The sequence below is a fragment of the Myxocyprinus asiaticus genome, chromosome 8 (assembly GCF_019703515.2).
Source record: "Myxocyprinus asiaticus isolate MX2 ecotype Aquarium Trade chromosome 8, UBuf_Myxa_2, whole genome shotgun sequence".
In the NCBI taxonomy this organism is placed as follows: Eukaryota; Metazoa; Chordata; class Actinopteri; order Cypriniformes; family Catostomidae; genus Myxocyprinus; species Myxocyprinus asiaticus.
The window spans coordinates 37761894-37906072 of NC_059351.1; positions in this window are offsets into that span (position 1 = coordinate 37761894).

Sequence of the window (144179 nt, forward strand, 5' to 3'; positions counted from 1 at the left end):
AGGTGGACTCCAATCAAGTTGTAGAAACATCTCAAGGATGATCAGTGGAAACAGGATGCACCTGAGCTCAATTTTGAGTGTCATGGCAAAGGCCGTGAATACTTATGTACATGTGATTTTTTTTTTTCGTTTTTTTATTTTTAATAAATTTGCAAAGATTTCAAACAAACTTCTTTCATGTTGTCATTATGGGATATTGTTTGTAGAATTTTGAGGAAAATAATGAATTTAATCCATTTTGGAATAAGGCTGTAACATAACAAAATGTGGAAAAAGTGAAGCGCTGTGAATACTTTCCGGATGCACTGTAAATACAAAATACACTTATTTAAGATACATTCTCTTAAAGCAAGTCTGAATATCTTATATGTTACTTCTCAAGTAAATGTAGCTTGTTTTAAGGATTTTTAGACCATTTTAAATGAAAAAAAAAAAGACAAATACACTTGATAACAATAGGATTTTTTTGTAGTGAAATTTTTACTGAATTAAACATAATTAAAAGTATTTTTTCCCTTTAATTCAGTGAATGTCATTTAGAGATATTTTTAAAAGATGATTTTGTCCTCTTTATTGTCAGCAAGCACATTTAATACAACCTTTTAAGTCGGGGCACAAGCTGAATAGTCGGTTTAGAGCTAATGATTAATCTTTGCAATAATTCCCCATTTGCCAGTGGACATGTGGAGAACTATGTCTTCAGTAAACTCTCTCTCTCAACTGATTGAAACACAACTTTGACTCATAGTCATCATTGTTCATACTAGTATAGCTGTATTCCCCTACATCAGTTTATAGGAAGACGTGTATTAGGCCTGGTAATCCAAACTAAATCAAGTTTGCTTTTTTTTTTTTTTTTTAAACCTCCTGATCTCCCACACTCCTCTTTTTCAGATGCTTATCAGGTCTTATTAAATCCCTTCTATGTTTCTAAAACACACAAACCAACTCATGTTTTGTTATCATTCTAATACACTAAATGTGAAGGTACTAAATAGTGCCACATATACAGTATTTGTAACCCAAGAATTTCTTCCCTCTCTTTTTTTTTTTTTTTTTTTGTGTGTGTGTGTGTGTGTGTGTGTGTCCTCATTCCCATTTAAAAAGTATAGAGAATAGATTTAGCTGCAGCATCCTGGTGAGATGAAAGTCCAATTATCTCCACAAATGAAAGTAGAAGCCCTAATTAGGACTGAACCAAATCTGCATGAGGGGAATGTGTGCAGCCATAGAGATGGACAGTCAGGCAGTCTCCTTAGTGACTGGAGGCAAAAAGGAGGAGGGAGAACCAGAAAGGTGAGAATGAGAGGAAGAGACAGGAAAGGATGGTACCTGCTCAGAACTGGCCAAGGTGCATTTGCTACCTTGAGAGCCCAGACCAGTTGCTAAGGCCCTGAGATTACGAATGCTACACATCTGCTTTTTCCAGCATAAGCTTTGATCTGTGCTCTGTCAGCAGGGGGCCGCTAACAAAACAAGCTTTCAATGTTCTCCCCGGCTACAAGCTCTATCTCCCCTCTCCAGGCTTTAGCACTATTTACTAGTGCCATAATGCATGGCAATTTGCTTCATGGCCATGTCTCAACTGTATTTTGCATGCAGACTTTTGTCTCAAGGCCAGTAAGATGCAACAAAATATTTGGGTGAAAAGGCGTTAGCCCAAATGAGTAGCTCACCTAATTTACTCACCCTCATCTCGATCCAAACCTGTATGACTTTCTTAATTATGCAGAACATAAAAGGACAAATATTCATGAATATCCTGGTCCATTTTTTTTTTTTTTCAATACAATGGCAATTGATAGTGACTCAATTTAAAGCTTTCAAAAACCACCCAAGATTATCATAAAAGTAGCCCATGCGACCCGTGCGTCATATTCCAAATCTTGTGAAGACATACGATTTCATTAAAATCTATCGTATGCCTTCAGAGGACTTTGAATATGATTCATGAGTCCCATGGACTACTTTTATTATAATTTTGCATCCATTTTGAAGATTTGTATTGAAAAGTACTGACTGGGATATTCATTAAACTTTTCCCATTTGTTTTCCACACAAGATAGAAAAGCAGATGGGTTTGGAACAACATGAGGGTGAGTAAATTGACAGATTGTTTTTTTTTTTTTTTTTATATATATATATATTCCTTTAACTGAAAAATGGGGAGGCCCCATCTAAGAGTGTGTGCTCAAAGAGCACTTTCATATGGCAGCCACTGCCCACATGCCTGCCTCAGCATCCTATGTGATACTACTCACCTCCAGCCATTTCATCCACCTCTGAGGCTGTACAAAACAATGCCATGCTTCAAGGGAAAATCACACCACCATTATTAAATTTACACTCTCATATCTGCTTCATACAGATGGCCTGTGTGACAATCAATCCCTCCCAGGCGTCTTTACATTAGTGGTTATAAAGTATTTTTATGGAACCATAGAGGTGCTAGTATTACAGTGTTACACTACGTAATCATCTTGTTTCACCACTCATATACTTCCATTTTGCTCTCATGTGGCAGGCGGTCAGGGGATGAATAGGAGCATAGCATGCTTTCCATCCCAAGCAGAGGATTAAGGCAAACCCCCGAGCTTACCTGTGGCTTTCAGATGCGTCTCTAATATCAAACAGCCAGCCGTCTTACTGTGTCTGTATAATACAGGCCTGCTACCTTTCCAACACTGTGATTTATTGTGTTGTTGCTTGTCGCAGCTGAATAGTCACCGATATTCAGTGGCCATTAAATAGAAAGGGAGATATGGAAGGATGTTCTTTCACGGTATCAGATTAACAGTTTGTTGATGTACCACATATATCTTTGGAGAAATGAAATGCTTGTTGGCTGTGAAGTGTCATCCTGCAAGGAAGTATGATGCATCCTGCAAATATGCTATTTGGGGCATTTGATTTCATTGTGACTACCAGGATTTGAATGAAGGTGTTTTCAACGTTTCAATGTTAAGACAAACCCTTTATGTCAAAGGTAGAAAACCTTATAATGCTTCAATTGATCGAAAGGACAAATGTTAATTGTTTCTAATTGATTGTTTCACTATTGTGGTTTGTAACAACAATACATTAACAATAGTGACTGTCACTATTGTCAGGAATTAAATAAACGTTTGAATCATTTGGTAAGACGAAAAACTAAGAACACACACTCTCATGTGCTTCCTCTGCACCCTCAAACTGTGGATGAATTAATAGATAGAAGGAGAGAAACCACTTTTTTTCACTCTCTCTTCAGCTTTTTTTTTTTTCGTTTTTTTTTTTTAATGTGACAGCACAATGCCACCTACCGCTGTGATGGTACATTTTAAGGCGTGCGCAGCATCAATAAATAATGTGCCGAGTGTCGGAGTGCAGCACGTAATCAGCCCCAGTGCGCTGCTGCGCCAAAACAACATCATCCCCCTCTTGATCTGCCATCTAACTAACGCACTACTTAAAGGACCACAATTATCTCCAACAATCGGCCCATAACAACAGCTGTGCTGCTACCTGGTTGACGTGCTGTGTGGCACAGGTCTATAATGTGAAGAGCCTGTTTAGGCTAGTTGAATCTGCTAGTTGGAGCTGTTTTTATCTCTGTAGAGCACCAAAGACCATCTACTTGACATGTAAAATGGGTTATATACCCTTAACATTGTTCATATGACAGCAGGTCAGTACTTAACTATTGTTCTCTATCACCTTGATGTTTTTCACTGTGTGGTGTTATGTAAGTATCTTTGGCGTCTCTTAATACATGAAAAGGCTGCATTTTAAAACTGTAGTGGCCTGTGGTGTGTGCTGAACTTGGATACATTCTTTAGTGTCAGAACACAATTTATAATGTCAAAACAGGATCATTCTTTTGTAGCGAATCTGAATAAGCTTTCAAAGTACAGAGTGTGTTCAAGTGGTGTATTCTGTGAAGCATAGATTCAGTCTGCCTATTTACTAGATCTATCTACATTTACATCGTTTATTCACATCTCCAGAGTGATTGCGAGAGAACGCTTCCACAAGACTAACCATCCATCTTTCACCATTGTGAATATCTTTTTATCACCTGAAGAAATATTTTCTCTTCCTCCCTTAACTACATTTTATGCTGTTTATATTCCATTTTTATTTTTCTGATGGTTAAATCTCTACATTTGGGCCAAACTTTATAGCAAAAAGAGCTGGCATGAGTGTTGGCTTCTCTCTCCCAGGAGAAACCATGGCACTACCAGCTGTCTGCGCTCTGGATCCAGGGCTGAGGTTGTTCTTGCAGCTAACCCCATGGGTGTGGATACTGGTTAATGGCCTTGGTATTTAGACACACACAATGGGCTCGGTCGTAAGGAAGTGCCACGTTTAAACTAGCACTCATCATTGTCTCTGAGGAACTGGGCTCTGCCATATTGTCTTCTCTCATCTCCAGGGCCTTGATCCCGACCTGAAGCTGCATTAAGCACTTCTTCAAATTCATCTTGGGGCTGCTCCCGTCATCTATCCTCTCCCCTATCTCTTCTGCTCATCAGCATAACATTGTCTTCAAAGTAATTAACTTAGATTAGAACAGCTGGCCAGGTGGACTTGAAGCCAGTGCTGGCAAAGCTGTTTTTTCTTTTCTTTTTTTTTTCTTTCTTTTTTCTTTTTTTTTTTTCTTTTTTTCTCTGTGCTTGTATATATGTGTATTGTGATTATCCAACTCAGGGGAAAGGTTTAATTAGGTCAGCTCACCAGTCAAAGACCCTCAAGGGTCATGGCGAGCTGGTCTAATTTATCTGTGTATTATGATTAGGTTAAAGGGCCAATTAAATCAAATGTGATTTGGCCTTTATAGCAACAGGAGGCACAAGGTAGTGCAATGCCCCCAGTTTGTGGTCCCTGCTCGCCCACGATCATTAGCGAGAGGACGGTTCATTGCAGAACGAGGCTGGTGGAAATCATGGAGTCAAACTGCTTCATGCCATTGTCACAGCAGGATCGCCCCTCATTCAGGCTTCATATTGAACCCCTGCGTGGCTTGTTTGTGTTCATACATGCAAATGATGAATTACTGATTCTAAAACTTTTCCCAATTTGATGCGAGTCCGCACACTACATCACTTTATACAAGCACTTGCAGTGCATGTTTGGCCTTGAAAAGAGCTTTTTCTAACCCAAGGATGCGCAATGGCTAATGAACACACTGATTTAAAGCATGTCCTGATGCTTGGTTCACATCAATAGTTCTTTTTTTATTTTAATTTTTCTTGTTGTGTCCCACCCTATGCTGTTTCACTATCATCATGATCACTGAAGCGTAAAGGTGAAGAAATCCCTTCATTCCTGAGCCGAAGTAAGAGGGTTATCGCTGGTCATTATCCCATCCACTAAACTGTAGATCACTTCAAACAGCCATCCGAGCTCTTGGCCGATATCCCTCTGTGTGACTTTCAAAATACTGAATCTTCACAAGTGTACAAAGCAACATGCACACCCACACAATCCCTAGTGTTTTCTTTTCTAATGAGCACTGGCATGTCAACTAAACGGAAAAATGAATCAAAAGTAGAACAGTAGAGTTTGCCATCTCTGCTATTTCTTCCCTCTCTGTCCTCCACTTTTAATCTTTCAGCAACTGTATGGGACTCGAGTCTCTCATTAATGGCCACAACTTTCGGAATCCCACAGCTCCTAAAGCTCGAATCTTATTGAAACTATTTGTACTTGTAGATTCATCTGTATTCAATTTAGTCAACGAGAGCTACACTTCACCAATGAATAGGACTGCAATGCATTTTGAAAATAATTCTTGACATGGAAACAGTGAAAATGAAGGACAAGAGCAAAAACAAACAGGCAGACAGTGGTGAATCAATTTTATTGATGATGTGCTTATTGCACTGTGACCGTATTTAGCTACATGCATTTGGCCCTGCTGTTTTAGCTACATGATGCTTACATCAAAATCACTTTTGGAGCTGTACTGTGTTTACAGTAAATGAGAAATCTCCAAGGTTTTTTTTTCTTTTTTTTTTTTTCTTTTTCTGTTTCACCTTTTTCTTTCTCTCTGCCAGTTAACATTTCCACCAGGTGGCTATTAGGTTCTTTATTGTCAATGAGGCTCTTAAAGTCCTTAAAGTCAAAAAGTGATGAAAAAGCAAAGAACTAAGCCATTAATCTCAAGTGGTACTTCTGTTTGGTGGTACATTTCGAAGCATTTCAGATTGTTTATATGTTCTATGAGGTGTAATATCTTTGTTCTCTAATGTAGCATTAATCACAATATCCTTTGACATGTATAAAGAGTCAGGGTATAATTTTCTTTGTTCTCAACCCTGCTTCTCCTGTAGCTGCTTACATCTGAGATGGAGTCAATTTAGTCTGTGCTGTTTGCCAATGAAATTGTGTCCTAAGAGGACCTAGAGCTTATGTTGCAACTTGTATAAAGCTAGTGGGATTTGAGCATAGTTCTGCTTTCTGTGCAGTTTTGTTTAATTATGTAAGAATTGGGACCATTTCAGTTATATATATATATATATATATATATATATATATATATATATATATATATATATATATATATATATATATATATTTTTTTCTTTTTTCTTTTTTTTTCTTTTTTTACAAAAGTTACATTTACAGATTTTTCCACCAGCAACTTTACCATATTTACATAATTGTACGGAATGTTAATGCAATTTTATAATACATTATTTGTCTTTTTTTTTTTTTTTTTTTTTGCTGATATAATACATTTAGAGACTGAATGTACTACTTAAATGAATGATAAATTGAACTACTTAAATGTGAATGGTTTGCTGAGAAGTTTAGAGGAATTATTTCCAAGGTGACTTTTGGTGTTATATCTTACTTAAATGGGGACATCTGTGGCAACAAATTTGTGTCACTAATAATTCATGCTACACAACTGTCTGTGCATGATTTATTCAGGACAGGGATTAATTAATACATTCAATCAATGGAGCTAATTAAAAACACAGTGGGAGCTTTGCACAGACAGCCAGCATGACCAGGCAGAGCTGTAGTATGAGATGCGTGTATGTGAGTATGTGTGTTTGTGTGTGTAAGAGGAAGAAAAGGGAGAAAACTGATGAGTATTTAATTTTGATTGCCCCATCCAGCACATACACCTCACAGATAAAGGGGTCATGGGTATCTGGGAGAGTAGAGTGGACAGGCCTCATAACAAGTGCCGGTGTTTCGCTTGGTAGTATCATTCAGCACTGCCACTCCTTCCCATTTATCATTAAGAATGTCATCATCCCTCTCTCAGTTTTCCTTCTCGCTGCATCCCCCACTTTTTCGTTCCATACCCACACTCTCCCCTTCCACAGGGACATGCTGATACCTAAGAGCACAAAAAACATGTGACAATGCGCTAGTCGTCTCAACGGAGAGCCATTTCCCAAGCAGCCCGAGCAACGGCAGGTCGCTCAAAAAAGACGACAACAAAGAGAGTAGAAAATAGAGAGTAGAGAGTAGTTTTCCCCTCCTGTCACTTAAGTGAAACTTTTTTCACACTCTCACTGTGGAAATGGCACACTGATGTTGCTTCTTACCCTTCCTACCTTACTTCTCTCCTTGTCTCTCTGTCTCTGTTGAAACTGTTGTTCATGTTTTGGTGGAGCTGTGTTTCTTGCCTTTAATGTTACCTTTAGGGCTCATATGCACTAATTGGAAAGTTTGATTAGTGAAGCTGCATGGTTTTTTTTAAAGCCTGCTGAGTGGACTACACAGGAGGAGTCAGTTTAAAGCTTAAAACTTTCACTCCCATTCTATTCTCTCCTTTTCCATGCACATCTAACTGTCTGTCTGTCTGTCTATTGATCAATCGTTTTTTGTAATTCAGTAAAATACACACTGTAAAGCAATGCTTTGTTTGATTAAAATGAGCATTCATTACAGGCAGTACAACAGATACTACCATGGTGTATACATACTAAAAATAATATTATTGTTTTTAACGTTTTTAATGTTGTATCATTATAAATATTATATAAATTATATTATTTATTAATACTCTTTACAAAATGCTCATTTAATCATTGTTTTTATTCAAAATACTGTAATTATTGTAAATAATGTAATAAAAAAAATAATAATCTTAATGTTTCTAAAATGGCTTGATTTTGGGGTGAAATAAAACATGGACATGTTCTTGACAGGTTTCATGAAATTATAAATACATACACACTACACCATTGCTCAACTGATGCCATTTGTGAAGTGTTGTCTTTTCCACAGTGAATTAGAGTGATTTGGCCCATTAATTTTTGAATTTATACTTATTCTGTTCTAAAACCAACTGGACTCTTTGATGCGCAGCACTATGAAATGACAGCTGAGTTGTCATATACGATTACGGCACAGTCTTTTATCCTAAGCCCAGACTCTTTGGGATAAGAGATGATGGAGAGGGGTCTATCCACGCTAATCTTTTTCCTTCTGGCCTAAATTCTTTGTTGAAAACCCTGACACTAAGGCATTTAAGCGGCTCTCCCATGGAATTCACACCCCTACTGTATGTACAGCTCTGAAGACAAATGAACAGGCCTCCCTGGCAGCGACTCAAACACACATACAGACACACACACTTGTTCATCCTCCCCACTGTGTCTCCCATTAATGATTAGCTGAGCTTCCCAACAGTTTGCACCAGTTTGCTTCAGGTGAGGATTAGCCTGGTCAGCCCCATTCCTTCCTCTCCTCCATCCAGCATTCCTCCGCCACCTTCTATCTATCCTAAGGCCCTCTCTCTACTTTAAAGGAATTCCCTTCCTGCCTCATCCACAAAGCTTTTGCCAAATGAGGTGCATGAACTATGGTGTCGGCCTTCCCATTTCTTCCAGCCAATATGATCCTCCAATTCTGATGATGCAACACCCTGTTTTGTGCAGCATGGAAACAACAAGGCAGCAAGGCATGACCCAATTTTATTTCACTTATTATAAAACATGTCCGTCCCATTCATAAATGTGTCCTAACCCTCCAGCAGACTCTTGTTTAAACACACCACACAGAGTTCCGGCAATTTGTCAGCTATATTAAATGTGCGGGGCTACAAAAAGAATAAATGATGTGAGCCTTATTTGAACCGTTCTATCAAAAAGGCTCTTAGAGTGTTCTGTGAAGCATATTAGGGGTTATTTGTCAATGGAAGGTTCCTCACATACCTCATGACTGTTATCTAAGATGTTGATCAGATTCAGTTTGTACTGGTCTATAGTACAGTAGGTCCAGATTTCGAGTATTCACTCTTGCTTGAGGCCAGTTAAGTCAGACATGCGGGTTAATTTCTTCCATAAACAAATTGATTTTAAATGCTAACTTATCAACATTTAAAGGCAGACCTACAAGGTTGTTTATTGATGATAAATGCTTCTGTTGAAGCCATCCGTCTGAGTTATTTCAATTTCATTGTTTAAAAATCATCTTTAATAGCGGTATTCCTGTTGAACAACTACATTACCCATAGTCCAGCAGAGAGAGCTTCACCAATCAGAGAACTGAGGCCAACAAAGCCCGCAAAATATGACCGGAAGTGGCCATCCACTCTCAGAGTTTTACACTCTGAATAACGAGTGTATCTCCCTGGGTTAAAATCAATAGTTTAAAATATTTCCATAGTTTTATATTTGATTACATCATCTGCAATGCTTCATGGGATTGTAGTCCGTACCCTTGTGAAAGATGATAAGTACACAGACTTGTACCTTTGTCTTTTTGTCTGATTTTCAAATACTTGATTGCCTTAAAACAAAGTCTGTAATGTTGCGATTCGCCTCTGTGCTGGTTGGTTTGGTTAATGCTTTACAACTCTTTAATGGAGGATTTTTTTTTAAAGTCTATGGAAGAAATGAATGGGGAAAATACTTCCGGAACCCAGACGGCTGAAAAAGTGGGCGGGTATTGTTGCGCTCTTTAGTCTTTTAAAGTTTTAATTTAATTATGTTGTACATTTGAACCATCAGGCTGGATAACAGATGCATAGAGTAGCACATTTTCATTTACTATTTGCCAGAACTTTCTCTCAGATATGTGGAAAAACACAGAAATGCTGTGCAGGTGCCTTCCTCGCATGTGAGCATTATTGTGGCAACCATTCGTGCAATTGTGGCTGCATGTTGTCTGTGGTTTCAAAGTTTTGTTTTTTTTCTCTTCTTCTTCACTGTGTATTGCTTTCATGATTTATTAAATAACATGTAATCATCAGCGTCTACATCTGATCATGTTGTGTGTAGTTACAGTACATTTAGAACTAATTCTTTTCAGGTGGCCAAAGTAGCCAGGAGAGATGTTTTGATGGATCAGAGGAACTGGCAGTGCGAGAGAAAATTCAGTGTTGTTTTAGGAAGTTTCATGACTCATTACAGAGATTTTGAGACTTTATTCCTGATTTTATGTGCACTTAAAAGATAGCATATTTGCTTGTTATTTCTTGGAAAATAACATAACACTGGCTGTGGACTATTTTTGTAATGGTTTTGCTGGGTGCTTAATGCTTAGGCTACTTTTAATATCTTATAATAATATCTTACACAAATTTTCTCCTATGCAACCTTCCTCAGAAAAACTTGCAAGAAGTGTTTGTAACCAAGTGCCCTAAAAAACAACTAAGTTCAGTTAGAATTTCTAATTGTTCCTGTGTAATGGTAAACCAAGTGTCTTAGTCAGGTGATGCTCAATCTGAACATCATTTCAGCCGGTTCCTAAAGATGTCTTGGTGTGCTGGTTTTCTGTGGCTTTCAAAAGCAAACTGTATGGAGTGGGTTAAGCAAAAAAAAAAAAAGAAAAAAAAAAGAGGTGTGCTTGGGGACATCTTATTAGAGCCCGATATGAGAGTTTTGAGATCAGTACCAATTTTAGAGGGGGAAAATTCACTGATTACCGATATGGTGGCCGAAATAGCTCATTTTTGAGCTGGAATGAAAACAGACCTTTTCTATGTGGATTGTGCACCGATTTTGCACTGATATGACTATGCAAAGGTACTCAGAAGGCTGCTTTCATAAACAAATATTTTATATCAAAGAATATTTGACATTATTATTATACATTGTCAACAAATTCTAGAAATGAACACAAACAAAATAAAGAATAAATAAATACAATAAATAGCTTAAAAAACATCAGTACTGTATGTTCAGTATCAGTCAGTTGCTGACCATTTAAATAAAAATACAATAAATGGCTAAATAAAAATCAGTACTGTATGTTTAGTATCAGTCAGTGGCTGACCATCAGGGGTGTAATGTAATGTAATACTCACATTACTGTAGTTAAGTAGTTTTTCCAAGGAATTGTACTTTTTTTAAGTAGTTTAAAATTTTTATACTTTTACTTCTACTTGAGGACATTTTAAGTGCTGTAACTGTACTTTTACTGTGCTATTTTCCCACCGTCTGTGTTTGCTACTTCCCTGTCCTGATTTTATTTTTATCTATCAACATGATTGGCTAGGGAGAGTCTCGTGACTCCCGTCAAATCAAATCACATGTAAAAAACTTGAACGGCAGCTGTAGATCAGGCGCCAACTGTTATGGATGTGGAGGATGCCTCAAACACATTTCAACACCTGAACATCACAGCTGCACCTGAAAGGGCTTTTCGCAGTGAAAAAGGCTAATTACCTGACTGTGTCATGTGAGTTTAACTTGCTCAAGCCAGATATCAGCATTAATCCTGCCTCTAATTTTAAGAAACATATCATGGTAAATTTCATATTTCTGCTTACTAGATTCTGTGTCTATAATGTAGCCTGTAAATTAGGTATCTATCACTGAGATTATTGGGTTGATGTGAGAGATTAAGGCAATGTTATCAACAGGGCTGGGCGATAAAACAATCGTGATGTTTATCTGAAAAAAAGAGAGAGCTGTCCTCGATATCGATGATGAACTTCTGAGTAATTTTCTATACTTAGCCTATGTTCTACATCTAGACCAGGGCTGTTCATTACATCAATCGTGATAACAAGACAACCACTGGTTGGTTGATCTAGATAAAATATAAAAGATTGACTTTTTATTTCCTGCCGTCTGTAGCTACGTGCTGTTTGATTGACAGGCGGCTAATGTTTGTGCGCTAATGCTGACTTATGTGATTTTTGGAACGTCAAAATTTTGGCACCCATTCACTTGCATTGTATGGACCAAAAGAGCTGAGATATTATTCTAAAAATCTTAATTTGTATTATGCTGAAAAAAGAAAGTCATACACATCTGGGATGGCATAAGGGTGACTAAATGATGAGAGAATTTTCATTTTTGTGTGAATTATTCCTTTAAAGCCCGATGCGGCCCCTGTACCAAACAACTGCTCTACTGCCTCTATTGTGTGGGACATGACGTGCCAAGTGACCCTGCTTTTTTAGTGTTTTTTTTTTTTTTTTTTTTGTTTTTTTGCATTCCTTGCATTATTTTGAACATTTTTTATGCACAACAATAACTTTTTTAGTTGACATTAAGGGAAATATAGACCCTACACATAAACTGATTTTAATGTAATTATTTCATACATTATGATATTGAAAATAACTTTTTCATCTTTTCATTTCTGTAATCATGTCACCCTTTTTTTTTTTTTTTTTAAATCAGATGTACATATAGTGTTTACAGTATCATAGATAAGCGATGTATTTTAAAAGCTGTCAATCACAAACACCTATAAAATACCAATATTTTTTTATTCTTTCTGGCAAACAACAACATTTTCACAACTCAGTACTCAATACGTACTACTCATGAGTACTTTTAAATGAGCTACTCTTTTACTCTTACTTGAGTAGTTTTTAGGACAGGTACTTTTACTCTACTCAAACTACATTTTTATGAAATAACAGTACTTTTACTTGAGTATTATTTTTCAGTACTCTTTCACCCCTGCTGACCATTAAAATAAAGAATGAATTCAAATAAAATAAATAAACAGTTATTATCGGCTGATATTAGCTTTTCACCGATATATCGGTATCGGCGTATATGTTTACCGATATGCACAGATATGAAAACTTTTTTCAGAACATATAATGCAGAAAAAAATGCTTGAATTGGTGTCATAACGTAGTTTGTCCAGCAAAGCGAGCTCCGACTCCATTGTTTACAGAGCTGAGCCTACGTGGCTCTGCAGACAGGGCGGAGTTAAGCGGTGTCTTCTCAGTTGCTAACTAGTTTGTGAAATACATACTGGAAAGTTAATTAACAATGATCCCATAATTTTCCCTTTTCAATATAACTAATATAACATTAACCCTGTCCCTGACAACCATGTCACTCATGTTTATCACATCTGTTTGCTGTTAGCCAGCTATAGTTTGTCAGTGCATTCAGTAACATAGCAGATTGAAAGTTAAACATCAGAGCATCATTTTGTAGCTCAGCAGACAACGGTGCGGTGGTGGATTGTGTCTGTTGTGTCTTACTGTGAAGACACCGCTTAACTCCGCCCTGTCTGCAGAGCCACATCAGCTCAGCTCTGTAAACAATGGAGTCGGAGCGCGCTTTGCTGGACAAACTATGTTATGACACCAATTCAAGCATTGTTTTCTGCATTATATGTTCTGAAAAAAGTTTCATATCTGCGCATATCGGTAAACAAATACGCAGATACCGATAAAGCGGTCGGGCACTAGTTCTTATAAATTCATTCACAAATCTTGCATGTCAAACCATCGAGATGTTGATGTCATATAGAAAACTGCAGGCCACACCAAGAATAACTACAAACATTGTCTCTTGACCTTACATGTAGAGTCTTAGACATCGTATACAGTGAATGGAGGTGAAGTTGGCAGTGCAGTGAGTGTGGTTTGAGCAAGCAAATCAGTCTCTGGCATTTGGAACTAAATGATCCCATTCTCTCGATCGCTGGACTCCCATGGTGTGGCACTGAAAGCAGGTGTGCCTTTCTCCCCATGGTGTCCTCATTCTTCTGCCTGTGAAACTCTCTTTTTAAAAACACATTTTGAGTAATTTTCCTAAGAGCTCAGCTTCTCGCCAACTGTCGGAAATAGCCTGCAAACTGCAGGGCAAAGCTTCTGGTGCCACAAATGCTTTTACACAAACTTTTTACCTGACATTTTGAAATCCTTGTCATTGTTTGCCATGACTTTACGTTCTGTGGTGTGATACCTTCTTTTCATGCAGTGAAAGAGACAAAAAAAAAAAAAAAAAAAAAACGTAACACTTTACAATAAGGTTCTATTTGTTGACATTAGTTAATGTATTGGGTATCCTGAACAAACAATTAATAATATTATTTTTTACAGCATTTAATAATCTTTGTTAATGTTAGTTTATAAGAAATACAACTGTTCATTGATAGTTAATGTTAGTTCATGGTGTATTATCTAATGTTATATCTAATAGTATATTAACATTAGTATAATAACTAATGTGTATCAATTAATGTTAACCATTTCTTTTTATGTATTAGTATATGTTGAAATGAACATAAACTAAGATTAATAATTGCTATTAAATTATTGCTCATTGTTAATTCAAGTAGAAAAATGTTGTTAACTAATGTTAACAAATGGAACCTTAATGTAAAGTTTTTAATGATTTTTTATTTATTTATTTTATTTTTTATTATTAACACTCTCAGGCATAATATATAGACAACAGTTTATATTACACTGCCCATGTTAATATACTTAATCCTTAAATGCATGGTTATTCAACAAACACTATTACATACTCCGGTCTTTAGAGACCTGGCACATATATCTTTCAGAAATGGATCTACAAAATGCCCAGAGAGTGTACAAATTATAGAATAGAATGTACTGATATATTTTGATGTCTTATTTTTCATTTATCAAAGAGATGATACAGCAAATCAGGACAAATCTAGAACAGGATTCATTACTATCACAGTGCAATTTCATGAGATACAACTGGCTGTTAAACACATCTTGAGCTACACATAACACAAGCTACACTTGAGCTACATATAAGCTACACAAGTATTTTCTCAGGCACTTTTTGAGTCTTAATAGATGCACAGCTTACATGAGTTCAGTAGTACACCAAAATGACAAAAGCCAAATCATACTGTTCATGTGTTACACTTGCTATAGTTTACTTCCATGTTGTTTCTTCATCAAATAGCAATGTCAATTGTAAATCAAGTTAACCACTGAAACATCAGCACCACCTTAAGAAATAGCATGTATAATATGTACAGTATGTCATTAATCTTACAGTTCATACAAAACCCTTTAGTTTAAACAGTTTAGTTCTGTAAAGCTGCTTTGAAACAATGTGTTTTGAAAAGCGCTATTAATATATATATATATATAATTGTATTTGCACAACACAACAAAAGACAAAAGAAAACAAATCAAAACCAATAAATTATAACATTGTGCAGGAGAGGTTTGAATACAAAATGGCTTATAAGATACCTCCCTTATAAAAAAACAAAACAAAAAACAAAAACATACAAAATAATAAAAACAAAAATGGGGGGCCTGGGTAGCTCAGCAAGTAAAGACGCTGACTACCACACTTGGAGTCGCAAGTTTGAATCCAAGGCATGCTGAGTGACTCCAGTTAGGCTTCCTAAGTAACCAACTGGCCTGGTTGCTAGGGTGGGTAGAGTCACGTTGGGTTAACCTCCTCGTGATTGCTATAATGTGGTTCTCGCACTCGATGGGGCACATGGTGAGTTGTGTGTGAATGCCGCAGAAAATAGTGTGAGCCTCCACACGCGCTAGGTCTCCGTGGTAACGCGCTCAACAAGCCACTTGATAAGATGCGCCGATTGACTGTCTCAGATGCGGAGACTGAGATTCGTCCTCCGCCACCCGTATTGAGGCGAGTCACTACACCACCACCAAACACTACACCACCATGCCAAAATTGGGGAGAAAATTTGCATCTTCAAAGTTTCAAGTCTAAGCAGCAATACAAAGATGATAGAAGTACCATTTACACAAAAGTTTATAGTTTGAGATCTAAGCAGAAATACAACATTAATAGACATGTAAAAATTATATAGAAGTACAAACTCCAAAATTGATATACCTAACAATGAAATCCATTAAAAAATGTATGCATCCTTGTTAATTAGAGTCCTTTTCAGATGTTTTTTTAAATAAAGATAATGTAGATGCAGATTGTAAAGGTGAGGGTAGATTGTTCCAAAGAGAAGGTCCTCTGCATTTCAGTGTAGATTGATTTAGGGAAGTCTAACAGTACGGAAGATGTAAGTCCTTAGACTGTCTTGTGAAATAACAGTGAATGTCAGAGGAGAAAATAAATATTTTTTGAAAAACACTAGGCAAATCATGAAGTAGTTATACATAAAAACACAAAAAAAGTTTGGTATAAATTCACATTAAAAATTGATAGTAGTTTATATTTTCTGAATAGAGGAGTAGATGATTCACATATTTTGGCAAAACTAATAATTCTCAAAAATGTATTTTGGATTAGGAAAATCGTATTAAGGTAAATAGGAAATTTAGCCACCCAAACAATATTACAATAGATAATATAAAGATAAATTAAACTGTAATAAAGAATTAAAATGCAAGAATGATTAATCGATGAACTAACTCTACTCAAAATACCAATTGACAATAGTCTTTTTTCAAATCAGATCAATATAATATTTCCATGTTAATTTATCATCTACAATCACTCATAAGAATTTAATATAAGGAACCTGAGTTATTTCAATATTGTCTATGAATAATTTGTCTTTTATCTTTTAAGTACTTTTTTTTTTTTTTTTTTTTTTTTACAAAATATCATATAATTTGATTTTTTTAAAATTTCTTTTTTTAATTATTTTTTTTAGATATATTAAGAGAAAGTTTGTTCATCTGAAACTATTTGGAGATCAATGATAGCTCCTCATTTACTTCTCGAAACAGTGTAATACATTTAAAATTTTCATGTGAAGCAACAAGACATGTGTCATCAGCAAATAAAAGAGGAATTACATTATTGCAGACCCCAGGTAGGTCATTCATATAAATAAAAAAACAATAGAGGTCCATGGATGAATCCCCGAGGAACTCCGCAGAGTATCTTGGCTCTGACTGAGTTATGCTTATTAATAGATACATACAGTTCTCTATCCTTTTATAATCAACCAGCCATTTTAGAGAAACATCATGGAAGCCATATATTTGTAGTTTTGTAATAAGAATGTTGTGATCGACATTGTCAAAGGCCTTTGACAAGTTTAAAAATATGCCAAGAAAGAGGCAGTGGAGATTTGATGAAGAAGCTGCAAAAGAGCCATTTCAGTCTACATTTTTTTTTTAAAGAAATCCATATTGATGGCAATACAGTATGTTGCTCTCATCCATATGTTTTTTGTTTTGTTTTTGTTTTGTTTTTTATTCTTGAATATACTAGTTTTTCAAGAACTTTAGAAAAGTATGGCAAAATAGATATAGGACTAGAGTTAGTAAATATGCTGGTATCACCTGATTTAAACAGCGGTATGACTTTAGCTACTTTAAGGTCTCTTGGTATAAATTTAAGGGATAAAGTAAAAAAATATAAGTCAGGGGCTCAACGATAAAGAGAACTACTTTCATCATTTCATCATGCCCTGCAGAAGTCTTTCATTTCCAGTATAGTGTCGTGCACTTCTTTTAAGGTAGGAGGGTCAAACATGCTTAAGCAAGGATACTGCTCCTTGATGTTCACAAAAAGGGATTCAGCTGTATTTTCAATATTCCTAGCACAGAAGGACCAATATTTACAAAATAATCATTAAAACCATTTGTTATATCAGCAGAACTAGTGAAATTGCTCACACCATGGGATAACTGAAATGGAATAGGTGTGGATGCCTTTTTCTTATTCAGCAATTCATTAATTAGGTTCAACGTAGATTTTATATTACTACGGGTTTGTTCAAATGTATCTGAGTAGTTTCTTTTTTTTTTTTTTTTTTTTTTTTGTGCAATTTGCAGTCATTTTATGAAATGACATATTTTTTTTAATAAAATTTAATATTAAATGGGGTGGGGCTAAAGACACATTTTTTATATCATTATTTTTTTTTTTATAATAGAGGATCTTTGCAGACCTGGAGTAATTCAAAGGCTTAGACTTCCCTTTTTTGTTAATAAAGTGAAAAACATTGATCAAAAACAGATGTAAATGTGTTCATAAATGGAAGATAAGCCAATTCAGCATCACGATGACTGAACACCTTTTCCCATGAAACCTCCCCCATCATGGCTTTAAATGTGTCCTGATTTGTCTTAGTGAAATTATGACATTTTATTCTCAAATAGGTTTTCCTTGTTCGCTAGTTACACACACACACACACACACACACACACATATATATATATATATATATATATTTAAAAAAATGTGTATACATATATATATATATAACATATTGGAAAATTATCAGAAATAATAATCCAGATTTAATTGTATGCTCTAAATAATTTGTAAATATATTATCAATCAAAGTTGAAGAAGTGTTAGTTATCCTAGTTGGTTTGTCATTGGAAGGATAAAGGTAATATGCTTAAAGAATATTCAGGAACTCATTTGATAAATTAGACTTGATTTTTAGGAGATCTGTGTTAAAGTCTCCAAGAAGAATACATGCCTTTCCCTTGTTATTTATCAACTCAGCATTAGCAGACAGAATATCATACAAAATAACAATATCAGAATCTGTTGGATGATAAATACAACCAATTATAACACTTTTCCCTCCAAAGATACTAGAACTTGGTATTTCTATGAAAAGTGATTCAACCCCAATTTTATCAAAACTAATGCTGAGTTCTTTCCTCTCAATGAACTGAAAATTACTGTCAACAAAGACAGAAACTCCTCCACCCCTTTTATTTTTTCTACATGAATGCACAGCATTATATTGAGGTACTGAATTGGAAGATACTACAGTGCATCTGGAAAGTATTCACAGCGCTTCACTTTTTCCACATTTTGTTATGTTACAGCCTTATTCCAAAATGGATTAAATTCATTATTTTCCTCATAATTCTACAAACAATACCCCATAAAGACAACGTGAAAGAAGTTTGTTTGAAGTCTTTGCAAATGTATTAAAAATAAAAAACGGAAAAAATCACATGTACATAAGTATTCACAGCCTTTGCTCAATACTTTGTTGAAGCACCTTTGGCACCAATTACAGCCTCAAGTCTTTTTGATATGATGCTACAAGCTTGGCACACCTATTTTTGGGCAGTTTCTCCCATTCTTCTTTGCAGGACCTCTCAAGCTCCATCAGGTTGGATGGGGAGCGTCGGTGCACAGCCATTTTCAGATCTCTCCAGAGATGTTCAATCGGGTTCAAGTCTGGGCTCTGGCTGGGCCACTCAAGGACATTCACAGAGTTGTCCCATAGCCACTCCTTTGTTATGTTGGCTGTGTGCTTAGGGTCTTTGTCCTGTTGGAAGATGAACCTTCGCCCCAGTCTGAGGTCCAGAGCGCTCTGGAGCAGGTTTTCATCAAGGATGTCTCTGTACATTGCTGCATTCATCTTTCCCTCAATCCTGACTAGTCTCCCAGTTCCTGCCGCTGAAAAACATCCCACAGCATGATGCTGCCATCACCATGCTTCACTGTAGGGATGGTATTGGCCAGGTGATGAACGGTGCCTGGTTTCCTCCAGACATGACGCTTGCCATTCAGGCCAAAGAGTTCAATTTTTGTTTCTCATGGTCTGAGAGTCCTTCAGGTGCCTTTTGGCAAACTCCAGGCAGGCTGTCATGTGCCTTTTACTGAGGAGTGGCTTCTGTCTGGCCACTCTACCATACAGGCCTGATCGGTGGAGTGCTGCAGAGATGGTTGTTCTTCTGGAAGATTCTCCTCTCTCCACAGAGAAATGCTGGAGCTCTGTCAGAGTGACCATTGGGTTCTTGGTCACCTCCCTGACTAAGGCCCTTCTCCCCCGATCGCTCAGTTTGGCCGGGCGGCCAGCTCTAGGAAGAGTCCTGATGGTTCCAAACTTCTTCCATTTATGGATGATGGAGGCCACTGTGCTCATTGGGACCTTCAATGCTGCAGAAATGTTTCTGTACCCTTCCCCAGATCTGTGCCTAGATACAATCCTGTCTCGGAGGTCTACAGACAATTCCTTGGACTTCATGGCTTGGTTTGTGCTCTGACATGCACTGTTAACTGTGGGACCTTATATAGACAGGTGTGTGCCTTTCCAAATCATGTCCAATCAACTGAATTTACCACAGGTGGACTCCAATCAAGTTGTAGAAACATCTCAAGGATGATCAGTGGAAACAGGATGCACCTGAGCTCAATTTTGAGTGTCATGGCAAAGGCTGTGAATACTTATGTACATGTGATTTTTTCGTTTTTTATTTTTAATAAATTAGCAAAGATTTCAAACAATCTTCTTTCACGTTGTCATTATGGGGTATTGTTTGTAGAATGTTGAGGGAAATAATGAATTTAATCCATTTTGGAATAAGGCTGTAACATAACAAAACGTGGAAAAAGTGAAGCGCTGTGAATACTTTCCGGATGCACTGTATATCCTCATTGAGACATTTTTCTGAAAGATCAAGTACCGAAAATTCAAATAATATTCAAATAATTTAAATAATTATGACTTGACTTGATGTATGTGTTCATGCATATGGAATACAGATAATTCACCATTGTTGCACTGAAAATCAACATGATATAGTAGTCATTTATATGAACATAGTACTCATTTGTCTTGTAATAAATGATTGTAAACTTGTATAGATATGAAATAAAAAAAATGATTTATGGACATGCAAAAAAAAAAAAAAGAAAAGAAAAAAAAGTGACATTGTTATATACCTAGGGTCTCTAATGACCCTATATACTTTTTGGTACTTAAGTAATTATCATATTAAATATATTAATATATATATATTATATATGAAACTACCCTTTGAAAATTCATACACTAGTTGGCTGAGTGCATTGTGTAGTGTAAATGCACAGTGTATAATGCATCATTTGGGACACAGCTACTGTAAAACTGTGGCTGATATACATATATATTGAGTGATGTTATAACTAAATGATAAGTCTACTAGTGTGGGACAGCTTTGTTTATATAATGAAGCTTTGCGGAACAAAATTCCCCAAGGCCCTTTTTAGACAGCCTAATGTGTGGTATAAGCTGTGGTAACTGCCACGCATAATGATAGCTATTGTATTTTAAATGCTGGACATTGTCAAGCATGCTCTTGCCTCAAGTACTTGTGTCCAGTCCTCAAGCTGTTCATCAAACAGTGCTTTTTCATATGGTCCAGATATGCATACATGAAAAAAGTTCTTCACACATCTTAAACACAAATACGGCCATGCAGCGCCAGTATGTTTCTCCCTTCCTTTGAAGTTGTTATCTTGTTAACATTTGAATGCCTCTGGGGAAGATACAGAGAAACCCACTGCGTGGGGTTCCTGAAACTACAGGGCATGCAGATGTGTTATAAATTCACCAGAAACCCCCTTGGATTATATTACCATGCAGACGTCACTCTGTCTGCCGTTCAGATGGCACTCTGCTAGGCCTAGCCACTAACAATAGTTGACCTGCTTGTGTAATGTTTGAAAAATATATAGATTTTGTTATTGCTGCCAAACTTTTAAGGCCATGCTTAGAGGTATACGCAGTATACATTTATTTTTGACGTTTATTCCACTGGAACCCCTTACCCAAATCAAGCCTAGATCTCTTAAAATCTATTTATATTTCCCTTGCCTGACTCATGCTTGCTGACGGAATTGCAAAGCCTGAAATAGGTTTGCTGTGGCAGCACACAAATGCGGAAATGCGAAAATCAATTTCCCCCTACTTCATTTTCAGGGAAAGGAGGTAAAATAGTTTATTTGGTTCCTTTAAGGTAGTGGTATTATTATTATGCAAATACCTGCGGAGCAGAGAGTCATTATTTTTGATTGAGTTTGCTTTTCTAGATGAGCAAATCAGTGGTAATTGTGTATTCAGGCTTGGCACACAACAGGTCTATCACAGGCAGTGTCAGAAGTTCACATTACCATGATGTATGGAGGAAAAGAGAGGCTAGAGTGCGCTTTCGCACGCAAGTCACTTTTTGGCATAATTATGAAATTCCTCATGCTGTGGATTCTGGTGTAATGATGAAGAGGTATTTTATTTTGCTTATCAAGAACAAACACTGCCTGAAGTTAAGGCTCTCTGAAGTCTTTATTATTTGGTATTACTACATCTCTTTTCACAGCCCTTTTCTTGTCAAACACATACAAACACTCACTGTTTGCGTCTCAGCCAGTCTTTGGATCTTGCGTTTCAAAAGAACCCCCCCCCCCCCCATTTTAGCTGTGTTTTTCTCTTTTTACCATAGCAAGTCTGATTGGACCCCTGCTAAGGAGGTCTGACGATGTTGCAGCATGTGCAGATGTGATAATAATTAATGATGAATGTATGAAAAAGCAATTATATTAATTACATGTTTGTCATTTTACAGAAAAAAAGGGGAAAATGGGTCAGGGGACCATATTGTGAGTAGAACATATTGTCAGGAAACAGAAGATAGAAACAAAAGAGATGGCTGGACCACGTACGCCCTGCTCTTGTGCAGCAAGTCCATTCATCCGACTGTAATTATCTGTAATATCTGGGAGTTTGGAGCTTACTGTTTAGTGCCAAGAAATGTGCAGCTTTTCTCTGACACACTGAATAACAGAAGACTCTAAGCTTTAATAAACACTTTGTGCAAAAGGCAGGGAGGGAGTTTTTTGTTTTTGTTTTTTTGGCTAAAATCATGGAATCCCAGTCTCAAGTTGTACATGGGATTTTGTTTCCCCCGTTTTTGTACACTGTTGGTGCCCCCACCCTGGTCTTTCTCACAGCCAATCAACAGCTTCACTCATTCTACTTATTTCATATTTTCACCCTAGCAACAGGCCTGAACACCAGCAGGTACTGCTTTTAATGCAAGTTTTTTTGTTTTGCCCCCCCCCCCCCGAAGTTCTCCCCCACCCTTCCCTCTATGCATCTTTCATTGACTTCTAGAGCTTTTTTCTCTTGTTTTCACAAATCAAGGCCAAACCAAAAAAAAAGAAAAAAAAAATGCAATGTTGTTACAATCTATGTAACTTTTACTGTTGTCATCATAATCTTTGTCACCATGAACATAACCATAATTATCATTGTCATACAAATTTTTTTTTATACAATGTCATCATAAGCATATCAGTGTAACATGAATATTAATAGTGTAGGTAAAGAAGAAAGCCATATTTCATTTTTAAAGGATATAATACTTTAGATTAACTCCTCTCAGGCCCCCGTCTAGCTGACAAGAAAATACAGATGCATATAGGCCACTAATAATTGAAATATATTTCAGTAAATGAAAAATGAATACCTATTTTCCTCATATTTTTCATGCTTGGAGGTTGATTTAGTGCTCGCAGATAGACATCCTCCTATGAAGCATTTAATTGTCAACATTTATCTGTATAAAAATGAAATATAGGCCCCTTTTATCTGCTTCTGAGATAATGACACCCTGTAATAAATACAAGTCTCTACCTACTTGCTGTTTAAGGCTTATTTAACTTGGCTCAACTGTTCAGGCTAGATGGTTTTAAAATCATATTTAAGTTGGCTCTTTTTCTGAGGTACTTTTCCTTGCATTTAAGCAATTGGCATAAGATAAAAAAAATAAAATAAAATATATATATATATATATATATGTATAATGTGCATGCAATTTGCAGATTATTACTCAAAATAAAAGGACATTTGTTTGTGCGACAATAAATCATGCCAGATTATCTAAATGAGCGTTGTAGGCTGTGTTGCCTCTGCCTTTGTTTTAATAATGTGGTGGATAAAAAGAAGGAAAGTAAATACGGAGGAAGTTCAGTCTCAGAAGTATAGGGGATATACGTCAATGGCTGGTGGTGCTTGATAGCTTTAGTCAGACTTTCTTTGCTAGCGGGGTGACAGAAAGTTGAATGCAGGAACACATAAAAGATGTTGAAGTACATCTCTCTTCTCAATGCTTTGATGCTTTTTTAATCTCTGTCTTTCATCCACATGCAAAATTCAATACAACAGACCTTTAACTTGGATTCGGCCTATAAAAAGGTAAATTGCCAGTCACATTGTTTCACATTGAAGAATGTCACCTTAATGACAGAAAGCTACAATTATAGTTAAACTGAAGCTTCGAGGCATTTAAGCCCCTGCCTAGTGTGAAGAGCAATTCTCAAATCGTGTAGTAAAGCACAACCTTCAGTTAATAACTAAGTAGTGGCCGGAGACAAAAGAAAGCTGCATCTCTTTTAAGACTACATGAAATGCTGTTCCAAGTCACTGCAAAACCCTAATTGTAAGGAACAAAGTTTCATTGTCATGGGAAACCAATTCCGACTCAATTATCTCAACTCCCTGCTGCTTATGCCCTCTGTTGTGGTCGATCAAGTAGCCCTATGAGGTCTCTCTCCTCTGAAGGGGAAAATAAAAAATAATTATATATATTTCAAAATGACTTTACAGTATATGGTCTATTCACACCACCTGCGCTATGGGTGAGGCTGTTCTCCCAGCTGGATTTAATTTTCATATTCTCATTGTTAATTATCTCCAAGCTCTTGAAGAGCAAGAGAGAAGATACTGAAGCAGTCTCTAATAAAATTGAAGTATAGGTGTCATCAGCAGTTATGTTCAGGTCTTCCTTACATTGTCAGATCTCTGTAGCCAGTGTCAGTTAATTAAGCTGGGCTTGGAAAAGTCGACTTCCTATTCATGAACAAGGGACGTGTCAGGGCTTATTCTGTCATGCCAATAAGGGGATATGTTAGTGTAGAAAGCAGAAAATGTATGACAAACTAAGTCAGGGTTGATAGAAGTGAGCTAATGCAGAAATGCAGTCCTAATTTCACTGCAGTCAATGCACTTTGTAATTTCAAAGTTAAATTTGGAGATTCAGCTCTCTTAATTTCTCTTACCATGGAAATCGTCTCTTAAACCAGGAACAACTGTATTTACTTGGCCCAGTCAAAGAAATGTGCATTACATCTTATAATCTGACCTTGTTATTATATTTTGGGCAGAAGATGATGCGTTTTTGTCTCATAATAATCTCTGGCTAAGTGATAATTGCTCTATTGACGGCATTAGTACACGGCTTTGACACATCATTACTCACTTAACTACTTGACCTGGAACAAATGTTAAAGCAATTATTGCTAAGAGCTTCTCTACATGGAAAATTGCTATAAACTTTTGCTGGATGCATCATGAATGGGCTGTACCTGTGATATCAACAAGAACTTTCTTTTGACTGGTTTTAATGCAGTAATCTTGTATTGCCTGTATATTATTTATTCATTACTTTTAGGGTAGATTTAATTATTTTAGACTTAAAATTTGTTGTAAAAAAAAACAAAAAAAAAAACAAAAAACAAAAAAATATATATATATATATATATATATATATATATATATATATATATATATATATATATGCTTTCTTTTATTCAACTCAAAAATATTATTTAACCCTTTGACACATACAATTAAACCGGTGTGATCATTCCAGAGTGGTCCCTGGGGCATACGATCACACCCGTGTGATTAGAACGTTTTTGTCTGACGTCATCGACTTGCAACATTTAAAATTCAAATCTGCTTTCGCGCTGCGAAGCTGCCACTGCCACAGAGAGTGACTGGCTAAGTGCTTGTCATTTATATGTCTAAAACAGCAGCTCTAACATTCTTTTCTACTACAGGATATTTTTATTTTGTTACATGCATTCAAACAAACAGAAGAATAAAATGTTACTGTTCAAATCCACACACTGTGTATAACAGCGGCGTAACTACATGAGAAACTCACCAAATTTAAATTCGCATTGCTGTATAGCTGCTGTTGCTATAAAGAGAGGAACTGGCAAATTGCTTGTCATTTATGTCTAAAACAGCTGGTTGAACAGTTATTGTATTCATTGAGTTACAATTGAGTTAATTTGATGTATTTACAGTTTTATTTACACAATTGCCACAGAAAAAGATATCTGCTTTAAAAAAGAAAATGTACAGATGAGGAGATCAGAGAAATATCATTTTTTTTTTTTTTTTCTGATGAGGAGGAGGGAGATTTTGACAATTAGGGAAGTGACACAGATGAGGAGATGCCCCCCAAACTCCAAGCCCTTGACCTCCAAGCTGAGGATGAAGATGCCTCAGCCACTGCTCCTATACCTGCACACACAACACCAAGGGATGTGGAGGAGGTAAGCTCTTCCTGCTGGAGTTCTACCAGTCATTTTACCCCTCTTGGGGTAAAGTCAGAGTTCAGACCCCACTTGCATCCCCCACAGAGGTCCAGTGTTTTAAAATGTTTATGACAGAGGAGGTTGTTGAGGAGATTGTGCAGGAAACAAACCACTACGCTTCAGAGCAGCTGGAGAAAACACCACCTGGAGTGAAAGTAAAGCTGGCAAATTGGGTTCCAACTAATATCAGTGAGATGTACTCATTTTTTGTGACAGTTGTCCTCATGGGAATTGTGAAAAAGAACTTACTCCGTGAGTACTGGAGCACAGACCCCATGCTTCAGACCCCATTTTTCTGGTCCTTGTTCTCCCAAGACCTCTTCCTCCTTCTCCTCCTCCTCCTCCTCCTCCTCTTCCTCTGTTGCCTGCACTCCTCATCCTCCTCTTCCTCTGTTGCCTGCACTTTAGCAGCAGTGCTGGTGCCATTGTCTGCGATCCCCTGCATAAAATAAGAAAAAAAATATTTACAGCCGTCACTTCCTCGTTTTGTAACATCTTTGTGCCATTCAAGGATCTCTCTGTGGATGAGTCACTAATGAAGTGGAAGGGCAGGCTGGCGTTCCGACAGTTCATACCAGCAAAGAGGCATATATTTGTCAAGTTTTTTGTTTTGTGTGATGTACTCAATGGTTACTTGCAGGACATGATCGTCTACACAGAATCCACCACTGACATCCACCACTACGAGGGGCTTGGGATCTCTGGGTCCATCGTCATGTCCTTATTGTCCCCTTACTATCATTAGGACAAGCCACTGGTCCCCTGCAATTCAGGATCAACCTGATGGGAGAGCTGTTTGAGGAGCACAGTTCACCACGGTATCGGTGCACTAGGGTCCGTCCTGCCTCAGACAATCCCCTGCGTCTTACAGCCAGGCATTTCCCCTCTGAAGTTCCTCAAACCACTTCCCAGGGCAGCAGGAACAGGCACTGAAGGTTCTGTCTCCAGCACACAGAAGACAAAGGAAAAGCGCCTTAAAATATACACGTGTGTGCCATGCAACACTTCCTTTCTGTGTGTTTTTGTTCCATAAAAATAACTCTCCATGGATGAATCACTGATGAAGTGGAAGTGTAAGCTGGCATTTCATCAGTTTATACCTGCAACAGATTTCACATTATTATTATTTTTGTGTGTGTGACATGCACACTGAGTATTTGCAAAACATGATTATTTATATCGGATCCACCACAGACATTCACCATTATGAGGGGCTTGGTATCTCTATGTCTGTTGTAATGACTTTACCGCCGCCTTATGTGATGCAATGTTATGGGGCCTTTGGTACTGTGGGGGCAAATAAGATGAGAATGACCATGATCCCCTGAAAAATGACCAAAGAGAAAGCAGAGTAGTAAAGTAGTAAGGTACACACCAAGTACATGAGAGCTGTGCAACACTCCCTTTTGTGTTAGTTTTTGTGGAGTACCACATCCTGAAGCCTTATTGAGACTGAAAAAGAGAAGACAATGCTATTAATTCATATTACTTACTTGCCATCATACTATTTTATTGTTATTGATATATTTAATTTTTTTTTAAAATCATATTTAATTTACTGAAATCTGTCATTTAATTTACTGAAATCATTATTTTAGTAACTCTGAACTGACATGTCTCTAACAAAGCAATGCTATATGATTATAACACTGAATTCACAAATGTCTCTACCAAAGCAACGCTGTATGATATTTTACATCACATAGGAATTTTCCCTTCATGGTGAAACATATGAGCAGCTAATCGTGAATAAAGACAATGTCTGGCTTCATTGCTGTAATATTATGTTCAATGCTATTATCAAAACCAATCCAATCCTACTGTAACTTTAGCTGAAAAATATATCCTATTAAAAAATCCTAAAACAATCCTAAAACAACTTTTCATCAAAGTGAGCATGAGTGAACACAACAAAATAAACAGTAATAAACGCTGCAATGTACTGAGCAGAGCATTGCCAAATAGATTACAAAGGCAGTGAAAGGGCATGATGGCATTGTACAGTACGACAAAACTAATGTCATAATGAATTACAAGACTGTATATGTAGGACAAACATCTTTAAGTCATGCGTCTATTATAGTCTATGCATGTTTTTTGGAGGTTTTGAAGAAAATTAAGCTTAACATTTACTCACCAATGTTTAGCCCTCCCGTGTGCGTCGACTGTAAAACCCCACGAAATGGAAACATAAACTGTTGGTTGATATGTTTATTATAGCTTATACAGTAGATATTTAACATTTTTAGAGGTTTTGAATAGAGCTAAACGTGTCCTAGTTTACTCACCTACACTCTGTCCTCCTGGTGTGCCAGCTGCAAAGTGTCACATGTCTACAAAATGCCTTGTGGTTGGCTTGTTGCGCCAGGATGGAAATTAGACGGTTACATGTTGTTACATTTAATTTCAAGCGCATAAAATACTCATGCCGGGGGGTGACAGTCAGAAAAATGGAACATACTTGTGAAAAGGTTAAGTGGATAGTTCTCCACAAAATGAAAATTCTGTCATCATAATGTCACCATTAAGGCTAATTTATACTTACTGGGTGAACAGGCTTCACTTAGTTCGCCTACAAATGATGACGAAATGAAGTGACGTTTATGTTCTGCAATGTATTCATTTGGTGATTTTACTCCTGTTCACGCACATCTCTGAAATTCTTGTCCCAAGAGAACTCGGCTGGTCAAAGAGCATTGAGGATTGGTTAAAACGAATCATGGGTGTGATTTAGACGTGACATTTTTTTATTAACAATTGTGTGTGCCAGCTGAGGAGTTGTTACCTAGGTTACTGTTGTTAAAATGGATAACTTTGAAGCCTGTCTCTCAAAGACTGTGCGGAAGTATAATTTTTACATGATTTGCAACACAAACTCTACAAAGACAGCGCAGCCACAACAAATGAGAAGAGAGAGATTGGAGTTTTTAAAATGGAAGGTGCCGTGACAAGTTTAATAAAGCAAAGAAGCAACACAGCACTACAAGTGGCAGTCCACAGAGAGAAAACCCTGCATTATTGGCTTTAATTTTGGCTAGAACATTATGTTAAACACAGTGACAATACCCAAAACTTACTAATTTGAATACAACCCTGCGCTTAAATGCCAGCTTCAATCGAAGAGGGTGCATTTGTTCACCAAAGAGAAACAAAGTTTGGCTTCTTCCAAAGTATAAACCAGGCTTTATGTTGTTCCAAACCTGTGTGCATTTCTGTCTTCTGTGGAACACACACACACAAAAAAAATAAAAATAAAATAAAAAATAAAAAATAAAATACAAATAAAAATACATTGGAATTGAATGATGACTGCGGTGAACTTTTGAGTTCCACAGAAGAAAGTGAGTCATATGGGTTTGGAACAACATGATGATATCAGAAACGGTAACATCATTTTCCATTTTTAAGTGAACTATACCTTTAACATGACTAAATCAAACTGACTGCATTAGGTTACACCAACATAAGTTATTTTTAAAGGTTATGTCAAGTAGAAATAGACCATTAAGGTAACAATTTCAGGTTACTTGCTACTTTTTACATTGTACACTAAAATGTTAACCTTAAAATGTGCATAATCACAACATCTAAATTAACTGGTTTTATTCAGTCAAAAAAATAAAAAAATAAAAATAAATAAATAATAATATTATATATATATATATATATATATGTGTGTGTGTGTGTGTGTGTGTGTGTGTGTGTGTGTGTGTGTGTGTGTGTGTGTGTGTTTGTGTGTGTGTGTGTGTGTGTTCGTATATTTTTAGATTTACTATGACTAAATCAACCTGAATAGAGTACATTAGGTTACAACAACAATTTTTTTTTAAGGGTCAGATCAGGAAATAAAAATGCTCCTTAAGGTTACAATTGCAGACTACCACTTTTTATCTGAATTTCCAAGTATGTTTTGCAGAGATAATTTATTCATTCATTTATTTCCAACCTCCTCCTTGACATAAGGGGAAGGGTGAAGGAGGGCACACTGTCATATGGAGACCTCTCTCTCACTTTCTGCGATTAAAATTTAACCAGCGCTCATGTCACCGCTGTTGGTTTTTGCCGAGTGGCTGGCCAAAACCCTAGGGAGGATCACGCTTGTCTGAGGAGACCTGAACAGGCGAGGTTAAACCATGTCATCCACCCCACGCCTCATCTGCTCTGACAGTGGTCGAGGGATGCTGGCTGACCCCACCGGTGTCACATTAATTATGACAATAATCACTCAGTGAGCCTGCTATACTACTCAACTGCAGCCCTGCTAGGTTTTTTGCCTAGCTGCCAGATAGCGCTAACATTTGCACACCATCCCTGGGATTAGCATTCATTGGAAAAAGTGGTAAACTGCAATTGTTACCATAGGGAGATATTTCTACCTGATCTAACAGGGCCAGTGTTTAGTATACCCCAAAATAGAAGATAGACACAAACTTAGTTTCTTAGCTTTTAGGACCAGGATGCCCACAGTCATAAAAATGTCAAAGTCATGATTTCAAAGTCTTTAAAAGTCATAGATTTTCGACCCATATATACAGTACATATATATGGATAGATATTCCTATTTCTGAATGCAATATATATATATATATATATATATATATATATATATATATAATCATCCATTAATTGTGAATGACTGCAAAAGTCATGGAAATTCATTTGTTGAAACCCTTTAGGAAGAAATTTTGCAAACCGTTCTGGTGGCAATGTTGATTTTCCAGGCAAATGTAATGAGATGGGGCTGGAACAGTCATTTACTGTAATTCCCTTCTATTTTTTATTTCTCCATTATGACAGTGAGAACATGATGAACAAAGAGACAATGACTCAAGTGGTGCTCTTAGCATGTGTTTGGTGTTATTATTGGTCTCATTGAGAGGCTGTCATGCACACACACAGTGCTAGACAGAGAGGGGTTAAATGGAACTTGTGCCCAGATATCCATTTTTCTGACTTTATATTATAGACTGAGCAGAATAAATAGCTTCTGACATTTGCAGAAATGGTGGCTGAATCAGTAGTGCCCGACTACACAGTGTGTGCTGATGCTCTTGACGTCGTTTGCATTACAGGGTCTTTTAGTAAGTTGTTGTGAGCAGAACAAGTAGTTGGAATTATTGATGCAAACCTCCTATCACATCTCTTAGGAAACTGGCTAGGTGTCCCACTGATGTTTAAATTATTGGGCCTTGGCCCATTTGTTTTGAAATAAATAAAAATAAATAAATAAATAAATAAGGAATAAAATAAATAACATCAATCAGATATACATCACAAATTATTTTGACAGAAATTATAATAATTTGTCTCTCCAATTAATTTGGCTTCTTTACTAATCTAATTTTCAACATAGCAGATCTGGCATTCACTTATATAATTCCATTTTTTTTATTTTTTTTTTTTTTAGCTTTAGGATAATAGAAGGCACAGTACACGTCTATTTAAATGGTGCACTTTTGGCATGCTCACTTGCCAAAGAAACGATAGCACTTTTATTCAATGCACTTCCTATCATAATAGACTGAGGTGCCAAAAACTCAGTAGCACATTTATTCCACTGCCTTGAAATTTAATACAAGTGTTCAGTCGCCAATTCTGCCCTCTGCACTTCTATGAATTGGGGAAAAATGAGATGTATATTATATAAATAAAATGAAGTGAAGTCACAGTCGCTGAAACCCCAGGATAGAATAGTGCTTGTGTATACATTATGGCACTGTGGCCAGTGAATTTAGATGAGGCGTTTATAGTTCGGACGCTGGAGGGCTCACTCAGTCCATATCAATAATGCAGTGCTTCTTTAAAATGGACTTGTAACATACATTTATTACCTCAAACAGAATAATGCAGAGTTTGCGCTCATTGTTTGCCATCACCTCTGTGGGTTTAGTCAAACATCACCCTTTTGTTTCCTTTTAGTCCACCGGGTCAGGCTTTGGCAATGCACATCAGTGAAGAAATGATAAGCTACAGTAGTGAATGGTGAGACAGATTTGCTCAAGCACATTAGCCAGTGTTGTGTATGAACTCTTAGACAGGGTTGGGGAGTAACGAAATACATGTAATAGGAATACATATTTCAAATACAAATTATAAGTAACTGTATTCCACTACAGTTACAATATAAATCATTGGTAATTAGAATACAGTTACATTCAAAAAGTATTTTGATTACTGAAGAGATTACTTTGCATTTTATTGTCATTTGTTTCATTTAATATTTAGTCCTGTCAGATGGAAAACATTTATACATATAAATGATGCGATCCAAAGTGCATTTGAACAGCGGTGAAACACTTTCTTATGATGTGTTACATTCATACATGCAGACAGAGAAGTAAGTTTGAAGTAAGTTTGGAGCAGAAGAAATAGAAATAAACCTTGTGTAAACTGTCAGCTTTACGCTAAGCTAAAATGCTATTTCTAGCCATTTTACATGCACATTACCAGGCACGATCATATTTTTTTTTATCAAGAAAATTCACACTGGATCATAATTTATTTTTTTCTAGTAAGACCTTAGGGCAAATTAGGGCAAAAATCATATTCTTGATAATAAGTTTTGTATTGTTTTCCTCTAAAACAAGATCAATTTGATTGATCTTGTTTTAGAAACAACACTGCATAAGACAATTAGGTTTTTCAGAGAATGTATTTTTAACGTGTATTTTGTCTTACTGTACTGGCAGAGTTTTTATAGTCAAAACAAGTGAAAAAATCGAACAGTGCTGAAGAAGTATTTCAAAGTATTTAGAATATGTTACTGACCTTGAGTAATCTAACGAAATGCATTACAAATTACATTTTACAGCATGTATTCTGTAATCTGTAGTGGAATACATTTCAAAAGTAACCCTCCCACCCCTGCTCTTAGAAGACTTTCTGTTTTACCTGTGCTACTTAAAGGGTAGTTCACCCACATACTCTACTATACTATATTCATTTTCTCTGGAACACAAAAGGAGATGTCTCAGTCTTCTCAGGCTCAGTCACCATTCACTTTATATGCATTTATTACACAGCTCTCTGTAATACTCAATTCTGATTGGTCAATGGTGCCATCCAGCAGTCAGATATTGCTCTGTAACAACCGCACATCCGGGGATTTAGACGTATCAGACCGCTCATCCGGGTTCTGTGACCATCTCTCCTGCTTCTCGGCTCACACTGCGATCTCTACAAGTAAGCTACTAAAATAATTTCAACTCAAATCAATGTTTCATGTGCATTTATTTATTAATTTGGCAAGTAGTCTTGTAATAGGCTGAATAATGATTTTGTCATATGGTCATTTTTACAAAGTAAACAGCAACAGAACTTTGACACAAACCAGAGGATGATTTCAGTTGTTCAGCGATTTCTTTCTTCTCAAAAAAATTACAAAATTTCAGTGCAAATCAGTGTTTCATGGCCATTTATTTGTTTATTTGGCAAGTAGTCTTGTAATAGGCTGAATAATGAGGAGACAGTAATTTTTACAAAGTAAGCACCAACAAATTAAGCACCGCTGATATACATTTGGTAAGTCTTCGAGTGTTTCTGGAAGTAAGGGGGAGGGGAGGGTTGTGTGTATTGCACTCAGAACTTATACTCGCTACTAACCAGTCAGGTGGTGATGGAGTGGTCTACCTCAGCATTTAACCACTGAATCTAAAGAGATAATTTCTTTTTTAAGAAGACACAGGACAAAAACATCACTGTGCAATGTAAACTCTGCCTTCCAAAAGTTAATATCCTGTCAACCGCAAAGGACTCTGTGTCAAATCTAGAGAAGCATTTGGAAACTTTACATCTCAAATCTAACCAACTCAAACGCATTTTTTCAATTATTATTTGAATAATCACTCTGTGTGTAATTTAACCATGTTGCAATGTCTTTGGAATGGTTTTGTCCATCAAAGTGCACAAATATTTGTCGTTTCATATTCAACTGGATTAGCACCATAAAATTACTTTTAGTTTCTTTAATTGCTTTTGTAGTCGGCTTCAGAAATGAATATGAATGCACTTTTTGGTTTTTGAGATGTTTTTGTGACACCGATTCTCAAATATAACTGGTTTGATCTTTAACCACACGTGAATGGCATTTGTAAAAAGGCGAAATTGCATGACCACATTTGTGTTAATGTGCCCGGGAAACTGTCTATAATTTTAGAAACTCCAATAAAAAAATGCCTGTTAAACGCAAACGTATTTGAGTCTGTCATTGTTGGAGGGCCTAGATCCCTATCAGCATCGTGGGGGAAAACATGAAAATATGAAAATTTCCTTCATATTTTTACATTTGCAATCATTTATCTGAATTTGTGGACATTAGCACCACTCAAACGATTAAACCATGCAGAATTTGGTTGGAAGTAATCCAAAAGTAATCAGTTTAGATTACCCCCAAATGTAATCGATAGGATTATGTTACTAATTGCATTTTTTGTTATGTAATTTGTAATCAGTACCTTATTACAATTCACAAGAAATCCACCCAGCACTATACATTATATAAATATACAGAGCAAGAGTGCAATATGGCCCTGATATTGCTTATATACAACAGTTCAGTGAACAAGCAAATAAAAATTACGGTCATAAACACATTTGTGCATGGAACTACTTTCTTATGCCCCGGATCAGAATCTGACGTTGCTGGTTCAAACCAAATGATGTGTCCAAGCCTCTTAAAAACATCACTTTAGAACTACTAGTATGATGGCTTGAGCTGTTTCTAACATGCTATTGGAGGAACAAGGATGTGTGTGTGTGTGTGTGTGTGTGTGTGTGTGAGAGAGAGAGAGAGAGAGAGAGAGAGAGAGATCACCTGTTGATGATGCTGTAGTCTGTTAGTCAGCTTTCTGAAGGTAATTTCATTTTGGTGAAATTCATCCTATTTTCTCAGTGGAAAAATAGCCATCCAAGCGGGGGTATTCCTCCCTATTTCGCGGTAGCTGGTGTGCAAGAGTCATTCACTATAGAAACAGCAATGTCCTCCACCATTTTGAACAGTATTTCCTCTCCGATGTGGAAACTCCGGTAAGAGGGTAAGCACCTTAAGTTTGTGTAATTAATATGTATGTTGTGTCTCTCAGCTGTGATGAGCCTTAATGCTGAAGTTGTTAAAGCCGTTTAAAGCTATTTCCTAACTTTAGTAGTGCAGTAGTAATATGAGTGTTCACGGAGTGCTGTTGAATGTAAACATTGAGTGATGCTGACTCACACTTTAGTTTAGAATGGCATGGACATAAGTGGAGTGATACGCACAGTGAAGCGTCCGAGTGCCGATGGTGTGAGAACATCAGTACTCATGGAACATCTCTCATCCAATCACATTCGAGGACCGGAACTAACTGTTGTGTGTGTATGTATGTATGTATGTATGTATGTATGTATGTATATATATATATATATATTCATAAACACCTAATATTGTGTAGGTCCCCCTCGTGCCTCCAAAACAATGCCAACCCATCTTCTTCTCACCACAGTTGTACAGAGCAGTTATCTGAGTTACCGTTCAATTCGAACCAGTCTGGCCATTCTCGGTTGGCCTCTCTCATCAACAAGTCATTTCCATCTACAGAACTGCCACTGACTGGATGTTTTTGTTTTTTTTGGCACCATTTGGAGTAAATTCTAGAGACTGTCATGTTTGAAAATCCCAGGAGATTAGCTGTTACAGAAATACTCAAACCAGCCCATCTGGCACCACATCATGCTACGGTCCAAATCACATTTTTTCCCCATTCTGATGGTTGATGTGAACATTAACTGAAGCTCTTGACCGTAAATGCATGATTTTATGCACTGCACTGCTGCCACATGATTGGCTGATTAGATAATCACATGGATGATTGTTGGTGACAGACGGGCTAGTTTGAGTATTTCTGTAACTGCTGATCTCCTGGGATTTTCATATACAACATTCCCTAGAATTTACTCAGAATGGTGCCAAAAACAAAAATCATCCAGGTCGGCGCAGTTTTGGCGGCACGAGGGGGACCTACACAATATTAGGCAGGTGCTTTTAATGTTGTGGCTGATCGGTGTGTGTGTGTGTGTGTGTGTGTGTGTGTGTGTGTGTGTGTATATATATATATATATATATATATATATATATATATATATATATATATATATATATATATACTAAATCTTATTTAATGCTCTTAAGTTTGAATTTATTTTAATTATAATGTATTTTAAGCAGACTGTCAATTTCTTTGTTTTTAGTTCCCCACCTCCCTACAGTATGTCAGCATCTTGAAAAACTCCATTATGCTCGTTCATAAAATGATCAGGATGTATCATTAGCGAGCACTGAATAACTAGCATGTCAAACATAATAATGATCATAGTGGGCCTGATGCAAGTCCTATGCAATTGGGACTTGATGTTCCTTTTTGTGGAGTTGCAGTGGACCGTTTTAAGATAATACTTCAGACATATTGCTCTTTAGCCCTGTGAAACACGTGAAATGTGGCGACGCTGGCAGATAGGCGCTTGTGTAAATCTTTAAGTCTGGGGTGACGGTGCTATGGTGCATTTTCACCAGGCTCTAATGGCCATTGAAATGTTAGTTCTCAGCTTGATTTTTTACCTCAACCCCTCTTTCTGGGGTCAGCTGTGTGCCAGAGCACACTTTTTAAAAATATGTTCTCTCTCAGGATAAGAAAAAAGTCCAAAACAAGGACATCCTTCACTATCTGCCTCAAACACACCTCTCTCCCACACACAATCTCATACACATATGCTCATACACATATACATACACACTCAAATACACAATAACACACTTACTGACACACATTTATGCACTCATGCACATAAACACATGGACACACACACCGCCAAGTGATGGTGACATCTGGAGTGTTTCTGCCTGACTGATGCTAGACTTGCAGCTTGAGAGCCAGCCTACACTTCACTCCCTCTGCCTGTCTATCAGTAAAATAAATATATAATAAACACCTCACTCTTTGTGCATTAGGCCAACTGTGTGTGATAATCCTATGTAACACTTAGGTTATTGAACCTTTTAATGGGTCGACTTGATTAAGGTGCAAGTTGTTGATTGGACAAATGCTGTGTCACCTTCAATTACATGGGTACGGGTGAACTGCTCTGCTGTCCCCCCTTTGTGCGATTGTGTGTTTTGTGTCGGTGTGTGTTTCAAAGAGACTCTGCATAATTGTAACACTTATGCCTCAATGAATGGTCTCATTGTGTTCTTAAAAAGTGCTTTATACAGCTATTAAGAGTCTTGGGTTAAGAGGAGCACATTTACCTTTGGTCACATCTGGGATAGTGTATCCAAAATTTAAAAATTCTGCCATGTGGATCACAAAATAAGATGTTTGGCAAAATCTTAGGCTCAGTCACCATTCACTTTCATTGCATTGAAAAAAACAAACAAACATGCAATAAATGTGAATGGTGACTGAGACTGAAAATTATGCCTAACAAGAAAGAAAGTCGTATGTCATTTAGAGGAGGTAAATGATGACAGAATTTTCATTTCTCTGTGAATTATCCCTTAAAATAAAGTGATGTTACATTGCTTGTGACATATTATTTCCATATGCTTTAGAGTCTTCTACAAGTAGTATCATATTGCTTAATGTTATTCCACTGTTGGCATTTTTCTCTTATTTGTTTAACCTTTGACCTCTTCAGATAAACCACTTCAAATATGTTAACTATGAAACAAATGACTCATCTGTGTTATAGCACATTGCTGAGAGCTTGATTTGTTATTACATGTCGCCCAAGCAACAACGCCTGAGAGGAATGAAAATGGGATCCTTTCAAAATGTAATTAAAAATCATTATTGGCTTACTTTGACCTTTCTTTGAGTAACCATGCCTCTGTGCTTAATTTGGCATACATAATTAATGAAGGCCCATCCGTATTCAGAGAAAAACTTCCACTCTCAATCTTTGTCAGTCACTCGCACATGAATCAGATGCAAGGCCATCACAGTGTTGTGTAATTCATTTTCAATGATTTGGACAGTTAACCTCTATGCTTTACATAGAATAATCACTGTGCATTTTGTTTCTCCTTGTTTACTGGGTTGAGGGGTATGAACTTACATTTTCTTTCATAACAAGATGTGTTAAATGCATGTTTAACTCTTACATTGTTACTCAGACTACACATAAAATGTTTATACATCACACCTATGCTTTGTCCTATAGTTATGTTCTCTGTGGAACTGACTAGACTTTTAATTAAAATGTTTGCACTGTGTTATTTATTTATTTATTTTCCTGAAAACTCACGACCAAACTTACAATGGCTGGCTCTACAGATCAACAAGTCACTTCATTTATAGTAATTAAAGTTACTGACTTTGCATGATTGATATTCCATCTTTATTTTGTGTACTTGAAACGTCTGATTGCACTAATATTTAGATTTGTTAGAGTTCACTGCTATGTTCAAAATAAACAGTATCAAAATGCATCAGTTCACCTAATTTAGCTGGATTTCCATGATCCTGAATGATATACATATTCGGTGAATTAAGAAAAAATACACCCATATCTATTAAAATACTTTTTTACAGAGTTCATTAACTGGACGTCCCAGTCAATAGCAATTTATATTAAAATCAGGTACAGATCATGCATATTCAACTGATATACTGTATAGAGGTACTTACTTTAATACAGAATATAAAGTTTTTGTCTCCTCTCCATCTTCAGACCTAGTGTTGTAATTAAAACAAGATACACTCAAGCTAGTTAGTGTGCTGTATTGCAATACATTTAGATTTAAAGCTGTTTTATCGAGAAAATAAAGGAGAACAATGAAAATGAAATGTAGCTAGATTTGAAGAGCTAAATCAGCATCACAAACTAAGACTCCCCCTCATTAGAGACACTGCAGCACTTATGCAGTACAGATGCCATTAAAGTAGGTATGCCATAACCATGTCTCCCAACTTTCTTCTAATTGAGATATCAATAATTAACAGAGCTATACACTGTCTGAATAAATCATGCGAATTGCAGCCCCAAAACTCTCGCAAGAAAGACATACACATATTTATTCCACAGACACTGGCAGAATGTGAATAATACACTATCCATAGTAAATAACTAAAAATTCTCAAAGTTTTTTTCTTTTACTTTTCTCTTGATGGATGTGTTAATGAAGGCTTGTAGCAATGGTGTTGCGAAAAGGAACAGATTGTTTTGTTTTGTTTTGTTTTACTCTCAAACTGTATTGCATGCCTTTTTTTCCAAATAATTCTTTACTCAGGATTAAATCAGTCTTAAGAGCAATCTTGTGTAAGAGCTTTTCCCACTGAACACAGATCTCTTGACAAGAATGTGTTTGTTTTTTTGTGTGTGTGTGCTTTTTTTCTTAAGTGGGACATTGTGGAATACTGTGATAAAATTGCTCTGCTTCAGATTGGTTTTGTTATTTGTGGTCTTTGTAGTAAATTAAAAAAAATATATATAATAAACTAATTTAATTTTGTGTGCTTGTATGTTATACTGATAATACTAGTTATTATAACTGAAAGACATAATAATAATAATAATAATAATAATACAAATTATAATCATATATTTTATACAGTGACTTTAATACATTACTAATATTACACTGTAAAATCGAATAAGTTGATCTTAGAAAGCATGCAAACCAATTGCCTTGAAATATCTAAGTAAACTGAACTATTTTTTTATTTTTTAAATAACGTTAACTAGTTACAAGTAAACTTAACTCGTTTGTGATTAAAATATTGTTTTGTATATTTAAATATTTAAATGGAGTTATCACATCTAACAGTTAGGGGGAAATTATGAATGGACTCTTGGTTAGCCATATGACACATTGGATATACTCAGTACTTCTTAGTGCACATAAATTTACTCTTTTGTAAAGGTCATTTGAGTAAAGAAGAATGGCTTAAACTTAACAGGCTCCAAGTTCACCAGAGGTAACACTAATCACCCTCATTGTGACTTCACAAAAATCTCGACTATCAACCAGCTACAACAAAACAGCAACAACTGTCATAAGAATTCAAACTAAATACATTTTCAAATAAGAATGATTATTTTTCTACATAAGTTCCCTTGTTTTGACCAAACATTTATAATTTGTTCAAGCACAAAGGCTTATGGGTATTCCACACAGCTGCAATTTTGTACTTCGTAATTTTGAGTTAGTAGTACTTGAAGCCAAAGTTTAAAGAACGTACATATTTGAGTTACGTGTGACATTTCAAGGACTGTTTAATTAGGACCACTTAAATGGTCCTAATTAATGTTTTTTTATTTAATTTTTTTTATTATTGACAACTTTAGGGTTAAGAGAGTAAAGGTAACTTAATTAAAACTAGTAATAATAGTAAAAACTTACGCTTAAGTTGAGTAAACTATTTTCGTAAAATTTGAGATTACTATTAGTATTTACAGTGTATTATCTTAATAATACAGTATCATAGTATTATTATCTTATTCTTCCGATTCTGAAATATTCAGTGAACAGTGGTCCCTGAAGCTTTGGCACACAATAAATAAGCTTTCTTCACTCTTTCTTGTTTTACTGCCCTTTCCAGCAAATGCAAATTATTTCCCAAATGCTACAGAATATTAGCCCTATATATTTAACATCACAACCTAACCCCCTGCTTGAATCTAATTTCCCCAAGCTTTATGTATTTAAATGAATTTGCAGTAGAAGTCTTAATAAGTGGCTAAAAGCAATGCATGCTTATTAAATTAAGAAATATTTGTTTGAATCAGTCCATTAATTTGCCTCCAGATGATTAGCTGTTTATTTGATTGTTGCACAATTACAACCTTAACTTTTCATTTGAAAGAAATTACCTTTTACTAGATTTGCTGTTTTATCTGATTATTTCAGTATTATGTGATTAAATTTGGACTGATGTGTCTTTATCTCCCAGAAATGAAGTACTCAAATAGCTTTTAGGACTTTATTATTTATTTATTTATTAATTATTATTATTATTATTATTATTATTATTATTATTATTGTTGTTGTTGTTGCAGACAATGTTGCATTGTGACCATTATAGTAAGAGTATTTGAAATGGCTAAAATAAAATCAGTAAATGTTTTTAAAATTTGTTCTCTGAGAGAGAGAGTTCATATCGATGTTATAAATGGTAATGAAATACTCTTTGCATTTGTTATAGCTGTATGTGTCATAAAATTATATATTGTTAATATACCAATGTATCATAGCTATTGAAATCTTTTTGTTACTGCTAAATCTGCTGATGATGTACAATAGACAGCAACTTGACAACTTAAGGCACTTTCCAAAAATAGGGTACAATTTGCTGTTCCATTTATTATTTTTTTAGCATTGGAGGCACAAATTCCATGGATTTTATAGTGAGAACTATTAATAGGAGTTGTCTAACATTAATTAGCATAGCATGGATTGTAGGTAGTTTTGAAATCATCAAATTATCTGTTCCCAACATGTCACATTTTTAACATGTTACTGCATGATTTTCCTTCTACAAACAAACAAATAATAATAATAATAATAATAACAATAATAATGATAAAACTTTCTTAAAATTGTGAAAACAAGTAATATAATTTTGCCCCTTAAGTTTTTTAAGTTTACCTCAAATGATGAAATACTTAACACACTTATGCATTTTGAAGGAGAGGGGACTTTTAGATAAGCCTCTTCATACTTTGCAATAATTAACAAGCCCAAAGTTTCTTTTAACCATCCCTGGGAGGATTTAAGAAGTTCCCAATGATGTCCCCTTTATTTATTTTTTCCCTCCTTTTTGTCGATGTCATCCCTTCATCGCTTGTTCCAAATGTCAAGTGCTTTGTCTCCTGTTGCCTTGATGACAGCAGCAATTAGTCCATTCATGCTTCATTAACACTCAATTTTTAATCAGAATAAAAAGTGTGAGGGGAGAAAACACACACATGTGCACACACATTCTTTCTAGCTGCAAACACACACTGACAGCACATTTTAAAAGCACACCCCATGCTGTTCCTTATGCTCTTTGTGCCTAAACCCTATTCACTTAGCCAAATATTATGAAGTTTAATGTGGCCAGTAATGTGGCTTTTTAATTTTTTTATTTAATTTTTTTATTTTTTTTTATAATGAATCATTTTGGTTAGTCACATCTCAATGATGATTCAAAATCAAGTAATTGCACTTGACATAGATGGGGGGCGATGTTGTTGGTAGCCAGGTTGGTTCAGAGAGGTAAAGAGAGGGAGAGATTGAAGAGAAGGAGAGGGAGAACATGAATAGCACTCGACCGCGGCTTTGACCTTGTTAAAAGCGAATAAGGAGTTTTTGGTGGGCTCTATCATAGCAACACCAAAGAGATGCGGATGGAAAGGCTATCTGGCTTTGTCACTTTTCATTAACCTCATGCCCTTTTACTGGATGTAGACATGCATACTTCTCCCCCTTTATCTTTGATTTCTTTCTGTGTTTTTCTTTCTGTTTCCTGTGCACCAAACATACATCCACAGGGTCACGCTGTTTTATGGGAAATTATTTAAACTAGTTCACGCATAATGCTCTTTACCGTGGCATGTCCAAAGACATCTTCAAACAGAATACATGATGCACCAAGCTGCTGTTTGTGAACCTAAGGACTAGTTTAATTCAGCTCATCTATTATCAGCGTTTGTCAGTCACCATGATATACCATAGTTGCCTGACTCAAAGACAGACCTGTCTCACTATTTACAGCATCGTCATGCATGAAATTTGATTACACAGTGATAAAACAGAGACGGGGGTTTCCCAGTTTTCTATCTATGCCTATGGAATAGAATTTCACTACACGATTTCAAATTCTGTAGGTTTCATTCTTGTAAACAGTTATAAAAGGCTTTGTTCTTAATACTTAATAGCAATAATAATTCGAAATTAAATTATTGGTCTTTTAGATTATAAGCTCTTTTCATTATGGTACATTTGCTGCTCTTTTTATATGGCATTTTTTCTCAAAGTTATCATCTGTAATGCACTGAACAAAGTTTTACTCATCCACTGAACCTTACCAGTGATTAAAGAAAGAGAATAATGAGGAACGGCTTGCCATGTTATGATTGGGGATGTCATTTCCTGCTTGAATGGAAATCACATACCATCAGAGAGGCTCTATCAAACGGCTTTAATTTTTTTAAATGAAAATATTTTAGAAGATTTTTCTGCCATCTACTACATTTTTTTTTTTTTTTGTTTTTTTTTAGGCATGAGGGGTTGATTAGCATTCGAGTTTGACATGACACACTTTATGTGAGAGAAATAAAAATAAAAGTTATTTAGCAAAGCTCTTGACTGCACTCTTAACAATTGATGGCTGTTTTCTTTATATGATTGTTATACTTGCCATGATTTGAGCTGCATGTTTTTTAAATTAAAAACTCCTGTGTGAAGGTTCGCCTTCTCCTCCAGCTTGCTGTGGACAGCATTTTTTAATGCAATCTCAACATTTTTATTTGTATTTAATGGCTCTGTTACAGCCCTTAGTCTACAATGTAGTGATCTGCAAAAGCCCTTGCCTTTGTTCTACTGAGCTTTTATGCAGCCATATCCTTCAGGGTGTACAATATGTGTAAATGTTTGTGTGAGGAAGACTGGTCTGTTAGACAGAAGTTAACAATATATTTAAATGAATCTTTGATATTTACAGATAAATGTATAAATAAATTAGTGTGATCACTGGAGATGTTTGGTTTGATATGGGTAGTTGACATTTAACTACTGGTAGTCAGCAGACCTATAACATGTCCATTAACTTTTTATGAAGATTGTAGCTTAGAAGACTTTAAATGTACACACACTGTATGCATAAGGTAAAGTTCATGCCTTTGGTCCTGTAACTGATCACCATTTATTTATGTATTTAAGCTTTACATGAATTGTTTATTTCACACCCTTGGACACTGCTGAAATATATACCTTATACAGTTATCTAAGTGCTCAGTGATTTTTGTTTTGTGCCTAATTTAAGGGAAAACTAGTTTTATTAGTTAACTTTAACATCTCTGCAAGGAAGGATAGACTTGTGGTTCTGAAGAAGTGTGTGACTTCTGTATCTGTGGTCTGAGCATCTGTCTGTGTCACCACTATTTGACCCCACATCTCAGACATTTCTCTGTTAATGTGTGTTAATGTTTCGCTCTTAATGAAATTTGAATGAAATTTCATGTAAATGACTGTGCTAATGATGCGCAATTTCATCTCTCCAGGCAGACGTTGATGTAGCCCACTCTCCCCCTTTAATTATAGAGCACAGAGCAAACATAATCACGCATGCCCCAACACCCCGCAAACATAACAGCACCGCTGACAAACTTTATATGACCTGGAACCTTTCTGGTGACCGAGGTTATTGGTGGGGTAACGTGATATATATATATTTTTTTCTAATTCACTGGCTCCTGCTTCTTCTTATTTAGGCTGCATCAAATCACATGCTCTCCCGGCGAGAGGCAAAGGTTTGCCTTGAGTTGTTGTTGTGTCCCGCTGCTTTTATGATAAAAAAGACAGTGTTCTGAATGAGCTTCCCCCACCGCGCCTGAAACAGGGTGTTTAGACTGGCACTGGGCTGCCCAGGTTCCAGCTGCAAGTTGCATTTTGACAGATGGTGTACAAGGTGGGCCGTGGCGAACAAAATCAAAGGGAGATTCCCATTCCCACCCATAGCTGAAATTAAGCTGGAGAAGAGTGTGAAATCAAAAATATGTGCCAAAATATGCCTGAGTAAAACAATGACAGGCACTGAATATTGTATGCAGATTAAAGAAATACATCAAAGACTTATCTTTCATTGCTTCTATAAACTTTGATTTATTTTTCATTTGCCAGTATAGCATCATGAGGTGGGCTAATAACCCATCTCATGGGTTTAAGGGATTTTTTAAATGCTTTAGTGTACCTGAGTTTATTTTAGAAAACACGCACGCACACAAATATTCCCGCAAAAAAATATAACACACAGTCGAATGTTCCTAATAACATTCCCACTGTCCAAGCTTGACTAATGGTTCCATTTTTGGACATGAGCTCCTCTCCCGCTTTATCTCTACTTCTCATTAGAGCTTCATTATGTCATTAGGGGGTATGGAAATGGGTTTGAAAACAGTGCACATGAGTAAGAGGAGTCCTTAAAACAATAATCAAACTGGTAATAACAAAGAGTCCAATTTTATCCCCATTATCCCATTTTCAGGCATGTGGATGAATAATGAAAGAGAGATGAAGGATGTTCTCCATGAAGGGAGGCTCCAATTGTCAAGCAAAAGCCATATGTGAAATAAAAAGTCCCAAACAGACCCTGATGAATACACATATGAGGAATCCCCCCCAATTAATTCTTTAATTTGGTTAATTTCATTTCCACTTTAATCACCCCCTCTTTTTTCCCCTTTGTCTCAGACTCTCTCGTGAACACAAAAATGAATTTTAACACACATATAGGGGTGGGCGATATGACCAAAATCTTATATCACGATATGAGTAATTTTATATCACGAGAACAATAAATGTCATAATATTGTATTTTGTCTGACGGGACCGTGGCATCATCAATCCCTATCTGTCTTGTGTTTCGTTTACTTTCTTTGTGTGAGCGCACGGGTCCGGTTGTGAGTTACAGCCATGCGCTCTTCGGTCAGTCTTGTTTGTGTCCGGGGCATGGTGTCTGGATTCTGACTTCCTGTCTGGTTCGGTTTTGGTCTGGTTCCGGACACTAATGCTCCATGTTCCGTTTGTTTTGTTCCAAGTGTGTTGACGCTTTCTCCCTCATGTGTTTCATGTGCCGCTGGCATGCGGAATCAGCGTTTCCATGGGAACCCTGATTGTTTCCATGGGAACACTGATCATGCCAACTTTCAGCTGGCAAGCGGCACCTGCCCCTTGTTTGTTCCTGCCTATTTTAATCCCCTCGTGTGTCATGTCCTTTGCTGGATTGTTAAATGTAGTTCAGTGTTGACTGAATGGTGTTCAGTATTGTTGAATGTAGTCAGTAATGATCGTTGTATGTTATCATTATAGAAAGCTGTTTGATGTGAAGTAACTTACCTCACTCTCTCTGCCTAGTTGGTCCTATCTCGTGTATCTGTTTGGTTGCTCGTCTCTGCCTGCGTTTGGGAGTGTGGCTGCCTTCCAGTTTGCTGCTTGTCAGCTGATCTTCCACGGCGGATACCTAGTCTTTGCCTGCGTGTCGGGAGTAAGATTGCCCTATTCTGCTGGGCATTGCTCTGCACCTCACTAAGCTTCTACGGAGGATTCCACGAATCTATTCCTCGGCCTTCGTCAGCACAGTGACTGTTATTATTACTGCAAATAAATACTTTGAACTGTTCCTCTGCTCTTGGGTCTCTTTGTCTCGCTCTCTGACAAAATAACCATATTGTAATGCATATTTTTCCAGTCAGTGAATTAAATACTTCCAAATACTTCTTATTATATAATTTTGTCTTTATTTCAAACTTGACAAAAGTAAAAAATAAATAAAAACATAACTTTGTTTATAATCATTCTTACCATAATGCTACATTTTACATTATGCCACATTTCAGTCTATGTTGTTGATCAATATTATTTTCATAATAAACTTTCCCAAGACACTCAAGATCTTTCCAAAGCAATACAACAAAGGAAATAATGCGTAAGTTAAAAAATAAATAAATAAATAAATTCCAACAAACACTTCTTGCAGAAAATAAATCTTAAATACATATAAACACTTCTTGAAAAATACAATTATTACCTAATTAATTCAGAGCGCATCTTTTAGCTCATAATATTCTTTTGCGTGCTATTACGAGTGATTATCGTTGTGCGACACAGTTTGCAGATTAAATTTTTCTGTTCTGTATTTGCTTTTGTGAACCTACACCACAGATATCGCACTTTTTTTTTTTTTTTCCAAATAAGCTCCTCTTCATTTTCTTGACTTGTTTGGGAGTCATCCCGTTCTGTGGAGATGGTTTTTTGGGGTGGTTTCCTGGGTCAAATATTATTGAGTAGCACAAGTGATCCCACTCTGCTCTTTCCTGTAAATATCGGGAAGCCTGCTAGACTTGCGCGCACTTGCGTGCTTCAGAGATAGTGCACGCGACACTTTCATGAAACACATCAAGATCAATGTCTTCGATTTTTCTTGGGCGGCCGCCAAAAAATATTTATGCCATAAAATCTCTTTCCGTGTTTCTAAAATTTTCTCAGTCTCACGTGAAGCCCTGCCCACTCATAGATAAGCTCACGCTGCGCACATGAATATTTGCATATAGCTATATACACAATATAGCAAAATCTCTAACAATTGACACTTTAAATTGTCGCCACAATACAGTATACACTGTATATCGTCATATCGCCAAGCCCTACTCACATACTCAATTTCCCTTACACCACAGCTGCTTCTTTCTCCGCTAGAATTAATTTCCCCTTGCACAAGGAATGTGGACCTACAAGCACCATATTTAATAAATCAGTGTTTTATTTTTTATTATTATTATAATTTTTTTTTATTTCAGGACAGTCAACCTGTACTGTATATGAGAACATTAGCATGTGTGTCAGCGGTTCAGATAACAGTGTGTTAAATAAATACAGTTCCTTGCGTATTTCCATCAATGCTATTGAAATACAAAATGTTTTGTACATCTCATCCGCAACGTTTTTGGCCTTTCAGTCTATTAACATGTCAATTCTCTCTCTCTTTTTATCGCCCTCTCTCTATCTCTTCACCCTCTTCCCCCTCTAGTTTACCTCTGCTCACCTCTCTCTCTACCTGTGGGTGGGTTCGCATTTGCCTTGATTCAAAGCAAAGCCCCTACTGTGCCCTTGAAGTGGAAGGCTGAGATTATTTTCAGGAAGAAAATCCATAAAGTTCTCTCCTCTTTCTTCCCTCGCTCTCCCTCTCATTTTCAAAGAAAGAGACCTTTACAGTTTGCTCTACTGTCCTTTATAGAAAATCCTACAAACACCACATGAACACATGAAAAAACACTTGGTAGTTATATTTTGACAGCTTTGATTAAAAGAATATTCCAGGTCCAACACAAGTTAATCTCAATCAACTGCATTTGCAACCTGGTCTCATAGAATGAAAGTTATTCTGTATACATTTTTGCAAACTGACTTGTGCATGCCGCTTTCTACATTTTGCTGCAGTTTCCTGGTGAAATGAACACTAGAGGTGCTACATCAACTGCGTGGTTTAATCATTGCCACACAAATCATGAGTACAATTGCTGATTTTGATCCTATATAAGCTTATTTTTCACTCTATTCCTCATCCCCTGCTATGTTATGATACCAAAACACTTACTTTAATCAGAATCAGAATGAGGTTTTTTGCCAAGTGTGCTCACTTACACAAGGCATTTCTTTTTTTTTTTTTTTTGGTGATAGGAGAAACAAGCAAATGCACACAGAACATTACAGTGAGACATAGAAGATAAAACAAGGTAAGATTATAAATAGACATACCAAAAAAATAAAATAAATAAATAAATAAATATATATATATATATATATATATATATATATATATATATATAACATAGAATGGCATCTATACATGTGCAAGTGGTAATATATGTGCAAGGTAGGGGTATGTACAGTTATTGAATTAAATATGAGTGAATTTACATATGAACATAACATATTTATATATTATTGCACTATGGGAGTCCTGAAGGCAGTTTAATTGTTCATGTGGTAAATTGCCTGAGGGTAAAAACTGTTCTTGTGCCTGGTTGTCCTGGCGCTGTGTGCTCTGTAGCGCCGGACAGAGGACATCAGTTAAAAAAGGGAGTGGGCAGGGTGTGTGGGGTCCAGAGTGATTCTTCCTGCACAATTGTCACTCTGGAGGTGTACAGGTCTTGGAGGGTGGGCAGGGGGGCACCAATAATCCTCTCAGCAGTTCTGACTGTCCATTGTAGTTTCCTTCTGTCTGATTTGGTGGCTGAACCAAACCAGACAGTTATAGATGTACACAGGACAGACTCAATGATGGCAGAGTAGAACTGAGTAAACAGCTCCAGTGGCAGGTACAACCTCTGCTGAGCCTTCTTCACAATGGAGTCTATGTGGGTGTCCCACTTCAGGTCCTGAGAGATGGTAGAGCCCATGAAGTCCACTATCATCTCTACCGTTTTGAGCGTGTTCAGCTCAAGGTTGTTGTGACCGCGCCAAACAGCCAGCTGTTCAACCTCCCCTCTGTATGCAGACTTGTCGCTGTTGCGGATGAGGCCAATGACCATGGTGTTGTCTGCAAACTTCAGGAGCTTGACAGAGGGGTCCTTTGCAGTGCAGTCATTCGTGTACAGGGAGAAGAGCAGTAGGGAGAGAACACATCCCTGAGGAACACCAGTGCTAATAGTGATGGTGCTGGAATGATGGTGGAGCGTTTGAAGCAACAGGGAACTTCACACTGCTCTAGTGATCTATTGAAGATCTGTGTGAAGATGGGGGCCAGTTGGTCAGTGCAGACTTTCAGACAGGCAGGTGAGACACCGTCTGGTCCTGAAGCTTTCCTAGTCTTTTGTTTCCGGAAGCCTCGGCACACATCCCTCTTACAGATCATAAGTGCAGGTTGAGTAGCAGGAAGGGGGAGGATGGGGGTTCCAGGAGGTGTTGGTGTGTGTTTGTGAAGTGAAGATCAGAGCAGGGGAGGGAGTGAGACTTGGCTTTTCAAACCTGCAGTAAAACACATTCAGTTCATCAGCCATTTGTTGATTATGTACAGAGTTAGGGGGAGGTGTCTTATACTTTGTAATGCTTTGTAATGCTTTTCAGGCCTTTCCACACAGATGCAGGATCGTTGGCTGAAAACTGTTTTTTTTTTTCTTCAGCTTTACAGAGTATCTTCTTTAAGCCACTCTGATTTCCTTGGTCAGTGTGTTTCTGGCCTGGTTGTACAATATTTTATCCCCACTTCTGTAAGCATCCTCTTTGGCATTACAAAGCTGTCTGATTTTTCCTGTAAACCATGGTTCATTATTATTGAATGATAAAAATGCCCTAGTAGGGATGCACATATTCTAACAGAAACTGATATATGATGTAACAATATATGTGAGCTCATCCAGGTCTGTGGCTGCAGTTTAAAAAACACTCCAATCAGTGCATTCAAAGCAGGCTTGTAGTTCCAGCTCTGCTTCATTAGTCCATCTCTTCACAGTCCTTACTACAGGCATAGCTGATTTTAGTTTCTGCTTGTAGGTCTGGAGAAGATGAACCAGACAGGGATCAGAGAGTCCTAAAGCTGCACGTGGGACAGAGCAATATGCATCCTTTACAATGGTGTAGCAGTGGTCCAGTATATTTCTTTCTCTGGTGGGGCAATATGTTTTGTTTTTATTTTGGTAGTTCACGGTGATTTTTTTTTAATCCCCCAGAATAATGATAAGAGAGTCCGGGTGTTGTTGCTCTTTGTCTGTGATGTGATCAGCCAGCTGTTGCAGCGCTGCGTTTATGCACGCTTGTGGTGGGATGTGTACACTCACCAGAATAAACAAGGAAAGCTCCCATGGCGAGTAGAAAGGCTTACAGTTGATGAGCAATTCTAAATTAGGACAGCACATCTTCTTCAATGCTGTTACATATGTACACCAACTTTCGTTGATGTAAAAGCATGTTCCACTGACTCTCGTTTTCCCCGATGATTCTGCAACACGATCCACTCTGAACAGCTGGAAGCCCGGCAGTTGTAACGTGCTCTCCGGGATGGCTTCATTCAGCCAGGTTTCCGTGAATCACAGAGTAGTCGAGTTAGAAAAGTCCTTATTTGTTTGAGTGAGCAGAAGCAGTTTGTCTGTTTTGTTGGTGAGGGAGTGAACATTCGGCAGATGAATACTCAGCAGCGGAGTCCTAAAGCTGCATTAACGAAGCTTCACATGTGCGCCGGCGCGCTTCCCTCACTTGCATCTCTTGGAGCACTTGTAGAACACCACTGCGCCTCCAACTAAGATGTCTAATAAAACTTACGAATAATCAAACACCAGCAAAAAAAAATATCAGGTATGCTCTGCTGAATATTCAGCAGTTCATCCCTGGTGAAACTAATTGGGAAAGAGTGACAAAAACCATGACAAAAAAACTAAAGTAACAAAAATGCTAGAGAGCTCCACACCGACGCAGCCATCCACGGCGCCATCTTGAAATTAACACATGATTTGGAAAACGAAATATTTTAACACTTTTATTATAGACCCACCTACATATACACACTTATTCCTACGTCATAAGCTTGCTTGGTAGCTCATCTGATAGAGCGTTGGACTTTGAGCTCAACTACCAGCCAAAGACGCAAAAAAAGTGAAAGTAGCACAGAAGCGACACAAAATTACATGGTTGCTTCAGTTAATGCGTTTTCCTTTTTTTTTTTTTGCATTTTAAAACATGTTGGTTAGGTGTTGGTTAAGGGTAAGGATGTCTATTTTGTTAAACTTTCATTTATGTTTTTTGGACACTATTGGTTAAGTTAAGGGTAAAGTTTTAGGTTAGTGAGGTATGTTTGACTTATTAAAACCTCCATCTATAATTCACCTTAAAAACCTCATTTGATTACAACTACATTTCGCTCGGTATTGGTGACCCCTGCTGGACATTTCACTTTAAAACTGCAGCCAAACGTGTAATGATGCATGCAGTTTCAGTTTTGCAAAAACATTGCAGTGCTCACATAAATTTCACAACCACAAAAATTAATTTTGACTTGCCCCTCCTTTTCTTAAAAAAAAAAAAGAAAAAAGAAAGAAGCAGACATCTGGGTTACAGTGTGGCACTTACAATGGAATTGAATGGGGCCAATTTTTGAATGTTAAAATTTAAACATTTTCAAAAGTATAGCCGCAAGATGTAAACAATATACATGTAAACATGATTTTAGTGTGATAAAATCACTTACCAACCTTTTCTGTGTAAAGTTATAGCAAATTTTACAGCTTCGTTGCAATGACGATGTAATGTCAACAAACCCTAAAATTACTGTAAAAACACTGATTTAAACAACTTTACAGCTCAGATAATGCATGCGTTTTAACAGAATAATTAATGTAAGTGCTTTTATGATACAATAAGCTTCACATTTCTGCCTTTAAACTCTCCAAAAAATTGGCCCCATTCACTTCCATTGTAAGTAAAGAAAATGAGGGATGACTCAAAATTATGTTTTGTGGTAATCAACATAATGCCACAAATTCTGTCAACTGAGCTTAACTTGTATTGAACCCAGGATATTCCTTTAAATATTTCATGTTTGTTCTGTGGAATACTGATGTAAACATTGTACATTTTTATTTATTTTATTTATTTATTTATAAGGGACCATGTACAATATTAAACATAAATGTTTCCATTTGATGCATTGTACCAGATTTAGCTTAGGGCTAAATTACATCTGCAGTCCCCTGGCAGGTCACAGTTAGAACTTCTGCAGAGTAACAGAACAACACAAAGCAAAGTAGACAAATAAGACAAAACAAATAATACAAATTACACACAATACATCACACATACACACACCTTGCCAGCACCATAGGTATGCTAGACAGATTAAACACAAGGACATTTGAATACCAAGAAAAACAGGTATAAGACAAAGTCAAGTAAAATGTATATAGTCAGTAGTTACAAAGTTGAGTATCTTTTAGCAGATTTTTCAGTTTGATTTTAAAACTGCTAATAGAACTAGAAGTCTTTATGTCAACTGGTAGGGCATTCCAATGAGTTGTGGCTTTCACAGAGAAAGCTGACTGTCCAAAGGCAGAGCGGCGAAAGGGTACAGAAAGGGTACAGTCTCTTATAGAAGAGATTCTTGTAGATTTTACAGAGTTTTCTGAACAAAAATTAACAGTCACGTAATGTAGGAGGGGCCAAACCATTAAAACTTTTATACACAAGACACACATTTGAGAAAAGTCCAAAATTCTCAAAGTTCAGAAGACGATGTTTTTCCAGTATCCTACAATGATGATATTGAATTGGCTTTTTATCCAGAATTTTTAAGGTTTGTTGGTAAAAGGATTCTAGTTGTTTAATCACTGTTTCTCCGGCCTGACCCCAACATGCAATACAATAAGACATGTGGGAAAGGATCGTAGCGGGCATAAATGTCTTGGCTACATCCACAGAAAAGTTTCTAATTTGTCTAAAATTTGCCAAGTTGTATTTAATTGTTTTCATCATTTTCTTGACATGCTTCTTAAAATTAAAATTTGGATCCCTTATTACACCAAGATATTTAAATTCAGTGACTATATCAATCGTATCACCCTTAATGAAAATGTCAGCATTAGGAGGCTGCACATTGGTTTTGGAAAAGAACATACCTTTTGTCTTGCTAATGTTCAAGCTAAGACATGATTGATCAAGCCACTGTGTGATCCTTTCCATTGCAGTTGTTAGCTTTTCAGCTCTTAAAAAGTTTGGTTCCCTCTTTGTAAGATTATTAATATTTTTCCAAATTAATTTACTATTACCTTTTGCCTCATTCATTACATGAAGTTAAAGACGAGATTTAGCTACTCTAAGTTCTTGAATAACTTTATTTCTCAGGCCTTTATAAATCAACATATCTGTGTCTCTTCCAGACTTAATAGCTTTCCGTAATGCTGAATCTCTGTTGTTCATCAATTATATAAATAAACCAGGGTAAATTACTTTTGTTCTTATTTTTTTTTCTGAACGCTTACAGAAAATCTTTCCCTTACAGAGTTAATTCTACAAATAAATGTGTTACAGCCAAACTCCAGATCATCAGAGGGTAGTATATCATCCCATTTCAAACTAGTAATTTCATTGTCAAATGCAACTTGCTTACCTTTAGGTATACAATGAAAAACATTTGTGTGAGTTACTGTTGTTTTTTGTTTTGTTTTTGTTTTTTTTATCTATTTTTTGTCAATTTCCTTGCAACCAAGGTTAAATTATGATCTGATAAACCTGTAATCAAGTTGTAATTTTAGTTATTCATTCTGGTTTATTAGTGAATATTAGATATATTTGTGTACTTGAGAGTTTTGCACTCCTTGCTGGACCTTTTATTAAGTGATATTTGTCTGTAATTATTTTTATTTTTTTATTCTCTTTAACTTATCTTCCCAATTCAAGTTGAAGTCCCCCATAAGAATGATCTCTTTTATTGTGATTGCACTCTTTCAGGATTTCTGTGAGTTGATCATAAAATGTTTCATTTGCCGAAGGGGGTCTGTATACACCTATGATAGTAAATGATATTTGCTGCAACAAGATTATTTTTAACTCAAAGCATTCTATAGTGTTAACCATTTTAATCACAATATGTTTACATTTAATGCTATTTTTAACATATATTAGCACCCCAGAGGACTTTAAAGGCAGTGACCTTCCTTCCTCATCTTTAAAAAAAAAAATAAAATAAAATAAAAATTATTGTCTCTCTCTCATTCTCTCTGTGGAGGGTGTACCAAGCTTCTCAGTCATTTAGAAACACAACTTTCACACTACCTTACCTGACTCACCTCCATTTCCATTCCTTCAGCCAAATGGTTGAGAAGCATAGGGGAAAATATTCTTGTAAATCATGAATATGGAACACTCATTTCCCTCTCTTTTAAACACGTTTGTTCTCTCCAGGTAGTCCAGCGCAGCTTGATTAACTTAGACTTAAGTCAGGCACTCAATGTGAAGACTATGCCACTGTGTGTGGAATACTGCTCATGTTAAGTGCCTGCCGCTTGACGTCCCATCAGAAAATGACATAGAGTGAGTATTGCACATATTATGTGACTGCAGTGACTGCACTAAGGGACTGGCAGAGCTCTGGAGTGGTTGGGATGTGTCTGATATCTGGCGTCAGTGCTAATCTGTACTCTCTCCCTTGTGATATTGCCTCACTCCTTCCTTTCTCTCTCTTGAGTCCTGTTAAACATTACAACTTTGGCTGAATACAGTCGTTTTACCCACATATTTTAAGCCTTAATTGGGCACTGGAAGTTCAGAGAATCAGATAATTTGACCTGGGGTGGACATGTAAAGTGTATAATATACCATTTAGGTCATTAAGGTTAATTCAAATCCCACGTTCCTCTTTTAAGCACATACAATGTAAAACCTTAGCGAGATTTTAAACTTGAATTTGGTCATTTGGAATTGGAACTTTTAACATGGACAATGACTAGAAAACTACACACACTATATCCAGATGGATACCAAATAAAAAGTACTTATTATTTTTTTTTTTTTGGGGGGGAAGTTACTCACATTTCATTTACAATTATTTATAATCCTATTATTTATCTTGAATCATAAACACAATAAAATAAAATAAAAAATAAAAATAAAAACAGTGATTGATTTATAGTGTTTGGCTGAAGTGAGGGGAGGGAAACAGTGATTTGTCGTAAAAAGAATGCAGCTCCATTTTCAGTACACCAACTCCCTGCCAGTGATCAGTAAAAGGCAGTGGGAATTCTTTAATTGAAAATTCACAGCAAATGAATTGGCTGAAGACCACATGAGGCACAAGCGGCTCCAAATTAGACTGATTGAACACTTCACCAAGTGAGATGACTACTTCAAAGATCAATTTACACATCTCTCCATGTATTGATCATTTCAATTAACTGTACCAGGATGTAGGAGTTGGAGCACACACATTTGCTTGCCTGGGGACAAATCAGAGATGAGTTTTAGGTTTTTCTTTGTCATGAGAGGAAAACACACACACACACACACACACACACACACACACACACACACACACACACACAAAATAATATAAAATGTAATTGCAATATATATATAGTTGAAGTCAGAAGTTTACAAACATTTAGGTTGAAGTCATTAAACTTCATTTTTTTAACCACTCCACAGATTTCATATTAGCAAACTACAGTTTTGGCAAGTCATTTAGGACATCTACTTTGTGCATGACACAAGTAATTTTCAGAAAATGATGTCAAGCCTTTAGGCAATCAGCCAATTAGCTTCTGATAGGCTAATTGGCAAATTGGAGTCAATTGGAGGTGTGCCTGTGGATGTATTTTAAAGCCTACCTTTAAACTCAGTGCCTCTTTGCATGACACCATGGGAAAATCAAAAGAAATCAGCCAAGACCTCAGAAAAAATCAAACCAAAAAAAACAAAAAAACAATTGTGGACCTCCACAAGTCTGATTCATCCTTGGGAGCCTATATAGACATAACCTGAAAGGATTCTCAGCAAGGAAGAAGCCACTCCTCAAAAACCGGCATAAAAAAGCCAGACTACAGTTTGCAAGTGCACATGTGGACAAAGATCTTACTTTATGGTGAAATGTCCTCTGGTCTGATGAAACAAAAATTGAACTGTTTGGCCATAATGACCATCATTATGTTTGAAGGAAAAAGGATGAGGCTTGCAACCCGAAGAACACCATCCCAACAGTCAAGCATGGGGGTGGCAGCATCATGTTGTGGGGGTGCTTTGCTGCAGGAGGGACTGGTGCACTTCACAAATTAGATGGCATCATGAGGAAGGAAAATTATGTGGATATATTGAAGCAACATCTCAAGACATCAGTCAGGAAGTTAAAGCTTGGTCGCAAATGGCTCTTCCAAGTGGACTATGACCCCAAGCATACTTCCAAAGTTGTGGCAAAATGGCTGAAGGACAACAAAGTCAAGGTATTGGAGTGGCCATCACAATGTCCTGACCTCAGAACTGAAAAAGCGTGTTTGAGCAAGGAGGCCTACAAACCTGACTCAGTTACACCAGTTCTGTCTGGATGAATGGACCAAAATTCTTGCAACTTATTGTAAGAAGCTTGTGGAAGGCTACCCAATAAGTTTGACCCAAGTTAAACAATTTAAAGGCAATGCTACCCAATACTAACAAAGTGTATGTAAACTTCTGACCCACTGGGAATGGGATTAAAGAAATCTCTACTATTATTCTGAAATTTCACATTCTTAAAATAAAGTGTTGATCCTAACTGACCTAAAATGGGGAATATTTTCTATGATTAAGTGTCAGGAATTGTGAAAAACTGAGTTTAAATGTGTTTGGCTAATGTGTATGTAAACTTCTGACTTCAATTGTATATATATATATATATATATATATATATATATATATATATATATTGTGACGAGGAGGAGGGCGGGGCCAGGCCGTGACTATGCACGCCTGGCCCCCAGTTGGGCTAATCAGCCGAGGGATAAGTGCAGCGGAACGCGGCAGTTCGGGAGAGAGAGAGCCACATGCAGCTGCAGTGTGTGTGTTTGTGTTGTGTGTCTTTTTGTTTAAATTAAATATTATTTTGATGGTTCAGCCGGTTCCCGCCTCCTCCTTTCCCAACCTTAACCATGTTACATATATATATATATACACAGTTAGTGTTCCCAAATGTTCTGTGTGTGTGTGTGTGTGTGTAGAATTAGAGCAATATTAATTGTGAGGAATTTAATGATTCTGTTTCAATTCTGCTTAAACAGTTCCTGTTCCTTAAATGAATAGTTAACCCAAAAATGAAACTTCTCTCATCATTTACTTACTGCTGAACTGCAGAACGCAAATGAATATTTTTAGAATAATTTCTCAGCTCTTTTGGTCCATACAATGATAGGTGTGGGTGAGAAACAGATAAATATTTAAGTACTGTGGTATATTTAAGTGGCTGGGGTAAGGGAATGAAGTAGGGGGGCGTTCTTCAAAAAAAGGATGAGAACCACTGATTTAATGTGTCACTAGTCCTGCAAAACCTCACTGGTGTGATTAAATTAATGCTGTCACTAGTGTGATAATGCCAGTAGTTCTCTCACTGGATTCAAATGTTCTGTGACGGTTAAATGCGCAACAGGAAGATCACAGCACATCTCAAAGCTTGCAATAGATGCGTTCTACATCCTCCTGTTCTTCTGAACATGATAAAGTTAAATACTTGCGTTTCAGTAAGTGAGTCAATTTAATTCAGTAATCACTCAAACTGATTTAAAATATTGTTAATAAAAAATAAATAAATAAAGTAATAATAAAAAAAACTGGTTCATACAAGTAAATCAGGAATCGGACTGCATTGGTTGCAATGCACATTTAGTAGTGACACAGCAGTAGTTGTGCCGAATAAACTGAATTTTAGTACAATGTTCTGTCGACATCAGTGGAATAATGCACATTTGTCAACTGTGAACAGAACCAAAAATCATGGGTGTTTTTCTTTTAAAAATGGAACCAGTCAGAACTGGCTCTTGGTTCCCTACCCTTGTATGAGTTCTATAAATGTGAGTGAATAAAAGTTCTAGATTACAGTATCTGTGAAATGTTTTCACTTTGGAAATACTTTTAATCCAATGATACATTGAGTGTTAATTCACAATTTGTCTACTGCAAACCTTCTGAGCAGGGAAACAGTCTGTTTTAATGTTTCCATGTGGCCAGAAAAATCCATAACTGCATTGTGGCCTCTCCTTTAAAGTGACAATAAAGAGAAGTTAAAGCACATTTTTTCATAGGTACACTGGAGTTGGATCAATACACATTGTTTTAGCCACCACATTATAAAGGAGCAGCAGGACAGTGGAAAAAAAAAAACTCATAAGCCAGATCAATCAGCCAATCAGACGAAGCATTCTTCTGGATTCATTTAACAGTGTGGCTAATGACCTGAACATGATCATTGTCCTCCCTAGCAATTTCATCGTTTCAACTTTGGGAACCATTTGGTTGTCCCCGAACATAACAACGATCCAGCTAAAGATATTCACTCTGAGCAATTTAAACTCTACAAATGTATCATGGCACAGAAGTCATCCTGTCGACCTGTCTCAGACAAAGCTGGGCTTACAAGTTTTTGTCTCTTGGCTGCTGTCCACACAGGAGAATCAATGTAAGGCAAGTTTTAGAGGGATAGGGATAATAACCGTTCGACAGACAGCGGGTACTTTTTTTTTAATTTTTTTTTTTAAGTTTAGTAAAGTGGAGTGAGGTCTCTGCTGTCCTGTTTCTGGCATGTTACACAAACCAAGTAATAAGGTCAAGCAGCTGGCTGCTAATACTGCAGAGCATAGGCCCTGACTGCTAGACACATCACTGCCTTAGACACATATTTTAATCTCTCGGATGTCTTCCACCTTCACTCATTACCAGATTGACAGTGTTTATGGTTCAACCAGGCAGCCCTACTCCCAGAGTTCTGTAATAAATGCAGACTTTTTCTCCTGACCTTGAAAGATAGCTCAGCTAAATTTTCATGATACCTTTCCATGACAGATTCTGCTCTTTCCAGAATGGATGTTTTTCAACGGCTGTGTGTTAGTTTATGTTTAACATGTCATGTTACTAATGTAATGAGCACCTATTTGGATGTGGTTGGCATAATAATTATAATAATACTGGAGCTCACACAAGAGATTCAAGACATAATATGTTTTTGGCAGCTTCACTGGCCTTGTTTGACTACAGAATTTTGCAAGAATTTTATTAGAGGAATTTAGATGCACAAGATGTAATGTTGGAAAACAAGCAAACTGAATGCAAGTTATGCAACATTTCTCAGATGTCACAAACAAGAGAAGTGAATATGTGAATACACATTTTTCTGATGCATTGATCAAGATGAAAAGCTCAGGTGAATATTAGTAGAAGGTTTGAACAATCTGTCTGTCCAATCACTGGCAATAATTCTTGTGTATCATCATCATCACTCTTGTTAAGTATAATCATTCAGCTTGTGTCAGAGGTGTCCGAGAACTGTTTGCCCTATTCCACAAAGAAACATAATTGTAGTTTCTCCCCCTCAGTCATAATGAATTGTGTTATATAATGTTCCGTCAGCAAAAACAATGGTTTCTGTAGAGTTACGAAAGCTGGAAGGGTGTGTTCAGGGGAAGAAAACAAATAATGTCACATGGCTTTTTGACTGACATGATGGAATAGATGGTCTGTCCGACTGCTTGCCCACATCAATAAGTATTCTGATGCTCAAGGTCCTGTAAATGCTTTAGCATAAAAGCCATTAGAATCCTACTTCTGCTTCCTACTTCTTGTAGAAATTCTTTTGTTCTTTTACTCAGGGCCCTCATGACTTTCCCAAACCATTTTTTTCTCTCTCTGTGTGTGTGTATGTGTGTGTGTGTGTGTGTGTGTGTGCATGCATGCTGTTTTTTTTTTCATCACATTCAGTTGCTTTTACACTGCAACATTAATGACAGTGAACTACGTTTGAACTCGGTATTCTGCTCTGACATTTTTCCCCAAACTGCAACCAAGACTGTTTACACAAAGTGCCTTCAGAGTGTCAGAATTCAAATAGACAGAGTTTTCATCATTAAATAATTAAGCAGTGTGCAGATGTATTGACATGACAATTAATATTTATTGAATTAAAACCCCTGCAAGAGCAGCCACCTGAGTCCCCCTAACCATATTTTTATTTTTTCACCGAAATAAAAGCAGAGGAGAATGAATAGATTGTGAAATCTAATCATTTATCTTATCTGTCATTCTTTATTTTCTTCATGCTATTCTCAAAGCATGTACACTAAATCTTAACATTTCCACAATGGTATATAATGTTCGATCCAGACTACAGCTTTTTATTTTGTTTCACACTTTCAAATTCACCTCCATCGCTTCACACCGCCATCTGGTTTAAATTAGTGACCTCAAAAATGTCCTGGGAGGGGCAAATAGTCCAATAAATTAAATAAATGAAAAAAAAAAAAAGAAAAAAAAAAGAACAATCACATATTACTTGAACTCTTCCCCTTCTGTGTTTTAATAACCTAATATATTATTTCTTTCTTAAATTATCCTTTCAAACAAATTTCTAACAAATTTTCAGGAATTAGGTATTGGACAGACAATTTGAAAGTCAATGTATCTTTGTTTATCATTATTTTGTCAAATATTTATTTATTTTTCCTATTTTGTATATATTTTTAGGATCTGTGATATACCGAGATGTGCAGTTTAATACATGTCCATAATTGCAGCATTTGCTTTGTATTTGTAGAATATATATATATATATATTATTTAGAATAAAACCATTCTGAGTTTGGCAAGAATTAAATGTTATATTTATTTGTAGACATGTACTTTTTATATTTATTTGGTGCTATTAATTTATTTCTTCTTCTTCTTCTTCTTCTTATATTATTATTATTATTATTATTATTATTATTATTATTATTATTATTATTATTATTATTCATTTATTACTACATAGTAATGACCACTTATTACTGCTTTATGATTAATCAAGTAATGATTTAAATTGAAAATCCAAAGCTCATCAGCATAATAGTTAGCAAATTGCTTTATGCTATAAAGTAAAATAATAATAATAATAATAATAATAATAATAATAATAATAATAAAATATGTGTCTAAGGAAATTATTTTTACTGCTGTCCTCTTCAAAAATAATGCCCATTATAATAATGTGTTGCACAAATGATGAGCACATGGCTGCAGTTATTTGATATCTGACAATTAGAGGGAAGTTAGAATAATCAAACAATATCTTAAAGAGATTAGATTTAGCATTTGGGGAAAATATTTATTGACTAAATGCTACATGATTATTGCTCACATCTTTATCTACTGCTCTCAGCAGATGCTGTTTTCCAAGTAAACTTAATGCTCATGGGGTTGTCATGGGAACAATTGCAATGATATATTATAATGATAATATATATATTGGATATTCATAATGTGATTTAATTATAAATATCATGATGACATGGAATAAATCAACAACACCAATTGCTTATTTACATGATATTAACAAAGCAACCTGACCACAATGGTCTGTACTATGGATTTCAAATGAACATCATATTTCCTCAACAATAAATAATAATAATAATAATAATAATAATACTGAGAATAAGCAACAGTAAAAGCCCAATAATGGTAGTAATAAAAGAAAAGAAAAATTAAAAAGCATACAAAGTATCCACACCCTTACCTATCAGGTTGTCCTTACAGCACTTTAATCCTAATTGGCTCCTTAAGGGAGAACTAAGTTCATAAGGTCGCAAGCTATTTTTATAGTAAAGTGCTTTGGAAGAGGCATTTTTTTTTTCTTCTCCTCCCCTGTCTAATATGACATAGCATCTTCAGCATCATTACATCCCTCATACAGTCATCAGCACAGGGGGAAAGAGTTGGCTGTGGGGAAATTAGATTGCAAAGCTCCCTCTCCTCCAGCTTCCCGGGCCTTTTTTGGGCTAAATACCTGATTATCCCACATTTGGGAGTGTGGGGAAAAAGAAGGGGAAAAAAAAACAGCAGCTGGATTGTAATCAATCCTTTTAAAAAAGTGCAGCTTGCACGGCACTTCTCTTTGGCAGGATAAATGTTACACAGAGGCCTCCGATTCCGCTCCCCTGATGAATCGCTCCCCGCTTAATGATTACGGGAATTGTCATCGACTGATCATCAGTCTCCATTTATTTCAAATCAACGTCAGGAGTTTGTAGGGCCCCAAACGAGAATGTGTGTGTGTAAGTACTTTTTCTCTAGATTGCCTCTTCTCATCTGCTCCGCTCCATAAGGAGCTTCAGAGGGAGGTCATGTATCATACAGAGTGCGTGTGTGCGTGCATGTGTTTTTGCGTGTATGTGTTTGGCGGGATGGTAGAGTGCCGACCCCCCTCCAGTGTCAAAGGCCCCCAGTGTGGTGCCGTTTTAGGACCCACACCTAACGTTGCACCTCTGCCCCCTCAACAGTAATGGCTTCTTTAACACAGGCTCCAATATTCTCCAAAACGCTTTTAGAAATATATGTACTATCTATTTTGGTGACTGTGGATTTATACGCTTGAAGATTAAGTGAGAGCCAGTTAGTGTGTCTTTTCTTTCTATATCTCATACTGTAGATACACACACACAGAATAATGTTAATCACTCCGTGTCAATGGCCGTGGCACTCTCCTCTCTGCTATTTACTCTCTCCTCCTTTCATATCAAGGCTGTAGTTAATACCCAGTGCTCAGTCCACAGAGCTGACATTAAGCAGACTCCAGTGTGTGTTCCAGGGTTAAGTTAGATTAAAGAGAGAGCTCCTTAAATGCAGCTTTGTTTTCCAGATTTTCTCCATTAGTTTACAGGCCTTTCACCTCAAGGCCTCATGGAAGAGAGCCATCACCTGGATATTTGATCTGTCGGCCAAAAAAAAAATAACCTTATGTAAAAATTAATGCAAGAAATTAAGCAATTAAGCAGTTCTGCATGATCATGAATTGGTCAATATGACCAGAATCTTGTTTATGTTCTTTAAGGAATATTCACTGCCTGAATATTGGCCCATTTATTTTGGTTTTGACATAAATTACACAATGGTTTCACTTTAGGTGTTGAAAATGTTTTCTACCTGTACGACTTTCACTGGTCTTATGATTATCCTAGGCTGACCTACTCTATATCGCCAAATTCTGAAAATTCTATATGAGAGCAGGATAACTGGAAAAGAAAATCTTAACTGGAATAAAGAGACTTCACCAGCATCTGTGACCTGGCTGTCTGAGTTTAGCCATTTATTAGACATATGGAAATAAATTGACAGTATGAAATCAAAGGGAAACCCTGGCAATTTTCTCTGATTTGGGAATCTCTCCTTAGTAGATGTTGGACTGGGATAGACTTTTTACGTTGGTAAGGAACAAAAAGATGTTGAAACAAGAGGTTAACTTGCTTAAAAAAAAATACAAAAAAATTCTGGAATAATAGGAAAGAGTTGTAGATTTGATGGAGAGGTTTATTGCTAATGATTGTCTGTTTTTGTTGTAAAATGTGAAAATTGTAGATTACTACAGAATAAAAATCTCAACTCTACCTCAGTTTGTAAAGAACAAACAACGTGTTGATCGAAATGCGCTCACAATGAATGCCAATGGGTCAACTGTATCTGCCCCAGTATATTCTTTTAATGACAGGTTTATTTTGAATGGTACATTCTGCAGCCCTTGATACTGTCGTAATTCTGAAATCTTTACAAATCTTCAGTTTCAGAATTCTCTAAAAAGTTACTCTTTTGTAATTACCTAAAAAAAATAAAAAAATAAAAAAAATACACTAAAGCCAAATCAAACAGACCTCACAGGATCATATTCATACTGGGACTACCCATGCATACAGTATGAGAAATGAATAGTAATTCATAATACTCAGTCATGTCTGAGCAGAATATAGATGCACCTGAGACAGTAAGATTCGCAGGTTAATGTAGTCTTTGATGTAGGCAAATTAGCTCAACAAAAATAGACCAATTGACCCCATTAATTTCTTCTTCCACAATTATCCCAAGGGCCGGAAGAAGGAGACAAAACAATAAATCACAATTAAGCCAAAGTCAGCTGCGTTCATTAAGCTTTGTAAGAGCTGAAACTGCCCACTTGAAGTAGTTAGTGGGTTGATTAAGATGGTCTGGAGAGGTGTGGATTGATTTGTGTGGTTTTGATTTCAGAGAGACTTTAAAGTGAATATGTCAGTCACAGGTTGAAATAAATGTGATTTAGTGTGGTGGATGCACTGCCTTGATTTTGTCTTTTGAATTTGTAATTTATTTGCAAATATTCTGTTTTTCAAACAAGTTCAGGAGACATACTCTTTTAAGGGTTTAAATAAAAAATGGTGTTCCATTACTGGCAGTAATTTCAGGAGTAGAAGTAGTGTAGAATAATTTCAAAAAAATTTAATCAAGATGGAAGTACGCCCTTCCATAATGGCGTACACCTTTGTTTTTATGTCTCAGAAATAAGAGTGGCTGTTTTACTGGTGTTCATTTATACTGAATTAATTGATAACAGACACCATCTGTCACAGTGTAAACCCTTTGTGTCATCTTTCTGTGTTCTGAGACTTGTTGAAGTTTTCCCCCAAACTACATTTCCCATCATGCACATTCCAGACATCCTCATCACACACACCTGTTCCCAATTCCCTCTGATCATGGTTCCCAGCTGTTCCTTTTATGTCTTTAGTTCTGTGTGTGTATATAGTCCCCTTGTTCTCCTTTCTCTTGTCAGTTCTTGTTCGTATATTTGTTTGTTAGCATGTTAATTTGTTAATGTTTCATACAAAGTTAGCTAGCAAACTGCTGTTGTGTTTGATTTCCCTTTTTGCTCAGTGTTTTATTTTCATCATTGTTTCTTCATCATCTTCTTCTGAGTAGCATAATAAATATTCTGCGTTTGGATCCACACTCTCTTGTCTCGTCCTTCCCAGTAGCGTAACAGCATCATAGACAACCCAATATCCTTTGTACTGTACGTTTTAATCACTTTCTCCAAAACACATGAGTCTGCACTTCTTGGATATGAAAAAAAAGCCCTTTGATAGAGGTGGGTAAAAATATTGTTTTTCCAATTTTAATCGCGATCTTCATTTGAATGATCTCGACATCGATTCTTAAATCCCAAGATCGATCTTTCACACAATGCGCAACCCTCTACTACGATAGGAGGAAATAAATCGCATTTGCAACAAAATTTAGCACTATGCAACTAAAGTGAATATATTTGGCAACTGGCTGGTAAATGTTTACATTTCACTCACCAGTAATTGTTTAGTTTAGTCGTGAAGTGTTCAGCAGCGAGATCCTTTCACAGTGTGTTGAGAGTAAAAGTATTCTGTGTAATTTGTGTTCAAGGACAAGCTCCACACAGCCCGTCATTGAAAAATGTCTCTTTTAATACCCTTTGTTCTCTACCAAAAAAAATAAAAAAATTCTGATCATGCATCGCACAGATGAGGTAAAGCCATTCGAGTCCTCTCTAGTTAACATGCGCTCATTTAAAAGCGCTGTTGACAGAAATACCATTTTTTGTTAAAGAGACAGTACCGGTTTTAGCATGTATTAAAAAAAAATCAATGTAAATACTTGTAAATAGTACAATTTATACAATAAATATGTAGCTAAAATATTAAATATAATATCTTATTTATTGATTGAATACATTTATTTGTTAATTTTTAAAAAACCAAAATGTGACAAATTATGAAAAAGTTATGAAATGTAATTAGTCAAATTGATATTTCCCTAATGAACCTAGTTAAGAGGTCCCCTGTATAAATAACAGCATTTGCTGGGAGATTATTTTATATGTAAGCAAAAGGGACATTATATAAACTCTAAGCTGAATAAACTCTAAGCTTTGATTTCTGCACCACATTACACTCACAGTTACAAAACCTCTGCAGAAGTAAAATGTTTGCCAAGAAGTAGATCTGAAAATGTAAGTTGTTATTCCATTCAAAAGTTGATTAATTGAATCCAGATCTAAATCGTTTCTGATGTCGCTCCACGTTTTTTGAAGAAACCAGAAAATTGTTTCTGCAGTGTCGTCCAGCGATTTTGTTTCAGACAGTTTTGAAGTGAATTAATTATTGCCCCATTATGCTAGTACAGAAGTAGCAGTATTAACAAGGAAACCATTTAAAAAAAACAAAAATTATGACATTATCAGTTTTTCATTATTTATACGGCCATCACTTGCATATGAAAATGACACAATTGAGTCTCTGTCTAAGTGTTATCGCTCAGCTCACTAATAAAGGAGGTAAATGAAGAGTTTTTAGGAAATTGGTAAGCAAAGTGCAGCCTCATTCATATCTCTCGAATGTTGTGATGGTTTCAATTATTCGCCGACATCTTTGACCCGAACACCACTAAATGAATATTACCACCGCCCATCGAGTCTAATGCATTTCCTCATCCCTTAATTCTATAAAACCTTTCAACATGCATTCAGTTCACTGTTCTCTGACGGCAGGAGCTGTGGCGCCTCTTCTTTTAGAGGAATTTAAAAAAATGAGAGAGAGAGGGAGGGATGAGTGGAGAGAACCCACCTCAATCAAGAGGTCCATTCATAATTGAGGAGGGGAGAGATCTGTGCAGCAGGTCAAAAAACTCTACTGCATAATTGAGGAGCAGCTAAAACTGGAGTGGCTCCATGGTGGCACTCTGCGGCCATAAAAAGTTCCTGAGAGGTATTGCGGGTGTATGTTTGTGCATGTGGTTCTGGTTGTGTGTGTGTGTGTGTGTGTGTGTGTGTGTGTGTGTGTGTGTGTGTGTGTGTGTGTGTGTGTGTGTGTGCTTTTGTGTGAGTGCACTTGGATGCAACTTGCCATGTCTGTGCCCCAACTGTAAACTTGAATGTACATTAACTCTCAGTGTAGTGTTTTAAACAGCAACTTTGCTGCTGTTAAGTTTAGAGATGCTTGACCCGTTATATTCAAGTGGTAAGGTTTTGGTGTATGGATTCTGATAATGTAATGCTTATGTTGTTGGATGTTCTTTTGAAAAATAAAAATGAAGGGTTAGGGTCCATTCTTGTGTTAAAAAAGCTAGACGCAGCACAACGAATGCAGGTGTCTTGAGATGCGTTTTTTTAAAAGTTTAAGTTCTTTTAAAGGAATAGTTCACCCAAAAATGACAATTCTCTCATCATTTACTCACCCTCATGCCATCTCAGATGTGTATGATTTTTAGAAGTATTTCTCAGCTCTTTAGGTCCATGCAATGTAAGTGAATGGGTACCAAAATTTTGAAGCTCCAAAATCCACAAAAGGGCAAAATGAAAGTACTCCAGACTACTCTGATGGTTAAATCCTTATCTTCTGAAGCAATTTGAAAAGTGTTGGTGAGAAACAGATCAATATTTAAGTCCTTTTTTACTATAAATTCTCCTCCCTGCTCAATCAATTTCCAATTTACTTTCACTTTCTCATTCTTCTTCTGTTTTTTGGTGATTCACATTCTTCTTGCATATCGCCTCAAAATTTTGGCACCCATTCACTTGCATTGTGAGGACCTACAGAGCTGAAATATTCTTCTAAATATCTTAATTTGTGTTCTGCAGAAGAAAGTCATACACATCTTGATGGCATGAGGGTGTGTAAATCATGAGAGAATTTTAATTTTTGGGTGAACTATCCCTTTAACTTGACATTTCGACTGGTCCCTCCTTTTCTTTAAAAAAAAAAAAAAGAAAAAAAAGCAAAAGGCACTTACAATGGTAGTAAATGGGGCCAATCCATAAACGTTAAAATACTTACTGTTTCGAAAGTATAGCCACTAGTTGTAAAAATATGCGTGTTAACATGAATTTAGTGAGATGAATGGCTTACTAACCTTTTCTGTGTAAACTTATGTCTAATTAAACACCTTCATTGCTATGACGACATAACACCATAAATCTGAACCCTAAAATGACCATAAAAATAACAATTTTAACAATTTGACAGCTCAAATAATTCACAAGTTTTGACAAAATAAGTAATGTTAGTGTTTTTTTTTTTTTTTTCAAAATTATAAGCTTAACATTTCAGCCTTTCACAAATTGGCCCCATCAGTTTCCATTGTAAGTGCCTCACTGTTATGAAACTTTGTTTTGTATACATGCATCATTGCACCATTTATCTCTCAGCTAGCAATAGTCATTGCAAATGCCAAATGTGTCTTCTGAGCAGACGCTCTTTCTGAGAGATGCCATTTCTCAAGACTGAAGAGTGATGCTTTTTTATTTCCCGGGAGATGGCGGATGCCCTGTGTTTGACCCAGTGAAGAGTTGAGTCATGCCAGTTGGTCCTCTTCATCTGAGTGGCTTGGAGAGTCAGACAGCCTTCCTTACCCTCTTAACAGTGTCACCTGTGCTTGAGAGAGGAAAAGTTCACCTTGTGTTACAAACGGTGAGCCAGTCTCTCTGACACTTTCACCATACTGTTAAATTATGTATCTGCATTCCTCTTCCTCAGATGCATAAAAGCAAGTAAATACATCCCCAGTTTCAGGGAGTTCTGCTAAAAAAAGGAAAAAAAAATAGAAAGAAAGTTGTCAAGTGGTGGAGGGGAATTTCCATATGGAGCAACTGGCTGTTTTTTTTTTTTGTTTTGTTTTGTTTTCACTCCATTCTTACTTTCAGTATTGAACCCACCCACAGATTTGCTGAGGGTAAACTTCACTGAGAACTCTTTTGGATACTCATGCATATGTAGTCATGACAGGGGCAATATGCGTATGTCTGTGTCTATATGTGTGCATTATGGGGGTGGGGGTGGGGGGGGGTGCACACATGGGGGTATGTCTGTTTGTGCTGGTGTGTGACTGCAGGAGGCCACTCTCTGAGCTGACATGTCCCTGTAGCCTTTCACTCCATCCAGCTGTCTCCAGTAGTGCATATTTATGCATATATTAAAATCAAGACTGAAGCAGACTTCAGCAATAAGCCACAAGAGTTAGCATTCTCTCCATCCCCTTAGGGAACAACACATGACCTGTCTGCTTTTACATGTCCACCCAGATCAGTTTGAGCGATTCCATTGCTACTTTGCAAATACATTTGCAAAACTGTCATATCGTAAAGTTTCCATTGCCCTGTTGATTCTGTAGAGTCAGCTTAAGCTCAGGAGTTATTTTTTTTAATAGTCATGGTTCCAATGACCATGGAAAACTTAGCCTCAAGTCAGTGTGATAAAATCAGTTTGTCTTTTGGGATTGTTATTGGAGACATTTGTGCTCTAATGAGTATAATCGTTTAAATCTGTTAGTTCAAAAGATAGATACCTGATGTACAAATGGAAATCTGCCCAGATATCTGAGAGTGTTCTTCAGATTTAGGCACTTTTTATCAGGGTATGTGAAGGGAAGAGACGAGAAAGTGAGGATCCAAATGCATAACTTTAATTGTAAACAAAAGAGGATACAATGATAAGGTAAACATTCGAAAAAGAAAGTAACACAAAACTCTACAGAAGTATGCTGGCTAATAATGCACCACATGCAAACAAGAACCAAACCAGGAACAAAGAACAAGACGGTATTTATTCACCCGGGCTAACAAGAAGATGAGAAACAACTGGGATACATTTAGGGCAATAGACAGGAAGTCAGACATCACAGAAGAAGATACACAACTTCAAAACTAAGTTTCTCTTCAAAACTTCAAAATAAGGATCTCACATGAGTTAAATATGTGTGACAAGAGGACATGGTGTCAAGGGTAAAGCCACTTGAGGCGGAGACTCAGGTAGTGACTCCATAGGCAGAGACTCATGCAGGGACTCATAAAATGGACACTCAGGCAAAGGTTCAGAAGGCGAGGATTCAGGCTCGGGGTGGAACCACAGGTGGCAGAGGCTCAGGGGGCAGAGCCACTAAAGGTAGAGACTCTGAGGGCAGAGCTGCCAGGTATGGAGGCTGAAGTGACAGAGCAGCAGAAATTTAAGGGGGTGGAGCATGCAGAGCCGCAGGAGTCTCAGGAGGTGAAGCGGACGGAGCCGCAGATTGTCAGGAGGCGAAGCGGGTGGAGCCGCTGTAGGAGTCTCAGGAGAAGTAGCGGGCAGAGCCGCAGGAGTCTCAGGAGAAGGAGCGGACATAGCTGCAGGTACAGGCAAGACCTCAGAAGACTTTAGTGAAGATATGGTAAAGGGCATACCCGAGGAGGATGGGGTCTCTGAGGACGGAGATGTAGGGACCCTCAGGACCACCGAGGCTTGGATCATCGTGGTTGGGACCACTGAGGCTGGGACCTTCGTGGATGGGACCACCAAGAAAGGGACCACTGAAGGAAAATTGAAGGGCCTCTGTCGAGGTGGTCTCTGGGACCACTAGAGCTAGAAGCAGAGGCAGAGGGGCCTCTTTCGAAGAAATCTCTCGTTGCCCACTGAGAACAGAAGGTCAGCCCTTATGATGTTAGCAATAAAATCCTTAAGAGGCAGACAATCACAGTCTAAAGGGACCAGCTCCCTCACAGGATCATTAAGTCCAATCCAGAACATGAGGGATCTCTCATGCCAGTTCAATTGAGTGGTCAACTTCCAAAAAATCAAGTAGTACTCCGCCGCAGGAGTGGAATATTGGGAAAGTTGGTTGATCTGTTCTGCTGGATCCATAATGCATTGTCGGTTCTTCTGTCAGGGTATGTGAAGGGAAGAGACGAGAGAGTGAGTGAGGATCAAAATGCATAACTTTAATTGTAAACAAAAGAAGAGGATACAATGATGATGGTAAACATTCGAAAAATAAAGTAACAAAACTCCACAGCAGTATGCTGGCTAATAATGCACCACATACAAACAAGGGGGTATACTGTATATACACCTGGGCTAACAAGAAGACGAGGAACACCTGGGATACAATTAGGGCAATGGACACAAAGACAGACATCACAGAGGAAGATTCAAAACTTCAAAAGAAGGGTCAGGGCTCAACACTAAGAATTTTTTTCTTCAAACTAAGAATGCTTCAGATTTGTACTGGCCCTGCCTAAATTTTCACTGGCCCCAGCAGTGGAGGAGATTATGTGTTTTCGGTCACCCGTTTAGTCATGCTGTCATGCAACTTTTGGCCATGTGTAGTGTTTTCACACACAGGATCAAAGATTTAATCATTGAGTTAAAGATTTGATTATTGGCTGAATGTAATATACATATGAATCCCTGAGAGAGGAGACTTGCTACTAAATTGGTTGTGACTGTGTAATATACAGTAGATAGATATGCCTAATCAGTGAATTAAGAATGTGGATATAAACAAAATCAGACAACCCAAACAAGACCAACACTGACTGATATACAAAGCACAAAAACAAAAATACCTGTACGGTCCAGAAATGAGACATGTAGCAGGTGTTTTATGAGGATGAAATGAAGTACACTGTTTTAAATATTCATCTTCAACCTGCAGCTGAACAGCTCTGATAATAAAAGCCTAATAGTGGTTTTGCTTCTTTTCATATCAAACGCCATTATCATGTCGAATTAATGTTTACGTTTTGAAAAATTGCCTAATTAAATGTATACTTACATTTTGGATACTGAGCAGCTCGTGATTTCCAGGCACGTGTATAATCAGGGTTTAACAAAGTTTATTATGTCTCATTCTGCGCTTCATCTCTAAAGGCAAATTAATGAGAGAAAATGTGCTTTTTTTACAGTGGGAATAAAACTAGCGCTCTGTCCCTTTACGAGAGCGCATGCACGTTAAACAGTCTACGCTGCACGGAGAGAGATGATGATGAGACATATGCATGGAGAGACATGGATTTTAAGTCCTATAGAAAAACTGTTGATTTCTTGAGTTCCAATGTGTGGATTACTACTTTTCACCAACATGTAAAAACAAAAAATGTGGGGATTTCGCGCACTATGAACACGGAATGTGTGGGGACAGGCCTACTTAAAATGTTTCGCAAGACATGCAAAAGTGTTTTTTTTCCCTGCTATTTTCTACACATTGGTAATAGCTGCTGCTTAGACACTTGGAAAAGAGCGAGGACAGTGCTAGGGGAGTGTGCTCGGTGTCTACACGCTCTTATGCGTGCACGCAACTGTGCCTTGGTGCGTCCAGTATATTATGCTCTCATGCATCTTTGCAAGCAAAATAGAATCGCACTTGCTCATCGGTTACAATACTTTGTTTGCTCAGTATAACTTCTGTGCTCTCTCGCTTGTTGTTTGCTTGCACTAATGTTATAAATGCAGCACTGGCCCGATCGGGTAAGTGACAGTTCTAGCAACTGGCCCGAATCTCTCTCACACTGCCATCGGGCAGTCCTTATTGTCGCATCACATGAGTTCAATATGTGTGACACTTTTAGTATTGTGGACTTCTAGAAAGTAAAGTCTTGTTAAAACTTCTTTCACACTCTCACTATTTTGTTTTATTTATTTATTTGTCTACTAAAAACTGTGTATGTAAATGCATCACAGCAGATTTTTCATTTTTTTCTTTTTTTTTTCTTTTTTTTTTCTGAAATTACGCTTTAATAACTGTGAGATAGTCGTATTTTCGGGGAAAAAAATATAGAAATTATTTTCACACAATAAATATTGAAATGGTTTGTGTTTATTTCACTCTTTGTTTATATTATTGTAGTTTTAAGCATAATAATTAGAATTTTTAATTTGGATTTTCATAGTTTGATACCGAAAGTCTTGGTCTGGGACAAGGTTAAAACAGTCCAATCATTAAAAGGCATTTTAACAGTACCAAAATTAAAATGATGAAGGACTGCAAAAAATAAAAAAATAAAAAAAATGTGATTGTGACCTTCAGATAGCCTAACAAAACAAAGAAGACAAACTCCTACTGGGACATGCAATTGGCCAAAAGGCTGAAAAGAAAAAAAAACAAAAAAAACATCCATGTATAAAATGAATTCTAAACAATTTGTATCCAGTAAACATAAATGACTGTTAAAGTCTTTGAAAAGCCTTGAAAATTAATCTGACAAAAAGTGTGAGAACCCTTAGAAAAAAAATAAAATAAATAAATAAAGTGTTGTCACTCTTTTTTATTTTGTTAACAGCCCTAGGCAATGCAGGGAATTATTATAATAATTGTTTACTTTTTAAGGGTTTTTGTTTCAATCAGCAAGTTATATACAGTCCGTTTCTCTCTTTGCACATAGACTATTGACTGTTTTTTGCAATGCAACACCAGTCCGTAATGTAGGTCTTTGTTATCAAATGAGATGATTTTCTCTGACAGTGTAGCCCTAGAGCAAAACTTAATTGTATAGAATATCTGGCATCCTCCAATCTTGTGTAGAATAACTCAACATCTACCTCATCTTCTCTAGGGTCCTTTACACTAGCACAAACCCCACTACATGCATTATTACAAGAGTAATAATGCTTTTGTACACCAAATGCTTACCATGTACCATGACTAATCAGGAAATTATATAGCTAATAAACACAAATAACAGTTGCTTGACATCATCAAGAGCCCAACCCTTGCCAGGTTTAAGGAAAAATTTACCCCAACCATCCATTCTTTGCTCACCCTCATGTCCTTCAAAACATGTTAAGAAAGTATTGTTCACTCTTTTCCATGCAATAACAATGAATTGGGAATTGAGCTTTCAAGCTTCACAACTATGCAAAGCGGCATAAAAGTATCATTAAAGCTGTCCATATGACTTGTGCGCTATATTCTAAAACTTCTGAAACCATCTGATTGAACCATGACTTTGTGTTAGGAACAGTCCAAGATTTAAGTCAGTTTGTAATGACATGAGTGTGTAAATGAAGACAGAATTTTCATTTTTCTGTCAGCTTTTCTTTCAGTGGGGAGTGTGTAAAAAAAGAAAGGAAGGAAAAGAAAGAAAGAAAGGGCAAGTGTACAACTGTCATGATGACTCAAATCTGTTTCCCTCCTTCTGGCCCACAGAACTTTCTAAGAAGCATCTAATGCTTAAATGGGGTCAGGAGAAGGTTAAAATGCACTACATGAGCGCAGTCATGAATATTTGAACTGCTGACTTGAAAAGACTTGCAGTGTTCATGAGGGAGGTGGCTGGTGTCACATCCTCTTCTCTTTCCCGCCGCTGAGCAGCACTTGCCCTCACAACCGCAAGATTTTAGCCTCTGTGTTGGGTGGATATGAATACCCCCCTCAGCCAACACACGGTGGTCTCTGTGCTGCCTCCCAACGCAGCCTAATGCTCATGGCAAATGTTCTATTCAGAGACTAGTTACCATGATGTCTATTCTGAGCCCTTTCAGACACAAGCTGAAGTTGTGGAGGATTTGTGTGGTTATGATGATTATTAGTACATTGATTTATAGTGAGCTTATGTTTTTTTGTTGTTCAATTTTTTTTTTTATTTTTTTTTTTTACAACAGAGCAATTGAATACAATTTTTAATTTCTATGAAAGATTATTTCAAGTCGAATTTAAAAATTAACATGTATTTTTGAATGTATTACAGTAGTTTTCTACTCTGTTATAGTACAGTATATTTACATACACTATCAAACAGTTCTTTTACAATATTTTTCTTTTTTGTTACATTAATAATTGACGGTTTTACATACATCAGTCAGTCAAGTCACATGTTCTAGAAGTGCGTTTATTCTGGTGAAACATGTCGTAAAATCCTTAAGTGCCTCAAACGCTAAAAAAATGCTATGTTAAAACAACCCAATTCTCAACCCCACGCTGGTTTAATATTGCACCAACCTTGCATTGGGTTAAATTAACCCAGCTGTGTTGTTTACAAAAACTAACCCAGTGCGCTGGGTTGCACCAACCCAGCACTGGGTCAACCCATACATTGGGTTACAGTAACCCGGCAAATTGGTTATTTATTCAACCCAAATGCTGGTTAATTTTTACAGCAATGTTGGGTTAATTTTCTCTCTTAAGTGGGATAATAATTTCAGGTCGTTTTATCCTTTAATGTTTTTAAATAAACCATTAATTTGATCCCTCCTTTATTTTGGATTCATATTAATCAGTGCATTTAACCTTATTTTACAGAGGTTTTAATAAGGAGCCCGTAGAACAATAACATAGAATAATGTAAATTATTAAAAAAATAAAAACCGTTAAACAAACATTGCATCATTAAAAAAAAAAAAAAAAAAAAAAATCCAGTGTATATTCCAGCCAACAATTCATGTATAAGAATCCAAATGGAAGACTGCTACCATGGCTTAAAAAAATATATCCCAAAAAAAGGAGAAGGTGAGGAGAGGTGCTCATTGGCAAGTGGGGCTGCTATAAATGTAATGTTGAAACCGAGCAAGGCACTCAATCTCCAATAAAACATTTTAAGCAAAAAAAACATTAAAAAGCCAAAGCGTATCAGCAGACTAGCTACCTTTGTCAGAGCACGAGAACAAACACCCACAAGTATCTTATTTAAGTGATACTTAATTGGCAGCAGCCAATGAGCACCAATCATTAATCAGTCATTCAATTAAACACAAAGCAGAGTATATTCACATCCACATAATACAATATAAAGACAAAATACCACCCACAAAAGTCAACAATAACATCACATATATGCAAAACACTCCAAAAGTTAATGGATATGCACTATTCACACAATTGGTACACATTAAACAAAACAGAAAAAACAAAAAACAAACAAAAAAAACATGGTGTATCTGGATTAAAAAATGACCATTCAAAGCAGTGGCAATGGAGATATATGTAATGTTGCTCTTGGCTTTTTCAGGTGGTAATTTGTCTTTATATTGTATTATGTGAATATACTCTGCTTTGTGATTAATTGAATGATTTATTAATGATTGAAGCTCATTGGCTGCTGCCAATTAATTATCACTTAAATAAGATACTGATGTATATTTGTTCTCATGCCCTGACAAAGGCTGCTATCTGCCGATATGCGCTGGCTTTGTAATGTCTTGTTGCCTAATAAAATCATTTTGTTTTGGAGATTGAGTGCCTTGCTTGTTTTCAACTTTATTTTGATGTTGATAATAATTAATGTATGAAATAAATAAAAAAAATAAAATTAAAATAAACTTATTTAAACTTAAAAATCTATGTGCAGGCCTGCATTGCTTTGTCAGGATGTAGGGAATACGTCCTTGACATCTTAGCCTGCTGGAGATATGTCACAATATTTATTTCACACCTATGAAAGACAGACATAAAGAAAGGAAAAGGTTAAATAAATATATAAGCCTAAAATGTTAGCTATTTCGCATCATCAGAATACAGGAAGCACGGTTAATAAATATGTGTCTGTGCTATAACAGGTCGAACTTTGCTCCAGTTTGGGAATTTTTTTTAAGCATTTTCCTCACTGATGATGTTCTTAAAGTACAAAGCGACAAGAAATATTTAAAAACGACATTGAATGTCTCATAATTTATTTGTATCCATTAATAGTTACATTCGTGTTTTTGAGCATTCTAAAAGACTTCAGTTCTTTCATTTAAACTCACCTCCAGCATATCCCAGGACATTCACTTTAATATTTTCTGCAAATTAATTCCCAGGGCTTTGTTCTACTCTAAACTCAAATACATGTTTTCAGACCAAGGCTTTTCATGCGTTGGTCAAAGCTCTGCATGACGCTTGCGTTGAGCGGTGTGTTGAAGCCCTGATAATTGTCAACTCCAACCCTAACTCCTGAAGATGTTCTTAAAAGCCCACATCAGGTAACTCAGCTGCTGGGCTGTTCTTACACCGCAGCTGGATCCTATCGCGGTGGGGGGAGGGGTGTCTAGTTTCAACTGTCAGTGAGATAACCCAGCGACTGGGTTACACAAAAAATGACCCAACACTGAGAAAATAATCTAATAAAATTACCCAACAGGCTCAACCCAGTGTTTGGGCTTCTGAAATAACCCAGCATTTTTTTTAGAGTGTACACATATATTTATTGGTAACACTTTTTTACAGTGTCTTTTTTATACATATTACTTAAATTAATTGCTATAGTAATAACTATAAAAATGCATATTTACATGCAGCTGCACAAAACAACTACACAGTTTGTGCATGTAGTTAATTATTAGTTCTTTGTACTTACCTGTGTACATGCACAGTAACACATACATTGTCAAATAAAGTGGGACCGATTTATTTATTAACATAGTATAGTGAGGAAAAAGTCACCAACATGTGCCCAGTATACATGGGAACTCCTTCAACGAGGTTAAAAAACCCCCAAAAAACATCCCAGGTTGATAACTTAAGATGTTGGTTGTTGGCCTAGAGTGTGCCGAGCTGTAATCTAGGCAAAGTGTATCTACTTTGGATGATCTTAAAGTCACTACATAATTGCCATTTGTGTTATTTCATAGTTTTCATGACTTTAATATTATTATAAAATCTGGAAAATAGAGAGTGAGAGTGTGTATCTAAACAGTAGTGCTTGTGTCTGTTCTAAAAAACTGTCACTGAAATTATCCATTCTAAGTGCATTTCAAAATGAATTTTCTAACAATAGATATAGTGCTTCAAACTTCTTTTCCCTGTCCGTCACACTTCCAAACAGACACATTTGGCCCAGGCACAATATACACACAATATGCACAGACACACTGATTAGCAATGAGGAAGCTTTTAGTCATGGTGTGTCCCACAAAAGCCCACTGCTCTCTAATGTTAGACTGTTCCAGCTGCTCCACAACATTTGATACACATTTAACAGAGACTGAGACAGAAATGAAGAAGACATGACAAATTGAACTTGATAGATCAGTTTAAACAACACATTATTATTTACTTTGGATTTGTCAATATGAGCTTTAGCCAGAAACAATGAAGAACAGTATACAGAATTATTTATATTTTTACTTTTATTTTATTTATTTTTTGTCAGGGACCCAGCTGTGGTAAACCAATATTTGTATTGCATCACAAACATCTTCTGTTTAATCAAGTCATATATGAGAACACAGGTCTAGTTCTTACATTAAAATGAGTGTTTTCTACTAACATAGAATCTGTTTTTAAATTATTTGTGCAGATGTTATGTTCCTTGTATTTTTTTAAATATATTTGTTTGTATGTTTGCTTATTTTTATTATTATTGTTGTTGTTGTTGTTGTTATTGTTGTTTCTGTTTCTGTGAGTTACATTCTTATCAGTTAAGGGTTTTCACAATACAAAACACAATAAATGTAAGAAAAACAAACTACACCAAATTTAAATGACATGAACAAAATAAAATTATTGCACATAAATGTTTAACGTACTACGGTCCTTCAAAAAATCTATAGCAGTTGACTAGTTACTGTATATATTGCTCAAGAAACATTTTGTGGAAACTTGTAGAATGTTGTCTTTGATATTAAGTGCTGATGAGAAACAATTTACCTCCCCATTTGCGTACAATTAGCTTGCTGTATTTGCATGTTTATTTATTTATATACTTTCTACCCTACGAGATGCATCTCCATTTCCCTCTTTTCCTAATGACAGGTTGATCATGTTGAAGTGCTTATGCTACTCTGATACAGACATTGACTCTAATCCTGAAAGCAGAGGACAATCTCTTTTGACTCTTTCCCTGACAATATCCTTCCCTAACATAAGACCAAAGAAGATTACATATGCAATCTCATTGTGCATCCTCACAGTAGTAGCCTTTGAGATTTTGCTGCATAGAAGGTTATGAGAGCTTTCCTAAACAAATGTATCTATTACTTCACTTGATCGCTGGGGTAAGAAGAACCTATGCACATCTGTCAGTAAAAGAGACATGCTCATCTTTGAGTTATGTTTTTGACGGGTGCAGTTTTCTCTTTAGTTTATACTCACAAGAGGTTTTTATGTGCCTCGTGATTGCACTGACAACATGTACACAATGTCGGATATTACAGGTTTTATTTTACAAGTTAAAGCAGCATTGTAATTATGTTCTCTGATTAGGAACTGCTTAAATTAGAATTTGGAGAGACCCATTTAAGATCTTAATGTAGAAAATTTCCAAGATCTAAAAAATGCTTATCAAAATATTTTTTTTTATTCTTATGTGTAATTACTGTATCAAATAATTATACATATTTTAACAAAGAAAAACAGGGAGATATTTTGCCAGAAAGTTTCAAGGAATTATGTGGCAAATTCTGCCTAAATGTTTATCATTTAAACATATTCTGCATTATCTGAAATAAAATGCTTTCTACAGTTGTTCACAGCCTAGAATAAATAAATAAAATTCAAATAACTCAAATTTAGCTAATTGTTCAGTTTAATGTTCAGGCCCATTTGTTCCATTAGGAAGGCGTACCTCAAACTCAATAATAATTATGATTGCAACACACCAAAAAGATTGAGGGGCAATTTAGGACTAATAACAATCTGATGTGTTGAAATTACAAAGTGATGTGGAAAAGGAGACGTTAAACAGGTGAGGCAATCGTGTTATAGAATATAAGGCACCTTCTTCAAGAGCAAGGATGGATCGAGGCTCGCCAATTTGCCAATTTATACGTCAGCAAATAATCCAGCACTTTGAGAACAATGTTCCCCAAAGACAAAGTGAAAGGATTTTGGGCATTTCACCCTCTACAGTTCACAATATAGTTAAAAGATTTAAATAATCTGGTCAAATCATAGGGCAAAGCCAAAAAACACTTCTGAATGTGCATGATCTCCAATCCCTCAGATGTCACCGTCTTAAAAACCTCATAGGTCTGTAATGGATATCATGATATGTGCTCTGAAATACAGTACTTTGATAAACCTTTGTCAGTCTACACCATTCACTTCTGCATCCAAAGATGCAAGTTAAGGCATTTGAAGAGACCCTTCTATTTAAGATCAAAATGTAGAAAACTTCCAAGATATTTAAAAATCTTATAAAAAATAATCTTATTTTATTATGTGTAATTAAAGTATCAAATAATTATACATATTGTAAGAAAGAAAAAAGAAAATTTTAAGAAATAATGTTGCAAATTCTGCCAATAGGTGTATCATAAAATAATAATAATTAAAATAATAATAATAATAATAGTAATAATAATCCTGAAATAAAATTGTTTCCACAGCAGTTTAAAATGTATCTATCTATCTATCTATGGCTCAAATTTAACCAGTTGTTGAGTTTAATGTTCAGGCCCATTTGTTCCATTAGGAAGACATACCTCAAACTCAATCATAATTATGTTATTTTTGTAAAATGACAGATTAGCTAAACAAAAAATATACCACTATGCTATACCATACTGTATGTAATACCAGTAAATTGAATTTACTTATCAGAGTATCATGAGTCAGATGTTGAAACATATTAAAGAGAACACAATAACACTGGCATATCAGATTTATAATGATGGAGATAAAATGAGGCTTCAGCAAAACTGTCATCAATCGAAATGCTTTACTGTGTAAAGATAATTTCATCTGTCTCATTCTCTCACATATTTTTTTTCACACACCTTTCTTCTGAAAATAGCAAGCACAAACTTGCTCTACCATTAACATTCTTTTGATATGATAGGAATGAAATAGACAATTTATAAGCAGTGCACTAGGCAAGAAGTGTCAACAGCACTTGAGTGTGCACTGGAGTATGGCTGCTCTCATTTGTTTTAATTGTTTTGCGAACATAATCCGCAAATTTAAAAGAATGTGCCAAATGAGTTGAGTAAAAGATCAAATGAAATATAGACTAATTTTCCTCTGCAAAGTAACGGTCTATTATTTTTTTTCAGAAAAGCAAAAGAGAAATTTACCTTAGTTGTACACTCAAAAAAGACAAAGACGGACGAGTCCATTCTAGATGACTTGGGAAATCACATGGTGCTGTAAAAGTCTCAAAAGAGACCTGTTTTGAAGGACCCTAAGTTCATAAAATCTGTTCCCGGACCTGTGTACTCTCAGATGCAGGCACATCTTTCATCAGCAGGGGATAATAACTGGACTGGTGCGAGACGGCGTCCCCCCGGAGAGCCCACACTGATTGATTCAGGAAAATGTTTAAACAGATGATACCTGGGGGGACGCAAATAAATTGTGGTGTGGGTTCTTATTTGTGGAAGGGATCAATACCATTCAAAATGAGTTTGGAACCCTGTGTGCCTTGTCTAGTGGTTTAATATAGAGGAGGTGAATTGTCTGCTTTTGAGTCGGACAGAAAAAGATAGAGAGAGAGCACTCAGACCCATCCTAAAGGGCACCAATCAAATCTTTGTTTTACAGCGAGTCAATCATCAGTTAGTGCTCTTATTTGAGAGCGTGAGCAGCAGCAACTTTTTTTTAGTCACGGTATCAAAACTTTTTCTTATCATAGGTGTAATCAACTGCTTTTTGTAATTTTTTTTAGAAGAAACAGGCTTCTTGTTAATCAGAGTGCCAGCCTTTTTTTTTGTTTTGTTTTTTTCAATCCCCTGAGAGCATCCCAGAAACTGTGTATGTGTGTTTTTGATGAAAGATAGGACCGTAATGGATTGGATTACATCTTGTTGAAGTGGACCGGCTGTTCTTATTTACCTTCGCAAACAGCCAACATCTGCTATGTGTGTGCCCACATATCCCTCTTTCTCTCAGTCGAATTCTTTTTTACTCTCTGCTTGGGTTGTCATGATACCAAAGTTTCAGTTGTCGATACCAATACAAGTAAAATTTCACAATTCTTGATAACAGTTTTGATACCACAGAAAAATAAAAATAAAAAAATAAAAAATAAATAAATAATAATAATAATATGCTGTGATATTTAAAAAGTTAAATATTCATATTGTTATTATAATTTATTAAGTATTAACAAAATAAAGTGAAACTTCTTCCAAGTTAAAACAGTTCTTGGAAAAAACAGTTTTTCCAAGTAATTATTAAAACAGTCAGTAATAAAGAGCAGATTAATTAATTGAGAACAGTGTTAATTTCTCATTTTTAATTTATTTTTAATTTATTTTAGTCAGTAATAATGTTTTTACATACAATACTGACATTCAGTTAAGGCAAATAATCTGTATTTGCATAAAAAAAATAAAAAAATAAAAAAAAACATGACAGGCATTTTAAACAAGAAGTGGATTTGATCACATGTGCACGATCGTTTGTTCATAACCCTCATCATTGCTCTTCACTGAGCATGCATGCAAATGTGAACACACATGTGGGCATTCAATACTTGGTACTTGGATTACTCATGGTCAGATAGCATATTTATAAATGACTAACTGTGCTCCTCTCTTTATTTGTTCATTACAGAGGCAAATCTCCATTTGTCAACACCATCCTTACCAATAGACGCAGCCTATGAAGAAATGCACAAGACAAGGTAAACAATTTGTGTTGTTCATTAATGCTGTTGCTGTTTGTCTTAATACCACTTACATGCAATCTGTCTGTTGTAGCTCGAACAACAAGATATAGTATTCATTTTGCATAACCAGCTGCCCTCCGTTAGTGTAGAAGTGCCCCACATTTGATTGTTGATGAAAAGTCTTTTTTTTTTTGTTCTTTTTTTTTTTGACCGAGTTTCCCTTGAGTGCTTGAAGTGTGGTACAGAGCTCTCTCCCAAACATGTTCGCACATGATGAGTATCAATAATTCATGGGGACTGGTGCTGACCCTGCCTGTTGTGACCTCTGCCATGTCCTGCCTGCTGCTACTTTATAAATAAACATCTGTTCACGCCGGACTTTCGACTGGCAATCATACGTGTGTGTGCATACAGGAGCCCCTTGTTTGAAAGCCAGCTCATCATATTCCCTGTACAGTGCACTTCTCTCTTCTTTAAGCTTTTTGTTTCAGCTGAACTCAAAGCAAAGCCTTTGTAGCACAAAGGGGCCACAGAAGTTTTCTTTGGTCTTTTAAAAAAAAAAAAAAAAAAACTTAAATACAAGTTTGATGGAAAATGTGAAGAAAGTTTAAGAGAATAAAACTTCCTCCCCAGTTTGAAAAGACTGTTTTTTGTATCTTAGCTGCTTAGTTTAGCTCAGGCTGCATGCCACACTTAAAGCAAGCTTTTGTGGCCCACGTTATGATTTCATCATCAAAGATACAGTATATTTATCAAAAGCCTATCAATTGTGAGGTGTCCATTTTCAAAAGTATTTACGGTAGTTCTCTGTATCGCTGAATCGTAGTATTGCTAAAAATGTGGTAGAAAGTGGCTCTTTTGGAAAAAAAGACAAATATTTTGTTTTTTTAGAAAATGTAATTTATACAATTATAGACTATATATATATATATATATATATATATATATATATATATATATATATATATATATATATATGTACATACAATACTGTGCAAAAGTTTTAGGCACTTGTGAAAAATGTTGCATAGTGAGGATGTCTTCAAAAATAATGACATAAATAGTTTTCATTTATCACTTAATGTCATACAAAGTCCAGTAAACATAAAAAAAGCTAAATCAATATTCGGTGTGACTACCTTTGCCTTTAAAACAGCACCAATTCTCCTAGGTACACCTGGACACAGTTTATATTGGTTGTTGGCAGAGAAGATGTTCCAAGCTTCTTGGAGAATTTGCCACAGATCTATTTAGGCTGTCTCAATTGCTTCTGTCTTTTTATGTAATGTCAGACTGACATAATGTTCAGTGGGGGGCTTTGTGGGGGCAATGACATCTGTTGCAGGGCTCCCTGTTCTTCTATTCTAATCTTTTCTATTTGCAAAAATAACGTTTGGGAGTCTAACATTTATATTTCCTATTGACACACTAAAGCTGAAGATATAAATAACCATCTTAAGACAAATGTTTATATATATATATATATATATATATATATATATATATATATATATATATATATATATATATAATGTTCACCAAACGTTATGGTGTTCCTGGCAGCAAGCACATCTGGATAGCCTTTTGAAAAATCTTAACGTTAGGGAAAGAGTTAACACAGTCTCATAACAGCTCCTAATAATTTGTAAGAGATGGCAGAATCATAAGATATCCTATAACTTGTCAAAAACATATGACTTTTATTCCCATATTGACCAACCAATTAACAAATGGAATTTATAATCGTTACAAGGTAAGAAGTCTAGCCTTCTATCCAACACTTTATTTAGGAAAGGAAATGTCAGTGAACAAATCTGGTTACTCATTACATATTTATTTATGCAATGAAAATAACTAATGTCAATAACCTGGAATTTGTTTTCTAACACCAATGTTTTCTTTCTTCCGTGGTACACAACATTTATTTTTCTATTAAAATTTTGTTTTTGTTTTTGGTTTGTGGTTTGGGTAAGGGGTTAAGGGGCCATCACACTAGGGTTTGAGCACCCACATTTTTTTCGGACAACACAATAAACAAGGATATGATCTCACGCGGGAGGACTTCTGGTGTAACTAAATAATAAATCACAAATAAATAATATTATATTGAAAATGTTAAAATATATTGTGTACTCAATGTCCTGCAACAAGAAATCTCACAGCTTTGAAATTTGTATCCTTTGAATTGAGCCAAGCGTTTAGGGTGTGACGTTTCGATCTTCTATTGGTCACGCATCACAAATTCATGGTTCAGAGTTCAATAAGCTTGAACTTTGGTATGCAGCGTCGTACACAATTTCTTCGTATGAGCTTGTGTGTCCATTCTGCTGAATTCAGATGTGTTTGAATGGGAGCGAATGGAGCGTGAAGTGTAGTGTGACTGCCACTTTACACTTTATGGTTAGGATTAGGTTTAGGTTTACGTGATGTACAGGCCAACTCGTGTGATTTTCTCGTACTAATTATTACAATTTGTCATGTGACTGGGTTGGAAAGTGTTGTTTTGTGAACCTGTCACAATGTATGCAGGTTTTGCAAAGAGGCTGTTATTTAAGGATAAGGCAGCATCAAATATAATGGAACGCAACTTGTTGAAAGCATTGTTTCTTATTGTTTCATATGTAAAGTTATTTTCCATAATCAAGGGCACTTAAGTCTCTCATTTCTCTTCTTACTGTTAAGTGTGCCTTTTTGTAGTTAAGTTTATGTTCTATTTAGTGTTCACTCACATTCTTTAATAATACACAATGTCATTTGAACGATGCAAATGAGCATGGCCAAAGTAGCATTTACGCTCACAGTCAATCAACTGTTTGCTGCTGCACTCACATGAACTCTCTTTAATTAGTTTAGATCATTGTGGATTTTTGTTTATTATATATATATATATATATATATATATATATATATATATATATATATATATATATATATAAAACAATTTGTCATTTTCATTTTAATTAAATGTAATTTAAGACTTGAAAATGATCAAAATTAACCTTAAGTGCTCGCACCTGCAGTGCATCAATACAAACCACCAGACAACACTAGTCAATGTAAGCTTGTGTGTGATTTCAGTTTATTTTTGCATCCTCAGTTTTCTAAAGCTTAATTTTTAATTGCTTGTTTTATTGATTGAGCAAAGGTGTAAAAGATCAAATGTTTATGAGTTTGTGTGTGCGTGCGCAGTTAAAGCAGGAGCATTTTTGATCAGCATATTTATTTTTTCTCTAACTCAATAACTGCATCTTTAGTTGAGCGTTACAAGGTACCTCATCAATTTAATAAAAGCTTGGCTTATAATCAAACATTCATTTAACACTAATTTGAACAAGTAATTAATGAATAAATAGATAAATAAGATAAATAAGCATAATAAATGAATGCAAATTCCCAGCGTCTCCAAAGTTTTTTTTTGTTTGTTTTTTTTTTTTTTTTTGAACACTACACACCTTCAGTTCTTTAAAAGCTTGTAAAATCTCCACACATCCTCAATGTTCTGCAGGCAGAGTTAATCAACGCTCATAAATCACGTCCACAGGCACTTAGAACATTAGGCATGCCATGCAGAGGCAATCACCCTTCTGCAATTAATGGAAATTATACTTTTATGATGTCTTCTACTTGCACTACAAAGGAGTAATTGCATTTTACGTGTTTTAAGTTGCTAGCTGTCATTTTACAGTTGCACACTAGTAATGAGGGATTCCCTCCAAAAACATTTTTTAATGTTTTTTTTTTGTTGTTGTTTGGTATGCATGTACATTATATATACAGTACTAGGGGTGGGCGATATGACCAAAATCATATATCATGTTATCACTAATTATATATCATGATATAGTTACATTTAAAAAAATAAATAAATTAAAAAAATAAAAAAACAATAAAAATTGGCTTAAAAAATACATAAATAAATTGTAATGCCTATTTTTGAAAAATTCAGTCATTTAATTAAATTCTTTTTAAATGAAAACTACTTCCTCTCAGATAATTTTCTCTTTATTTGGATCTTGACAAACATAGTCTGTGTGAAAAAAAAAAAAAAAAAGGAATTTATGTATGTATGGTATGCATGTACATTATATATACAGTACTAGGGGTGGGCGATATGACCAAAATCTTATATCATGATATCACTAATTATATATCACGATATAGTTACATTTAAAAAAAATGGTTTAAAAAATACATAAATAAATTGTAATGCCTATTTTTGAAAAATCCAGTCATTTAATTAAATTCTTTATAATTGAAAACTACCTCTTAGATAATTTTCTCTTTATTTGGATCTTGACAAACATAGTCAGTGTAAAAAAAAAAAAAAAAAAAAAAATTGGTGGTAATCAAAAGTGGTAATCAACCTTACCACAATGCTAAATTTTACATTTATGTCTGATGTTGTTGACTACTATTATTATTATAAAACTTTCCTCAAAAACATCTTCTGAAAGCAATGCATCAAAGGAAATAATTCATAAGTAAAAGAAAAAAATATATATATATATATATATATATATAATTCCTATCCTTGATTAAAGAATAAATAAATAAATACTACATTAAGCTCTTTAAGGCCTTGTTCAGACTGCCACTAAAAATATGATTTTTTTGCATATCCAGATTGTATCCAGATGAGTGTTTGATAGTCTGGACAGCAAAAAACCACATGAAATCAGATTTTTCCAAATCTGATTCAAACCACATCGGGAGGTGGTTTCAAATGCGATTGAAATCTGATTTTTTTCAGATGCGTCTCAGTCCGGACGCTCTGGCTGCTCAAATCGGATTTCAAATGGTCTTTTGCGTCACTCTTAAAGTGACACACAACGATGATATCAACAATCGGTGACTGCAGCACAGAACATCACAATATTTACCAGTCTCCTCCGTCGCTGAGTTTATCTTGTGCGACGGAGGAGTTCTGCACCGCGACTGGACAGGGTGCTTATTTGGAGAGCGAGATGATGCACCTCCATTTTTCCCGCTCTGTTTTGAAAGCATCGTCACATGGGTACGCCTACGTCGTTACCAAAGCAACCCATGCAGATAGGTTGGTTATGTCTGAATGTGCAAATCTGATTTGATCACTTGCAATTAATAGTGCGGACAGTCTACCTGAAAAGATCTGATTTGAGAAAAAATCCAATTTGCCTGCAGTCTGAACATAGCCTAAGTAATTTCTGTAGACAATATTTTAATATCTGAAAGCAAAGCCGGGTTGTTTTCTAATATCTAACATCATTCAAACTTAATTTTATTAAGGGTGATGAGGTGTAGTTTAAAAAACCTGCATGAGAGATGACACAGTATTGTTGGTGCATGATACATTGTTTTGGCTGTATTCCTTGTCAGTGTTGGTTAAAATGTCAGGCTCTCTTGCCGTTTGAGATGTTTGACTTCCTCCATAGCGCTTTAAGGTAAAACACTCAAAACTCAGTAGAATTCAAATGGTCACACAAGTTTTGAAGTTGTGCTTCGACAGAGAGAAACCAGATTGAGCAGTGCCAGTGGTCACATGCTCTGCGTTCTCCTGTCTGTGGAGCACAATCTGGATGCCTGCTGGAGTGGACTCGTGCGCGACAATCACGTGATACACAGCTGTGTGTGTGAGATGAGAAGCATATTTAGAATGCAATAATTTAACTGAATTTGCTTTGGCCACCCAAAATTTCACTTGGGCAGTCGCTGAAAAATTGTCAGTACTTGAAAAACCCTGTTTCCTCAATTCTCTCAGTATCACGTCAAGTCGCCCTGCCTTCCTTCTCAATATCTCCGACAGAATGTGTTCCACGCACATGTTATGTGAATAGAATGAGGTGCAAATTTTTTGCCACGTGGTGCCGATTTTGCATTACCGCGTTACAGACGGTAATCCAAAACGTATACCGGTTGCCAAATTTCTACCAGTTTATCATGTCTACCGGTATATCACCCACCCCTATACAGTACATACATGCATTCAACATGCACCCAACCAAAACTGTTGTTTTGATACAGTTTTGATTGTCAGCTACTGTTTTGTGTATTTTGTGTATTTTTTTATTTGTTATTATTGATTGCTGTAAACAAAAGTTGTAATTCTGCTATGTTGTGTCTTTCGCAAAGACAGACTTCTGACTGTTCGCATAAAGTCTGACCCTTATTTGCAGATTTTTCTTGTCAAGGAGAACAAGTAAAGTGACCAACCCAGTTTTATATTATAACTTATTATATGGTATAATATATATATATATATATATATATATCACTATATTGCCAAAAGTATTCGCTCATCTGCCTATAGACGCATATGAACTTAAGTGACATCCCATTCTTAATCCATAGGGTTTAATATGATGTTGGCCCACCCTTTGCAGCTATAACAGCTTCAACTCTTCTGGGAAGGCTTTCCACAAGGTTTAGGAGTGTGTTTATGGGAATATTTGACCATTCTTCCAGAAGCGCATTTGTGAGGTCAGACACTGATTTTGGTTGAGAAGGTCTGGCTCACAGTCTTCGCTCTAATTCATCCCAAAGGTGCTCTATCGGGTTGAGGTCAGGACTCTGTGCAGGCCAGTCAAGTTCTTCCACACCAAACTCGCTCATCCATGTCTTTATGGACCTTGCTTTGTGCACTGGTGCGAAGTCATGTTGGAACAGGAAGGGGCCATCCCCAAACTGTTCCCACAAAGTTGGGAGCATGGAATTGTCCAAAATCTCTTGGTATGCTGAAGCATTCAGAGTTCCTTTCACTGGAACTAAGGGGCCAAGCCCAGCTCCTGAAAAACAACCCCACACCATAATCCCCCTCCACCAAACTTCACAGTTGGCACAATGCAGTCAGACAAGTACCGTTCTCCTGGCAACCGCCAAACCCAGACTCGTCCATCAGATTGCCAGATGGAGAAGCGTGATTCATCACTCCAGAGAACGCGTCTCCACTGCTCTAGAGTCCAGTGGCGGCGTGCTTTATACCACTGCATCCGACGCTTTGCATTGCACTTGGTGATGTATGGCTTGGATGCAGCTGCTCGGCCATGGAAACCCATTCCATGAAGCTCTCTACGCACTGTTATTGAGCTAATCTGAAGACCACATGAACTTTGGAGGTCTGTAGCGATTGACTCTGCAGAAAGTTGGCGACCTCTGCGCACTATGCGCCTCAGCATCCGCTGACCCCGCTCTGTCATTTTACGTGGCCTACCACTTCGTGGCTGAGTTGCTGTCATTCCCAATTGCTTCCACTTTGTTATAATACCACTGACAGTTGACTGTGGAATATTTAGTAGCGAGGAAATTTCACGACTGGACTTGTTGCACAGGTGGCATCCTATCACAGTACCACGCTGGAATTCACTGAGCTCCTGAGAGCGGCCCATTCTTTCACAAATGTTTGTAGAAGCAGTCTGCATGCCTAGGTGCTTCATTTTATACACCTGTGGCCATGGAAGTGATTGGAACACCTGAATTCATTTATTTGGATGGGTGAGCGAATACTTTTGGCAATATAGTGTATATATATATATATATATATATATATATATATATATATATATATATATATATATATATATACACACACACTATGTGGCCAAAAGTTTGTGGACACCATTTGTGCTTGATGAACCTTCAATTTCAAAACCATAGGCATCAATTTCCCCCTTTGGTGCAATAACAACTTCCACTCTTCTGGGAAGGCTTTCCACTATACTGTATGTAGTGACATGGCTGCAGGGATTTGTTCCCATTCAGACACAAGTGCATCACTGAGGTCCGGCACTGATGTTGGGCGATGGGGCCTGGCTTTCAGTTGGCATTCCAATTCACCCCAAAGGTGTTCAGTGGGGTTCAGATCTGGGCTTTATGCAGGCCAGTCAATTTCTTTCACATCAGACACAGTAAACCATTTCTTTATGGACTTTGCTTTGTGCACAGGGGCATTTTCATGCTGAAATAGAAAAGGGCTCTCCCCAAACTGTTGCCACAAATTTGGAAGCACCAAATGCCCTAGAATGCTATTGTTTGGAGTAGAATTATGATTTATCTTCACTGGTATTAACAGACTAACCAAACTCTTTAATTAGAAGGGGGTGTCCACATATTTTTGGCCATATAGTGTGTGTGTGTGTGTATATATATATATATATATATATATATATATATATATATATATATATATATATATATATATTAGATTATATATAATATTCTGCTCAGGTGGCCGAAGGTTCTGCCCAATAGAAATAGGATTTGCTCAAAAGTTAGAAGGAAAATTGGTTGTTAAATGTAATAGATCAGTATTTCCCGGGGGTCCATTTAAAATAGCCAGGGGGTCCGTGAAAAATTGGGGAAATCTGCTTATTCCCATGGTAACAGCCGCATCAACTTCTCTGATTGGTGAATGAATCTCACTTCTAGATGAATCGGGGGGGAATTATCAGAACCATTCTTTTAGTGGAGCCTACAAGCTTAGCCTAAAATAGCATATCATGGCACTCCCATGAACATTCTATGGGCGGTACACAGCCAAGGAGACAAGAGGCTGTTCTTTTTAATTAATGTCTATGGAGGAGATGCCTCTGTGTGCTGAATAAACTGCTTTTGTGAGGAAACAGCTCATCACTTAATGAATTGACTGCCTTTCAACTATTCTTCAACATGCTTTCTTCAACTATGTGTGGAGTTTACTGTGGTAAATTGTTGTTTTATAAAAGAAGTCATGGACGATTTTGCGATAGGTAGGTGTCACTTTACGGCTTTCCCCATTCATTTGTATGGTATCCGCAAGTGGTGACTTACTGTCATAACACGCTAGTTGACCGTTACGCTCTTATGATAGAACCGCGGAGGTTGTTATCTCCATATATACTGTATATATAAAATAATCTCTGGAATTACTTTTTACATGTGTTATTCACAGGAGTTCTGCTGATGACAGTATCAGCAATATCCATCATACATTAAGACACAGAGCTGTTACTTCATCAAGTAAAAAAGAGAAGGGGTTTTAACAATGTGTATTTCAAGTTATACCGACCACATTGAGTGTGAATATTCACAAGCCACAGCTAACCAGCACTGGATTAGCAAGGTCCCTGTTTCTGACTTTATAAACTTCTAATTATTTTATTTAATCTTGCTAGATAAAGTATGCTACTGTCATATTATAAGTTAGTATAATACTGTATGACGATTGATGATCCAGCTTTAGGTCAAATGCGATAATATTTCCTAACACAGTTACCCTGACTTTACCCATACAATCTGTCTAGTAGGCCAATATTAGTTCATTTCATTGAATTTATGCAGTATATTTAATTTTCCACTTCATTATAACTGTCATGTATGTGAATATAAATCACGTCACGCTCGCTGCCAAATGGAAGAGAGCCTTTTTGATGTAGGAATATGAGAACTTTTTTATTTTCCTATATATGCAGATCACGGATGGTCTGCTGTGGTGACCCCTTACAGGAACAGCAGAAAGAAGAAGAATATGATATTATAGTAACAAATAATTTTTTATTTTTCTTCAGAAGAATATGATACTTTCTTCATGCTTTGACTAGGGGGAAATTAAAATAATTTACGAAAAATTCAGTACTGTTTGACCTTTGTAGTGTTCTCGATGATATTTCTTCGCCCCTCGGATGGCACTAAAACCAGAAATGAGCAACAGACTGTCTCCCTACTTCATTTGTATTTTCTTGCTTTCTTTGATATGAATCGCTTGTGCTGTATTCCTCAAGTGTAAATTGCTGTACAATGGCTGGATGTAGGTCAAAGTCAAGTTTATTTATTATAAGTTTCACTTTAAAAACTTTATTGTTGAACAAATTGCTGTACATTAAGTGTACATCAAACACAATAACACAATCTTACAATCTTATTAAAACACAATGGAATAAAACATTTCCAAACAAAAAACCAAATGTAATATAATTGAAACACTTTGCACACAGAAGCCTCATACAAGACAGCAGAGCTTGGCCATTCTGCAAGCTTCATATGTATTAAAACTTACTGGAACTAATTACTGAGATAATTTTATACTTTTAGTAAATAATATCATATTAGTTGTGATGTTACGTGGGATCGGAGGTCCACAAAGAATTTGGGTTAAAATTCTATTCAAAAATTATTTGAGAAGCCCTGTAATATATAATTCCACAAAAATAGACATACACACACACACACACACACACACACACACACACACACACACACAAAACTTTTACTTATTTGCATTGCAGTGTCAGTCCACTGTCAACTGTGGAAAACTGAAAGTAATAATAATAATAACAAAGGCAAATTATGGAATAATAGAAAAAAGTATGTAGACTAAATTTTTCTTTCATAAAATAAATATAAACATCAATAAAAACGAACATAACATTATCTGCTGTGAAAAATCAGCATATTAAACAAATACCAACATTACTTTGACATCTAATGTCAGTCCAATACCGGCTGTACAAAAAATAAAATAAAATAAAAAGCTAATAATGTAACAATAGAAAAAATAAAAAAAATAAAGTGTTGACTTCTTTTTTTCTTAAGATAAATATAAAAATGCATATAAACAACAATATAGCATTATCTATTGTTGAATATCAGCATATTAAACGTATGTCAGCATTCCTTTAGATGTCTTGTGTTTGGCCTGTTTCTCATCATTTTCAGTGTTTCTATTTCTATTCGGTCAAAAGTTTTGAAACACTTACTCATCTTTTATTATATATATATATTGAGGTATCACCCTGGGATGCTTTTTAAATAGTATTGAAGGAGTTCCCATCTATATGCTGGTGTTGGGCCTCATGTATTCAGATAGAAGACAAAGGCAGGCCTAACACAGTCGTAAAACCTAACTCAGGCCCCCACATACCAGGTCATAAATCTTACTGGTAAAAACCACGCCAAAATCAAACAAAGGGAGTCCAAAACAGACTACAATTTCCATGGAGCCTTGCTCACTAAAGGATCAAACTCTCAACTCCTATTGGATGAGGCACACGACAGAACGCACCTCAACCATGACATCATCAGGAGTAGAAATACCTCTGAAATGCTTCCGGGATTTGCTTCCAGCAACTTTGCTTGCCGTTTGTAGATGCAGCTTATCGCTGCTCTCAGGTGCAGCCTTGTGGCACAAGGAAGAAATGTCCGACTTGAAACTGTGGCCATACAATCTCCATCTCGCTGGATGAGTTGAGATTACTATGTGTTCCACCGAACACTCTAACGGATCCGAAGGAGACTGCCGAGCAATCTGCATCTTCATCCGTTTGCCTGCAGAAGTGGAGAGAGAAAAGATTTCTCTTCCATCTTCAATCAAGTCGACGTTGCTGATTTCTCCGCCAGGCCGCCGAGAATCAGCAGCCGTACCGCCCGCCGACAGAGCGAGGAAACAGCCTCCCGTCATCACCCGAGCCTCAAGGAACCGAGTCGGAGTTAAAGGATGGATGAACACACATTCTGCGTCCTCATGCGATTCAAGTAAGAGGTTTATGTCTGGGCAGAGATAGAATATTATAGTGTGTTATTCTTGTGTATCAAGGTTATTGCTTGTACAGTTTACTGCCATGTCTGCTCATTATTAACACTCAGGGTATTAATTATCACAAATTTGATTTGCTGTATTGTAGTCCAACCACATTGGACTGTTGTGCATTTCCGCCATCGCGGGTGAAACCGGCAAACTGAGTTTATCCATTCAAGAATCAAAGACCGCAGGATGGTTTACGAGCCGTCCACCGCATCTCTGAGTGATAAACTAGCAGCTGCTTTCTCTCCCACGATCGCGAAATCGGCTTTGGGGCCATCACTTAATTCTCACTCTCTCGTACTAACCACACACACACACGCACGACCCCTCACAAACGTTCTGGCACACATTTTTGGCTAGTAGATAGCTTCGTGATAAAGCTCAGCTTTGTCCCTAAGCTACCATTGACTGGTTTCTCTCCGCCCACATTCGCGGCCATATTCCCTGGCCGGAAGTCTCGCATGACATACTCTCCACGAGAGTCACGTCTGCCATTTTGTGCGTGTCCCTCCTTACACACACACACACACACACACACACACACATACACACACACACACACACACACATCTTTGTTATATTACAAAGAGAAGTGTTTTGGTTTGTTTTGCATACACCTGTGTCATGCTGACGGGATGTCAGTGCTCGGATTCAAGCCTTCATTCATTGTTTTTTTTTCCAAAAATCGATATTCTTCGGATGTCGATTTTCCTAAGAAAACAATCTAATATTGAGACTATTATACTATCTGGTTATTAGTCCCTGATTCCAGGGTGGTGCCCTGTCAATATTAATCCTTATTAATATTCTATTAATTTTTAATAATTGATAATTAGCGTTGATGATTGTTGAATTTGAATGATCAATAAGCTAGTGTTAATTTTAATTAATGTTTCATCAATGTTAATGATTAGTGATTATCTTTGATAATTGTTGATTTAAAGGATTAGAAAAAGCTAGCATTGATTCTTATCAATGTTCTATTGATTTTAATAATTAATCATTATCTTTGATAATGATTAATTATTGCTAATAACCAAACTTGCTCCTAAACGTAGCACACTACATTTACTGGAGCCCCATATGAGGTTTTAATGAGTTAGATTCAATTAATTAATTTCAATATTAATTAATAACTAAAGAAATGTTTATCAATTATTTCTGATAGTAACACTGATCTAAACAACCAGTAAAGCCCTACACTGGGCACTTATTGGCTGCTTTTCTTTATTATTTGGTCCAACTCTTCAATTTCAAAAACTTTTCTTTTTTTTTTTTTTTTATTACATTTTAGATTTATAATGAAATAAATTTATATGGTGGCCCAATTATATTTTTGTCTACAAAACTAATTTCAAACATTTAAGCATATGCCTTCAGATCAAAAGATTTTTAAGATCATGAGAAACATTTCAGTCAAGTGTTTCAAAACTTTTGACCAGTAGTGTATATATATATATATATATATATATATATATATATATATATATATATATATATATATATATATATTTATATTTATTTATTTATTAAATTTGTAATATAAGTCATTCTTGCAGTTTCAACAAATACTTATCAATGTCCAGGACACAAATAAATCCAAATGTTATGCTTGGTTGATAAGGCATAATAACACAAGTACACATGTTCATTAACAACATGATAATAATGATAATAATAATAATAATTTTTATTATCATCATCATCATCATCGTCATCATCATATGTCCAAAGAACCTTGATAAAAAAAATTAAATTAAATAAAAAAAATAAAAAATAAAAAGTACCTTTATCCTTTCTGTCTGCACCATAATTATTCTGGCAGCTTCGTAACATAATTTCATCATCATGTTCACGTTTTGATAGTCAGTAGAACAATTACAGATTCCATCGCTGAAGGGGGCTGGAAGTTTGTTTTTCCAAATTTACGGTCTATTTTTTATTTTATTTTTTATCTCTTCCCCTTTCTTTGTTTTTCTTGCTTTTTGAGTGAGACAGCCTTCACCTCTTTAGTCACACAAATATGGTGAATCCAGTGGATTAGAATGAGGCAGCTGGACTTCCATATATTATATATGAGTGTGTGTCCAGATACCTGAATTGAGACATCTGCTTTGGAAGCAGTTTGATGAGAGTAAAACACATAGCAAAAGGTTCTTCACTGTGTTAGTGCTTTTTAGTCACTGTCTGAGCTACCCATAACCGAAAAGTGCAGCACAAGAATGCATAAAATAAATAAATAAATAAATAAATTATATATATATATATATATATATATATATATATATATATATATATATATATATGTGTGTGTGTGTGTGTGTGTGTGTGTGTGTGTGTGTGTGTGTGTGTGTGTGTGTATGTGTGTGTGTTTATTTTTTTATTTTATTTTTAGTATTAGTATTAGTACTCTGAGAATTCTTTGTCATGTATGTGTGTGTGTGTGTGTGTGTGTGTGTGTGTGTGTGTGTGTGTGTGTGTGTGTGTGTGTGTGTTTGAGTGTATGTTTACAAATCTGGTGGAGAGTTTATTGTTGTAGATTTTTTAAGTTTATGTAAAGAGAACTGCTTGAGTTTTCCCCTGAGAGGGAAATATAACAGTCCAGGCTTATGGTACCTTTCAGGATTTTTTTTTTTTTTTTTTTTTTTCATGCTAAACAACAAGCTACCAGCTTCAACAATGATACCTTGCAAACTCTTAAAGGGATAGTTCAACTCAAAATTAAACATTTTAATTAAAACTTTTTAATTGGAACATTCACTACCCAACTTTTTGTGTTCAATGGAAAAGAGAAAGAGAAACGGTTTAGATGATTTGATGGCGAGTAAATGATGACGGCATTTTCATTTTTGGGAGAACTCAATAATGACCACTGTTTTTCACTTTCCATATACATTTGTCTCCTTTTTCATGCATTGTGTTGATGATTGAGAAATAGAGACGTAATATGCCAGAATTCTTGTTCATCACAAATCTCTCTTGCTGATAGCCAGATGTAGCTCTGTTGGTGATAGGGGGGCAGGTGTTGGCTTGTGAAAAGACTTTCATCTCCCATCCAAAAAAACAAAAACACCATCGGCCCCTTTAAATGATGTGTGCCGTTAGCAGCCTATTGATTTTATATTGCAGATATGAAGTCTTCAGGTGTTCAAGGTTGACAAGGATGACTGCGGAATGCCAAGTCCAATATTAGTCACCACACCATCAAAGGACGTACTGCCTCATCAGCCAATCACAGCACTGGATCAAGAGAAATCACTAATGCGAAGTACATCAAAATGAACAGAATGGGGTGGGGGCACTCATGACACAGCAGATAGCAAAAAATAGGAGTCAGTTATTTCAGGCATACTGTAAGCTTATAAGATCAGCATCAACTGTAGGCTATATGTCACTGATAAAGAGAAAAATTGAAAAGGTCCAGAAAAATGTATTTTTTGTCAAAGATGGTTTAGACTGGTATAGTGTCCAATAGTGTCCTTGACACAGTGTACATGATCTTTTCTGTAAAGTCTGTGTTAAATGGTCACCTTTGCTGAAGCATTTCCAGTGATGAAATTTGCACAGACAGTTTTGTCATGTTGCTTTCGGTTTTTCTGTGTTTTCATTCATGGCTTTTTTGAAACTGGAAAAATTGAGTGGAAACATTTTTCAAAACACCAATAGCATCTCCGTTGAAGAGGGGTTAGATTTTGTTCATACATTCCACTTGCTATTCATTATTGAAGTGTGCATGAATATGTTTTCTATTTGCACAGAGCTATTCAGAACTCCCTCGTACTGCATTGCCACAAAATTTATAGAAGCAAACACAAGAATCACAAACAAACTAAAGACTAGGCACAAAAAGACTATGCTTGATTGTTACACCCCAATAACTGAATGAGAAATACTATAAATGTTCTGTTCTGAATGCAAAGTTATAGAATGTCTGTGTCCATGTGAGGGACTTGTTTTGTTCTTGCCTTTGCTTGACGTTTCAGAAAAAAACTTTTTTTTTTTTTTTTAGGAATAAAAATTGAATAAACACCCTGTTATGTTCGACAAGATGTAATAAGTCCTGCACGTATGGTTTGGAAAGAAATGTGCAACAAACAGGCAAAACAGGTTCGTTAGCAGACTTTGTTTTGTTACAGGGTGGGTGCTGACAGTGTATCGGGTTGCGTGGCTGAATTGACGATGGTGACGCATCATTAGTGCGGTGAAATAATAGCATTCGCCGCTGTTCCTTCAGCTTTGTTTAGCTTAGTGTCCTAGCCTCTTGGGATGAAACAGAGAAATAGGTGTTTCTCTCTCTACCGAGTGAATATTTGCAGCCCTAACAAGACACCCAGGAATAAGAGTTTTATACACAGCACAAGCCAAGCACATTCCGGGGGCCCAGAAAGTCTCAGCGGCTCCTAATGCTCCCCTGAAACTGCGATTGATGCTCCAGTTACTTTCCTTCGCTTGAAACCTCCTACAAGAGCAGCTGTCCCTATCTTGGCTTTATTTGCTTAAAACTAGTTCAAAAACCCAAGCCTGACCTTAAATCATTTGAATAGCCTTAAATTGCTGCCAAAGAAGTTTATTTGACACTCGTTTGCTTGAGCCATAGTGAAACAATCCTTTATTGCACATACAGGTCTTGAGTGGTACAATGCTGGGGATATTAGAAATGCACAAATGGCCTGCATGTGCTGCCTGCTACAGTACATGGAAACCTTTTTAGATGTTTGCTTTGATGCTTAATAAAGTTTAATTTTGTTAATTCTAGAAAACTTTAAATTAGTAATAGTTTTTCACTAATCATTGAATTTCTTATTTAATTTTTTTCCTCTTAGACCCTTTCTTAGAAAGGCTCTGTAACAATTAGAACACTGTGGGGTGAATTCACTGAACAGTTGTGTCACTTTTCCAGAGCAAAACTCTGCGTCTTATTCACCAACCACTTCCTATTCAGTTTAACTCGGCGCAATCAGTTTTGAATTAACACTGCACCTTAAATATTTACATTAAATAATTGCTATATTTTTATCACAAACAAGCCTCCTGTCTAATGTATGTAATTTAGACTCATTGTAGATTGTGCTTCATTCACAAAAGTCTGTGCTATTTGCCCGGTGCAATTAACGTTGCACTATTATGAAAGCAGGTGGCAAACAAAATGTTATGCAAAATAGATGTTTCTGTGCATTTCTATTGACCATGGCAGCAGTAAATCATCAACAGTGATTAAATGATGGAGAAGAGCTGCACCGTTTCCTGATTTGTATAATGTCTTTAGTGAATAATATGCAGATTCACAAAAAACTCCACAGACAGCATGTGCAAATAAATGGTGCTTTCAGCAGACTTGGTCAAAATATCTGCTGTTGAAATTGGTCTGTGCTTACCAAAATTGAATCACTGCCCCTAGTGGCTGAAGCTGGAAGTGTTGTTGAATGAACACATGTGAGCTCGTGTTTTTGCGAGAAATATCCTTTTGGCAAAATATGTAATGCATTCAACAGGAAAACATATTTTATTAATCCTACACTTTAACCCAAACACCAACCCTAAACCTAACTGCCAGTGAAGTAAAAATGTAATTTTAGAGTGAAAATACAACCTAAACACAATAATGTAATCTTAATGCAATTACTTCCTGGTTTCCATGGGACCAGAACCCGTGATTCGGATCCAGAGGGAAAAATGATCACATATGAATTGATTAATTCGTCAGCAGGGACATCTTTTATCGTTGCGCCACAACTAAGTTTTTTCAGCATTCCACATAGGACCGTCACATTTTTTTAGACACTGTTAAGTTAAAAAAGAACTTCAATATTTATAAACACGTCTCGAGACACCTGTGTTCTGTTTCACCATTTGTTGCACTGCATCAAGCTTTTTCAGCGCTGGTGTCACAAATTGATTATGATGAGGTTCAGTTTGCAATGAGGACTTAATGTGAATGCTACACATGATTTCAGATTGTTTTTCACCTGGAAAAGTTTTAGCTTGTTTTTTTTTTTGTTTTGTTTTTTTTTGCTCTGGTGTGCAGAAAACAATTACACAAGTTAAATGCTGAATCATTTAAAAATCAAAGCATCCTGATAAGGCTTATAATGTGTAGCATTTGCTGCCTCATGGAAAGTGAACCTGCCGGGCAGAATTACATATTTTCCATCGATTAAGAATAGACCTACTATGTTGCAGGTAGTGACATATTATTTTTGTTCGACTTAATGTGATTTTATCTTTATTTGAAGATCTATGTATTGTGCTACAGTATTTAGGCTCATTGCTCACTGTGCACTTTATTCCCTGCTAATCTTAGATTGTGTTTGACACATCCATGCAATAAATGTTCTTTATTCCAAAGTCCCGACTCCCGAAAAATAACAGAATAATCGTTTGTGAACTCGTGGTTTACCAAATATTGCAAACAGTTACCTTGCACATATTTAGGGTATTAAGGCATCTTTCGCTTTTTCATTAAACATGCATGCAGGACTTAAACATTTTAAAGTCCTCCATACTGTTGCACAAATTCTGTCGCTTATATGAATTTAAAACATCAACTTTGTACACAGCCAGGGTAAACTGCACCTTATCTTTGTGTTTGAAAGCATTTTGTGAATCAAAGGCTGTTTTCTGTAGTCCTTTAAATAAACGCACTGCACCTGTGAGACACAGATTCCCTGAGCACGCACTTGAGTGCCTGTGCTCGCGCTGCTGTTGTCCAGCACACATTCGGCCGAACAAATGGTATTTCACATCAGGCTGACGTTTATGTGGATTTATAATAGATATCTCAAAATAAATAAATAAATAATTGATTTAGAGCTCGATGCCCCTTGGGTGTCGAGGCTCCTGGGCAACAACCCAATTGGCCCAGTGGTTAATCTGTACCTGTTCGTCAGGGTTTGTCAGGGTACATGTACGCTCGGAAGCAACATGTTGTTATCCCATGTGATCATGTTGGTTGCAATTATAAGACTTGTATGAGGAAAAATCTTCTGGGTTTTTTTAAGGTGAGAGCTTTACTGTGAGAGTGAGTGTGTGTTCGATTTGTCACTGTCAGTTGAAGGATGATTCCATTGGAGCCGCAGTGAAGGACTCTCCATATCTCCATTTTTCTGACATCTCTAGTTTGCCATCAATCGCGTATGTGTTGCACAAGCAGATACATGCCATGACAGAAATATTACTTATTTTTTAGCCCACACACTTATGAAGTCTCTAAGGCCTTAGTTACACTTCATAGTTCTTGGGCTGATTGGATAGCTAGTGAAAACATTAAGTAGCCTATATATGCAACCAAGACACATTAGTGTTGCACTGCAAAACTGATTGTTTAAACCACATCGGAGGGTGGTCTGAAATACATTATTGACTCAGGGTAGTCAAGTGCAAATGTTTTGCACTCGTACCATTTGTATCATTTTTCTTTTCTCATCACCAACCAGTGTAAAGTAGCCTACTTTACTGAATAGACCAGTAGCATGAATTTCCATGCTAGTTCAGAGCTGCGTTTCCCAAAAGCATTGCGAGCTTAAGTTGATCGCAGAGACATTTGCTGCCAATAGTTTCTACGATCTATTTAGGCTTACGATGCTTTTTGGAAACACAGCCCTGGTCAGTTTATGTTGGTTAGTGCTGGTTTGATGCTGGTCTAGCTGGTGGACAAGCTTAGCAATCCTTTTCACCAGCTGATGAATGGACCAGCTTGATCTTTTTGGTGATGCTGGTTGAACAAAAGAAGTCTTTCTGCACACCAGCATCCCTTGCATATGACCATCATGCAAAAGACAACATGTGATGGTGATAAGCAATGCTGTTTTTTTTTTTTTTTTCGTTTTTTTTTTTCAGTAGGCTACTCATAATGGATGGTTCAAGTCTTTGGAATAAAATCTTTGGAATAGTAAATCAAATTCTAACATTAGTATTGCAACTGAGCAGTTAATACAATTAAGCCACTGTGCCCTTTTAATTTGCTTTAAAAACACAGCAAAAGCCAAAAACACACAATTTGATAGCTGTCTGGCTAACATAGACACATAAAAGTGGCAGAATATACGTGGAATGTGGATACTGTATACTGAATTGTACTGATATATAGGGCCCTTTTTAAGAGCGCTAGCGGTAAGCACAGCGCTATGCTTTAATTCATAAGTGAAAAGTCAATGGGCATGACCAGGAAGATTTGGTATTTTCCTGCAAGCATGCACTAAGTCTAGGCACATGTGGGATTGGTGAAATTTCATGCGCAAAGTGCAAATAGGCTAGGTCAAGTGCAATTTAATTATGAGGTTCTTCTCCGGCACAGTCTACTTTCAATTATTCAGTGCATTCCCTGTCAAACACCAGCCATATATATAAACAAATACAGCACATTCATAAGAAGTTGGACTGTATGCAATGAATTAGAAGAATAGAAATATTTCTATGAGAGTGTCATGCTCCTTTTTTAAGAATAGAAAATGTGTTCCCTTTCAATTCAGCTCACTCGACATTGCTGTAAGCATTAAGGAGAGTCCTTCTTAGACGACCTTGTTGAAACCCTTATTCAATCACGCCAATCCTGTGATTGGCAGTGGTGCCTGAGCCCTGCCCCTTCGGGCGCGCAATTGGCCTATATAAGCGGGTGCTCAGTCACCATTTATTCAGAATTTTCTTCCTTCAAGACTACGAACTTCGTCTATGTCTTGGAGACCTTCTGCTTCACTGTCGATATACACCTATAGCAGATGGAATTCTCAGCAAGACACGAACAGGACGACTCGTCACCTGTGCTCAGTGCCTGCATCAAGAGGCTTTCCACTCCCCTGTGTGTTCCGGTGAAGAGTTCTCCACATCGCCATCGAAGACGCTCTCGGTGAACATGTTTATAGCTTCAGATGCTCGTCGTCAATCAAAGCAGCGCTTCAGCTAAACTTCTACCTGCTTCCCACAGTGCTCCGGCTGGAGATACTGTATCTTTTTTATATACACCAATCAGCCACAACATTAAAACCACCTGCCTAAATTGTGTACGTCCCCCTCGTGCCACCAAAACAGCGCCAAATAGCATTCTGAGATGCTATTCTTCTCACCACAATTGTACAGAGCGGTTATATGAGTTACCTTAGATTTTGTCAGTTCGAACAAGTCTGGCCATTCTCTGTTGTCCTCTCTCATCAACAAGTTGTTTCCATCTGCAGAACTGCCCCTCACTGTCTCTTATAGTTTTTTTTTTTTTTTTTTTTTTGGCACCATTCTGAATAAATTCTTGAGATTGTTTTGCATGAAAATCCCAGGAGATCAGCAGTTACAGAAATACTCAAACCAGCCCATCTGGCACCAACAATCATGCCACGATCCAAATCACTGAGATCACATTTTTTCCCCATTCTGGTGGTTGATGTGTACATAAACTGAAGCTCCTGACCCCAATCTGACCCACTGCACTGCTGCCACATGATTGGCTGATTAGATAATTGCATGGATGATTGTTGGTGCCAAATGGGCTGGTTTGAGTATTTCTGTAACAGCTGATCTCCTGGGATTTTCACGCATAACAGTCTCTAGAATTTACTCAGAATGAATCTAGTGAGAATCTAGTGAGCGGCAGTTCTGGTGACGGAAATGCCTTGTTGATGAGAGAGGTCAACAGAGGATGGCTAGACTGGTTCAAAATGACAAAGTCTACAGTAACTCAAATAACCACTGTACAATTGTGGTGAAAAGAATAGCATCTTAGAATGCTATTTTGAGATGCAGGTTGAGGCAGGATCTCGTGCTGGTGCAAGACCTGTGAGCTCCCCGAACTTCCGATCTAACATCCTTGCCTGTGCAATATGCGTGTGATGAGCTCCGGCCCTCTATTGGAACACACGGCCTCATTATGTTTGGCGGCTCTGATGATGGGGATGACACTGTGTCACTCACAGCTTCAGGCAAATGGTTCACGGAGGATGTTGCCACCTCTTCCCCAAGCGAGGGTGAAGAATATGCACATGCTATGGACAAGGAGCTTCTTCGCATTCTTGCGAAAGTGGTTGAAGAGCTCGGTCTTGAGTAGTCCCCTCCAGAAAAGCCAGAAAAGGCTTGCCTGGATGAATGTTCACAATTCTTCCATGAGGTCCATGCGGAGCTAACAAAGATGTGGTATGTGCCTTACTCTCCGTGCCTTCAAGTCGTAAGTTAATTTCCATCTGACATCTGCCACGTTGGACTATTCATATACATTTTAATATGACTTATAAGTCCATTGTGGTTTGTGACTCCTTATGAATATATCTATTTAGTGTTATAACTCTGGGAGTGTAATGTCACAAAGTGCGGCGTGATGGGATATCGTTCCCCATAGTGCTTACAGCAATGTCTAGTGAACTGAATCGAAAGGGAACGTCTCTGGTTACACATGTAACCTCGGTTCCCTGAGATGAAGGGAGCGAGACATTGCGAAAGCTTGCCACACTACTACTTCAGAGTTGCATAATACGAGTGATTCACTCTTGTTCCTCAGTCAGAAAATTCTGAAAAATTGGTGACCGAGTGCCCGCTTATGTAGGCCAAATGCGCGCCTGAAGGGGCATGGCTCAGACACCATTGTCAATCACAGGATTGGCGAGATTGAATAAGGGTTTCAACAAGGTTGTCTAAGAAGGACTCCCCATAGTGCTTACAGCAATGTCTCGTTCCATTCATCTCAGGGAACCAAGGTTACATGTGTAACCAGAGACAATAGAGAATGATAATAGAGAATGTAAGTATTATTAATCATTTTCAGCTACGGGCACACAAATCATGGCTAGTATTGACAGTAATTTTATCGGCGTGCACTTCACTTCAACCGGTTTATTTTGAATTTTATTAATTTATTGAAACACAAAAAAACAAAAAAAAAAAACAACCAAAAATAATTCTAAATTCAAATTACATTTCAAACTGAATGAAAATATAATCAAAGTAACAAAGTGGTAAAAAAAAAAAAAAAATCATACCAAATCCAAACATTTTACCCTCTCCAACTTCTTTCATCGGCCCCTTTTGCAGAGACTTAAAAATCACTGTAAGATGACAGGTGGAAAAATACCAATACAAATTAGATATTAAACAAAAAATGTTATATAAACATCATAATAACATTTTTAAATTAACCTGGAACTATAGATAGTTTAACACAAATATCATATATTTTTGTTGCAAAAAACTTTAATTGTCAGGGACATAATTTGATGTTCCACAATATTTTCAGAGTTTGGACATGAACTTTATTACCACCTGCTGGTGGAATCTCAAAACTGCAAATGTAGGAAATGAGTTTAGGCTTTGCACTGAAAACATACCTGCTTTTGAAACGTCTTAGCGCAGTGACCTATTTTTCAGGAAAATAGCAAATTGCGCTTTTCGGTACTTCATAAACGTACAATACACCCACAGTTTGCGCGCATACACCCACAACAAACTAGGGGTGTATTCATTTATCAGGATCGATGCATTAATCAATTAACCAATGATGCGATGTCATCGATACACAGTGTAAAGTTCGCTGTATATTTTTTTAAGATGCACCTTTATTTTAATGCTCTAATGCCAGCCACATCCATACGCATTTCTGTCATGCGATGCAGCAACCTTATTATATTTATCTCACTTTATAAGCACTAAATATCCTTCTCATGTGGGACACGGATGAACGCGGAGTGATTGAAGGGATTGAATTTGCGTTCTGCTCTGTGCAGAGCAGATTACATGCACAATTAAATCAGGCTTTCCTCAATATGGTGGCATATGCGACACATTTGAATTGTACATGAGATTTATCGCTTTTAAAGTGTTTCGGAGCAATTCAACCTTGTCAAACAGCTAAAGAGCCACAATATTCTGAACAGCGCTGATGAGGGAAAATTAAAACACCTGCCCTGCTGCACCAACATCAGTTACAAGACTTTTCACATCTTGACATCAACACCCTTAATAACATTTATCACAGTAAACTGTAGCAGCATTTTTCAAAACAACCGTGGAAGATGTAGCCAAGAAAAACACAGATAGCACACATTCTCTGGTCGTGGGTATGTTAGTATTTTGGATTGAGAGACTTGCTTGACTGTTGTAGAGATGACAAATTGTCACTGCTGTGTTTACCTCATTCCACAAGCCAATGAGACGTCATACAATGATTCATCATCACTTGTATGTGATTGTATGTCTTTATTTTTTATATTCTTTTTTTTTTTCTGTATTAACTGAAGTACCTTATTTCCTTGTGGATGTCCAAATGGGGATACTAGATTAGCACTTTTCAGAGAGCTCAATAAAATATTCAAATTATATTTTGGTTGCATTTTTGGCATAATAAATGTAATTGATTGTGTAAAATAGGCACATAATATTGTAATATCGATCGCAGGCCCCTGAATTGAATTGAATCGAAATTGTATCGTAGCAGACTTTGAGATATTGCTAACATGGGACTGCTGGCTAAGAGAATCGATACAAGATGGTGTCATGATGAAACTGCCGATTTACACCCCTAGCGCAAACACTCCCACCAATGCCTACCTGCGCTTTACACTGGCATGAAAAAAATTGCACTTACGAAAATTGGATAAGACGTTGTGCAGGGTTGTTGCACGTAGTGCTACGCTTGCACACTCACAAAACTTACTTATGCCTACTACCCCTCTTGGGGTATAGGCCACCAACCAGGACTCTCCAGCAATCTCTGTCTTGGGCTTTTCTTTCAATCTGGCTCCAGGTGTAGCCCATCCTCTTGCAGTCAGCCTTGATGTCTCTGCACCAGGTGTTTCCTGGCCTTCCTTTTTTCCTTTTCCCTTGAGGGTTCCAGGTCAGGTCTGGTGGTGTTTGATGCAGGCTTGAGGAGTGTGTGACCTATCCAGCCCCAGCATCTTTTCTTTATTTCTTCATGGGCAGGGAGTTGGGAAGTTTGCTGCCATAGGTCATTATTGTTGATGGTGTTTGGCCAGTGGATTTGGAGGATTTTTCTCAGACAGGTGTTAATGAAAGTCTGGTGGGATGTGTGGGGATGCAGTCATATGTGTAAAGGGAATAGAGGAGGGACACAGCGCACAGCCTTGTGGTGCACTGGTGCTGAGTTTCAGGCTTGGGGAGAGGTGGGGACTGAGTCTGACTGTCTGTGGGCAGTTAGATAGAAAGTCCTTGATCAACATGCACAGGAATTTACAAAGACCCAAGTCAAGCAGTTTGGTGACTAGCCTGCTGGGAACAATAGTGTTGAATGCAGAACAACACAATGTAGTCTATAAAAAGCATCCTCACAAATGTCCCCTTCTGCTCAAGGTGGGTCAGTGCAGTGTGTAGAACCATGGTTATGTCCTATAACTTCAGTTTCTCTATGTCTCTGTTTGGTTTAAAGAACCCAAGGTAATGTCGTTAACTTAAAAAAGTGTCAAAGTGTCAAAAAAAAGAGGATTATCTGTGAAATTATATACTGTATCTCTCTGGAACCCCTCTCTCTCATTTGCATGTAAAATGGATGCATTTGGGCGATAGATGACAGGGTTGACCCCCCCACCCCCAGGATATATGGGTTAAAACAACAGCATGGCATAGTGAGAATCTCTCTGGGTCAGCCTGTGCTGGTGAATAACAGCCTGTCTGTTGATTGATACTTACAGTACCATGTTATGCTGAATAGGTTGGCTAAGTGAGCCATTTTCACAAATAAGAGGTTTATTAATCGACCGTTGACCTTACCTTGTTGAATAATGCATGGCCAGGCAGGCTGGTGTGTCAGAATGTGTGACAAGCTGCTGAGGGGAATTAATTTGTATTACTTGCAAAATGCCTGTGTTGTATTTAGTGAGTCCAGTGATGTTCCATCATTTGGAAATAAAGCTTTGACACTTCCAGTCATTACAACCAACATATTACTGCCCTCTCCTCCCCGACTGCAGATTTCAACTCACATTTTGCTAAATTTATCCACACAAGTCAGTCTTTCAAATGTATGCCATGTTAAAACATCCTGTCATTAGCCATACCAGCGCTACATGGTGGTCTCCAAGGCCCTGGTGTATTGTAACCATGGCAGCGCCCGGTCTACTCCAGAAGATTCCCTATAGGTTTTCATTCATACCCTATCCCAGCATGCTTATCTCAAGAGCTATGCTGAGCAAACGGACGTATGATTAGCTTTCTCCTTGTTAGCGATGGAACGACAAGTTTGACACAATTACCCAGCTCAACTTCACGATAGGTCTTTCGCTCTGGGTTCCACATACTGTGCCCTTCACAGATTGTGATTAATGGCTAGCAGCAGCCAAAGTAGGGAAAATTACTAAATGGCAAATTTGTCACTTATGACACTTATTTTTACTGCGTTTTGTGATGCAAGTAACTGTTGAGACTTTGCAGCAGCTCTTTCATATTATGTAGTCCATTAGTTGTGGTTGTTATTTAAATCAATTGATTACTGAAGGTTTTTTAAAATGATTTAATAAGCCTCACTACATGTGTTACTGTAGCACTGTCTCAGGACTTGCAGAATCTCTTGGTACTTAAATTCTGGGAATTATCTTTTATTAGTGAAAGATAATTCTGGGAATTATCTTTTATTAGTGAAAGTTTTAGAGGAATAGTTCACCCAAAAATTAAAGTTCTGCCATAACTGACCCACCTGTTTGACTTTCTGTCTTATGTGGAACACAAAAGGAGACATTTTAATGAATATCACAGACCATGCATGAGAGAAGCTTGTTCACAATGGCTCACCTGCTCACATGAGAACTTGTTTTTAGCACTAAACAATGCTCTAAACAACATACTTTATGATTTATTCTGAAAAAAAAAAATATATATATATATATATATATTGGGATGTTTCTCACCAAAACCTAATGTTTGCCTTCAGATGGGCTACTTTTATGATACATTTGGTTGCTTTTTAATCTTTAAAGTGAGACTCTTTCCACTGCCATTGCAATATGATGTTCATTTAATCATCTTTTGGGTTTAGAACAATATAAGGGTGAGCAGATTATGCCATATTTTCATCATTTGGGTGAACTATTCATTTACTGTAGCCTAGTATATACTTTCTTTTCCACTTGGATTAAGAAGGTCTTAAACATGGTACCTTGGTTAATACCTGGTAATTACCTTGGTAGTATATATATATACACCTTTCTTAAGATATATATATATATATATATATATATATATATATATATATATATATATGTATATATATATACACACACAGTTGTGCTCAAAAGTTTGCATATCCTTGGAGAATTGGTAATATATGTACCATTTTTAAAGAAAACATGAGTGAACAGGCAAAACACTTCTTTTATTTCTTATGGGATTCATATTCAACTGTAGGTTAAATGAATGGCACAATCATAAAACAAAACATGGCAACAAAGAAAAAAAAATGAAATGACCCCTGTTCAAAAGTCTGCATACCCTTAGTTCTTAATACTGTGTATTGCCCCCTTTAGCATCAATGACAGCATTCAGTCTTTTGTAATAATTGTCTATGAGGCCCCAAATTCTTGCAGGTGGTATAGCTACCCATTCGTCTTTGCAAAATGCCTCCAGGTCATGCAAAGTCTTTGGTCATCTTGCATGAACCGCATGTTTGAGATCTCCCCAGAGTGGCTCGATGATATTAAGGTCAGGAGACTGTGATGGCCACTCCAGAACCTTCATCTTTTTTCTGCTGTAACCACTGGAGGGTCAACATGGCCTTTTGCTTAGGGTCATTGTCGTGCTGGAAAGTCCAAGAGCGTCCCATGCACAGCTTTTGTGCAGAAGAATGCAAATTGTCTGCCAGTATTTTCTGTTAACATGCTGCATTCATCTTGCCATCAATTTTCACAAGATCCCCCGTGCCTTTAGAACTCACACACCCCCAAAACATCAGTGAGCCACCACCATGCTTCACTGTGGGGATGGTATTCTTTTCACTATAGGCCTTGTTGACCCCTCTCCAAACATAGCGCTTATGGTTGTGACCATAAAGCTCTATTTTGTTCTCGTCACTCCAAATTACAGTGTGCCAGAAGCTGTGAGGCGTGTCAAGGTGTTGTTGGGCATATTGTAACCGGGCTTTTTTGTGGCATTGGCGCAGTAAAGGCTTCTTTCTGGCAGCTCGACCATGCAGCTCATTTTTGTTCAAGTATTGTCGTATTGTGCTCCTTGAAACAACCACACTGTCTTTTTCCAGAGCAGCCTGCATTTCTCCTGAGGTTACCTGTGGGTTTTTCTTTGTATCCCGAATAATTCTTCTGGCAGTTGTGGCTGAAATCTTTCTTGGTCTACCTGACCTTGGCTTGGTATCAAGAGATCCCCAAATTTTCCACTTCTTAATAAGTGATTGAACAATACTGACTGGCATTTTCAAGGCTTTGGATATCTTTTTATATCCTTTTCCATCTTTATAAAGTTCCATTACCTTATTACGCAGGTCTTTTGACAGTTCTTTTCTGCTCCCCATGGCTCAGTATCTAGCCTGCTCAGTGCATCCACGTGAGAGCTAACAAACTCATTGACTATTTATACACAGACACTAATTGCAATTTAAAAAGCCACAGGTGTGGGAAATTAAACTTTAATTGCCATTTAAACCTGTGTGTGTCACCTTGTGTGTCTGTAACAAGGCCAAACATTCAAGGGTATGTAAACTTTTGATCAGGGCCATTTGGGTGATTTCTGTTATCATTATGATTTAAAAAGGAGCCAAACAACTATGTGATAATAAATGGCTTCATATGATCACCATCCTTAAATAAAATAATTTTTGCATTATCAGTCATATTTTCAAAATCAATGCCAAAATTACACAATTTCTGCCAGGTTATGCAAACTTTTGAGCACAACTGTATATATATATATATATATATATATATATATATATATATATATATATATATCTTAAAAAAGGTGTCTTCAAATTGCACAAATCATTTTGAGAACCAGGACAGGCAGCCACACAGCACATAATCAGCTATTCCTTTTATGCTAAGAAGATGCAATATACTGCACAATTCTTGTTTTTAGCACAGTTGAAAATGGTTTTGCTACTTATTGAAGTGTGGGAATCAAAATACACTTCGCAATCCAGTTTTGGTTGACTAAATTACTAAAACGAAACTCAAAAGAGAAACACTTCTCTCGCAGCTCATCATCAGTCTGTTGTTCTTGTGAGTCACAAAGACTCCAACAGGGCTATTCCATTCCTTAATGAGTGTTCACTTAAATCTCAAAAGAAGAAAGCACACTGGCTCTAACTATGACAGCGACAGAAGTGAATGGCCCTGCTGCACAACAAGAGGATATGCACATGTAACATCTGAGGTTGTTACCCATCCTACCAACCACCAGAGGGAGCCCTCTCCCGAATACTGATCTTCACCCATTTCTTCACTGCTCATTTCCTGTTTACCACGTGTATATATAGCCATGCAGTTCCATTGTTCATTGTGAAGTATTGCAAGTTTACCCTGCCTTACCGAGTGTTTTGCCATTGCCATTGCCATTGCCATTGCCATTGCCATTGCCATTGCCATTGCCATTGCCATTGCCATTGTTTATTGATTCATGTTATGACCATTACCTGTTTTTTTGGATTTACTGCTTTTTTTGGATAACCCTTTGTTTTATTTGCCTGGTTGGACTGCCTTTTTGGTTTATTGGATTTATCTGCCTGCTTTACGACTACGTCTCTCTGCTGTTTTGGATTGTTTGCTTGTGTCTCTTTTAATAAACTTCCTGCACATGGATCCTAACACTGTCTCCATGTCAAGTTTTTTACAGAATACTTTGCCTACCATGGATCCAGCAGAAGTCTCACATCTCCAGGCTGCATTTGCACAGCAGTGCAAGGTTTTAAAGGGTTATCAAGACCAGCTGAACAACCTACGAGCTGACAATGAATGTTTGACTCACTACATTCACTCACTGCCAGCTCCCTATGCTAAACTGGTAAGCTTTGCTCTTCCTGACAAGTTTGATGGTTCCACTGAGAAATGCCGGGGGATATTTACGACAGTATAAAGTCTATTTCTTAATCAACCTGAATCATTTAATCAAGACACCAAGAAGTGTACCTTTATGATGTTTCTGCTTACCGGTAAAGCACTCGATTGGGTCGCCGCTGTCTGGGACGAAGATCCTCAAATCCAGACCTCGTTTGACTACTTCGTTCAACAGATCCACAAAGTCTTCGAGTATCCAGCGGGTGGTCAAGGTATCTCTGTTCAGCTGCCTCATTTACGTCAGGGCCATCGATCTGCAGCAGATTATGCAATACTGTTCAGGACGCTAGCGGCTCAAAGTGGGTGGAACGATGTAGCTCTGAAAACTGTTTTCCATGTGGGGCTTCACCAAGAACTCAAGGTGGAACTGACATGCAAGGGTGAGGGTTCTACTCTGTCAGAATTCATTACCATGGCTATCAAGATGGATAACATGCTTCGTAATGCTCCACAGCCCCAGTTTCACTCCGCTTCTAAGTCTACAGTCTCAGTACAGGCACAGGCATCCACTGAATCACCCAAACCTATGCAAGCTGTTTACGCCCGTGTTTCTATGGAGGAACACCAATGTCGACGTAACAAAAAACGTTGTTATTACTGTGGTGAACCAGGCCATCTCAATGCTGCATGCCCACATTAGAAATCAAGTTCCCCTGAATCAAGGCTGAAAGTGAGTACTACAAAATTTGTATCACCTATCTTCACAGTTTTTTGTTGCCTATAGAAATCTCCATTGGTGATCATATATAAAAAAAAATGCTTTAGTGAATTCTGGGGCTGCTGTGAATCTCAAATCAAGAGATCGTACAAGAACTCAATATACCCACCATTCAATGCATTCCAACGATTAATATCACCACTGTTGACAATGCTCCCAATGGTACTGGTATAACCCAACAAACTGTTTCCATAACCATCAAGATTGGGCTATTTCATGTGGAGAACATTTCACTATGTCAAACTCACCCAATCACGCTCTTATCCTGGGTCATCCTTGGCTGGCCATCCATAACCCTTCTGTATCCTGGAACCAGGGTGAGCTCACGCAATGGTCAAATTTCTGTCATGAACATTGTCTCCATATTGCTGTCTCCATGCCTTTTCTTACCACCAGCATTGAAAGCCCTGAATTCCAAACATTAACCATGATTCCCGAGGAGTATGCAGAATTCAATTAAGTTTAGTAAAGTCAAAGCTACTCAACTTCCTCACCGTCCATGGGACTACACCATTGAACTTCTGCCTAATACAGCTCCACCGAGAAGCAAGGCTTATCCATTGTCATGCCCCGAGACCCTCACTATGGAAAATTACATCGAGGAAGTCCTTGCCTCCAGTTACATCCATCTATCCACCTCTCCAGCAGCTGCAGGTTTTTTCTTCATGGAGAAAAAGGATGGAGGTCTATGTTCATGTATCGACTATCGAGGCTTGAACTCTGTCACCTTGAAATACCGTTACCCACTGCCACTTATTCCCTCAGCCCTTGAACAACTCTATGAGGCTAAGATATATACTAAGCTTGATCTACGAAGTGCTTATAACCTCATCAGAATCAGAGAAGGAGACGAGTGGAAGACTGCATTCATCACCGCCAGGGGGCGCTATACATATCTGGTCATGCCGTATGGACTTGCTAACGCCACCTCTGTTTTCCAGTCTTTGTCAATGAGATTTTCAGAGACCTACTAAATCACTGTGTGGTGGCCTACATTGACGACACCCTCATCTACTCTCAAAACAAAGAACAACGTATCCAGCATGTCAGGACAGTCTTATCACATCTCCAGGAACACAAGCTTTTTGTCAAGGCAGAGAAATGTTAGTTTCATATCTCCCTTACCATGTTCCTAGGTTACAATATCAGCCACCAAGGTGTAGAAATGGATGTCTCTAAAATTACAGCAGTTACCGAATGGACTCGACCTTCCACAATCAAAGAACTACAGCGATTTCTGGGCTTTGCCAATTTCTACCGCCACTTCATAAGGAACTACAGTATCATTGCAGCACCACTCACGTCATTGCTCAAGGGAAAACCCAACAAGTTGCCATGTAACGACGCCGCATACCAAGCCTTCGTCTCCCTCAAGTCAAGCTTCACGACCGCTCCTATACTGAAACACCCCGACCCCAATCTTCCTTTCATCGTTGAAGTAGACGCTTCTGATTGTGGGATTGGTGCAGTCCTATCACAACATCACGATACCCCAGGCAAGCTTTACCCTTGTGCATTCTTCTCCAGGAAGTTAAATTCAGCTGAACGAAACTATGATGTGGGGAACAAGGAATTACTTTCCATGAAGGCAACGCTCGAAGAGTGGTGTCACTGGTTAGAGGGGGCAGTCCGCCCATTCCAAGTTATCACTGATCACAAGAACCTTAAATACATCAAGGCAGCCAAGAGACTGAATCCACATCAAGCCTGATGGTCATTGTTCTTCACCAGGTTCAATTTTACCGTCACTTACCACTCTGGCAGCAAGAATAGCAAAGCAGATGCACTTTCACACAGGCATGATCCACCCCACATCCAGCCTCATCCTGGATCCATCCTGCCACCATCTGTCATCATTGCACCGATTAGTTGGTAGATCATGGAAGTACAAAGAGCACAACAGCACGAACCGTTACCACCAAACTGCCCCCCAACCAAGCACTTTGTACCACAAGCTCTACATATGAGAACTATCCAATGGGTCCACACTTCACTTAGCACAGGACACCCTGGCATCCAAAGAACAATCACTCTGGTACGTAATTCCTTCTGGTGGCCATCTGTGATTTGTGATGTTACTAACTACGTGAAGTCTTGTCAAGTGTGTGCACAGTCTAAGACCTCCAGGGAACTGCCCACGGGATTACATCAGCCACTACCAATACCCCAAAGACCATGTTCCCACCTGTCCATCGATTTCGTCACTGACATGCCAAACTGCAACGGATACACCACCATGCTGGTAATTATCGACCGATTCTCAAAATCATATATACTTGTCCCTCTCAGGGGTTTACCCACGGCTATGGAAACTGCTAACGCTCTTTCACCAAGTATTCAGAGTCTATGGATTACCAGAAGACATCGTGTCCAATCGAGGTTCAGTTTATGTCCCGAGTTTGGCAGGCGTTCTGTAAGCAACTGGACATCAATGTGAGTCTCACCTCAGGCTAACATCCCCAAGCCAACAGACAGGTAGAATGTTTAAACCAGGAGATTGGCAGATATCTTCGGAGCTACTGTAGCCGTGAACAGGAAAAGTGGAGCGACTTCTTGCTCTGGGTCGAATATGTACAGAATTCCCTCACTCATACCACTATGGGGCTAACCCCCTTCCAATGCATGTTAGGCTACCAACCCCCGATGTTCCCTTGGTTAGGAGAACCATCTACAGTGCCAGCAGTGGACGATTGGATTAGGTGGAGCGAAAGGGTGTAGGACAGTGCACGTGTCTGGCTACAGCGAGCGGTCCGAGCGCAACACTTTCAGGCTGACCGGCGGAGGCACCCTCAACCCAACTATCAACCTGGACAGAGGGTCTGGTTATCCACAAGGGAGCTCGAGCTGCACCTACCCTGCAGGAAGCTCAGTCCAAAGTATGTGGGTCCATTCAGAATTATCTGTCAAATAAACCCAGTTATTTACCGATTAGAGCTTCCTGCTAACTACCGCATCTCTCCTTCATTCCATGTGTCCTTGCTGAAACCGGTCCACCCGGCATCTGGCCCTGGAATCACGAATTCCGGGCCTCCGCCTCCATTGGAGGTTGATGGAGCACCAGCGTATATGGTCCGAGAGATCATGGACTCAAGGCGACAAGGGAGCCAGATACAATACTTGGTGGACTGGGAAGGCTATGGACCGGAGGAGAGATCGTGGGTAGCTGCCAAGGACATGCTAATCGTCCGGCACCATGACCAAGGGGATGTCCCAGCAGAAGAACACCAGGAGTTGTGTAACTAGGGTTGTTACCCATCCTACCAACCACCAGAGGGAGCCCTCTTCTGAATACTGATCTTCACCCATTTCTTCACTGCTCATTTCCTGTGTACCACGTGTGTGTGTGTGTATATATAGCCATGCAGTTCCATTGTTCATTGCAAAGTATTGCCAGTTTGCCCTGCCTTACCGAGCATTTTTCCATTGCCATTGTTTATTGATTCATGTTATGACCATTGCCTGTTTTTCAGGGTTTACTGCTTTTTGGAATACTTATTTTTTTTTTTTTTTTTTTTGCTGGTTGGACTGTCTATTTGATTTATTGGATTTATCTGCCTGCTTTATGACTACATCTCTGCCTGCTGTTTTGGATTGTTTGCTTGTGTCTCTTTTAATAAACTTCCTGCACATGAATCCTAACACCGTCTCCATGGCCAGTTCATTACAACACATGAAAGACTATGAAAAAAAAAAAAAAAATACTCACATGTCCTAAACTGGCAGCTTTATTAAACAGTATGCCAAACACCAGTTTCAGTCATATGTTGAGCTTTTGAGGGAATTTGATCATAAGGTATGTGAGAAGTGCCCTGCAAGCCAATCACATCTATGGAAAGTACTGCAGAAAGCACGGGACAACACTTAACCTAAATATCTCAACTTTCTGCTAGAATGCCTGAGGTCAGCATAGCTGCCATTGCTGCAAGTTGAGGATACGTTAATGAACAAAGTTTGAAGAACAGCATTTAATTGAAATAGAAAGTCATTTATAACTTTGTAAATATCCTTACTGTATTTTTGGATCAATTCAATGCAACCTTTGTGGATAAAAGTATCATGTAGCAGATATCTTAGTTCAGGCAATGGAGGAGTCAGGAGACAACAAAGCAGATTCAAGGTCAGTCTCTTTAATTTGCAGTTTTTCACACGCACACATACGAAGGTAACCGTCATTATAAACATAAATGTAATACTCTCAGAAGCTCTGACTGCTGTAGCTTTCTGGTCACTCTCTTCTCCCTCTGATGCTCTGGCATGCCTTTTAAGTCTCCGTCCGCCATCACTATAATGAGAGACAGGTGTTTGAGATAATTATGAACCAGGTGACGAGCCTTACCACTCTCTCTCTCCAGCAGACCGACACATGACCACGCCCCCATGCCACATATCATTACAGTCCTCACTTGGAACTTCTGTAAGAAAAGATTATTTCTACAACCAAAGATCATTAAAACAGAAAATATTTTACACCAAAGGAAAGCTAATTGCTCTGTCCATAATTCATGGAGGTAAATTCATGGAGGCCCTAAATTCTACTTTGTACTTGTCCTGATGAAAACATACCATAATTGCATGCTATCCATAGTTTGCTATCCACAGTGGAAACCATGGCTCCACATCAAGGTATCTATGGTTTCTTTAAAATGAACTGTGGTATTTGTTATGAAGACTAATAAATAACACATTCTAAACTCAATTAGAAACTATAAATACAAAAGCCATAATTGTAAAAAATAAATAAAAATAAATAAATAATAATAATCAATAATAATAATAATAAAATAGCATTCCTTTATTTAGGGTTATCCAAGGTGAGATTTTGTATGGGTGTCGATGATTAACAATATTTGCAGTATAGTTTGATGCATTGTTTGAAATAGTTATATAGTTTTCCTTATGCCGTTTGGAATGTCTGTGCTATTTAATATATTTTCAACTAACTTAAGCACCTAGCCGTTGTTTAGTTTTTTCTTTTTGTTTTGTTTTTCTCCCCCATAGGGCTGTGTAACAGAGAATTCTGTGTCAAATTCAGTGGGTTGCACAGTTCTTCCCCGTTCCACAGTGCACTGTTTAAATTGGTCTACATTGTTCATTCCAAATGGTTTGTGCAGCACTATGCAGCGGACATATAATTGGTCCGTGCTGTGCAGTTAGCTAACACTGTTTCATTGCTTCACCTACGCAACAGAAAACAGCAGTGCATAAAAATTGGGTACTTTTGTAGTTGTGCCTGTGTGACCTCTAATAATATTTAGTTGCAACAGCTGAAAAAATTGTCGCAGATTGCAACCATTTAGTCGAAGTTTGGAGCCCTTTAAGTTGGGTTTCTTTATTACTGGGGTTATGCGTCTAATTTGAAGTGTAATGGGACCGCTTAACTAGTCAAGGATGGGTTAACAGCAGTGGAGAAGTGAGTCAAAAAGTCACAGGTTGTCTCGCAAAGGGAGTGGGGATGGAATAAATAACCAGGTTGTTGCTTGAAGCTCGGTGAGTAGTTGGAGTATAGTCTCATCTGAGATGGACTCAAACAAGGTGACAAGACTGGGCCCTAGGTTGCGTCGGGGGAGTGCAAAAAATGCTTTCAAAGTGGGTCAAGAAGTCAGTCAAAAGTGAGTGTGGTTGGCAAAGAGGTTAGCAGAGTACAGAGAAAAAAGTCTTGATTGTGAAATGCATGTTCAATGTCTTAGCTCGTTTAATTTCAGTGGAAAATTCACATCACATTTTCTTATTTTACTTGTATTAAATGTTTAATGTGTGCACCCTTTTTGTGTCTTTTATACAAGGAATAGAAAACTGAAAACAAAAGGAAGCCAACTTCTTATATCTGAAGTAATTTGTTTGAAATGAAAAGGAAAAATCATTTGGAGCCTGCTGGAGAGGATTCTTTGTGAAGCCTGACAGGCAGACCAGAACAGTGTGAAGGCAATAGAATGATGCCGAAGGGACCCAGAGATTGTAGGAGTGATGGGAAATTTGTATTACAAGGGTATGGGTCATATGATCGGCATGTCAAAGTCCTTGCTTTAGCCTGCACAGATCTGTTCAACTACTGTGTGGACAATAGGGGAGAGAGACAATGTAACATTAATAACACATGAAAATGAATTAGTTGGGCAGAGGAAAAAAATAATGAACACTGAACAAAATAATTAAAATAATTTGCCTGTTTAAAAGGGCAGAATGGAATGTAAAAATGGACAGGCTGTTAAGATTAAAACATGACGCTGAGACAGGCCAAGATGAGCAACATGAGGTTCCTGCAAAAATGGAGGAGGATGAAGTAAGAAGAGGCAGAGAAAGACAGTATAGCTGCTTGAAAATTGCAAACAGAATCCTTTGTGCTCGGAGAGACCTTTGCCACCTGTTGCAGACTCTTTGTCTGAAGAGATGACGAAGAAATGAGAAGAAAGCCAAGAGAACCGGAAGGTTGCGGGTCAATTAGGGAGTGAGAGCCTGAAATAAGAACAATATTAAGAGTCCAGGGTAGAGACAGAGAAGGAAAAGAGTGGGAGGGAATGTACACTGAAGTAGAGACTAATGGGAAAGGGTCTGAAGTGGATGTGAACCTGTTTCTCAGCTCTAAAATGTCCTCTACTTTATGATATGCCTCCTCCAATTCTACCCTCAGATGGCAGTGACCAAACACAGCAAGCTTTCATTAGGCATGATTCAAATTGAGTGCCCTCCCTTCGAGAGTGCCCATTCTTAATGCTTACTGTCCTTATGCTCAATATCTGATGGAAAAAGAGCCTCTGCGCCAAGTGGCATTTCTGGCTTACTTGGTGCCCTAGGCGAGATCCGACATGTACCCCCCCCCCCAATTAAAGTGAATGGTGACCAGAATGTTGAAGCTCCAAAAATCACAAAGACAGCATAGAAGTAATCCATAAGTTTCTCACCCACACCTATCATGTCGCTTCTGAAGACATAGTTTAACCACTGGAGTCGTATGGATTACTTTTACTCTGTCCTTATGAGATTTTTGGAGCTTCAAAGTTCTGGCCACCATTCACTTGCATTGTATGGACCTACAGAGCTGAAATATTCTTCTAAAAATCTTCATTTTTAGAAGAAAGAAAGTCATACACATATAAATAAAGCAAATAGCAGAATCCTTACAGATTGCTGCTACTCTGTGCTATTACACCTAATCCCTAATTTAAAATTTAACCCTTCCCTCCTAGATTTCATTGATGCAAAATCATCATGACTTTGTCATATCTGCCCAGCAATCACAAGGTTGAAATACAAATTATTGCAAGACCACTGAGGCGATCTTGTGTCATGGTGTAGCCTACCTATACTGTTGATCATGGTTATCTTAGGTTTGTTGTAAGAATACATTATGAACATCCATAATCCTAACCATATAGAACCTTTAAGGCTGAGCAGCCTGTCGGGGCTCCTTTCTCTCATCGTGAACTTGTGAGCCAGGGGACGGGGTGGCATAGTTCGGGGCACCTTTCTCCCATTGCAATCTTGCAAGCTCTGTGCTGGGGCGGCTCGGCAGGTACCCTGTCATGCCGACCCATAGAGTGTTGCTGCCCTAGGCGCCTGCCTATATCGCCTATGCCAGAATCCGCTGCTGTCTGCGCTGGATAAAAAGGATAAAGAACGAGAGATAGAGAGAGACATATTTTGTGTCTATTTCTGATTTTGTCTTTTTCTAACTTCTCTTGAACAACATCAGGGTCCTTTAAGCAATGAAGAACAGAAATGTCAGAGTTGGAGAGGAAAGGAGTGGACAGGGATAGCATGCAAGCTTCGAAAGTGGACACATCAGGCTTGTAATTACAACAACGTGACATGTAATCAATGTGGATTAGAATGCATCATCCACATTAGCAATAGAGAGTGCATCTATTGCTAGCTTTAATCAAAAAGTGATAAATGGAAGAATGAGGCGCAACAGGCAGGATTGCAGCCTAATTTTATTAGGATTTTTACATTGAAACCTGTTTGAGTCAAAAGATTAGAGTCTCTAGTTTCATCCGATAAGACATTTTTTATTTTTTTATTTGAGTGATTTATTGCAAAATGCCACACTGCTAGAACAATATACACTAATGTGTACTTTAGCACTATTTTCCTGAAAAAAATAAAATAAAATAAAAATACTGTGCATTATCACATTGAGAATCAATGGGTTCATTCAAAAGCTGGAAAAAAAAATTGCATTCAGAGGCTTTATATGGAGTTAGAATGAAAATAAGTTGCATTTCGAACTGTCCTTTCCAACTGGAGGTTGAGTCATTCACTAAATATGGAGCAATGGACCATCCTATATGTAGCTTTCCTATGCAGTCAAGTGCATACACTCCTAACATCCAACTGAATGCTATATTTCAGGCTGCATATGATGTTTGGACCATTCTACATGTTTGGGACAGTAACAATCAGTGCATAGATTCAGAATTTATAAAGGCTAATTTTATTTTAACATGGTTGGCAGTGATTGGATGATGCTGGCCATTACTTTGAATCTGAATTATTTATGCTAATTTCTGATTGGTAAAATGCTTCATCACTGGATATCACTTTGTTTGACAGTGCTGATACATAAAAAAGGAAATGGAAAAGCACACAGCAGTCACGCTCATGTCTCAGGTTAAGGCTGTAGAGATCTGGGGCCAGATTCACAGAACATTCTTAAGAATGAAGTTCTTATTATGTACAGTTTTTCTTATAATTTTCTAACTCAAGTAAAAACAAAACAAAAAACAATTTATCAAATTTTTTCTTTCTTTTTTTATTATATATTGCACTATTATTTTATAGGAAATCTCTTACTATTCTATTCATTCTTAAAATTTGTCTTAAGAACTTTCTTAATATTATGTCACACAGATTTTGTTTTTTGGGGGCTATGTTTGTTTGACAGACATCCAGAACTTTTAAGACTCCACTTGACCTGTGGTTTTAATCTGGTCCTGCTCTATGAAGCAATAGCTCAGTCTCTAAAAGCAATTGCTGACGTACATCGTGCTCAGCTAGCTCAGTGATAACTGTCACTGTGATTACCAAGGCAACTGTTGCCAGCATTCTGTTGCTGATTCGTCATCAAAGTCCATTCTCATTCTTTCAAAAAGCAAAAGAGAAAGAGAGTTGGATGAGGCTGTGGAAAGACTCACTAGGGCAAACTGGGATAAAGTGACCTTTTTTTTTTAGTAAAAAGGAAACACAAAAGAAGGAAAGGAGCATCTGAGGTTAGAGGTAAACTTTTAGGAAAGATTAAGGCAACATGGTGATGCAATAGTGGAAACAGGAAGGGAAGGGGTGCAGAGAGAGTAAAAAAAGTTGGTGGGCTTTCACAGGGAGATGGGTTTGAGAACATGCTGGCAAATGCATATTGTTCCCCTCATCTGTCTCTGTCTTTCTCCCTTTACTGATGGTAAGGTATCTTTCTCTCCCATGCTATCCATCTTGAGCAAAACAGGATGTCACAGGCACCATCTGTGGACCATGTTATTTATATTTTCTATCCCCTTCTTTTTCCTTTCTTCCCTCATCCCCCCTGTATTTTTGTCAGTGCGGGGGCGGATGTGATTAGCCCCGTCTACCTGGCAAATTAAAAAGTCTGGCAGGCTGACTTGAAAACTGCTGGTGTCACTTCCTGATTATGTACCTGTTTTTGAAAGGAATGTAAGGGCATCTCTGGATCTCCTCCATGCTGGTATTTCTCCCCCATATTTAACAGGTGGCCAGATGTGATTTTATTGTCTACTTTTGCACTGATGAGTTGTGAAGGCACTGCCTACTTCTAGAATGGAGTGTTACAAGCTCAGTTTTATGAGCTTGTAAATTCAGAATGAAACAAGATGTCAATGTTTGAGTTGGTCATACTGATTGTTATTGTGGAGACATACCACAACCACATTGAGCAAGGATTGGCATGAGTTACCTACACTGTTAAGATGATACTGTACAGGAGCTATTTTTGCCAGACCTGACTCTTAAAATTTGTTTTGTTAGTGTAACCTAATATGGGTGTGTGTGTTAGCTAGACTTGTTTCACTAAAGGCCTCAATATACTTCCAGAGAAGTTCTTCTTCTGTCTTCATTCAGGGCTAAAAAGAATTTCTAAACAGCTGAGCAACAGTATATTGTTTCCGAACATTCAGACACCCATCACACCACCATGATGTTTAGAAGTGCATTTAAATATGAGGACACTCAGCAAAACCTTAACTAATATGACATTAAAATGCGTTACCAATGATACTCATTCTATGAGTAAAATTCAAATGAGGTCAGTAAAACAAGTTGTTTTAACCACGTGATGATGATTTAAAGTAATATTTATACAGTAGAAAATGTGTAATTTGTCTTGTTTAAATTCTGAGTTAATGACGCAAATGCGTTAACACGCTACATGCGTCCATAATATGTGCCGATTACACTTTGCTATTGTGATTTATGATGACACTAATTCTATTGCAAAGATGAGTGTATAAAAGTGTTAATGTGCATAAAAAAGACAACAGAATGATGATGGAGGCATATCTTACTTTAGACAGATGTGTGAATGGCTTTCGCTGCAGATGGCACAAGAGTGAATGGGCACTTGAGAGTATTTGAGTAGATTTGATTCCTTTTGTTGACAAATTAAACAAAAAAAAAATTGCATGACATGGTCTTGGAAAATTTCTTTAAGCAAGAGGTCATACTGATCTAGGTACATTTCCAGTAGCTTTATAATAATTCTACACGCCGATGTGTTCATGTTGACTGATTTTGATTGATTGAACAACGTAAACAAAATTAGCTTTCAGCCTCAAGGTAGGTGGAGCTCTAAGTCACACCTACCGATGACATGGACCAATGGCAGTAAGAAGGTGTTTAGCAGCTGGTCAGAAGTTTTCCTAAAAGTTTGCCCCATTGAGCTGTTACAAACCACCGAAATGAATGCAAAAACTCCTCCTTTTTTGGCCAGATTTTGTTCTAAATGACGTCATACCCATTCATTCTTTGATTTTGTTGGAAGTATATCAAGGACTTAAGAGACTATACAGTATGGCCACATTCACACAGCAGCAGAATATGGTTGTCAGTCCTGTATTTGAGTGCTTAATCTGGTTACGTTCACACACAGGTCGGTTATTTACGAGAGTGACAACTGCATTCTGTAACCAAACTGACACCCACAAAGTTTCTGGACTCACAACCACATTCTTAGCAAACCTGTGCTGTGTGAACGGAACCTTACTGTACAACTAGTTGTCAGTCACGTCATATAAAGTGAGAGCCACGCTGCATTGTACATTAGCGTGTTTCTTGTGTTTTATTGGAGGTTTCGTTAACTCACGGAGACAGAGAAATCATCTGTCTCATCTGAAGATCCAACAGCTGTCTTGCGACACGAGCCGCGCAATACAAATGTTATTTATGATCTGATGGATGAACTTGCGCCTCGATTGAGATTATTTTATTTAATAAAGCGCTGACAATTGTGGAAAGACATGCCGTGTTATGGCCATCTTTGATATTTACTTTCACTATGGTTATAGCTGTTAGAATATGGTTTTGACTTTGTTTTTTTGTTCATACAGACAGATTTCAAGCCGCAACTGTAAGCTGTTGTATGAACAGGACATTTCAAGACTCACACTTGTAAGTAAATAGGGTTGTGAATCCCAAACACTGACTGTGTGAACATAGCTTATAAGTTGACACAATGACATGTCAGAACAACACAGCTTCCCAGTGTGAGATCATTTATCAACCTTATCAACAGGTTTATACGCACACAATTCTGTCTAGACCCTCTCTATAATACTGAAGCGTCCTTGTATCAATTTTAGTACATCACATTAAGTCCGCATTAAAAAGAACGAGAGTCCATGGAGACTGCTTTGGATCTTGTGGTTTTATGCTAAATTTCATACATTTCACTCATTAGGATAAAATATTTCATATATTTCCTGTATATTAATTGTTTTGTTGGTTCGTGTTTTTCATGTCTTTTATTTTGAAATTGTATTTCCTGTTTTATGTCATGTGATTCCCTTGTCATGTGATTTCATGGTTCCCTCATGTGATCTTGTCATGTGTTTCCCCTGTTCATGTGTCTTGTTTTCATTGGTTCATTGTTTTATTACCTTGTTATCAGTCTTGTATTTTCATTGGTTAAAGTTCATTTAGACTTGTTATCTTGTTTATAGTTTAGTCTTGTGATTGGTTGTCTTGTTTACCTATTACCCATGTCTTTGTATTTAAGCCCTCATGTTTGCCATTGTTGATGGTCAGGTATTGTTTGTGTATGTAACTTTGTTGCTGTGCAGTATGTCATGTCATGTCATGTCATGTCATGTCATGTCATGTCATGTCATGTCATGTCATGTCATGTCATGTCAGTCTATGCTTGTTTGGTTCACGTTTTGAAGTTATGGTTTTTGGATCTCACTTTTGTTAATAAAACTGCACTTGTGTTCTTTACTTCATGATCATCGTCTTTGTAATAATTAATAATTTCAAAGATAATTATTAAAATCAATCGAACATTGATTAGAATCAACATTAGCTTTTTAATCCTTTAAATCAATGATCATCAAAGATAACTATTAATTATACAAATCAGTAGAATATGAATAATGATTAATGTTGCTGGGGCACCACCCTGGAATCAGGGACTAATAACCAGACAGTATAGCGGTCTCAATATAGGATTGTTCTCTTAGAAAAGTCAACGTCCAGAGAACATCGACATTTAAAAGGTAAACAATGAAGGCTTGAATCTGAGCACTGACATCCCCTGCCAGCCCTTGACACAGGTGCATGCAGAACAATACCAAAACACTTCTCTTTAAAGTATAACAAAATATATTGATGCAGTAATATAAATTAATAATCAATACAATGCAGTCAATAAACTTCCGAATTCCAACTACAAACTAAACAGTAACATGATTAGATATGGTAACAAATAAGCCTATAATACATGAGAGGAAGGTGTGTTTGTGTGTGTGTGTGTGTGTGTGTGTGTGTGTGTAAGGAGAGAAGGAGGGGGGCACAAAATGGCGGACGTGGCTCTTATGGAGAGTACGTCACGCGAGGTTTCCGGCCAGAGAATGCGGCCGTGAATGTGGGCGGAGAGACTTGTTAATGGCATCTGCCTGTTTAAGGCGTGCCTCTGCTGGTACGATAACTTAAGGACAAAGCTGGACTATATTTGTAAGTTATCTGCTCACCAAATGTGTGTGCAAGTATGTTTGTGAGGGGTCGTGTGTGTGTGTGTGTGTGCGGTTAGTTCGAGAGAGAGAGAGAACAGAGTGATGGCACCAAAGCCAGTTTTAGCGATCGTGGGAGAGAAGGCAACTGTTATTTTGTCACTCAGTGATGCGGTGAACAGCTCGTAATCCACCCACTAAGGTCGTTGGTCCTTTAATGGATAAACTCAGTGTGCCGGTCTCACCCGCGATGGCAGAAATGCACAAACAGTCCAATGTGGTTGGATGACAACACAGCAAATCTCATTTGTGGTAACAGTTAGTTACAGTAATACCTTAAAGAGCACCTATTATGGTTTTTCAAATATTGCCTTTCATGTAGTGTGTTATTTAGCTGTTTGTGAATGTAAAAAAGTCTGCAAAGTTTCAAAAATTAAAGTGCACGACAAATGGAGTTATTGACTCCCAAAAGAAAGAACCGATTCTGAACACCTGAAACGAATCGTTAGTAATTCCAGACTTACTTCCTGTACTAACCTACGTAATTTGGTAACAAACAACCCGCCTCTGGTCTTCATTGGCTGCTCGCGAACAGCTTTGACCCGCCCTCATACACTACACTAAGCGGTAGACCAATCACAACAGACTGGGACATCTGACCAATCAGAGCAGAATAGGCTCTCTGAAAGGAGGAGTTTAGAATGAATCCTTTAGAACGGATCATTGTACAAGTCGTTTTTGACACTGGGAAAAAAAAGGTAATGCTGCAATTTAAATTATGAGCAAATTAAAGTGTTTTTTGACCTTGGATGCGTGTAAATCTATAGTATAATAGCAATGAGCGAACTTGATGGTCTGTAAACTGTACAAGCAATAGCCTTGATACACAATAACACACTATAATAATCTATCTCTGCCCAGAATTAAACCTCTTAATTGAGTCACGTGAGGACGTGGGTAGAATGTGTGTCCTTCCGTCTTTTGACTCTGACTCGGTTCCCCGAAGCTCGGGTGATGACGGGAGGCTTCCTCGCTCTGTCAGAGGGCAGTACGGTGGCTTATTCACGGGTGGGCTGGTGGAGAAATCAGTGAAGTCGACTTGGTTGAAGAGGGAAGAGAAATCTTCTTTCTTCACTTCTGCATGTAAATGGGTGAGACACGGATTGCTCAGCGGTCTCCTCCAGATCCGTTTGTGTGCTCGGTGGAACACTGAGAAATCTCAGCTTGTCCAGTGAGAAGGAGAGTATATGGGCAAAGTTCAGGTATGTACATTACTTCCTTAGGCAGCAAGGCTACACCCGGGAGCAGCAGTGCTGCAACTATATGTGGCGAATACTATCGCTGGAAGCAAAGCTTAGAAAGATCTCAGAGGTTTTTATATTCTCTATGACATCATAGCTGAGGGACGCGTTCTGTCATGCATTTCATCCAATAGGAATTGATAGTTTGATCCTTCAGAATTTCCAACAATGGTGTAAAGTGAGAAAGGCTTCATGGGATCTGTAGTCTGTTTTGGACTCATTTTGATTGATTGTGGCGCCATTGTTGTTATCAGGCTTTGAATGTTCTTATAGGCAGCAGTCAGGCTTTATGACTGTATGTAGGCCTGCCTTTGTTTCCTATTTGTATACATGAGGCCCAACACTACTAAGAATATAATAAAACTATCATGATTAACTGCTTAGGGCAGAGTTCCCACTATGCAGTCCAGACATGTAGCTTCATGCGCTTTTATACATACAGGTATGTATCATCTCATATATATATATATATATATATATATATATATATATATATATATATATATAGATAGATAGATAGATAGATAGATAGATATACAGTATATATGTTTTTTTTTTCTCATGTCACAAGGTTACTAAACACACACAGACAAACACATCCATACATTTAGCACCCCTGCTTACACTATCAGTATCTCAACAGCCATATAATGCCTTTGCCTCATGCTTCGTTCGTCCATAATATTAGCAGCAGGAGATACTTTAAAGCTTTTTTCTCATGACATGAAACCCAGTCAAAAAGAAACGAAAGGAAGAAGAGGGGAAAAAAAGGAATAAAAGGTTGACCATATGACAGAAAGTGTAATAACAACACTCTCTTTGATCAAAGTCACCATCTACAGCACTTGAAGAAGTCAAGCAAACATACCTCTCATTTACTGACCCCTGCATTCTGAAATGGGCTAACCTAACATAAAGTAATTGACTCTTCTCAGAGGTAGCATGGACAAGACATTTGTTTGCTCAGGCACTGACCTGTAGCTACAGGGCTGAGAAATGTTGTGCAAGATGTCAGTTTAGTTTAAGGGGGAAGGGCAAGTTTAGAGGGGGCAAGAGGCACATTGCTGTGAGGATGTCCCTGTCAGTTTAAAACTGACCTGTTCTCTGACAAGCTTTCATCTTGTTGAGGGCAAACTTTCAACAGGGAACAGAGGGGTTTGCTGCCATAGATGAGCTACAGAGGGGAAAGGGATACGTTTTCTGTCTAGAAATAATATGAAGTTACTGCATTTACTGTAGAGATTCTAAATGTGAAATAGTGACAAATTTTGTATAGTTATATACTGTCGTTTCACTATTACAACACAATAGAAAGCATATTTCACACAAAAATGAAAATTCTGTCACAATTTAATTACATATTGTTCCAGACTCATCTGCCTTTCTTTCTTTATGTTTAATTTAATATCACGGCCAGTCTTTTCAGAACAATGGCAGTGGATAGTGCCTCACTTTAAAGCTTAAAAAACACCCCAAATTATCATAAAAGTAGTCTATGGTATTCATGAATTGTATTCCAAGTCATCTGAAGGCATACAGTTTTGTGGAGAAACAACCCAAAATCTAAGTCATTTTTGTGAACATTTTGGTGTCAGTTGCACGTGCATGAGAAATTCATTCACAGTGGCATATACAGTATACACATGCAGCCTTTGAGAATGTGTGTTAAAGGGAAACAGATCCTGTGATATCACGCGGTGTGACGCGTCATTAAGTGGTACAGGAGAGACGTGATCAGTAGAGGGCGGTCGTGTTTCATTCTTTGAACCAGCACCGATCGCTAATGGTTTAGTCAGTGAGTTCATTTCTCACATGGGACCTCCTTAGCCAGTCTCGCCAAATGCGATTTGATCAGCAATGCAATAAACTATTGCTGACTTCATATCACTGTCTATGAGTATGAAAGTGTGGCACGTTTCATTTGAATATATAGCCTACTCTTTCGTTAGGCTATACTAATTTTTCACCAGTGCTTTTCTCATGCCGAAGCCGATGCTCAGCTTGTGCTTGCCCGTGGATCTGTGAGTCTCTCGGAACCGTAATGCAGCAGGCAGTGGCACAGCACATCAAACGTGGACAAGCCGTTTTTATTGTGTGCGTATACTGTGCACATGCCGATGTAACCACTAATGATTCAGTTACTAATATAAATGTAATTTTGTTTGCACATTCTGATTATACTGGTGCATAAATACGGACATTACATAGTGCTCCATTTTATTATGGTCTGGTTTATGGAGTTCAAATGACATTCTGAAGCGCTTAACGTGGCTTTATTTCTATTCAAAACAATAACAAGGAAGAAACACATTTTATCATACGTTCCTTGTCTTATTCACTACTTAACAATTTCAAGAGATCATAATCTAAATGCAAAGCACACAGTATTTTGTCAAGATTTTCCATAGAAAACCGTTATAAAGAAAAAATTACATCAGTGGCCTTGGTTGAAATAAGAAAACTGACTACAAATCAATGGATGACCTGATTAAATGCAAAGCATGGAGTTTCGGTGTGTTTTTTTTTTTTTTTTTTTTTTTTTTTTTTAAAGAAGCCACGTCAAGTGTTTTCCTTGTGCATTTCTAAGAATGACTGGCTTAACATAAAAATATTTCTTACACGGTGTCGTTTTTTTTTTTTTTTTTTTTTTTTTTTAGCATTAGATCGTGTTTGTGACAAGTGAAGTGAGATAAATGTGGTTCTTGTTTTAGTCCATTTCACAAAGGTCTATATCAAAATATCAAATATTTTTCAGGTACAGTGCATCCGGAAAGTATTCACAGTGCTTCACTTTTTCCACATTTTGTTATGTTACAGCCTTATTCCAAAATGGATTAAATTCATTATTTTCCTCAAAATTCTACAAACAATACCCCATAAAGACAACGTGAAAGAAGTTTGTTTGAAATCTTTGCAAATGTATTAAAAAAAAAAAAAAAAAAATGAAGAAAAACAAATCGCATGTACATAAGTATTCACAGCCTTTGCTCAATACTTTGTTGAAGCACCTTTGGCACCAATTACAGCCTCAAGTCTTTTTGAGTATGATGCTACAAGCTTGGCACACCTATTTTTGGGGAGTTTCTCCCATTCTTCATTGCAGGACCTCTCAAGCTCCATCAGGTTGGATGGGGAGTGTCGGTGCACAGCCATTTTCAGATCTCTCCAGAGATGTTCAATCGGGTTCAAGTCTGGGCTCTGGCTGGGCCACACAATGACATTCACAGAATTGTCCCGTAGCCACTCCTTTGTTATCTTGGCTGTGTGTGTGCTTAGGGTCGTTGTCCTGTTTGAAGATGAACCTTCGCCCCAGTCTGAGGTCCAGAGCGCTCTGGAGCAGGTTTTCATCAAGGATGTCTCTGTACACTGCTGCATTAATCTTTTCCTCGATCCTGACTAGTCTCCCAGTTCCTGCCACTGAAAAACATCCCCACAGCATGATGCTGCCACCACCATGCTTCACTGTAGGGATGGTATTGGCCAGGTGATGAGCGGTGCCTGGTTTCCTCCAGATATGACGCATGCCATTCAGGCCAAAGAGTTCAATCTTTGTTTCTCATGGTCTGAGAGTCCTTCAGGTGCCTTTTGGCAAACTCCAGGCGGGCTGTCATGTGCCTTTTACTGAGGAGTGGCTTCCGTCTGGCCACTCTACCATACAGGCCTGATTGGTGGAGTGCTGCAGAGATGGTTGTTCTTCTGGAAGGTTCTCCTCTCTCCACAGAGAAACGCTGGAGCTCTGTCAGAGTGACCATCGGGTTCTTGGTCACCTCCCTGACTAAGGCCCTCCTCCCCCGATCACTTAGTTTGGCCAGGCGGCCAGCTCTAGGAAGAGTCCTTTTACATTTACAGATGATGGAGGCCACTGTGCTCATTGGGACCTTCAATGCTGCAGAAATCTTTTGGGTGTAGGATGCTAGGGAAAATGAAAAAAAAAAAAAAGAATATATATGCAGAATTTATTTTTAAGCTGTTTCATACATAATACTACTACTACTACTAATAATAATTATAATAGAAAAAAGTTCCACCTTTCCTCCACTTAAATCATTAAAACATTAAACTACTAATATTTCTGCAATTTTACTCTTACACACAGAGAGTGGGACACAAACTTTTTGGCTTTCTTAAGTTTGTGTAAATGCACTTGGGGTTCAAAGTATTTTCATTAATTTTTTTCACATTAATGTCTGGTACACATACTGTATGTGGTCTTGTTTCATGAATACAGCACATACTTTTTTTTCGCCATCAAAGAAGGAAAGTGAAATGTTACAACGTGTCCCATAGGCAGGACAGGTTATATATAGGTGAGGGGCATATTTATTGTAACATGACCAAATGACAGCTTAAAATCCCCCTCTAACAATTGTATCTGATCTAATTAAAATAAATAGAAAATCAACTAAAATATTATGTCAATAAAAGCCATTTATTAACTTAATATACAGGTTAATATAGCAATCATTTTTTTACACTTTACAATAAATACACAACAAAGCCACAGCATTGGCCGAAATAATGCATGGATTAATCTTCTGAAGTTTTTTTTTTTTTTCTTTCTTTTTGCCAGTTTATATGGTACCTTATTCCATTGTTAATGTAAGCTAAGGTATGCATCAGATAAACTTTCCTTGTAGGAATTAGGCTACTCTAATGGAGGAGGGGACTATTTACACCTACAACAGACACCTACACCCCCAGACCCCGTATTATCACACCTACACTTGTAATGTAAGTGTGGCTAATAATAAACTTGAGTGTGCACCTTTAATTTCTTAAAGTTACGGCTTTCAATGTGAATTATGTTTTTTTATATATATATATATATATATATATATATATATATATATATATATATATATATAAACAAATGTATATAATGTATTCTGATCACTTTCTTTATCACATTTATGCCTACTTCAAAAATATAGGCCTTCCCTCCCTAATCTGTCATTGACTCACACAAAGGAGAGACATGTTTGATGTGAAACAAAAGTATCATTAATTGGGCAGTTTGAAGCTAATCTTTTTAATAATCTGAGATTTAAGTAATCCATTTGTGGCAGGACAACCACTATAAAAAGTAAAACTTTATGCCTACAGCAATGTGTGTAAAAAAATAAAAATAAATGAATTATATGATAAAATGCATTTAAGCTGCACTAAATTTAACTTTGGTTTATGAATTCATTGCATTTGTTGTAACAATACATTTATTTAAATATTACAGTGTCACATACCTTTACGAACATCAATTAGGCTGCATTCCATTGCATATCAATTTAACTTCAGCCTAGACAAATTATAAACCAGACATGGACATAAATATTTCAAAATGCGTCACAATTAAACTTTTAAGTGCTTTGTATTTTAGACATGTAAATTTATATAGCAACAATTTTTCCATGTGTATAGGCTGCTGTCACAGTCTGTCTCCCTTATGTTCTTCAAGGACCCTTATTTTGAAGTTTTCCTCCGGACTGCATCTCACAGAATCCACTGCCCTCATCACTTCCATCTGTTTCCAATCCTCCTCACCTGTCCTCCATTCAGTCATTGTTTGTATATATACCCTCCTGTTTTGTTCATTCCTGTGTCAGTCCTTGAAGTGTTACATTGTGTTAAGTTATGATGTTAAACTTTATTGTTTGTTCCACTCCAGCGTTTGTTCCACTCCAGCGTTTGTTCCACTTCAGCGTTTGTTCCTCTCCAGCGATTGTCATTAAAAGATTTAAAGTATCTCCTACTACGTCTCCTCTCTTCCTCTTCCTCTTCCTCTCCTAGTACCCAATGTTACAGAAGGACTGACTGACAAAGAATACTGATTCACTTACCAGTTCCTTCAAACGTCCTCCTCTACTCCATTGATCCCACTCTCCTAGAAAGCCAGACCTCTACGAGCACATCACAGAGCATGGAGCTAATAGGTGTATACATTGAACTGTTCAGGCAGGACCTTCCCCTCTTGGAATATTCCACCAAGTTCATCCAACTCGCTGCTTCGACCTCCATATCGGACATGTACCTCAAAACCATTTATGGTATGGGCTTAAACTTTCACCGACCTACTGCACTTCTGGAGGCAGAGAATCCCTAGCCACACTGAACATCCATTACCCCTCGCTATCTTCCATTACTATGGTTACTCCTCTCCCAGCTTTCTCCCCTCACATTGTGGGTTTTGGCGGGAACCCTGTGCCACCTCCTTGCTCCACGCCTTCCATGGATCCTTGCTCCATGCTTTCCATGGCTCCTCCTTCCACGCCTGCCACGGTCAACGAGCCAGCACCTACGCCTGCCACGGTCAATGAGCCAGCGCCCACGCCTGTAGCCTCGACCGTCCCAGAGCCAGTGCCTGTTGCCTCGACCGCCCCCGAGCCAGCTCTCACCAAGTTAATAGACCTGGACTTGCTCCCCGCCCTAGTTCCCACCCTAACTACCCTTCATCCTCCACTGGTTCCAGCCAGCATAATGGACACCCTTGTTCCATCCAGTACCCTGGTCCTTCCTCCTCTGCTGGCTCCACTCAGGACACTTCCTCCTCCTCCTCCTCCTCCTGATCTGCTGGCTCCTCCTAGGTCACCGGCTAGACCTTCGCTCCCTGTGAAATCATGGTCAAGGGGAACCTTAAACCCTCCGACTCTGCCTAGACCCTCCGAGCCCTGGACTCCACCTTGGTCCTTCGTTTCCTCTGTCCCACCTCGGCTCTATGTACCTTTGACTCCACCGTGGTCCTTCAGCCAATCGGCTTCTCCAGGGTACCTCATCCCTCCAGCTCCACCTTGGTCAGTCAGTCACCTGGCTCCGCGTCGGCTCTCCGATCCTCCAGCTACGCTTCTTCCCTCCAAGCCTCCAGCTTCACCAGGGACCTCCCTCCCTACGGCTCCACCTCAGTCCTCAGTCCCACCGGCTTTGCCTCTGTCCTCAGATCCCCCATCTCTGCCTGTATCTTCCAAGCCTTCGGCGCTACCTCAGTCCTCCTAACCTTTGGCTCCACCCTGGCCCTTTGAGCCATCGGCTACTCTCTGGGCACCAATTTCCCTGGCTCTGCCTCCCAGGCATCCTGACCCAGTCCCTGCCCTGTGGCCGCCTCCCAGGCCCCCGGATCCATTCCCAGCCCCTAAGCCACCCCCCAGGCCTCCTGATCGTCACCCTTGGATCGTCCTTCACCTTCTGCATCACCCTACCCTCCTCATCCATCTTTGGGAGCCAGGAGTCACCCTTTAAAGGGGGGGTTATGTCACAGTCTGTCTCCCTTATGTTCTACAAGTAAGTTTTTTGAAGTTTTCTTTCAGACTAGATCTCCCAGAATCCACTGCCCTCATCTCTTCCATCTGTTTCCAATCCTCCTCACCTGTCCTCCATTCCTTTATCAGTTATATATACCCTCCTGTTTTGTTCATTCCTTTGTCAGTCCTTGAAGTGTTACATTGTGTTAAGTTATGATGTTAAGCTTTATTGTTTGTTCCACCCCAGCATTTGTTCCTCTCCAGTGATTGTCATTAAAAAATTTTAAGTATCTGCTCCTATGTCTCCTCTCTTCCTCTTCCACTCCTAGTACCCAACATTACAGCTGCATTTTTTTTCTCACTTCTAGAAAGAAAGAATAGTGACAATCGGAATTCCATTTATTAATAATTCACACATCCCCATCAACCGTGGCCAGCCACATGCTTCTGAGCCGTAAAACAAATAAACCAGGTTTAAAATGAATCAATTTAAAATATTTAATTCCAAGCAAAAATATTTGAAAATTGAAATATTAGCCTACAGAACTGTATGCTTAACATCCAAGCAAGCAACCAGCAACATCACACAAGTTACAGTGTCTGACATGCCTATTTGGAAAAAATAAAATAGATATTTGAAATATCCCAAATATTTTAACGTTTACTTTGCCAAGCACAACAAAAAGGTCAATATTTGCGTAAAATCAAATATCAATGTCCTCCATTTCAAAATACGCTGGCCTTTTACTTGTAATTTGCTCAGATTTTTGGAAATATTCCAAAGCCTGAGAGGTCTCTGACAAAAATAATTATCTATTCTACAATATGATCATAGGCAACTGATCCTCCACATGCATGATTACTGTAGCTGCCAAGCGCCTCTTATTCACGTTAGCTACAATAACTTGTTCTGCTAGCCAGGTTAAAACAGCATGAGATACACTGTAATGCACCCACAAGATAACTTCGGACTCTCATGCGCCACATGGTGGATATTGTGAGAAATGTAACAAATGTATTTAAATTCTTAGAAGCCCGTCTGCATGGTGCTGCATGATTTAATGTGATGGTTTGCATGACAGCGCATGAAAAAACACGCAATCTCAAAAGCCGTTTCTGTATTCACACTTTGGGCCCTATTTTAAGAGCGCTAGCGTTAAGCACAGCACTTTGCCATAAGTCACAATTGCAAAGTCAGTGGGCATGGCCATGAGGTTTTGGTATTTTTGTGCAAGCATGCTCTAAGTCTAGGCGCAGTTGGGTTTGGAGAAATCACCTGCGCAATGCACAAATGGTCTGGAAAAAGTGCATTTTAATTCTGAGGTTTTCTCTGGTTTTCTAACTGTCTGCGTCCTATTATAGAGTCTACAACGACAGCACATTCATAAGAATTTGGTTGAGTAAATAAATTGTATGCAATTAATTAGAAGTATTGAAAATTATGTTCTTTTGTGCATTAACTGCATCCTTGATTGTCCGGCATATTTCTATAACAGTGACACACTCCTTTTATAAGGTGCAGGTGCACGCGTGACGAGCATCAACCAAGCTTCAATATGTGAGCTCCGGTGACAGGATAGCGCAGAGCGGATCACATGCATGATTAAACTGGGCTTCTCTCAATATCGTGGTGCAGACGACAAAACTTATGCAACCCATTTGAATTCTACATGATAATTAACTATTTTAAAGAGCTATGGATAAATTCAATCATGCCAAAAAAACAGAACTGATATTCTGAACAGCTCTGACAAGGGAAAGAGAAACCCCATGCCCTGCATTAATTACAAGACTTTTCACATCTTCACATCAACACCCTTACTAACATTTATCACAGTAAACTGTAACAGAATTTTTCATTACAACTGTGGAAGTTGTATTAAAAAAAGTGATTAAAAGTATTATTTTTTCATAACAAATAAAAAGTGTATTTTTTTAAGAAAGACTAACCTAACCAAAGTAATGAGGAGCCATCCGTGGTCTTTACTGTGATTATGGCATTACAATTGCACCTGTTAAACGATGAAAGAACTATGGTAAACATAAGAGCATGTACAATGTAGAATAAAAGTCTGGACATTTATAAATTATTAGCAAATTCGTGTACTATTTTAATACATTTCCTGTTCTGATGATGTTTGAGATTAGGAAACAAACTGACCTGGTTTGGCTTCAGATATTCCTATAATCCAAATGATTCCCAAATCATTAAGACTGATGAAAGGAAAACATCCTGGTTACTTTTGTAACCTCCGTTCCCTGATGGAGGGAACGAGACATTGTGTCGATGTAGTGACACTAGGGGTCACTCTTGGGAGCCCCAAACACCTCTGCATTTTGAAAAAAGGGCAATGGGAATTGGCGAGTGGAATTTGCATGCCACTCCCCCGGACATATGGGTATAAAAGGAGCTGGTATGCAACCACTCATTCAGGTTTTGTGCTGAGGAGCTGAGACAAGGTCCCAACCATTTCAGCTTGTAGTTCAGTGTTTTGGCAAGAGGGACACAAAGTCTCGTTCCATCCATCAGGGAGCGGAGGTTACGAAAGTAACCAGGACGTTCCCTATCTGTCGCTCACTTGACGTTGTGTCGATGTAGTGACACTAGGAGTCCCCATACAAAATGCCACAACAAGCTGAACTGTGTTATGTGGACTGGCGGTGCAAGACGGCAGACCGCTGTGTGCCTCATAGCCAGTGCACCAGGCCGTCACGTAACCGCCCCCAACGCTCTTATGAGCATCGAACGGTCCTTCAGAAACAAGTCAACTGCCCAACAAATAGGGACAGGCTAGCCCAGCCGTGGCCTCTTTTCCTCTTTTTTCTCCCCAAAAAGAGTGGAATTTGTTAACCAACTGGGGGCCATAAATGTCTACATCGGGGGGGGGGGGGGTCACTCCCAAGGGGAAGACACCACGGAGACCACACCCCGCCAGAGAAGGGGGGGGGTATTTTGAGTGGAAATACGTCACATGGTCTTACCGAGTCTTGTCAGAAGTATGTCATATGGAGAAGTCACATGGTAGGTCCTACCCGAAGGGGGAGGAGTTTCTACAAACATGATGACCAGGGGCAGAGGGGTCTCTGCCCAAGGAAGATGCAGTTTACCGACAGGGAAACGATTTAGCGGAAGATATCACATGGGGTCACCTATGTGGAACCAGTGCATGTGGAGCACCTACCCCAGTACAGGGCTTAGTAAGCACATGTACTGGGCCAGCAGCGAGTTTCTCTGCAAACTCGTCTGCCACAGGGCTAAGGAGGAAAGTCATCCGACGGATCACAACTTATGAACACGACTGGGAGTCAAAGGTGCATGTCTTCACCTCATGGGAGGGGAAAGGCGCTATACGCAAGTGGTACATCCGGCCAGCTGTCCCAGAACTTACCTGTTCGGACCTGACAACACACGGGACGAAACCGGCTCAACCCGGAGATTATAGAACCTCACAAATGTGTTGGGTGTCGCCCAGCCTGCTGCTCTGCAGCTGTCTGCCAAAGAGGCGCCACTGGTCAGGGCCCAGAAGGCCGCTACACTCCTAGTAGAGTGGGCTCGTAGCACCATGGGGGGCGGCACTTCCTGAGCGTGATATTCCATCACAATGGCGTCAACGACCCAGTGGGCGATCCTCTGTTTGGAGACAGTGCTTCCTTTCCGCTGTCCACCAAAGCAGACAAAGAGCTGCTCGGAGCTTCTAAAGCTCTGCGTGCCATCCAAATAGATACGTAAAGCATGCACCAGACACAGCAACGGCAAAGCTGGGTCTGCCTCCTCCTTGGTCAGTGCTCGCAGGTTCACCACCTGATCCCTAAATGGGGTCGTGGGAACCTTGGGCACATAGCCAGTCGGGGTCTCAGGTTGTGAGCACAATTAGGAGGGCAGTTTTCAAAGAGAGTGCCTTAAGCTCAGCTGACTCCAGGGGCTCAAAGGGGGCTCCCCGTAGAGCCCGAAGGACTACAGAGAGGTCCCATGAGGAGATGTGATGCGGTCTGGAGGGATTCAACCTCCTAGTGCCTCTCAGGAACCTGATGATCAGGTTGTGCTTCCCTAAGGACTTACCGTCCACTGTATCGTGTTGTGCCACTATAGTGGCTACATACACCTTCAAGGTGGAGGGGGACAGCCGCCCCTCCAGCCTCTCCTGCAGAAAGGAAAGCACCGATCCAACTGCGCATCTCTGGGGGTCTTTGCGTCGGGAAGAACACCACTTAGTGAACAGACACCACTTCAAAGCATACAGGCACCTCGTAGAGGGAGCCCTAGCCTGAGTGATTGTGTTTATCACCGCGGTGACCACTTAGGTCTTCCGCATCCCGTCCAAGGGCCAGACATGGAGATTCCAGAGGTCTGGTCGCGGGAGCCAGATGGTGCCCTGTCCCTGAGAAAGAAGGTCCTTCCTCAGGGGAATTCGCCAGGGAAGGGCTGTCGCGAGTAGCGTGAGGTCCGAGAACCATGTCTGGGTGGGCCAGTATGGTGCTACTAGGACGACCTGCTCCTCATCCTCCATGACTTGCACAGGGTCTGTGCAAGTAGGCTCACTGGGGGAATGCGTATTTGCGTAGTCCAGGGGGCCAGCTGTGTGCCAACACATCTATACCGAGGGGTTCCTCGGTCAGGGCGTACCAAAGTGGGCAGAGGGAGGATTCCCGGGAAGCAAACAGGTCTACTTGTGCTCGACTGAATCGACTCCAAATCAGCTGGACCACCTGGGAGTGGAGTCTCCACTCTGCCCTGAGGGTAACCTGCCGTGACAGCGCGTCCGCTGCAGTGTTGAGGTCGCCCAGAATGTGAGTGGTGACTTAGCAACTTGAGGTGCTGCTGACTCCAGAGGAGGAGACAGCGGGTGGGTTGTGACATGCAATGGGAGCGTAGACCGCCTTGATGGTTGATGTACGCTACTGTCGCCATGTTGTCCGTCCGGACCAACACGTGCTTGCCCTGGATCACTGGCCAGAACCTCCGCAGGGCGAGCAGTACTGCCAACAACTCGAGGCAGTTGATGTGCCAACGCAGCCGCGGGCCAGTCCAGGAGCCGGCGGCTGTGTGCCCGTTACATACGGCGCCCCTAGCCCATCTTGGAGCCGTCCTTCGTAACCACGACACACCTGGAGACCTGCTCTAGGGGTACCCCTGCCCATAGAAATGCAAGGTCGGTCCAAGGGCTGAAGAGGTGGCGACAGATCGGTGTGATGACCACACGATGTGTCCCGTGGCGCCATGCCCATCTCGGGACTCGAGTCTGAAGCCAGTGCTGAAGAGGTCTCATATGCATCAACCCGAGCGGTGTGGCAACCACAGAGGATGACATATGCCCCATGAGCCTCTGAAAAAGTTTCAGTGGAACCGCTGTCTTTTGTCGAATGCCTTCAGACAGTTCAGCACCGACTGTGCACGCTCATTCGTGAGGCGTGCCGTTATCGAGACTGAGTCCAACTCCAAGCAGAGAAAAGAGATGCTCTGATCCAGGGAGAGCTTGCTCTTTTCCCAGTTGACCCGAAGCCCTAGACAGCTGAGGTGCCTGAGCACCAGGTCCCTGTGTGCGTACAGTAACTCTCGAGGGTGAGCTAGGATCAGCCAGTCGTTGAGATAGTTGAGTATGCGGATGCCCACTTCCCTTAGCGGGGCAAGGGAAAGACATGAGGGGACAAGGACAGGCTGAAGGGGAGGACCTTGTACTGGTACGCCCAGCCCTCGAAAGCAAACCGCAGGAAGGGTCTGTGTCGAGGTAAAAACGAGACGTGAAAGTATGCGTCCTTCAGGTCTACCACCGCGAACCAATCTTGACGCCGGACACTCGCTAAAATGCGTTTTTGCATCAGCATCTTGAACGGGAGTCTGTGCAAGGCCCGGTTCAGAACCCACCGCCTTTCTTCGGTAGGATGAAGGAAGGGCTGTAAAACCCTTTCTTCATCTCGGCTGGAGGGACAGGCTCTATCGCGCCATTGTGCAGAAGGGTCGCAATCTCCGCACGCAAGGTAGCGGAGCTCTCGCCCTTCACCGATGTGTGGAGGGGGGAGGAGGAACATCGTCCCTGCAGTCCATCAGAGCCAACCCGGTGTGGGCGTGTTTGTGCCACAGCTGGGCGCGCAGGGGCAGGGGTCTGCCGCTGGAGTGCCAAACCTGCCGAAATGGGACGGTGGACGGCGGTCATGATGACGGCCGTGCGCACCTGACCTGTGACCCAGAGAACAAGGAAACCACTCTTTTGTTGAAGTTTTGGGTACTGCAGCCTCTTGGGCATGCGGAGAAAAATGAAATAAAAGATTCACCTCCCGGCCCTCCACCGGGGGATGGAGTGGTCTGTCTACCAGCTCCGTAGGAGCAGATCTCCTCGTCTCTGGGTCGCCCATCTCAGGGGCACTTCGAAGCCTTCCAATGGTTCTTGGCAGCCGGCCGTGAGACGGGTGGCGTCTGCTTCCTGCGGTGGGCTCCATGCCGGAGCCGGGCCGCGGGGGCGGGCTGCAGCGGAGCCGGTGCTGTTGCTGCAGGAGGATGCCCTTGGCGACGAGCAGACGGGGTGCGGGGTCTTGAGCAGGATGTGCTGTATATCCTCCGTCTGCTTCTTCACCGCCGAGAACTGCTGGGCGAAGTCCTCGACGGTGTTGCCGAACAGGCTGACCTGGGAAATGGGGGTGTCAAGGAACCGTGCCTTGTCAGCCTCTCTCATCTCGACCAGGTTGAGCCATAGGTGGCGCTCCTGGACCACCAGGATGGACATCGCCTGCCAGAGAGACCGCACCATGACCTTCGTCGCCTGGAGAGCAAGGTCGGTCGCCGAGCGCAGCTCCTGCATCAATCCCGGGTCAGAACTACCCTCGTGCAGTTCTCTTAGTGCCTTGGCTTGGTGCACTTGCAGGAGATCCATGGCGTGCCCCGCCAGGTGGTGGCGTTTTGCGGGCAAAGGTGCATGATAACCGCCTTTTCCACCTGGGAGATCGCTGAGAACCCCCTGGCAGCCCCACCATTGAGGGTAGTGAGAGCGGAGGAGCTCAGAGACTGGGTCCAGGCAGTGAAAGGTGCCCGCCACAACTTCGTGAGTTCCTCATGCACCTCCGGGAAGAAAGGGACCGTGAGCAGCGCTCCGGGCCCAGAAACCAATTTTCAGGCTGCGAGGGTTCAGGAGGGGGTGGAGTGTTCCACTCCATCCCGACACACGCAGCCGCCTGGGCAAGCATGGCTGCCAGCTGCACGTCAGGCTGCGACTGGGCGACCACACCTGAAGGTGGGAGCCCAGTAGAGTCCTCAACATCAGACTGGACAGCCCGCTCTCCGATGCTGGAATTGAACTCGCTCTGAGACGAGCACCGGTCTCATCTCAGCGGGGCAAACGAGCGTATTGGGGAATGGGAGGTCCGTGGGGAGTTACCCGGTGGAGTGGCTCACATTGGGGTCTCCAAATTGCCCCCAGTGCTAACCGACGTGGCCTCAAACCCGTAGGTAGAAGGACAGAAGCGGGGAGCCGCTGGGGTGGTCTTTCCTTCTAACGAAGGAAAAACCGTGACTGCAACGTTGCTATGATCACGCTCTCGCAGTGAAAACATGACCTATCCATGAACGCTGTTTCCGCGTGGGCAACGCCCAAGCACTCCACAGCCATCGGAAGCGGAGAGGTAACGACCGCAACCAGTTAATACACAAACGGAGAGGCATCTTTAAAAAGATGCTCTCCGTTAATGCCACTCTTTTAAGAAGGGAAAATATACTCTTTTAGTAGGAAGAATATACTCTTTTAGCTGCTGAAGCACCCAAGGGCATTCTCTGCACTTCACCAGTGCAAGAGGGGGAGAAGCCGCTGTAATGCACTGTAAATCCAACAGCGTTTTGAGGTGAATGGATCGGCAGAGTAATTCAGCTCACTGAACACAACCTCTCGGCTCTGAAGAGAAAATCTGAATGAGTGGATGCATACCAGCTACTTTTATACCCCTATGTCCTGGGGAGTGGCATGTAAATTCCACTCGCCAATTCCCATTGGCCTTTTTTCAAAAAGCAGAGGTGTTTGGGGCTCCCAGGAGTGACCCCCAGTGTCACTACATCGACACAACATCGAGTGAGTGACAGATAGGGAACAGTATCTGTTATGGAGTTGGAAACAAACATTTCCACTATAGAAGCACAGTCCCAAATCAGTTTAGTGTTTTATTCATGAATATTATAACTAGCCCTATAGATATAAGGCTAGTTATATCTAGTAAGTTTGATTTCCCACAGTACATTGAAGTACAAAAATTCTGTTGAATTCAGACTTTGTAGATGCTCAGGTGATCAAATTATGTGAAAAAAAAAAAAAAAAAAAAAAAAAACCCTGCATCACACATGTAATGTCCGTGCGTCGGCCACCACCGAAGACCATTTTTGACCCAGGAAAAACCTTGGTTTCTCATCAGAATTTGGATATAGACTCTGTTAAATTACAGAGAATGTAAGTATTATTAATCATTTTCATCTACTGACACACAAATCATTGCTAGTATTAACAGTGATTTTATCGGCACACACTTTACTTCTATTGGTCGATTTAGAAAAATTACATTCATTTATTGAAACATGAAAAAAAAAAAAAAAATAACCAAAAACGTTCCAACATTTAAATTACAGTTCAAACTAAGTGAAAATATAATCAAAACAAAGAAGTGGTTAAAAAAAATCATACCAATTCCAATCATTTTACTCTGTCCAACTTCTTCCACTGGCCCGTTTTGCAGTGACTTAAAATCATTTTACGATAACAGTTGGAAAAACACCAATATAAATGAGATCATAAATACAGTTGTAAATTTAAACATAATAATAATAATTGAAAAATAAACCATGACCTATATATAGTTTAACACAAAGCTCATACATTTTTGTTTCATATAAGACAGCTGTAACTCTGATCGTCAGGGACATAATTTTATGTTCCACTATATTTTCAGAGTTTGGACATGAACTTTATTAATACCTGCTTGTGGAATCTCCAAACTGCAAATGTGGGAACTGAGTTTAAACTTTGCACTGAGTTAAGATGTGGTTTTCAAACGTCTTAGCGCAACGACATTTTTCTCAGGAAAATTACAAATCGCGCTTTGCACCACTTCATTTACATACAATACACCCACAGTTTGCGCGTATACACCCACAATAGTACAAAAACTCTCACCCACACCCACTTGAACTTTGCGCTGGCATGAAAAAATTGGATAAGATGTTGCGCATGTACGTAGCGCATAGCACTGCACTTTGTGCACTGACCAAAATAGAACTTTTTGTTTTTCATTGTATTTTACTTTATTAGTTTGGTATTCTATTATGCTAATCCTCTGTCATTTGTGTTTTTCTACATATCAAGACAATAGCATTCTAGTAGAATAGAATTATCTCCTTTCTCTTCATGGAATGTTCCCGCTCCAGCTTCAGGGCTAATTGGAAGCCCCTTTGGTTGGAAAAGCATAACGTACCACTACCTTATCATTTACTTACTGAACACCAGATAAATGTATCCAATGCAATATCATCCCAGCTCTGTGTGAGAGCAAATAT